Genomic DNA, 131,282 nt, shown 5'->3' with positions numbered 1-131,282 from the left:
CCTGCATCTTGGTCCTTCTCCTGGGTTTTTTCATTTTAAAAGTGCCCGACGCCAACTACATTTAAAAAAAATTCTATCACTCAAGATCAGAGATGAAATAAGTGAACACTTGGCGAAACAAGGTCAGTCAGCACATATTTATAAAGGACAGGTCTCACTTGAGTCAATTAATTGAATTTTTTGAAGAAATCAGGGTGCATTTTGATGAGAACCTGGTGAATGAGAGAGATATATGGATCTTCAGAAGGTATTTGATACAGTCCCATGCAAGAGACCGATTACAAAAATTAAGGCAAACTGCATTAAAGGGGGTGTAGCCACTTGGGCAGTGAGATGGGTTAAGGAAGCGTTTCTCAAACTGGGTTCCGCAGACCCCTGGGACTGCATAGACTTTCCAGGGGGTCCGGTTCTGGAGGCAATTTCAAACCTGCTCCTCTCCCACAGATCTCACTCACTTTGCAACGAGCGCTCCCTGCCGGCCGAGCCAATTCCTCTCCCTGGCGCTGTGACCATGTGCCATCCTCCTGTTAAGCGATCAGAGCGCCTGCAGGGCCCTTCAAACACGTGCCTGAACGTGTTCACACAAACACATACAATCCCACATTGCAGATGTTACAGAACATGTCAGTGGGACAGTACGGGGGTAAGTTATGCTTTCAGCAGCATCCCAGCACATGCATTGGTGTTCACGCCCTCACTCGCCTTGGCCAACCCACTGACGGCTTTAAAAGTTGTCCAGCACTAAGTGGCTAATAGTGGCCATCTGTTGCTGTGGAGTACCCAGAATTGGTGCGAGAAGCAGGCACACCCACCTCACTGATATCTAAGTGAACACCTGTATTATTACAAGCATTATTAAAATACTCCTTACTTACAGCACTTTCATATAATGAGTTTTATATAATTTAGATGGGGCAGGGTCTGTGATTACTAATCAGTGACGGAAGGTGTCATCGACAGTGCTACCAAGCGGCACTTACTCATCAAAAACCTGCTCACTAATGCCCAGTTTGGATTCCGCCAAGACCAATTGGCTCCCGACTTCATTACAGCCTTGGTTCAAACATGGACAAAGGAGCTGAATTCCAGAGGTGAGGTGAGAGTGACTGCCCTTGACATCAAGACAGCATTTGACCGAGTGTGGCATAGAGGAGTCCTAGTAAAACTGAAGTCAAAGCGAATCGGGGGGAAAAATGCTCCATTGGCTGGAGTCATACCTAGCACAAAGGAAGATGGTTGTGATGGTTGACGGTCAATCATAACAGCCCCAGGACATTGCTGCAGGAATTCCTCAGGGCAATGTCCTAGGCCCAACCATCTTCAGCTGCTTCATCAACAACCTTCCCTCCAACATAAGGTCAGAAATGAGGACGTTCGCCGATGACTGCAGAGTGTTCAGCGCCATTCCCAACTCCTCAGATAATAAAGCAGTCTATGCCCGCATGCAACAAGACCTGAATGACGTTCAGGCTTGGGCTGATAAGTGGCAGGTAACATTCACGCCACAGAAGGGCCAGGCAATGACTATCTCCAACAAGAGAGAGTCTAACCGCCTCCCCTTAACATTCAACGGCATTACCATCACCGAATCCCCCACCATCAACATCCTGCGGGTCACCATTAACCAGAAACTTAACTGGACCAGCCACACAAATACTGTGGCAACAAGAGCAGGTCAGAGGCTAGGTATTCTGCGGCGGGTGACTCACCTCCTGACTCCCCAAAGACTTTCCACCATCTACAAGGCACAAGGAGTGTGATGGAATACTCTCCACTTGCCTGGATACGTGCAGCTCCGACAACACTCAAGAAGCTCGACACCATCCAGGACAAAGCAGCCTGCTTGATTGGCACCATGTGATATACCTATCAATTCATTCCATGAAAAGCGACGAGTTAAGATAGTAACTATAGGTTTTTATTGGCTAAATAACAGAGCCCACCCTCGTGGGTGATCGGTTCCAACAAGGAAGGATACTAGCCAAGCGGTCACCTTTATACCTGGGCAAGCAGGCGGAGCCATGGGCGGAGTCAGCTGAGGTATGCCTAGGTATAACAGCGTGTGTGGCAAGAGGTAACCTTGTGTAGTGATAACAACAGTGTAACAACAGTGAACGGTTGTGAACGGTAACAGTGGTTTACCACATTCACCCCTTGTTTAAAATTGAGTCCGGCGGGGTGAAGTGTACTACCAGTTCGTGTATGTCAGTCTCTCAGGAGGCCTCGTAAGCCTTTCTGATCGGCGCAGCAGCGGCGGCGGTGGTGCAGTATCCGATGTTAATGCTGGTGTCTGCGTGGTCGACGAAGGCTCCTGGGGTTCCGGCATGCCGTCTACAGGAGCTGGATTTGGGGGAGTGGTGGGGGGTAACGGTGGTATCTCAGGGGTGCCCGAGGGTGCGAGGTCTCGCAAGGAGACAGTGTCCTCCCGCCCGTCTGGGTATGCCACATCGGCGTACTGGGGGTTGGCGTGCAGGAGGTCCACCCTCTCGACCAGGGGGTCCGTTTTATGGGTCCTCACGTGCTTCCGCAGCAGGACGGGCCCCGGAGAAGTCAGCCATGTTGGTAGCGAGGTTCCCGTAGTCGACTTCCTGGGGAAAACAAACATTCGTTCATGGGGGGTGGCGTTAATGGCAGTGCAAAGCAGTGGATGGAGTGGAGCGCTGCCGGGAGGACTTCCTGCCAGCGAGAGGGTGGGAGGCCCTTAGACTTTAGGGCTAAGAGGACGACCTTCCAAACTGTCGCGTTTTCTCTTTCCACCTGGCCGTTCCCCCGGGGGTTGTAGCTGGTGGTCCTGCTCGCAGCAATACCTCTCGCGAGCAGGAACTGGCGAAGTTCCTCGCTCATGAAGGATGCGCCCCGGTCGCTATGTATATAGTTCAGGAACCCGAACAAGGCGAAGAGGTCGTTCAGGCATTTGATGACCGTGGTACTGGTCATGTCTGGGCAGGGGATGGCAAAGGGGAAACGGGAGTACTCGTCAATAATGTTGAGGAAGTACACATTACGGTCAGAGGACGGGAGGGGCCCCTTAAAATCGATGCTCAAGCGCTCGAAGGGGCGGGTGGCCTTGATCAGGCTTGCTCTGTCCGGCCTATAGAAATGCGGTTTGCATTCGGCACAGGTTTGGCAGTTCCTGGTCATGGTCCTGACCTCCTCGATGGAGTAGGGCAGGTTGCGGGCCTTAATGAAGTGGTAAAGTCTGGTGACCCCGGGGTGGCAGAGGTCGTTGTGGAGGGTCCGCAGTCTATCAACTTGCACGTTGGCGCATGTACTTCGTGATAGAGCATCTGGGGGGTCGCTGAGTTTACCAGGCCGGTACAAGATATCGTAATCGTAGGTGGAGAGCTCAATTCTCCACCTCAAGATCTTGTCGTTCTTGATTTTGCCCTTCAGCTTGTTATTAAACATAAAAGCAACCGAACGCTGGTCGGTGAGGAGGGTAAATCGTTTGCCTGCCAGGTAATGCCTCCAGCGTCGTACCGCCTCCACAATCGCCTGGGCCTCCTTCTCGACAGAAGAGTGTCGGATCGCAGGACCCTGGAGGGTCCTTGAGAAGAAGGCCACAGGTCTCCCCGCCTGGTTAAGGGTTGCAGCTAGGGCGAAGTCGGATGCATCGCTTTCCACTTGGAAAGGGATGGACTCATCCACTGCGTGCATTGTGGCCTTCGCAATGTCTCCTTTTATGAGGGAGAAGGCTGCGCCTGCCTCTGCTGTCAGGGGGAAGGAGGTGGGCTTCATGAGGGGTCTGGCTTTGTCCGCATAATTGGGCACCCATTGGGCATAGTAAGCGAAGAGCCCCAGGGTTCTCTTCAGCGCCTTTGGACAGTGGGGGAGGGGAAGCTCCATGAGGGGGCGCATTCTTTCGGGGTCGGGGCCGATGACTCCGTTCTCTACTACGCAGCCGAGGATGGCAAGGCGCGAGGTGTTAAACACACATTTCTCCTTATTGTAAGTGAGGTTCAGCCGTTGGGCCGTATGGAGGAATTTCTCCAGATTAACATCGTGGTCCTGCTGGTCGCGGCCGCAGATGGTGACGTTATCTAGATAAGGGAACGTGGCCTGCAGCGCGTTCTGGTCAACCATCCGGTCCATCTCCCTTTGGAAGACCGAAACCCCGTTGGTGACGCCGAAGGGAACCCTAAGGAAGTGGTAGAGGCGGCCATTCGCCTCGAAGGCGGTATACTGGCGGTCCTCAGGGCGGATAGGGAGTTGGTGATAGGCCGATTTGAGGTCGATGGTGGAGAATACCCGGTACTGTGCAATCTGGTTGACCATATCAGATATGCGGGGAAGGGGGCATGCGTCCAGCTGGGTGTACCGGTTTATGGTTTGGCTGTAGTCGATGACCAGGCGGTGTTTATCGCCGGTCTTAACGACTACGACCTGGGCACGCCAGGGGCTGGTGCTCCCCTCGATGATGCCCTCCTTCAGGAGTCGCTGCACCTCAGAGCTAATAAAAGCTCTGTCCCCGGCGCTGTACCGCCTGCTCTTGGTAGCGACGGGTTTACAATCACGGGTGAGGTTAGCGAACAAGGAGGGGGGCGGGACTTTGAGGGTGGAGAGGCCGCAGGTGGCACGCGGCGGGCGGTTTAAATTTTGCTGGTTGCAGACTGTGAGTGGGGGGAGGGATCCACCGTAAGCCAAAGTGACACTTTGAAGGTGGCTTTGGAAATCCAGCCCTAGTAGGACGGCAGCGCAGAGCTGGGGCAGGACGAGAAGTTTAAAGTTTTTATATTCCGTGCCCCTAACCGACAGGGTCACCACACAGTAGCCGCTGATGTCTGTTGAATGGGACTTCGCCGCCATCGAGATCCGATGGCGCGTTGGCCGGGCAGTGAGGGAGTAGCAGCTCACCGTGTCTGGGTGAATAAAACTCTCCGTGCTTCCGCTGTCGAACAGGCAGGTCGTGGCGTGGCCGTTTACTTCGATGTCCATCATGGACTTGGACAGATGATGCGGGAGAGCTTGGTCAAGCGTGACGGAGGCCAGTGTATGGCTGAGTGAGCTGCTGTAGTCTGCAGGTGAGGCGGTGGTCGGGTCTGGAGACAAAATGGCGGCGCCCATGACGCGGATCCCCACGAAGTTGGACAAAATGGCAGAGAAGATGGCCGCCCCCACAACTCACGAGGCACTGCTGGCGTCTGTGGCCTTGATCAAAGATGGCCACCCCCACGACTCACATGATGCAATGCTGGCATCTGTGGCCTTGATCAAAGATGGCCGCCCCCACAATTCACATGAGGCACTGCTGGCGTCTGGGGCTTTCCCCCTGCAGGCGTTTACGAAGTGGCCTTTCTTTTTGCAGCCGGAGCAGGTCGCGTTCCTTGCAGGGCAGCGCGCCCTTTGATGTCTCGCCTGGCCACAGAAGAAGCAGCTGGCGGCCCGATCGCGGAGGTCCGCTGCCGCAACAGGTCCCGGGGGTGGCGGTCCCGATCGATTCCGGGACACCGACGCCGTAGTAGGTCCCAGGGGCGGCGGTGCGAGGGGTATTGCGGCCGGAGTCGGGCCCGAGTCCCAGGGTCGTGCAGCACTGTACCTGGACTACGCCTCGAGGTCCCGATGGGCCACTTCCAGGGAGCGAGCGAGGGCTGCAGCTGTTTTCAATTCGAGGTCCTTTGATTCGAGCAGTCTTTGCCGTGAGTAGTCGGACCGAAGGCCTTTCACGAAGGCATCGCGGATATTTCCTTCAGTATTTTCTGCAGCCGTTACAGCTTTAAAGTCACAGTCCCTGCCGAGTGTTTGTAGCGCCCGTAAAAATTCATCTACAGACTCTCCTGGCTGTTGCGAGCGGGATCTTAGGAGATGTTTGGCATACATTGAATTTACTGGGCTCCGGTACTGCTCTTTTAGCAGGTCGAGGGCGTCCTCGTATGTAGCAAGGTCCCGGATGAGTGCAAATACTTTAGGGCTCACCTGGGCGGTCAGGACTCTTAGTTTGGATTCCGGAGGCACGCCGGAGGCTCCCAGGTAGGATTCGAAACAGCTCAGCCAGTGTTCGAAGTCGAGGGCTGAATTCGCTGCCTGTGGGTTTAGATCCAGGTACGGCGGTCGGAGGGCTCGCAGCCAGGTCGGCTGCTGGGGCTGTTGTAGCTGGCCATTTGGCTGGTCGTTTGGCTGCTCCGATCCACTCATTTCAAAATTTAGCCAATAAAATTGATATACCTATCAATTCATTCCATGAAAAGCGACGAGTTAAGATAGTAACTATAGGTTTTTATTGGCTAAATAACAGAGCCCACCCTCGTGGGTGATCGGTTCCAACAAGGAAGAATACTAGCCAAGCGGTCACCTTTATACCTGGGCAAGCAGGCGGAGCCATGGGCGGAGTCAGCTGAGGTATGCCTAGGTATAACAGCGTGCGTGGCAAGAGGTAACCTTGTGTAGTGATAACAACAGTGTAAACAGTGATAACAACAGTGTAACAATAGTGAACGGCTGTGAACAGTAACAGTGGTTTACCACACCATGTCTACCACCTTAAACATTCACTCCCTCCACCACCAGCGTACCATGGTTGCAGTGTGTCCCATCTACAAGATGCACTGCAGCAACTCGCCAAGGCTTCTTCGACCTCTTCCACCTAGGACAAGGGCAGCAGGCGCATGGGACCACCACCACCTCCAAGTTCCCCTCCAAGTCACACACTATCCTGACTTGGAAGTATATCGCCGATTCTTCATCGTCGCTGGGTCAAAAAACAGCACTGTGGGAGTACCTTCACCACACGGACTGCAGCAGTTCAAGGTGGTGGCTCACCACCACCTTTGAGGGCAATTAGGGATGGGCAATAAATGCTGGCCTTGCCAGCGATGCCCACATCCCATAAACGAATAAAAAAAAGTCTAGCACACTGCAAGGAAGAGTGCAGGGGATCAATTGTGTGGGAGGGGAGGCACAGGTTAGCGGAGTCACAGGTTAGCGGAGTGGGCAGACAGAAGCAGATGCAAAGAAATGGGAAAAGTACATTTTGGGAAAAAGAAAAAGTGAGAGGAAGTAAATCTAAACACCAAGGGGTCAATTTTAGTTCAGGTATGGGGAATTGGCGGGTTCCCCGAATTTAGTGATTCCGACACGATTGTAAATGGGTCTGTGAGATTGATGCAAAATTAACACAATTGGCCAATTGATTTCCAGCGTGAGGGAAGCCTTGGCAATTGAGTATTTCCAGTCAGAAAGTCGCAGAATATGACATCATCATTGCTGCTGCTTTTAAGGTCCACAGCAAGCCTTGCTTCCTCTGTTGGCTTCCAGCCTTCAACATTAAGATAGCATAGGAGCCTGCAGGAGGAACAGCCAGGGGGAGGACCAGATCTGCGCCCAAATTTGATGAGGCTTCACTACAGGCATTATTGGATGGTGCTGGGGCCCACAGGGAGGTCCTCTCCCCTTCTTCGGGGAGGAAGAGGCCTCCCAGCCAGGCCAAGGTTGTGTGGCTAGAGGTGGCAGGTCAAGTCAACTCCTTGGGGCTAACAGAAAGAACGTGGTTGCAGTGCAGGAAAAGATTCCATGACGTTCTTCGCACTGGAAAAGTAAGTACTGTATGATGTTTCCATCACCCTCAATCTGATCCCCATTGCCTTTCCTCACCAGCACTCAGCTTTAGCAATCTCTTCCTGCACATCCTACTCGACACTCACATCCATGCACCCTTACCCATTCCCTCTCTCTTTATGCTCACATTCACAGAACGATGCCACCATGCTGCCCTCACACTCCCTCACTCTGATGCTTTGAACACAACTGACAACACACAGGGAGGGTCCTTGGTATTGCAACCTCACTCCATCTTTGTCTCCTTCTAAGTATCTATGCTATGCAATCTCTGCACTCACTCCTTCATTCTCACTCAACCTCCACTTGTCTCCCTCATTGCAGGAAAAGAGAGCTCACAACAGGAGAGCGCGAGCCAGGACAGGAGGAGGGCCGCCCTCATTAGCCCAGCTCACCCCCTGGGAGGAAGGCGTCCTGGAGATTGCCGGGGCTGACTGAGATGTGGACGTTGGGGAAGGACAGGCAGGAGCATCCCCGCAAGCTGATGACGGAATAGTTTTCCATCTCTCTCATTGGCATTGCATGAGTCGCTGCTAATGATTCTGAAGCTACATCTGCAAAATGCAATGTGCATGTAACCTTGGCATCACATCTCTAACTTTGTCCTTGACTCCCCCACAGGACCATCGAGAGCCCCCGTCCCCACGGTGCAGGAGGAAGAGCCGGAGCAGCCGGACTCCTCAGAGGAATCTGCAACCTCTGAGGGCGCAGCGTCAGCAGAAATAAGCACACCCAGCACCAGCGCAGACACTCGCACCTCGGTGGGACCTTCGGGACATAGAGTAGAGTTGTCACCTGGTGTATCACAGCTCACAAGTGAGCATCAGCAGATTGTGGAGACCAGGACAGCAGTGGAGAGTCCTCATCGGAGGGCGCAGGACTCTGCCAGCTCGGCTCAGCTGCATGTCGACCCTCTGCCTCTGGGTCCATCCGTAAGATCAGAGGTGATGGAACTCCAGGCACAGATGCAGGAGTCTCTGGCAGGTTTTGTCTCCAGGGTCGCTGCGAGTGTGGAACGAATGGAGGAGTCCATAGCGAACATGAGCAGAGCCTTTGTGGAGTCATTGGCGCATGAACACATCAACACGGAAAGGATGGCTACCTACGTGGAAATGATTGCTACCTCCGTGGCAAGGCTGGCTACGGTAGAGGAGAGGAGGGCTACGGCCATGGAGGAGGTTAATCGCCAGGGTATGGAAAACATGGTGAGTGTTCAGAATAGAATGACATCTCTTGAGGAGCGATGGGCATCTATTGAACAAAGAAACCAGATCTTCATGGAAGGCCTTCTGAGTAGGACTGCCATTGCAGGTACGGGTCCCCATGGCCCCCCTGATGTGCAGCAAGCTGCTCTCAAACCACTTGCAGGCACTGAGGGGGACCTGACCCATGAGAGGGAGGTTGGAGGCAGACCTCAAGGAAGTGGGGGCTCCTCTCCAAGCGCTCACACTTCCATGCCACTGCAGAGCCCTCGGTCAGAGCCCCGCCGGAGTACACACCCAACGGAGATAGAGGTCTCAACCCCTGCACAGCCACAGGAGCAGCAGACTGCTGGCGAGCCCTCACAGGCTCGCCATCCCAGAGGATGCCCACCAAAGGTGTCGAGACAGGAGCAGCAGGAAAGTGAGCAAGGGGCCTCCACATCTGCTAAAGCCACAGGGGAACCACTACGTAGGAGCACACGTAAGAGGAAAATAAAGCACAAATAGTTACAAGGGCAGTCACTTGGGTGAAATGCCGTGTATTTTGTGGAAATGCCATCAGTTGTGTTTTTCATTAAAATTCTGATGGCAACTTCTGCAGTTGTGGCGTGTGTCATTTCGCGAATGGGGCTGGAGGTCCTCTAACGCCAAGAGGGGGAAGGAAAAAAAGGCCACCTATGCTTCTGGTAGGTGCCTCAGTTGAGGAAGCGCTGAGTGAGGGGTCTCGCAGAAGGTCACACTGGAGATGTGCGTGAGGCTCCAACCTTCCACAGGTGTGGTTATGCCTTCTAAAAGTTCTCCCAGACCTGAGACAACAAAGTCCTGCCACCTGCAAATGATGACTGATCAAATATCCTCTTTAATGTTGGACTTGCAGCCGATAGTCAGCAAGCCAAGTGTTCACACCAGGTTTCACAGGCGTGATCCCCACCAGGCGCGTTTTACGTGGGAAAAGGGTTAAACAGGCAAGGGCCTGTTAAAATGGGATTATAAAGGCCAATCAGTGCTGTTTAAGGGCCCTAAAGACCAGTCTCACCTGTTGCAGGTCATAGAGTCATACAGCACAGAAAGAGGCCCTTCGGCCCATCGCGTCCACGCCAGCCATCAAGCTCTGTCTAATCTAATCCCATTTTCCAGCATTTGGTCCGTAGCCTTGTATGTTATGGCATTTCAAGTGCTCATCCAAATGCTTCTTGAATGTTGTAAGGGTTCCTGCCTCTACCACCCTTTCAGGCAGTGAGTGCCAGATTCCAACCACCCTCTGGGTGAAAAAGTTCTTCCTCAAATCCGCTCTAAACCTCCTGCCCCTTACCTTGAATCTATGCCCCCTTGTTATTGACCCCTCTACTAAGGGGAAAAGTTCCTTTCTATCTACCCTATCTATGCCCCTCATAATTTTGTACACCTCAATCAGGTCCCCCCTCAGCCTTCTCTGCTCCAAGGAAAACAACCCCAGCCTGTCCAGTCTTTCTTCATAGCTGAAGCGCTCCAGCCCAGGTAACATCCTGGTAAATCTCCTCTGCACCCTCTCCAAAGCAATTACATCCTTCCTACAGTGTGGCAACCAGAACTGCACACAGTACTCCAGCTGTGGCCTTACCAGCATTTTGTACAGCTCCATCATAACCTCCCTGCTCTTATATTCTATGCCACGGCTAATGAAGGCAAGTATCCCATATGCCTTTTTAACCACCTTATCCACCTGTTCTGCTGCCTTCAGGGATCTATGTACCTGCACACCAAGGTCCCTCTGATCCTCTGTCTCTCCTAGGGTCTTACCATTCATTGTTTATTCCCTTGCCTTGTTAGTCTGTCCAAAATACATCACCTCACTTTTCAGGGTTAAATTCCATTTGCCACTGTTCCGCCCATCTGACCAACCCATCTATATCGTCCTGCAGCCTGAGGCTTCCCTCCTCGCTATTTACCACCCCACCAATTTTTGTGTCCTCTGCGAACTTACTTATCATACCTTTTACATTCACATCCAAATCATTAATGTAGACCACAAACAGCAAGGGACCCAGCACCGATCCCTGTGGTACCCCACTGGACACAGGCTTCCAGTCACAAAAACAACCTTCCACCATCACCCTCTGCCTTCTGCCACTGAGCCAGTTTTGGATCCAATGTGCCAAGGCACTCTGGATCCCATGGGCTCTTACCTTCCTGACCAGTCTCCTATGCAGGACTTTATCAAAAGCCTTACTGAAATCCATGTAAACCACATCCACTGCACTACCCTCATCCACACACCTAGTCACCCCCTTGAAAAATTCAATCAAATTGGTCAGACATGATCTTCCCTTGAGAAAGCTATGGGCTATCCCTGATTAATCCTTCCCTCTCCAAGTGGAGACTAATTCTGTCCCTCAGAATTTTTTCCAATAATTTCCCTACCACTGATGTGAGGTTCACCGGCCTGTAATTTCCTGGTTTATCCCGACTACCCTTCTTGAATAATGGTACTACGTTAGCTGTTCTCCAGTCCTCTGGCACATCCCGTGGCCAGAGAGGTTCTGAAAATTTGTGTCAGAGCCCCTGCAATCTCCTCCTTTGCCTCACATAGTAGCCTGGGATACATCTCGTCCGGGCCTGGGGATTTATCCACTTTTAAGCCTGCTAAAACCGCTAGTACCTCCTCCCACTCGATGCTAATATGTTCAAGTATATCACAGTTCCCCTGCCCAATTTCTATGTCTACATCATCCTTCTCCATAGTGAACACAGATGCAAAAAATTCATTTAAAACCCCACCTACATCTTCTGGCTCTACACACAGCTTGCCACTTTGGTCCCTAATGGGCCCTACTCTTTCCCTAGTTATCCTCTTGCCCTTAATATACTTATAAAACACCTTAGGATTTTCCTTTATTTTGCTCGCCAGTGTTATTTCATGGCCCCTCCTCGCTCTCCTAATTTCTTCTTTAAATATCCCCCTGCACTTTTTATACTCCTCTAGGGCTTCCTCTGTCTTTAGTCCTTTGTATCTGCCAAAAGCCCCCCTTTTTTTCCTAATCCATTCTCGTATATCCGTTGACATCCAAGGTTCCCTGGGCTTGTTGGTCCCACCCTTGACCTTTACGTGAACATGTTGCCATTGTACTCCCTCAATTTCCTTTTTGAAAGACTCCCATTGCTCCAATGTGGATTTTCCTTCAGGTAGCTGATCCCAGTCCACATTGGCCAGATCCTGCCTTATCATATTAAAATCGGCCTTCCCCCAATTTAGAACCTTTATTTCCGGTCCATCCTTGTCCTTTTCCATGACTACCTTAAATCTCACTGAATTATGGTCACTGTCACCAAAGTGTAGAGAGTCATAGAATTATACAGCACAGAGAGAGGCCCTTCGGCCCATCGTGTCTGTGCCGGCCATCAAGCCCCATCTATTCTAATCCCATTTTCCAGCACTTGGTCCATAGCCTTGTATGCTATGGCATTTCAAGTGCTCATCTAAATGCTTCTTGAATGTTGTGAGGGTTCCTGCCTCTACCACGCTTTCAGGCAGTGAGTTCCAGATTCCAACCACCCTCTGGGTGAAAAAGTTTTTCCTCAAATCCCCTATAAAACTCCTGCCCCTTACCTTGAAACTATGCCCCCTGGTTATTGACCCCTCTACTAAGGGAAAAAGTTCCTTTCTATCTACCCTATCTATGCCCCTCATAATTTTGTACACCTCAATCAGGTTCCCCCCTCAGCCTTCTCTGCTCTAAGGAAAACAACCCCAGCCTGTCCAGTCTCTGGCACCAAGTAAGCAACATACCATGTGGGACTCTCGATCCTGTTTACAAAGGATGCTATCTGTCCCCCTAATTATAGAATCCCCTACAACTACATTACGCTTCCTCGCCTCATCCTCCTGCCCCCTTAGGACAGCCTCCTGCTCCAAAGTGCCATGGTCTGCAATCTGGCTGTCTTTCCGACAGGCTTTATCCTTATCCTCACAGGTAGCAAGTACATTATACCTGTTGGATAGTATCAGTTTCTGTGGATCCTCATTCTCTATCTCACCTGGGTTCCCCTTACTCTGTACACTATCGGTCACACCAACCCCATTCTGATCCTGCACCTCTCTACGAGGTGTGACCAAAGTCTGGAACAAAGTGTCCAGATACTCCTCCCCCTCCCTTATGTGTCAGTGTGTCTCCAACTCACACTCCAGCTCAATGACTCGGAGCTGGAGAGATTCAAGATGGAGACATCTCCTGCAGATGTGTTCACTCAGGACAGTCGCGCTGTCCACAAACTCCCACATACTGCAGTCCAGACACACAACCTGCTCTGCCATATTTTAGTCTAACATCCTTTTATTTATTTTAGTTAAAATCTTTATTTAATGATTATTTATACTTACATTAATTAGTTTATCTAGTTAAGTTTTTAATTTAATAAAGTAAGTCATAGTTTCCCACTCCTAGTTTAAACCACTGTCCAAGCTTAGAGAAAAAACTCACCAACCAATCACCTACCTGATGTCCTGTGATGTCACTCGTTTTTTTTGCTGTTTTAGAATTCACCGGATTTGTATCACCTCCGCGCTGCCGTGCTCACCTACTAACACTTCTACCACTTGCCTGGCCACATTCCCTAGAATTAGGTCTAGTACCGCCCCCTCTCTTGTAGGACTTTCTACATGCTGGCTCAAAAAGCTCTCCTGGATGCACTAAGAATTCTGCACCCTCTAAGCCTTTCACACTCTGACTATCCCAGTGTCCCAGTTAATATTGGGGAAGTTGAAATCCCCCACTATAATTACCCTATTATTTGCACACTTCTGAGATTTGCCTACATATCTGTTCCTCTATCTCCCCCTGGCTGTTTGGGGGCCTATAGTACACTCCCAGCAAAGTGCTAGCCCCCTTTTTGTTTTTAAGTTCAACCCATATGGCCTCATTAGAGGAACCTGTTAATAGATCATCCCTCCTTACAGCAGTAATTGACTCCTTAATTAATATTGCGACACCCCCTCCTCTTTTACCCCCCCCTCTGTCTCGCCTGAAGATTCTATACCCCGGAATATTGAGCTGCCAGTCTTGCCCCTCCCTCAACCATGTCTCCATGATAGCAACAATATCATGTGTTCATCAACAACTTCAGTTCATCCACCTTATTCGTAAGACTCCTTGCATTAAAATAAATGCCATTTAGCCTTGCCCTACTCCCTTGTGCCGTTACATATTTGCTCTGCCTTCCAGTCGGAGTTATTTTTTCCTCTATATTTGGCTGTACATCACACCCTATTATAGCTCCACTCTGCATCCCATCCCCCTGCCAAGCTAGTTTAAGCCCCCCCGAACAGTGCTAGCAAACCTCCCCGCAAGGATATTTGACCCGTTCTGGTTCAGGTGCAACCCGTCTGACTTGTACAAGTCCCACCTTCCCCAGAAGCAGGCCCAGTGATCCAAGAAACTAAAGCCCTCCCTCCTGCACCAACTCTTTAGCCACGCATTCATCTGCTCTATCCTCCTATTCCTATACTCACTAGCACGTGGCACCAGGAGTAATCCAGAGATTACAATCTTTGAGGTCCTGCTCTTTAATCTGCTACCTAGCTTCCTAAATTCTTGCTGCAGGACCTCATCAGATGCACCTAGGTTAAAATGGCGTGGGGGCGGGAGGGTTGCGACCCCTAGGTTTTGCGATTTTAACCCCCCCGCATGCCTAAAAGCCCGCCTCACGGCCCAATGAAAATCAAGGCCCAAGACTCCATGGAGAAACAGAGAAATACAGGGGTGCAGATACAAAAATGTTAAGAGGCGATGCCTGGATTTTATACGTAAGGGCAGAGTATAAAAGCAAGGAAATGATATTGAATTTGTACAATATTGGTTAGGCAGTTTAGGACACCATACTATAAGGATGGATAAGAAAACCATGGAAAGGATACAAAGATTCACGAGAATGATACCAGCAATGACGAATTATGAAGAACTTAAAAAAAAAAAAAAAACTGCCACTTTTTGGAGGAGAAGTTTGGGGCGGGGGGGGGGCGGTGGGGGTGGGTGGTTGTGGAGCAAGAAGATGCTTGATCATAAAAGATCAAGTGTGTTAAAAATCTGATTGATGGGGGTACAAGACTAAAGATCATCTCTACAAGAATAGAGAGGGAAGTTAGGATAAATTTTTCCAGAGGGCTATTCAGAGACTGAATGCTCTACTGAGGTAGAAAATTAAAGACCATTTAAAAGGGAATTGGATAGGTAATTGAAAAAGATTGAAATAGTAGTCTCCTCAAATCTATTCCACCATTCAATTAGATCACCCCCCAACCCCCACCCTCCAAGGCCAATCTATCCTTGCTGAGGTGGTGTGTCCAGAACTAAACGCAGTGCTCCAGATAGGGTCTGACCTCTGCTTAATACTGAATAACTTCCTCCTCTTTGTACTCCAACCTCGAGATAAAGGATAACATTCCATTAACCTTCTTGATTACTTTTTGCATCTATGCACTTAGTGACGTGTACATGGACACCCAAATCCACTTCTGCCTTCAGTTCCTAGTCCCAAGGAAGTAAATCTAAACATTGGTAGTGGGGAAAATGCTACAGTCCATTATAAAAGATGTAATAGCAGAGCACTTGGAAAACAGTGACAGAATCGGACAAAGTCAACATGGATTAACGAAAGGTAAATCGCATTTGACTAATCTACTGGAATTTTTTGAGGATGTAACTGGCATAGATACGGGAGAACCAGTGGATGTGGTGTATTTGGACTTTCAGAAGGCTTTCGATAAGGTCCCGCATAAGAGATTAGCATGTAAAGTTAAAGCACAAGAGATTGGGGGCAAGGTACTGACTTGGATAGAGAACTGGTTGGCAGACAGGAAGCAAAGAGTTGGAATAAACAGGTCTTTTTCCAAGTGGCAGGCAGTGACTATTGGGGTACCACAGGGATCGGTGCTAGGACCCCAGCTATTCACAATATATATTAATGATCTAGACAAGGGAACTAGATGTAATATCTCCAAGTTTGCAAGCGACACAAAGCTGGGTGGGCGTGTGTGCGGTGAGGAGGATGCCGAGAAACTCCAGTATGATTTGGTGATTGGGCAGATGCATGGCAGATGCAGTATGTGGATAAATGCGAGGTTATCCACTTTGGTGGCAAAAACAGGAAGGCAGATTATCTGAACGGCAATAGATTGGGAGAAGGGGAAGTGCAACGAGACTTGGGTGTCCTTGTGCACCAGTCGCTGAAGGTAAGCATGCAGGTGGTTAAGAAGGCAAATGGTATGTTGGCCTTCATAGCGAGAGAATTAGAGTACAGGAACAAGGATGCCTTGCTGCAGTTGTACAGGGCCTTGGTGAGACCACACCTTGAGTACTGTGTGCAGTTTTGGTCGCCTTATCTGAGGAAGGATGTTCTTGCCATGGAGGGAGTGCAGCGAAGATTCGCCAGACTGATAGCTGGGATGGCAGGAATGACGCATGAGAGATTGGGCTTATACTCGCTGGAGTTTAGAAGAATGAATGAGAGGGGATCTCATTGAAACTTATAAAATTCTAACAGGACTAGACAGACTTGATGCAGGATGTTCCAGATGGCCGGGGAGTCCAGAACCTAGGGTCACAGTCCAAGGATAAGGGGTAAGCCATTTAGGACAGAGAGGAGAAGGAATTTCTTCACCCAAAGAGTGGTGAACCTGTGGAATTCTCTACCACAGAAGGCAGTTGAGGCCAATTCATTAACTATATTCAAGGAGTTAGATATATTTCTTAAGGCTAAAGGGATTAAGGGATATGGGGAGAAGGCAGGGACAGGGTACTGAGTTTGGATGATCAGCCATGATCTCACAATGGCAGAGCAGGCTCGAGGGGCAGAATGGCCTACTCCTGCTCCTATCTTCTATGTTTCTGTAAGGTGGATGACCTCACAGTTCCCCACACTGAACCCCATCTGCCAGTTTTGCTCATTTAGTCTGTCCCCAACCCTTTGCAATTTCCTGCTCCCATCGACTCAACTTACTGTGCCTCCTAACTTAGTGTCAGCTGCCAACTTCTCTATACCTTCATCCAAGTCATTAATATAGACAGTGAAAAGCTAAGGCCCCAGTACAGATTCCTGGAGAGCACCGCTCGTCACATTGTACATAGAAATTTATTTTGACTCTGTCCCCTACCTCCCAACCAATTACCAACCCATGGCACAAGGTTACCTCCAAATCTGTGCGATTTTAAATTTGATAAAAAAGTCTCTTGTGCAGAACCTTATCAAATGCCTTCTGGAAGTCCATATAGACAACATTCATAGACATTCCCCTAACTACCATGTTAGTGAGCTCCTCAAAAAAATTCAACTAGATTAGTCAAACTTGACCGATCATTTGCAAATCTATGCTCTTTGATCAGCTCATACTTGTCCAAGTGCTCATTCCGTCACTGAAATTTCAGCAACATCCCCACAATTGACATTAAACTGACAGGTCTGTATTTGCCTGGTTTCTCTCTCCTTTTCTTAAATAATGGAGTCACATTTTCAATTTAGGCACATTTCCCAAATCTAGAGCGCATTAGAAAATTATGACCGAAGCAGCTGCTGCTATTTCTGCATCCATTTCTTTTAAGGTGGAAGAGTCATGTCCTGGAGATTTGTCTATCTAAAGTCCCATTATTTTCTCCATTACTATTTTCTTTTATTAAATCAAGTAAGTTCCAACTCCTTGATTTATTTTTAGGTTCCCTTTGTACTGCTGGTGTTTTGCCCTCTTCCTCTACAGTGCAAACAGATACCAAGTATTCATTTAATAAGTCTGCCATTTCCTTATTATCTATTACATTATCACCTTGTCTTTAATGTGCCCACATTCCCCCTTTGCACTCAAATTTATAAAAACTTGTTAGCTTTGATATCCCTTGCAAGATTTTTTTCATACACCCTTTTTTTGTACCTCTTACCTTTCTTAGGATAAAAGTAAGGAGGATACAGGAAGACGACAAAGAAATGGGTTTAGAGTAGTTAGCCCCAGGCAACAGCTAGTACAGGCACGGCGAGCCAAATAATCATGTGCTTTGCTGTATTTCTCTTGTATCAACAGCCATGGAAAGTAAAGCTACTGTAGTTTTGCAATGCCTGACCTGGATTCATGCCAGGTCTCAGAAGGTGCAATTAGACCATAGGAACAGGAATAGGCCATTCAGCCCCTCGAGCCTGTTCCACCACTCAATTATATCATGGCTGATCTGCAACTTAACTCCCTATGCCCGCCTTTGGCCTATATCCCTTAAGTCCTTTGGTTAACTAAAAGTTATCAATCTCAGATTTAAAATTGATCTAGATTCAATTGCCGTTGCAGAAGAGTGTTCCAAACTTCCACCACCATTTGCGTGTAGAATGGTTTCTTAATTTCACTTCCGAAAGGTCTGGCTCTAATTTTTAGACTATGCTCCCTCGTCCTAGACTCCCGAACCAGTGGAAATAGTTTCTCCCCATCAGCTCCCCGTAATAGCCTGAAAACTTCGATCAGATCACCCCTTAACCTTCTAAATTCTAGGGAATACAACATTTTAACCCCCCCCCCCCCCCCAAATAGATGATCTATGGTAGAAAATGTCAAGTTCATACAATTCCCACAATTAAATAATAGCTTTCTGAACAAACTGTAGATAGCCAAGCTTACTTGTCCTGCCAGCTAATCTCCAGTTCATTTACATGTACCATTTGGAGGCTATATAATTTCATGAAATAGTTTGAAAAAAAAAAACATACGCAACAGAACTTGAGACAGCATTTTATTAGAGTTTAGAGAAACTACACAGATTTTTATACACCGTAAATCTGTTAATACAATCTATATTTTATAAATGTACAATAGCATATTATTGGCAAATGACAAATATACTGAAAGAAAATAAAACTTTTTTGGCAACCTCTTGGAAGAATATGATAGTTTGTGATGAACCAGGAATGCCACAATGGATTTTCCAAAATACTACAATATCTATACTTCAAGGCATTGGTATAATTGGAATATGCAGCAAGACCACAGATAAATACCCGAATGATCATAGTCATTTTCGCTCCCATTCTGCTGTCAGAAGCATAATAACTGAGGGCTTCATATTCGAGGTATACTCGAGGTGCCTCAACACTCTCTTTACATGGACAAGCTTGAAAGTGACAGTGTGACCATGAGTTGCTTTTAAAAAGTACAGTAGTTTCACAAACACATTGCGATGTCCTGTATGATGCTCAATCTACAACCAATGCTGGTCTTTACTGTTCCAAACCTCCCAGCAAAGAGACAATAAACCCTTAATTAGTGCAAATAGGGAAATCAGTACTCTGCCATGAAACACCACAATAAAATGTCAAAAAAAATGTTTGGTCAATGCTGCTAATTTAAACTTTTCCCCAATTAGAGAACTATAGGCATTTAGCAAGATGCTGTTAAGTGTTTAACCCTTCACACAACACATATCCTAATTAAATCGCCATACCAATATCACCAGCAGGAACTCATCAGCAAATGGATTAGGACTATAAATGCATCTCGATAAATGCTTACTGTCAAACATATTTTGACATTTGGAGCCAAACGTCTATGTAAGGAGTGCAATGGAGAGAATGGTCCATTGGAACTGAATGCTTGGAAGACACAAATTCAGGATGAAACGGAACTATTGGACAGAATCAAAAAACACAGAACTGGGAAACCTAATTTTGTGACATCTGCCTATTAAACACAATGCCAAAAAATGCAAGCCACAGTGAAAGACGACTATATCCCCCATTCAACAACAGTACATTATGCACTAGTTTTCCTGAAATCTAGCTGATAATCCTATGTGCGGTAGGTATTGCTCTCAAAACTGATGTGGTACTAAATAGATGCTTCATACAGAAGCCATTTGTATACTAAAGAAAGCAGACAGTAAAATAGGGTTATACACTGGACCAGAGAGCGAGGATTTCACATTATTAAAAAAAGGTGTCGTTTCTTTAGCAATGCATTTGAATAGCAGACAAAAATACTTTGCTCTATCCTTACTACAAGAAAACCAGTGATGCATGCAAGTATTTATTTATTTGATGTTATGAAAGCAGGGTACCCAAGGGACTGTCCAATGTGTTTACACTGGGGGTTTGTGGGACGTAGTGCTGGGTGTGTGCCAGTGGTTGGAAGATTAAAAAGTTACCCATTAATCCTTGTGGCTTTACTCTCAACCTTCCACGAGGTAAGAGCACCATCAAACGAGGGAAAGAGAAGATATTTTAGCATCAAAGATAGCCAAGATTTCTTATGTTCTCTATATGCAGTGAAGTGTACAAAAATAATTCATTGCTATTTCTAATGAAATTGTCAATCAGAGGAAATCCTAGTCCTTAGTCTGCATTACTTGCAACAACCACCAGAGGCAATCTTCCCTTATAATGGCCCAATGCAATATGTGCACCTGGCACACCTGGTCAAGAATATAACTGAAGTGGTTATTTATAGGCGAAGTTGAGCTGTCCTACATTCTTACCAATTCTCACCACAGATCACACTAATTATTTGGCTCATACAAATATATCAGAACTATCATTTAACTGGAAAGTGCTCACATAATACAATGCATGGTTGCACAAAAGATACAAGTGTACCCCCCTTATACAGCCGCATAGCGAACGGACCCTGCACCTTAACACTAAAGGTGTTTCTGTTTCACTTTGGTACCATCGTCTCTCTTGGTCGATGGTACTCCCTAACTAAAGTGCCTGACCTACTTTCTTCCCACAGCAGTGGAGACTTATGCTCACGAGTCTCCGGACTAGCTCGACATATCTCCTCCTTGACTAGATCCAATGGGTCTGCAGTAGATTGGTGGCAGGCTTCAAATATAAAAGCAGCAGTGTAACATAAGGAGAATGTTTAGTGATGCTCTCCTCGCCCCTGGGCTGTACAAATCCACATTGTAAAGATACCTTTAAAAGGGCTTGCTGTGATATCAGTGTTGGGCTAACCTAATTGACTATCACATTAAATAAATACTTTGACAGCATGAATTGAGAAAAAGGTGCTTGGCCCAATAAGTCTGCATCTTCTACAGCCTCTTTACAACCATGGATTCCAAACCCTTGCTTTGCCTCAGAGGGAAAAGATCTCAAACTTTTAAATGTGTCCTGCCCCCTCCCCCCCAACAAAATAGTACAAATAAATTCCCATACATTATTTACTCGGAAAAATATAAGTGCAGAATACTGCGCGTGCAAATTTCAGGCTCCTCCCTCCCCCCCCGATAACACAAAAACAACCACCATCTGTGGAATCCAGATAGGAGTCTCAAACTTTGGTAATCTGGTTTAAATTTTAAAAATGATTCAACATTTGAAGTTTAAAACAAATGCTTTAAAATGGTGCAACAGTTTCAAGTTCTGACAAATCTCAATGATTTCAAGATCCTGTGAATTATCGAGTCAAACTGCCCCACTCACATTCATTTAATCAGGTGTCAGTATCAATGAACTGCTAGTTCCCCACTTACATAACCTGATGACGGAAGTGAGAGAAAACCTGTACTTGCTTTCCTCAAGCATTCTGCTGTCACTGGAACACTTTAGTGAAAAACTACGTTTTCTTTTTAAAATGGATTATTCAGGTCAGTGAGGTTTGAAGAGGAGGAGATTTTTGTCCAATGTTAGATAGACATTTTGGGAAAATTCTTTTTCTGTACCATCCAAATTTTTCCAGTTCTTTTGGTCGTGATGGGATGGTGATTTCCAACTGTTTCTGGACTAATTAAACAAACATTCAGCAAACTCCACCTGCCCTGCGTAAATGTATTCCTACTGCAACCTTAAATGTACAGCAATTGCATCTTTTCACACAAGTGTCACAGCACGGCACTCAGGATAATGGGAATATCAGCCTGTTGGGATGAGATCAGATTGGGTCGGGATGGAAAGAGATGGCAGTCTTATTGCTGATGTTCTAACAATGGACGATCTGTGGAGGCTTATTACCCACTCAGCAAACCCCTCACTAACATATTGCACCTCTGCAGAGTCACTGCATACTTTCAACATCTCACTGGATTGATTCTCTAGGGCAGTTTTCAACTACAGTACTACAGGACATGTAGAGATACTAAGAAAATCTACAGTTAGAGAACTCACAAGCACCATTCAAGCAATACTTGGAAACAGGTGCAGTAGTCTTCAATACAAATCACAATGGAAGAAATTGCACTGAGCATTTTATAATGTCATTTATAGTAACTCCTAATCATTGAAGGCCAGTTTAAAAAAAAAATGCACAAGTCGGAACAGAAAGGCGACATGTGGAAACGACTACATATACAACAGCTGCATATACAACACTTAAAGGACGCTGCACAGTAAAATGGCCAGTGTACCAAGTCAGAGAACATGTACAAATGCATCTTAATTGTTGAATGCATAAAATTATTTTGCACGTATTTTCCCTAATATATAGCAATGTTTGGTTAACCTGATCAATAAGCATACAGTATATACTTAAGGCATATACTGCTATACAATTCACAGTACTCCGTACAATGGAGTTTGGTTCAGCTTTTTTTTTCCTGCTAATGTCATAACCTTCCTCACAGTTCACACAAGCCCAATAAAACTATAATCTATCGTTAGATTACTAGTCACAGCAAAGGCGCCAGAGTGTTTGGAATGAGAAAAGACTGAGCAAAACAGAAACAACTCTTCATGAAACAAAAAAGGTTACAGTTCCAAAACTTTCATTTTATAGAGAAATTCCTGTCAATGCTTTCATATAAACCAGCACTTATCCCTACACAAGTATGGTTCCTCGAAATCCACCCATCCACAGAGCACTGAACGGGTGAATGCTAAGCCATTGTTCAGAAGCTGCAAAACGGAAGGCAAAAATCTATTACATATAAACATCCATTCTTTAAGTGGACTACAAACTATCCTCTCAGTATCTAGTCACCCAGCAGTTAAGGGAACCCATCTGAATGATTGTGTGCCATAAGCACACATTCTGACCATTTGAGATGAGGGACCCACCCCAACAAAGTTATAGCTACTGGGTGGATGGGCACAAGCTGGATAAAGAAATTCCACCTACCCTTATACAAATGGACAACTCAAACTTCTGTAGCACTCTGCACGTACAAGACGACATCTCAGAGGACTTAACAATAAAAAGAGAAAAGGGATACTGTGGAAGAGTAACAAGTCGAAGGACCCCTGCCTCCAAGGGAACAGCCTGATCTACCTCGGAACACTGAATTTGCAGTCTCTGAACCAAACACTTCGTGGCAAAAAGATGCCTATGCTTTGATTGCAATACTTGCTGTACAATGACTTTAGTCTACAACACCAAGCTCTTTAGAACCAGAGGAATGTGCTCCATCTCCGATCATATGTCAGCGTTTATATTTTTACAGAATACATTTGTTCCATGGTTAAAATTTAGAGTTTGCATTTTCCTTCTAAATAGTGGACAGAAGTATTTTACTATGCAAAAGCTGTTAGTTACATGTTTTGTCTGCCTAACTTAGTTTAAGACTTCAACTCCTAGTTTCCCAGTCTTTTTAATCCTCAACATGACATTGCGTTGTACTTTTAAGTTGAGGAAAGAAGGGATTTCTCCCCCCAGTTTCACTCAGCCAGCTTTCTCTTTGATGGCGGAATCAGGTGCTGTGGAATTTCACTGGGTAGTTCATGACCTTCCAGCTTGACCTTAATTAAATGATTAGCCAATGCAAACTCCTCATCGTCCAACATGCCGTCCTTGTCGATGTCTGCCAGCTTCCAGATTTTCCCCAGCACGGTGTTTGGAAGCTTGGACTTCACCATCTCCTTCTTTGCATTTGCACCAGTGACTTTCCCATTGACAGGTGAAAGGGTGTAAAAAATCTCATCGTAGCTCGGCTTATCTCGGATCACAACCCACTCTAGGTCATCAATGCCCTCGCCGGCTCCTTCGCCGTACCCATGTCCAAACGGGCCATTCATCGTGCCTTCAAAGGCCCCGCCTTTCACAATTTGGATAGGCCGCTGGGTTTCCTCCTGACGCACTAGGGTCATGAGCTGAGCGATATCGTTTCCCAACATGTCGTCTACTGTCTCCAACAGTTTAAGCTTTAGCGGCTGAAACTTCGCAAAATCCTGCGCCTGCAATTGATCCTGGAAACCAACAACAGGAAAGTGTTATCTTGACCATCTTGAATCAGAAATTGAATGAGTAGAAAAGACAATTTCAGGTTTATGCAAAATTTGCACCAAGGTCAAGTTGACACCTACTGATATAACTGCATCACTACAGAAAATAAAGTCTTTCACCGATGGAACTACAGTACATAGTTGTATTCGTTTTGGAGACTTACTACAGGTTCTGACCCCATATCGTTTCCTTCACAAAAGACCACGACTTCAAATCGCCTGCCTCCATCCCTACCTCAGCCCATCTGTTGCTGAAACACTCATCCATGCCTTTTTCACCTCTACATTGGGCTATTCCTGGCCTGCCTACCATCATCCTCCCGCCATGGACTTCAGTTCATGCAATCCCATCTTGCACTTAATCTCACTCACCAATCACCCTGTGCTTGCTGACCTACATTGATTCCTGGTACCCCAACTCCTCAAATTTAAAATTCTCATGTTTAAATTCCTTTGCGGTCTTGCTCCTCCACAACTCTAACCTCCAACCATAAATTCCTCAGAACTCTGCATTTCTCCAACTCCATCCTCTTGTGCATTCCTGACTCCCTTCGCCTCACCATTGGTGGACGTGCCTTCAGCCTTCTAGGCACCAAGTGCTGGAATTCCCTCAAAGCCAACGTTTTTGGTCACCCCTCCCAATAGCTCCACTCAAGCACCTTAGGATGTTTTTCTATGTTAAAGGCACGATATAAAAGCAACTTGCTGTTTACTTGCACTAAAGGCAGAATACATGGGAGGTAACCAGCAAAGAGAAATGGGGAAATAGGGGAAAAGGCTGAACCTCCTGTTACAGTACAGTATATGTTTTTACACTAGACATTTCCAAGAATTCAGCATCACTAGCCACTCTACGAATCAGAGAGTGCCTTTATCTGCCCAATATCTAGGGAGATGTAGCAAGACTCAGGGACTGAACAGAGAACCCATGCCCTTTTATTCTGGCTCACTGGAATACATCTTGTACTACCATGTGATTCATCTTCAGTAGGTGAAAGAAGACATTTGATTAGTAGTTTATACCCGATGAAAACTGGTAAATGAACAGAAACAGTGGATTTGCAGTAAATAGACTTCACTATTCTCCTCAGTGTCAATAAAGCAAACGCACTATCTCCATGTGAAATGTGGGTCTTTTACTTCTTATGTAGCTATTTGCCACTAGAGTTCTCTGCTGGCTTCATACCACTAATATAGTGCCTTTCACATAGAAAAGCCTCCCTACATCAAAATTGTACATCCAAATTCCTTTGCAGGTATCCCAAAACAAAAAAGGACTTAAAAAACAGGTACTTAGCGACAGTACAGTGTGGTGGTCAAACATGCACAGGATTTGAAATAACAGATGTACTGTACATGCATTGATCTGTTCGAAGCACTTCGCTCAACCTGAAAATGCTGGAAGTTAACACTATATACAGGTAGACTACCTTTTATCCGAACTTCCGAAAACCGAAACCCTCTAAAAACCGAAGGTTTTTTCGTTCAGCGTAAGTAGTGCGCACGACATGACCAGAGTGGCGCACGACTTACGCTGAGCAGAGGGTCAGCGTAAGTCGTGCGCACGACCCCGACCGACGGCCCCCCCGCGGACCCACCCCCGACAAATTTCCCAGTCATAAAATACCTTCCGAAATCCGAAATTTTCCGAAAACCGAAACACGGCTGGTCCCGAGGTTTTCGGATAAAGGATAGTCTACCTGTACTACATTTACTAAACACGAAAACTGGCAAGTGAACAGTATTCACCAGAAACAGCCAAGCTAGCAAGGACACAGCTAGACAGAATGAAACTAATGGCTCTGCACTCAATAAATCTACTCTTGGTTCAAAGGAAGAACCTTCAGACTTGCACTGATCCATATGGCTTTCACAACTCGTACGTATCCTCTGCAGCCTGCAGACAGCTCGCATTAACAAATTTTAACTGCCCCACGATCAAGAAAGAATCCAATAAAAAAAAAAAATCCAAAAATTTAAATAATTGTCAACTCTCCAAAAATTACATTTTCAAAAAACCAGAAAAGGATGTCATTTTAATTTATCTAGTAAATAATGAACATGGCAATTAATTTACAGGAAACTCTTATATCCAGCACCGACGGGAACCGAGCTGTTGCCGATCTATCAAAACTGCCGGACATACAAAGTTAATGTTGAAGCATACGGCCGTATCGGACAACAAACTGTTGCTTAGCAACAGCTTCAAACAGTCAGCCCGTACCTTGGAAGCGTCTCTGTAGCTTAGCAACAGCTTCAGAGAGACTTTCCAAAGCCTGACTGTTGGGGAAAAAAAAAGCCACGAGAAGAAAAACAACCTAACAGAACGGCTCCCGATTTCTGCCGGTAGATCGAGGTTTCCGGACATACAACCTCCGGATAAACCAAAGTCTCCTGTAGCTACTTTGGAGCTTTTCACGGTTGTCAGCTTGCATAACCAACCTTGTAACCAAAAATGTGCATGTCTGTGGAAGTGTTATTTTCTGTTTGAACAATTTTACCAATTGCATTAACTGTAATGAGTCCCAGACCATGGAGCACATCACATCAACCTGCCCACTATGATCTGTTGCAGGAGGCACCTCATTTCACCACTCTGGTCTCCTGAGATGCATCGAATGGATAGTCAAACTAGACATTCCATTATAAGCTTTTCCCGTCATACGAAACATTAGCTGTAAAAAGGATCAAAAATGTCATTGGGCCTGACTTCATTTCAGTAGCAGCAAAGTTACAAGCATACAAAGGCAAAGCCATGTCTGTTCAATCTCAGGTTATGCTATTTATACACATGAACTCTGAAAAAAGGTCAGTGCTTTTATGGAATTGATGTTTATTCTGGTACTCATTTCCATGCACCACTACTCCAATGATGTAATCCAAAGTGCACTACTGCTATTGTGGGTATCGATTCTTTGCAGCTCCACACACCTGCTCACTACATAAACCACAAACGGCTTTGGAGCTCAGTACATCAATATTGAACCTGCTCTTCTGCCAGTTGCTTTAAATCTTGTGTTCTACATATTCCTTTGTCAGACTCGAGAGAGCCACCGTTCTAACCTCCCTCATACATGGTCACCTCATTTGTGCTACACAAACCTCTTGCTTTATTACATCACCTTCCAGCTACAGAAGAAACCTCTACAACAATGCAAGCGTCAATCTTGCCAATACTAAATATTTTAAACCTTAAAAATCCCCAACATAATACTAATACCAGCAGCAATACTAGTAAAAATGGAACATAGAAGTGAAAAATTGTATCCGTGTAGGGCTTGGGTGTACTTGGCAAGTACTTTTTCTCTATTAATTAACGCAACAGATCAGGATAGCACACTGTACAGACTCGAGAATCATTAATCTGGTAATCTGTTCCCACAGAGAGACTACAAAAAAAAGAGAACAAATATTTATCGCCCATCTTAAGGTTAATATATATAACCAGGCACACAGATTCAAAACACAAGGATGCTAGTTTGCAGCACATTTGGATCACGTAGTACTGTGCAATACCAATGTGTAAAAAAACCAAGCAATGTGAAGCCAGCTAACTCGGACCTACCTGCATTTTCTTAAGGTTAGGAAAATCTCCAGGGGAGATCTGATGTTCTCGTTCAATCTTGGTGTAAGTGTCTCCGAGGCTGTTGATCAGTTCTTTCCTCTTGTTGTCTTTACCAAACACAGCTGGCATCTCTTTCCGCAAGGCGCTGATGATGTAGGCGTGAACCTGGGGGGGAAAGGAAAAGCATGCTGAATTAATAGTTTATTTATACAAGCACTTGAATCCACATTTTTGGGAATAGAAGACCGAGACTAATTTGCATTTTTGTGTGTGGGTGCAGTAGTACACTAGCAACCCACAGGTTGCGAGTTCCAATACCACCGTGGCAAATTGTGAAACTGAATGTTTTAAAATCTTGCTATTTGTGGGTTTGCGTCAAATAAAAAATCATGAACGTTTCTAAACGGTTGTAAAAAAACCCCCACCTGTTGACTAATGTCCTCATGGAAGGGCGCCCGCTATCCCTGCCTAGTCAGGCCTACATTTTACTCCAGTCCCACACTATAGTTGAGTTTTAATGCCCTCTGAAGTGGCATAGTAAGACATTCAGCAATACCAAATTCAGAAATTAAAAAAAAACAAAGATCTATTGGCAATGACCCAGCATATCAGGCCCCTCAACATCACACACCATCCTGACTTGAACATGTGTTGCAATTCCTTCATCGTCACTAGGTCAGTATCCTGGAATTCCCTGCCTAACACGACTGTACCATCACTGCAAGCATTCAAGGAGAAAGCCCAACACCACCATCCCAGGGCAATGAATGTGGCCTTGCAAACGTTGCTCACATCCCGAGAACAGAAGATGATACCCATGAGCTAAAATTAAATTGCCGTCAAATCTGCAACTAATTTGGAAATCTTAACTTGAAATAGTATGGAGGGAGTCTCGAGATTGCAGTTTTGAGCGGAATACCATGATATTAAAAAGGGGACATCTGTATTTCATTGAACACAGTACATTTTGTCTGAGTGTATCTGATGCCATCACTGGTGGAAAGAAGAGTGATATCCTCAGGACGTCCCAAAATGTTTCACAACTAATGAATTGTTTTTGAAGTGCAGCACAATGGTCATGTAGGCAGAGAGAGGAAAAGTACTCCATTCTTCAGGACCATCCTATCCCTGAATGAACTATATTGGGAGGGGGTGGGAGAAGAAGGGTGAAAATAGAAAACAATATTTACTACTTTCTTTCTCTTCTACAGGGCTGATATTGCAGCTACTGAATGGGAAACTGGAATACTGAATTTATTCCATTTACACAGAAGACACAGTAAGTGGCCCTTTCTCTGGCCGAATTCAGCTCAAAACAAAACATGTGATTAACAACTGCCAACAAGATTTTAAAATAAAATCTATTTAAATAAATTGGAGTTCAGCATTGAAGTAGTAACAATTTCATACAGCAGACAAACCTAATTTTAGGCCCAGGGACCTTCTACTGACTGGTTCACTGGTGCTACGTTCAGGAAACTTTTTTTTTTTAAATCCGGCACAGACGTGGTGCCGGTTCATCAAAAATTCTGGATAACCGAAAGCTATAGTAAAAGATACGGAGAGCTGAGAGCTCCGTATAAAGCAACAAACCCTGTTGCTTAGCAACAGGTTCAGAACAATGGCCACAAGTTGCAGGCGTCTCTGTAGCTTAGCAACAGCTGCAGCCACACCCTTGCACAGCAACAGATGGAGGAAGGCAAGTAGAATATGAAGTAAAACTTGCCTGAACCTACTCCTGAATTTTGCCGGTTAACCGAGATTTCCGGTTATTTAGGCGCCGGTAAATCGAAAGTTTCCTGTATTCAGTTTTGTGCCAAGTTGGTTCTATGAATACAATTCGCCTGTGCTGCTGGGGAAACCTTGGAGGATGGTAATCATCAGCTGTACAAACCCCATGGGTTTCAGGACATTTCCACTTATTTATTTTTATTTTTCAAATCAAAGGGAAAGCCACCTTTCCCCATCTGCACAGGTGGTGGAACAAGAAACAAGAGTTTCAAGCAGGAACCAGATGGGTTCTCGTTAACAAATATGAGATTCAGGGTCATTGGAAGTGCAAAGAAAATACTGTGGATAGCTGAACTAGATGGAGCAAAGGTCTTCTCCTGCCTGAAACCTGCTCGTGATATTACTGTGATGTTTCAGAGAATGTTTTATGTGACATATGTCATGCACAACCACAAAAAAACATGCATTTAGATGGCACCTTTAACATCGTAAAACGTCCCAAGGCGCTTCACAAAATTTGACACCGAGCCACGTAAGGAGATATTAGGGCAGATGACCAAAAGCTTGGTTTTAAGGAGCGTCTTAAAGGCAGAGAGAGGGGTAGAGATGGAGGGGTTTAGGGAATCAATTCCAGAGTTTAGGGCCTAGGCAGCTGAAGGCATGGCTGCCAATGGTGGGGCAAAGGAAATCAGGGAAGCACAAGAGTCCAGAATTCTGGGAGAGTTGTAGGGCTGAAGGAGGTTAGAGAGATCGGAAGGGGCGAGACCCTGGAGTGATTTGAACACAAGAATAAGAATTTTAAAGTCAAGGCATTTCTGGACTGGGAGCCAATATAGGTCATCGCGCACATGGTGATGGGTAAACGAGACTTGGTGCAAGTTAGGATACGGGCAGAGTTTCGGATGAGCTGTACTTTACGGAAGGCGAAAGATGGGAGCCGGTCAGGAGAGTATTGGAATAACTGAGCCTGAAGTAATAAAAGCCTGGATGAGGGTTTCAGCGACTGGTTGTTAAAGTTTCCGCCCTGTCTCAGCCAAACAGTTCACAGTAATGCAAACCTACTGAATGAAAAACAAAATCATAGAAAGTTACAGCACAGAAGGAGGCCATTTCAGCCCATCGTGTCTGCACCGGCCAACAAAGCTATCCAGCCTAATCCCACTTCCCAGCTCTTGGTCTGTAGCCCTGCAGGTTAGAGCATCCCAAGTGCACATCCAAGTACTTTTTAAAATGTGGTTAGGGTTCCTGCCTCTACCACCCTTTCAGGCAGTGAGTTCCAGACCCCCCACAACCCTCTGGGTGAAGAAATTTCCCCTTAAATCCCCTCTGAACCTTCCACCAATTACTTTAAATCTGTGCCCCCTGGTTTTTGACCCCTCTGCTAAGGGAAATAGGTCCTTTCTATCCACTTTATCTAGGCCCCTCATAATTTTATACACCTCAATAAAAGGTCTCCACTCAGCCTCCTCTGTTCCAAGGAAAACAGACCCAGCTTATCCAGTCTTTCCTCATAGCCAAGATTCTCTACTCCTGGCAACATCCTTGTAAATCTCCTCTGTACCCTCTAGTGCAATCACATCTTTCCTGTAATGTGGTGACCAGAACTGCACTCCGTACTCTAGCCGAGGCCTAACTAGTGTTTTATATAGTTGAAGCATAACCCCACCCCCCCCTGCTCTTGTATTCTATGCCACGGCTAATAAAGGCAAGCATTCCGTATGCCTTCTTAACCACCTTATCTACTTGGCCTGCTACCTTCAGGTACCTGTGGACATGCACTCCAAGGTCCCTTTGCTCCTCTACACTACTCAGGTGTCCTGCCATTTATTGTGTATTCCCTTTGCTTGTTAGCCCTCCCCAAATGCATTACCTCACACTTCTCCGGATTGAATTCCATTTGCCATGCTTCTGCCCACCAGACCAATTTATTGATATCTTCCTGCAGTCTACAGCTTCCTTCTTCAGCATCAACCACACAGCCGATTTTAGTATCATCTGCAAACTTCTTAATCATACCCCCTATATTCAAGTCAAGATCGTTGATATATATACCACAAAAAGCAAGGGACCTAGTAGAGCCCTACGGGACCCCACTGGAAACAGCCTTCCAGTCACAAAAACACCCATCAACCATTACTCTCGGCTTCCTGTCGGAGCCAGTTTTGGGTCTCATTTCCCCAAATCTCAACAGAACGCCATGTCACTTGTTCAATCTCTACACAGCTCATGGTTCAGAACACTTGGCAGATGTTTACAATAAGTAAAGCGTTGGGTTTTTTATCTGAACTAATTTCTGCTCAGAACACAATTACTATTATTAAAGAGGAAAAGAAAAGCACTTGGTATTATTCACGAAGCAGCCTCAGCCTGGCCCGACTCACCCTATCCACAAGAGAATTGGGGGACTATTTTCTGTACCGCCAGTGCTCCTCTATTATACTGCTAAGTTTTTCCTCAATTGATTTTACTTGAATACATTGTTATCCATTTAAAAACTGCAGAATGAATCGGCCATAAAGATTACTTTGCAAGGGATTTATATTACTATAAGACATGAGCACTATCATACTAGGGATAAGCTCTGGTGAATCAAACATCGTCCTCTCCTCTACGACTGTTAATTTCTTAACCAATACACTTTACAAACTTGTTCTCACTGTACTACTTTGGGGAAGGGGTCCCATTGAACTAATAAGGAGAGAGTGACCACAATAAGTCTGAGATAGGATGGAAGTTTACATCAGAGGCCAGACGTTTCCCCAACAGGGAAGGCAACGAGATTCATCACTGGCTGCTCTAGCGCACCTCCCAGCAGATGGCTATACAGTGGTACAGAGACTACAAAACAGTTCAGCTGCTCAGAGTCAGTACACAGGACAAGGGGAGAAATTTTTTTATAACCAAGTATAGATAGACAGGATGTACTAAAAAAGCTGTGTCAAGTGGGTAAGTCACCTGGTCCAGATGGCTTGCATCCCAGGTTGAAAAGGGAATTGGGGGAGGAGATAGGGGAAGCGCTTGCCATAATTTTCCAATCTTTCCTAGATGCAGGGGAGGTGCCCGAGGATTGGAAAGTGGCAAATGTGACACCGTTGTTCAAGAAAGGGTGCAAGGACAATCCTAGTAACTACAGGCCGGTTTAACATCAGTGGTGGGTAAAGTTTTAGAAACAATAATCAAGGAAAAAATTAACAGGCACTTGGAGAGGTTTAAGCTAATTAGGGAGAGCCAACACAGGTTTGTAAAAGGAAGATCATGTTTGACTAATCCAATTGAATTTTTTGATGAACTAAGAGAGAGGATTGATGAAGGGAATGCAATGGATGTTGTCTACATGGATTTTCAGAAGGCGTTTGACAAAGTACCACATAGAAGGCTGGTTAACAAAATTGAGGCTCATGGAATAGGTGGGTCAGTAGCAGCTTGGATAAGGAATTGACTTCAGGGTAGAAAACAGCGAGTTGTGGTAAATGGCTGTTTTTCCAGACTGGAGGATGGTAGACAGTGGTGTTCCCCAAGGGTCAGTGCTGGGGCCACTGCTTTTTTGAAATGACCTGGATATTGGAATACAGAGTAGAATTTCTAAATTTGCCGATGACTCCAAACTTGGGAGTTTGGCAAACAGTGAGGATGATACCAATCGACTGCAACAGGACATAGAAAGGCTAGCAGAATGGGCAAACGGAATTTAATAGAGAAGTGTGAGGTGATGCATTTTGGCAGAAGGAACAGGGAGGGGCAATATGCACTTAATGGCTCAGTTTTAAAGAGTGTGTGCAGGGACAGAAGGACCTGGCAGTTAATGTGCATAGGTCCCTGAAGGTGGTAGGACATAGAGTGGTTAGCAAAGCATATGGGATCCATAAATGGAGGTAGAGTACAAAAGTAGAGAAGTTATGCTGAACTTTTATAAAGCACTGGTTAGGCCACAACTGGAGTATTGCGTCCAGCTCTGGTCACCACACTTTAGGAAGGATGTGAAGGCCCCCGAGAGGGTGCAGAGGAGATTTACCAGAATGGTTCCGGGGATGGGGAATCTTAGCTACAAGGACAGGTTGGAGAAGCTGGATTTGTTTTCATTAGGGCAAAGGAGGTTGAGGGGTGATTTGATAGAGGTGTACAAGATTATGACAGGTTTGGATAGGCTAGACAGGGAAAGGCTGTTCCCACTAGTTGTTGGTACAAGGACTAGGGGACACAGATTTAAGGTTTTGGGCAAGAGATACGGCAGGGGGGGGGGGGGGGGGGGGGGGGGGAGAAAAAGAAATGTGGAGAAAAACTTTATGCAGCGAGTGATGAGGACCTGGAACTCGCTGTCGACAGAAGTGGTGGAAGCAGACACGCTCAATGTTTAAGGGGAGACTGGATAGGCACTTGAAGGAAATAAACATGCAGGGCTACAGCGATAGAGCAGGGGAATGGGACTGACTGGAATGCTCTAGAGAGAGAGCCGGCACGAACTCGATGGGCCAAATGGCCTCCTTCTGTGCGCCGTTATGACTCTATACAAGGCTTCATCCTGCATAACAGAAGAACAGTTCAACTGCATCCTCAAATTATTCAAAGTGGAAACTTTCATGGAAGTAAATCACTGATGAGTAGATGGTGGTAAAACATACCTCAAACCTGTAAAGAAACTTCAGAGCAAGTTACCCAGGTTAGAATACAGAAAAAAATGATTTGTATTCCAATTTTCCATTTCACACCAGCTAGAATGAAATGAAATCTATGAATGATTTCAAACTGCCCAGTTAGTTAGCAATTATAAAATTTTATTGCACTTTGCTACAAAGGGCTAGAAAAAAAAAGGCCCGCTACTTTACATGGTTTTAATAGAACAAATGTGAAATGTCGCCCGAATTGCATACTTACCGATTAAGAATGTTAGCATTACAACATCATCCATTACAAACGCATAACTGTGATTACTATATTACTTCCCTTCCTACAAGTAATGAATGATAAATTCCAACTTTCTCTACATTTACAATGTTCCAGGAACACTCTGTATCCCAAAGGAAACTGCATCCGTTGGGACATTTGGGACTGACTACATCAAGGTTGCAGATCATTAATTAAATTAGCAAACCAGCTGTATTATGTGCAAGGCTGGCCAAGAACAAGCTGGGTGTTACCCACATTCACAACACATGACTAAAGTTTTTTGATAGGGAGGTTTCACAAAACCTTAAACAAAAGCTAATTGTGACCTTGCCGCTGATAAAAGTAATGAAATCACATAATACTAAAAAATTAAATTTTAGAAAGTGACTGTAAAAATGTCAGATGCCCAATCTGCTGCATCATGCAAAATTGTCTGCATTTCCACCCCCCCTTTCCCACTCACCAAAAGCCAACAAGTTTCAAAAGCTAAAATCATGGCTGCCACAAGTTTTTGTCTCTTCAACTCCCAATATCGCTGACTCTTGACGTATGGCTCCATGCGCACTGGCAGCCTTCCTGCACCTCTCCAAAAACAACCACTCTACGTGCAATCCTAAAGTGACCGTTACAGGCTGTTCCACCATGTAAGGCATCACAGCCCAGCCCCATGGTTTCCTCATTGGACCTCAGCACACATGCGCTTTGCATCAGAGGTCAGTTGAGGGGCAACCCATTTCTCCCGACTGTAGGACTGACACAAACAATAGCACCTCACCGGAGATCAGATCACATGACACAGGCTGGGTATTGAACCCAGGATCCTCTATGGTTCAGTAGCATGTTGGGATGTGCCTTTATGCACTGAATCTTCTCTTGCACCGCACCCCCCCACACTCTTTCACTTGCTCACCTAATTTTTTTTTCCCAGCAAGAATAAATTTAGCATCCTTTAGTGAGCATTATAAAAACAATTTACTTCAGATACCTCGAGCGTTCATTAAATATGTATTAAAAAGTTACCTTTAATGTAAAAAGGAGGAGAACTGCCGGACAATGAAACTAGTAGGGTTGATGGTTATTTAATATGCAACAGCCACATTAGCTGCCCAGCAAGCACTCAAGTCTGAGCTTTTGGTTTCTCAATTAGAGTATCAAGGTACTGCTGAGCTATATTACCAAATCAATAGGGAACAATCTGAAGCGATTCTGCTGAAACTCCACAATACTCTGGTCAGGGAGCAGTTCAATCACTGTTTATTTCTGATCACTGAGACACAAAGGAAACATTCAAGCCCTGGGAATGGTAGAGAGGGCCACATGTTTAAGCTGCAGTGTCAGAGAACAGAGTGATGAGGGAAGCTTAGGAAAACTCAAGACGCTTCAGCCTAGAGGAGCTGGTGAAAGAAAAGGAGAACCATGTGAAGATATACAAGATACAAAAGTGGAATAGAAAAGTGTAATCCTCAGCACGATTAGAAATTAAACCATGAATGTAGGACAAGGGGGCAAAGGTGCAAATTGGTAAGAGACAAGTTTAGGCCTGATGCCAGGAAGCACTTACTCACACTATGATTAATACCTGGAAGAGTCTACTGGATAGGGCACCAGACCGGAAGCAAACACTCGAATATTTCAAGAGGCAATTTTGTCTACATAACACTTCAAAAAGTAATTCAATCAATGTGAAGCTCTTTGGAGCCTTCGAGAGGTAATAAAGTATTATACAAATATAAATTCTATTGTTTTCCTCTCTGTATAGCAGCCTGGGTCGTTAGTAGGCTAACTGAGCTGCTCGCCCACATTTATTTTCCAATGGTGCTGCTGTCTTCTTGTAAAGCAGCTGCCTGCAATGTGAAAGCCAACACTGTGCACATACAAGCCAGTGACCACCACATCCCATGAACGAATATTTTTAAAAAATAGCAGCGATGTCATAACACGAGGATAATGGCTAGGCTTGTGGGTGATGTCATGATGTGCGCCTCTTCTTGGGCAGTCCCTCGGAACCGAGGATGACCTGCTTCCACACTAAAAAGAGTTCTCAAGTGACTGGTTAGTCCAATGCGGGACCTACAGTCTCTGTCACAGGTGGGGCAGACGGTGGTTGAAGGGGTGGGTAGGTGGGGTGCTTGGTTTGACGTGCGCTCCTTGCACTTTCTCCCGGCGAAAAGACTGTGTTCGGCACCTTCCCGGATGCTTCTCTCCACTTTGTGCGGTCTGGGGCCAGGGATTCCCAGGTGTCAGTGGGGATGTTGCACTTTTTCCAGGCGGCTTTGAGGGTGTCCTTGAAGTGTTTCCTCTGCCCACCTGGGGCTCTCTTGACATGTTGGAGCTCCGAGTAGAGCGCTTGTTTTGAGTCTCGTATTGGGCATGCGGATGATGTGGCCAGTCCATCGGAGCTGATCGAGCTTCGACGTTGGCCTGAGCGAGAACACAGACGTTGGTGCGCCTATCCTGCCAATGGATTTGCAGGATCTTGCGGAGGCAGCGTTGGTTGTACCTCTCCAGTGCTTTGAGGTGCCTGCTGTACATGGTCCATGTCTCTGACGCATACAGGAGGGCGGGTATTACTACTGTTCTGTAGACCATGAGCTTGGTGCTGGGTTTGAGGTCCTGGTCTTCAAACACACTCTTCCTCAGGCTGCACTGGCACACTGAAGGTGGTGTTGGACGCCGTCATCGATGTCGGCCCTTGTTGACAGTAGGCTCCCGAGGTATGGAAAGTGGTCCACATTATCAAACTCCTTGACGAGGCTTTGGACAATCAGGGAGCAGTACTGTGTTGCGGGGGCAGGTTGGTAGAGGAGCTTTGTCTAACGAATGTTTAGTGTAAGGCCCATGCTCTCGTACGCTTCGGTGAAGGGGTTGACGATGGTTTGGAATTCAGCCTCAGTGTGCACAGACGCAAGTGTCGTCTGCATACTGTAATTCAATGATAGAGGATGGGACGACCTTGGATCTGGACTGGAGGCGCCGGAGGTTGAACAGTTTCCCGTTTGTTCTGTAGATTAACTCCACTCCAGCGGGGGAGGTTGTGGAGGGTGCTCTTAGCCTTCAGTAAGAAAATGGGCCATGCTAATCAGTGAAAAAAAATCCAGTACCTTCTATTGGTGGCTGCAGGAGACCCATGCTATAGGAGCAGGGGGCTGAAGAGCAACAAAGTGACTTTAAAAGTCTCTATGGAAGGAACTCATTAGATGGGCTGAATGGCCTCCATCTGTATTTATGTTTATATTACCACACATATCCTTAAAAGTCACCATGTACAATTAAATTAATCTATGCAAGGTTGCGTGTAGAAAAGCAGGTTTAATGCTGATATTAACGACTATGCAACTGGTAGAATAGATAAGGGAGAACCAGTGGATGTGGTGTATTTGGGCTTTCAGAAGGCTTTCGATAAAGGTCCTGCATAAGAGATTAGCATGCAAAGTTAAAGTACATGGGATTGGGGGTAAGGTACTGACTTGGATAGAGAACTGGTTGGCAGACAGGAAGCAAAGAGTTGGAATAAATGGGTCTTTTTCCCAGTGGCAGGCAGTGACTAGTGGGGTACCGCAGGGATCGGCCCTAGGACCCCAGTTATTCACAATATATATTAATGATCTAGACGAGGGAACTAGATGTAATATCTCCAAGTTTGCAAGCGACACAAAGCTGGGTGGGCGCGTGTGCTGTGAGGAGGATGCAGAGAAACTCCAGTATGATTTGTACAGGTTGGGTGATTATACTGCATCTGCCCAATGTGGATAAACGCGATGTTATCCACTTTGGTGGCAAAAACAGGAAGGCAGATTATCTGAACGGCAATAGATTGGGAAAAGGGGAAGTGCAACGAGACCTGGGTGTCCTTGTGCACCAGTTGCTGAAGGTAAGCATGCAGGTGCAGCAGGCGGTTAAGAAGGCAAATGGTATGTTGGCCTTCATAGCAAGAGGATTAGAGTACAGGAGCAAGGATGTCTTGCTGCAGTTGTACAGGGCCTTGGTGAGGCCACACCTTGAGTATTGTGTGCAGTTTTGGTCGCCTTATCTGAGGAAGGATGTTCTTGCCATGGAGGGAGTGCAGCGAAGATTCACCAGACTGATACCTGGGATGGCAGGAATGACGTATGATGAGAGATTGGATCGATTAGGCTTATATTCGCTGGAGTTTAGAAGAATGAAAGGCGATCTCATTGAAACTTATAAAATTCTAACAGGGCTAGACAGACTAGATGCAGGAAGGATGTTCCCGATGGCCAGGGAGTCCAGAACCAGGGGTCACAGTCGAAGGAGAAGGGGTAAGCCATTGAGGACAGAGATGAGGAGGAATTTCTTCACCCAGAGTGGTGAACCTGTGGAATTCTCTAATGAATTGGCCTCAACTGCCTTCTGTGGTAAATATATTCAAGAAGGAGTTAGATCTATTTAAGGCTAAAGGGATATGGGGAGAAAGCAGGGACAGGGTACTGAATTTGAATGATCAGCCATGATCGCATTAAATGGCAGAGCAGGCTTGAGGGGCCAAATGGCCTACTCCTGCTCCTATCTTCTATGTTTCTATGTTTCGGCTAATGTAAAGCAAGTGCTCAACTCTGTCTCAAGCTTTACTTACCGATTGCATAATGTCTCATAGGATTTGCACATAATACACCTCATCTAATGGCGCATCAGATTGAGTATCACCACTAGAATTCAACTGGGCTTTAGACAGCCAGAAACCAGCACAACACAAAGCCAGTAACTGTAGTCAAGGCCATCAGCGCAGCCAACGTGCATAACTACTTTATTTTAAAAGGGCTCGAACGATTTATTTAAAGGGTGAAGGACAGGTAAGAACAGGAACAATTACAAGTCTTTCCAAGTAACAAACAGGAAAACAAATTCAAGCTCCGGAAACTCTGGATGTACATGTAATAATTCATTGGTGAAACTGTTGCACTTTTAACAAAGGCAGAGCACCTTGACCTTACAAGCGAGTTGGAAAGTGACATTTTTAAAGTTGATTATATTCCAGAAAGCACTTTGGATCAAATACAATAGATAGTCTGCAATATAATGATTCGGAAGTTTAGGTCTTAAAAGATGCAAGGCATGGACTCTGGGATCGGTTGCATGACAGTTATTAATCCTGGACTAGCAACTTGGTGTGCAGTGTAAAGAGATTACTGCAGGCGGAGACCTAGCTAGCTCAATAGGGTAACAATGTGTGGGAAGCTAGCTGATCACGGCCAAGACAGTGAGGATACACAGTTGGTTTCAGCATTCCTAAGGCTGGGATCGGGAGATTCTGCTCCTGATGATTATCCAGTGACCACTACTGGAAGTGAACACACTAATGTTTGGGAGGTCATAGATCTCCAGAATCAAAATACCCCCATTAACACACCGAGAACAAGCTGGACAAGATACCAGACAGCTGCTGCCCCTCCACCCACTCCCATGGTCGGAGCTGCAGTACAAGATGCTGTTTTCAGGAGGAGAAAATGGTGGAAGCCAAAAGGAATTTATTCAAGATTATAAAAAAGAATCAAAGACAGAGACTGGGGAAAGAATTGGTAGAGTTGTCTTTCTTAGTGACATTCTTTTTGAATTCATGATGCAGCTAGATAATAACCAGAGCCATTCTTCACTGAAGTGCAACCACATTATGGGACAAGATTTTTTCTGCGCACGTGTGCAGCTAAATTAGAAATTTGTTCTTTATGCCGGTTTACGAATTTGCGGCACAGGGGAGATCTCCGCCCTGAGCAGACCATACAATAATTCAGACACAATCGGGGTCATTTTAACCTCCAAAAAAACAGGTGGGAAATTAAACTATAAAAAAATTCCAAACCTGAACCCACCCACTCCAGAGGCAGGATGGGGGGGGGGGGGGGGGGGGGGAGAGAAAGAGAAAGAGGGGCAGGCAACCAACCCACTCAGAAGGCAGGTCCCTCACTTAAGTATTTTAATGAGGCTGCGTGCCAAAGATTTTCTCTCTTCCAACTTTTACACTGGCTGGCCTCTGGAAACTGGCAGCTGAAGATTGCTGGACCGAACAGGTGTGCCTTTCCAGCACTGCTTGTGGGCCAGGAGTGCTTCCCCCACCCCCCCCAGTCCAAGCTACCCTGTTAATCTGTTTTGTGATCAGATGCCCCCCAACCCCCTCCCCACACTCTTCTCTGACAATCTATAAACTGCCCCCCACCCCGCTCCGTAAATATCGGGGCCAAACAGGCGGTTGTTCCTCCAACCTCAATAATGAAAAGCACTATGCAACTTTAAGCAAGATGAAATGGCTGTATACCCAACAACTAGTTTAATGAAATTTTAAAATCCCTCTACTGTTTTCAGTAAATATATTACATAAATACACACTCAGAAAAGTACCAGGCTATCTATGTAATGAATATGAATTGACCCCAAACTTGGAACGGCACCAGATGGGACAGAAATTCTTTAGTAGCAAATATATTAACAGGCTGGGATTACAAACTAAAAAAAAATTAACTCATGTTGCCCTTTGCAATTAAGTTTGAATACTGTGTGGTATGGAGATGCTAGTCTAACTCCCCATGAACACAATGGTGAAACCCAAAACCAGAGACAGCTTTCACTGAACACCCTAGGGGCAAGTCCAGGACCTCACTCAACAGGGAAGCTGCACTTGAAGTGAGCATGGGTTGGAGATGGGGTTATATCGTTGTAGCCCTAATTCTGTGAAGCACCCTGGGACACTTTTCTACTTCAAAAAGGCATTATATAAATGCAACCAGATTGTTTTGGTACACAGGAACAACAGAGGAAAGAACTTGCTTTTATATTGCACAGCCTCAGGGTGTCCGAAAGAACTTTACAGACAAGCACTTATGAAAGAAAAGCAAAATACTGCAGATGCTGAAAATCTGAAATAAAAACTGAAAATGCTCAGGTCAGGCATCTGTGGAGAGAGAAAGAGTTAACGTTTCAGGTCGATGATCTTTCATCAGAACTGGAAAAAGTTAGGGATGTAACAGCTCTTCAGCAAGTACAGAGGCAGGGAAAGGGGGAGAGGGGAGGAAGGAAAAAAATAAAGGACTGTGATATGTGGAAGGCACGAGATGATGGTGCAAGGCAAAAGAGGGTGGTAATAGGAGAAGTAAAGAAACAAAAAGATGGGTCGAGAGGAGGAGGTGTAAATGGCAAAAGCAGAATCATTACCAACAGCTGCTATCCAAAAGAAAATGGGAGAAATGGTTATTATCTGAAATTATTGAACTTAATTGAGAGTCTGGAAGACTGTAAAGTGCCTAATTGAAAGAGGTGCTGCTGTTCCTCAAGCTTCATTAGCAGTATAAGAGGCCAAGGACAAAGAGGTCAGAGTGGGAGTGGGGCAGAGAATTAAAATGACAGGCGACTGGAAGCTCAAGGTCACACTTGCGGACTGAATGGAGGTGCTCCGCAGAGCAATCACCCAATCTGAGTTTGGTCTTCCCAATGTAGAGGAGACCACATTGTGAGCAGCAAATACAGTATACTGACTTGAAAGTACAAGTAAATCGCTGTTTCACTGGGAAGGAATGTTTGGGGCCCTGGACAGTGGGAAGGGAGAAAGTTAAAGGGCAGATGTTGCATCTCCTGCACTTGCACGGGAAGGTGCCGTGGGATGGGGACAGGGTGATTGAAGAGTGGACCAGGGTGGCACGGGGCGGGGGGGGGGGGGAAGAATGGTCCCTTCAGAATGCTGAAAAAGGGGAGGGGAAGATGAGTTTGGTAATGACATCCCACTGGAGGTGGCAGAAAATGATCCATTGAATGTGAAGACTGGTGGGGTGGAAGGTGAGGACAAGGTGGAACCCTACTGTGGTTCTGGGAGGGAGGGGAAGGGGTGAAAGCAGAACTGCGGAAAACAGGATGGTTACGGTTGAGGTCCCCGTCAACCTGTTGAGGAAAAAGGAAGACATATTGGAAGCACTGGTATGGAAGGGGGCATCTTCAGAACAAATGCAACAGAATGGAGAAACTGGTAGAATGGCGTCCTCAGGAAGCAAGGTGGGAAGAATTGTAATCAAGGTAGCTGTGGGAGTCAGTGGGCTTACAGCAGAGTGGGTTTATGAAAAAATCTCAAGACACCAAAGAAAGAATATACTTGCCAGAGGGAGTGCAGCGAAGGTTCACCAGACTGATTCCTGGGATGGCAGGACTGTCGTATGAGGAGAGATTGGGTCGACTAGGCCTGTATTCGCTAGAGTTTAGAAGAATGAGAGGGGATCTCATTGAAACATAAAAATTCTGACAGGGCTAGACAGACTGGATGCAGGGAGGATGTTTCCCCTGGCTGTGGGGTATAGAACGAGGGGTCAGTGTCTCAGGATAGGACATTTAGGACTGATGGAGAAATTTCTTCACTCAGGGTGGTGAACCTGTGGAATTCTCCGCCACAGAAGGCTGTGGAAGCCAAGTCACTGAATATATTTAAAGAAGGAGATAGATAGATTTCTAGACAAAGGGCATCAAGGGGCAAGGGGAGAGAGCAGGAATATGGTATTGAGATAGAGGATCAGCCATGATCATATTGAATGGTGGAGCAGGCTCGAAGGGCCGAATGGCCTACTCCTGCTCCTATTTTTCTATGTTTCTATTACAGTACTATAACTATGTAACGAATGGAATTGAATTAGCACATGGATTTATTAAAAGCGACTGTAGTAATAAACTCCTTTGTTTGCCAGACAACATAAAACAGCAATTAAAAATGACAAGAACATTAAGTAAATAGCAAAACAATAGAGTACAAGCCAAAGGAAGTTATGCCAAGTAAAGACGGAGAGATCTATAGCTTTGCATAGTGCTCATCGCATCTTAAATGCCCCAAAGCACTCCACGTATAATGAATGACATCTGTAGTGTACCCATCTTGCCCTTGTCCTCTGGAACTCCAGTATTGCGGTCTTGCCACCCCCACAGCACCCTACCATCAATAACCTCGAACGGTGTTCCCTCTCTCCCCTGGCTCAGCACCCTCACAATGCACCTCAGTGGCCTGCCTCCAAAGACTTCATTTTGTACAATGAGAACTATAGAAATGTATGTTGTAGAAATGCACCAGCCTAGACTGTATGCTCAAACTTTGGAATGATGCTTGAACCCCAAATTTTCTCACTCAAAAAGGCAAAAGTGCAGCAATAGAGCCAAGCTAACAGTTAAAACGCATTAGCTAGGCTGTTCAGTTTTGGTCTCAAAAGAAAAACATGCATTGAAATAGAACAAAAGGGCAAGTATAAAGTGGAAAAAGCCAAGAGGAAATATTTGAGAGCTTAAGCCTTACAATCTAGAAAGGCGGTGATTAAGTAGGGGGACTCGAATGAAGTACATAAAATATTAAATAAACTTGGAGAACGCAAACCCAAATTATCACTTCAAAGTAACCGACAAGTAAGATCAAAACAAATAGAAAGTAGTCAAAAATTTAAAACATGAGGAAAAACCTCCTCATTCAAAAGAGCAATGTTTCTGGAATGGTCTTCCATATATGGTAAGCAGAGCAAAAACAAGGCTAAGGCTTCGATGGGCCAAATGATCTTTTCTCATCTTTTAAAATTCTTGAATGATGCACACGAAGGCATGGAGGAAAATAATGGACAATTTTCAGATTACTTAAAGAATTGTCCTTCAATATTTTATATACGTGTACCAACCTTTGCAAGACGTGCCCTCTTGATCAGGTCATTGAGTTTTCGCAAAGCAGCATTTCGAGGGAGGCTCTGGATATCTTTGAACAAATCTTGCTCCTCTGCTTCAAAAAGCTTGCGATTGTCTGGAATCAGTAGAGGGTGAGACCAGAACGAGCCAATGTACACCCGAATCACTTCGGGAGTATTGACAATTTTGCCCAGAGACCACATGAGCGCACCATAAACACGCATTAGCTGCTGGGTCTCAATCTGGTCTGCCTTGTTCAGCACCACACGGATCTTGTCCTCATGATTCTTCAGTGCTTTGATAACCTCAGAAAACTCATCAGAAATGTCCAGCTTATGAGCGTCAAACAGAAGGACGATACGGTCAACTCGCTCCGCAAACCATTCCAATACTGCGGCAAAGTCATAACCTGGAAGTAACAATAAATGGAAAACTGTTTATTTTGCTTTAAAATAAGTACAAAATCTACAATTTTTCAAGTTAAGGGGGGGGGGGGGGGGGAAGGAAAAAGATAATGCACAAGAAAACTTGGGAGGTGGTGACAGCTAATTATATCTCCCCTCTGGGTTATAAAAGAGCCAAGTTAAATTTAGCTCGGATTTGAACTATTTATTCTTCAGTCACTAATAGTTAGCAAATGAAATGGAGTTTTGTTACATTTTACATGTGAAACAATCAAATGGAATTAGATTTTTACTTAGCAAAAGGAACATTGGGAATTTCAAATTTTTTTTTATTTATTTATTTTTTTTTTTTGAATAAAATGTCAAATCTGCTCACTCTCAACCGGTACGTTGTCGCGCAGTGTACGGTGCCCATTAATGTGGTGTCAACAATAACTTTTACTATACCCATGTAAAACATTTATTTAGGTTTCCACATTTTCCACAGCAACAAAATGGTCCTAACCAAAAAGTGACAACATTCTCTGTGGTTGTGACCAAGACTGTTTATCCACCCACATTCTCCTTCACCTCGCTGTAGCCTTCGACACAACCGGTCACACCAGCCTGGGTAAAGAGTGATCATCATATCAAAAGTTTAGATTAGTAATGGAGAAGAGCAAGGAACAATCTAAAGTAGAACTTCCAAGTTGAAGAGGGCTAACTTCAATGGGATGAGAAGGGAGCAGCCAGGGTAAAATGGAACCAAAGATTGACAGGAAAAACTGTAATGGAACAATGGGTGATCTTTGAGGAGGAGATATTTCAGGTACATTCCAACAAGTGGGAAAGGTAGGGGAACCAAAGCAAGGGCTCCTTGGATGATGAGGGAGCTAGAGAATATGATGAAACAAAAAAAGTGTACGCTGCATGTCAGGTGAATTCAAGTGAGAACCAGGCCAAATACAGCAAGTTGAGAGGGGTAGTGAAGAGGAAAATAAGACTGGCAAAGAGGGAATACGAGAATAGAATGGCAGTTAACATAAAAGTGAACCCAAAAATCTTCTACCGGCATGTAAATAGCAAGCGGGTAGTAAGAGGCGAAGTGGGGCCTATTATTAGGGACAAAGGTGGTGGTGTATGCTTAGAGGCGTAGGGCAAGGCTAGAATGCTTAATAAACACTGATACAAAGTACTTATTAAGGAAGAGGGTGCTGACAAAATATCAGTAGAAGCAGAGATGATAGAGGTAATGGATGGGGTGAAAATTGGTAAGCAGGATGTACTGGAAAGCATGTAAATGCTTAGAGTGGAGAAGTCGTCTGGTCCGGAAGGCTTGCGTCCCAGGTTGCCAAGGGAAGTGGAGGTGGAGATAGCGGAAGGGCTTGCCATAATCTTCCAATCTTCTAGATGCGGGGGAGGTGCCAGAGGATTTGGAAGTGGCAAATGTGACACCCTTGTTCAAGAAAGGGTGCAAAGACAATTCTAGTAACTGCAGGCCGGTCAGTTTAACATGGGTGGGTAAGGTTATAGAAACAATAATCAGGAAAAAAAATTAACATGCACTTGGAGAGGTTTAAGTTAATTAAGGAGAGCCAGCACGGATTTGTAAAAGGCAGATCGTGTTTGACTAATCTAATTGAATTTTTTGATGAAGTTTCAGAGAAGGTTGATGAAGGGAATGCAGTGGATGTTGTCTATATGGATTTTAAGAAAGCATTTGACAAAGTACCACATAAAAGGCTGGTTAACAAAATTGAGGCTCATGGAATAGGAGGATCAGTGTGAGCTTGGATAAGAAATTGGCTTAAGGATGGAAAACAACGAGTCGTGGTAAATGGTTGTTTTTTCAGACTGCAGAATGGTAGGCTGTGGTGTTCCCCAAGGGTCAGTGCTAGGACCACTGCTCTTTTTGATATAATGACTTGGAAATTGGAACACAGTAAAATTTCAAAATTTGCCGGTGATACCAAACTTGGAGGTGTGGCAAAGTGAGGATGATGCCAATCGACTGCAACAGGACATGGATAGGCCAGCAGAATGGGCAGATGGAATTTGAGAGAGAAGTGTGAGGTGATGCATTTTGACAGAAGGGGTAGGGAGACGCAATATACACTTAATGGCACAGTTCTAAAGAGTGTGCAGGGACAGAGGGACCTGGGGGTTCATGTGCATAGATCTTTGAAGGTGGCAGGACATAGAGAGTAGTTGGCAAAGCATACAGGATCGTGGGCTTCATAAAGAGAGGTATTGAGTATGAATGCAGGGAAGTTATACTGAACCTTTAGAAAGTTCTGGTTAGGCCACAACTAGAGTATTGCATCCAGTTCTGGTCACCACACTTTAGGAAGGATGTGAAGGTTCTTGAGGGTGCAGAAGAGATTTACCAGAATGGTTCCAGGGATGAAGGATTTTAACTACAAGGTTAGGATGGAGAAGCTGGGGTTGCTCTACTTGGAGCAAAGAAAATTGAAGGGAGATTTGATAGAGGCGTACAAGATTATGACGGGTTTGAATAAGGTAGACAGAGAAAGGCTGTTCCCATATGATGGTCTTCAGGCAGTCCTTCGGAACTGAGGATGACTTGCTTCCACATTAAAAATGAGTTTGCAGGTGACTGATGAGTCCAATGCGGGACCTACAGTCTCTGTCACATGTGGGGCAGACGGTGGTTGAAGGGGCGGGTGAGTGGGGTGCTTGGGTTGACGTGCGCTCCTTGCGCTGCCTGCGCTTGGTTTCCGCTTGCTCCCGGCAAAGAGACTCTAGGTGTTCGGCGCCTTCCCAGATGCTTCTCCTCCACTTTGTGCGGTCTTGGGCCAGGGATTCCCAGCTGTCGGTGGGGATGTTGCACTTTTTCAAGGAGGCTTTGAGGGGGTCCTTGAAGCGTTTCCTCTGCCCACCTGGAGCTAACTTACCGCGCTGGAGCTCCAAGTAGAGCGCTTGTTTTGGGAGTCTCATATCGGGCATGCGGACAATGTGACCCGTCCATTGGAGCTGATTGAGCGTGGTCAAAGCTTCGATGCTGGCCTGAGCAAGAGCACAGACGTTGGTGTGCCTATCCTGCCAATGGATTTGCAGGATCTTGGAGGCAGCGTTGGTGGTACCTCTCCAGTGCTTTGAGGTGCCTGCTGTACATGGTCCATGTCTGAGGCATACAGCAGGGCGGGTATCACTGCTGCTCTGTAGACCATGAGCTTAGTGCCGGGTTTGAGGTCCTGGTCTTCAAACACTCCCGACCGAAGGCTGCACTGGCACACTGCAGGCAGTGTTGGACTTGGTCGTCAACATCTGCCCTTGTTGACAGTAGGCTCCCGAGGTATGGAAAGTGGTCCACGTTGTCCAAGGCCGTGTCGTGGATTTTGATAATCGAGGGGCAGTACTGTGCGGCGGGGGCAGGTTGGTAGAGGACCTTTGTCTTACGGATGTTTAGTGCAAGGCCTATGCTCTCGTACGCTTCAGTGAAGGTGTTGACGATGGTTTGGAGTTCAGCTTCAGTGTGCACAGACGCAAGTGTCGTCTGCATACTATAATTCGACGACAGAGGATGGGACGACCTTGGATCGGGACTGGAGGCGACGGAGGTTGAGCAGTTTCCCGTTTGTTCTGTAAATTAGCTCCACTCCAGTGGGGAAGCTTACTGAGGGTGAGATGGAGCATTGCAGCAAGGAAGATCAAGAAGAACATTGGTGCGTTGACACAGCCTTGCTTGACCCCGGTTCGTATGTGAATTGGGTCTGTGGTGGAACTGTTGGTCAGGATCACGGCTTGCATGTCGTTGTGAAGCAGGCGGAGGATAGTGACAAACTTTTGAGGGCAGTTTCCATTAGATGGTACAAGGACTAGGGGACACAGATTTAAGGTTTTGGGCAAGAGATACTTTACCATTCAGTGGAAGGAAACTGAAATTCACGTATGCTTACTCAAATACAGGTGTAAAGCTCGCATTGCTTACCTCAGATTACCGGGGACATTTGCTTCATCTTTTCTCAGGTCACCACCCCCCCCCCCCGACTTGTGGCTGCTCAGGCTCAGTTCCCACAAAGATATTAAAATAAGCAGTTCGACATGAATGCTGACTTTTGATTTACAGACTTGTCATAGGAATGTACAGGAGTAGTAAATACTATATTAGTCCACCTGGATGCCCTCAGAATTCACGACTGCCTCTTTCAATTGATTGTCAAATGTTCTGTGGAACTCGTTCTTAAAATGACTGATGTTGAATATTGGGAAGGCCGAAGCCATGGTCTTTGGTTCCTGCCACAAACGCCGTTCTCTAGCCACCGACTCCATCCCTCGCCCTGGCAACTGTCCGAGGCTGAACCAGACTGTTCACAACCTTGGTGTTCTATTTGACCCAGAGAGGAGTTTCCGCCTACATATCCGCACCATCACCAGGACCGCCTATTTCCATCTCGGTGACATTGCCCATCTCTGCCCTTGCCTCAGCTTATCTGCTGCTGAAACCCTCATCCATGCCTTTGTTATCTCTAGACTGGACTAACCTTGCCCGGCCTCCCTTGTCCTACCCCGCCTAAACAAAACTGCAACCAGTGTCCTAACTCACACCAAGTCCTGCTCACCCATCTCCCCTGTGCTCGATGACCTACATTGGCTCCTGGTTAAACAACACTTCGATTTTAAAATTCTCATCCTGGTTTTCAAATCTCTCCATGGCTTTGCCCCTCCCTATCTCCAATCTTCTGCAACCCTACAACCCAGAGATCTCTGCACTCCACCAATTTTGGCCTCTTGAACATCCCCCAATTTTAATTGCTCCACAATTGGTGACCATGCCTTCAGCTGCCTAGTTCCTAAGCTCTGGAATTTCCTCCCTAAACCCCTCAAGAAGCTCATTAAAACCTACCTGTTCGACCAAGCTTTTGGTCATTTGCCTTAATATCTTGCATGGCTCGTGTCAAATTTTGTTGGATAATGCTCCTGTGAAGTGCCTTGGAACGTTTTACTATGTTAAAGGCACTTGCAAGTTGTTGAGGTCATCAGCCTTGATTACCTTCTCCCAGCATTCCAAACATGAACTGCCCAGTGTGCGAATTAATTACATCTGATCTGTCCAATCACCTTCCCATTTCACAACTACATCCCATGCCCATAGTTACCATCTCAGGTCATGGCGAACAGTTTCTCAGGGTTCAACCTGTTGGTACCCTTCGTGATCTCTACAAGATCACCATAAACATCAAACCTTTGTATCTTTCAGACAACTCATTTGCAGGAACACACAGCTTCATTTTTCATGCAATCAGAAGATGATCCAGTAATTCTGTTACAGGTTAAAGTGAAATTCCAATAGGTTTAAATTTTTATGGTTTTAGTGCATTCAGCTGCTAAAATTAATTTACTTTTGCAATAAATAAAATGAACAAGTTTGCATTGCATCAGCTCGGCATTTCTAACTGAATGGCTTAAGTTGCTGAAATCAGCATATTCTGCAACTCTTCCAAAGTTTCCAACAAGGCTGGAGATTTGCATAAAAATGAATTCATGCATGAGGAAATAGTGTCTCAGTTGTACTTCACTAGAGGAAACCGATTACATAAACAGGATGACAATTTTATGAAATGTGACAGCTATTGCACAGGCAGTTCCTTTCAAATAGTAAACACAGAGCTTAGTGAGCGATTACACAAATACATTTAATGGCTTTTAGTCTTTATTTTATGTTGCACTTGTTCGGCATCAGGGAAGCATTGCTCCGGAACACTAGACTGACAATTGCAGAGGGGACATGCCTCATCTGCTCAGTGCAAAATATGGTCCCGCAGATGTAACCAAGTTAATCTTTGCGTTACATCTGCAGGACCATATCTTGCATTAAAATAGAGGCCCGACTGCTCAACAAGTTATCTTGACTGCTCCCTGGGCAAATCATCACCGGGGTGGAAAAGATGTGTTGATGGGGTAGATGGAGAGAAAGTTTTCCTGCTGGTGGGTGGGGGGGGGGGGGGGGGGGGGGGGGGGGGGGGAGTCTAGGACATGACCTTAAAATCAGAGCCAGGCCATTCAGGAGAGAAGTTAGGAAACACTTCACACAAAGGGTGGTAAAAGTGTGGAACCCTCCCACAAAAAGCAGTAGATGCCAGCTCAATTAATAATTTTAAATCTGAGCGCGAGAGATTGTTTTTGCTCGACAAGGGTATACGAGGATATGGAGCCAAGGCAGGTGGATGGAGTTACGATACAGATCAGCGTACTACTGTTCCCATGTTCTTGACTTGAATGATCAGCTGTTATTAATGCAGGGTGTTCAGCGAGTGCACCAATCTGAACCATGTATAATAAATGAGCCAGCTCTTCCCCCACCACTTTTTCTAACTAGAACATAAATTAATAATTCAAGCAAATTAGAAAGGGCAAAGAGGCACAGAAAAGCAAAATATAATGTTACTCTCAATTTATTGTAATCATGATTTCTATAAAGGATACTGATGAAATCTGAGTATTTGCGGAGCTGAAGTAATGAGAATTTGGGATAGGTTGCTTGGCAAGGTAAACAATTTTTTTTTGAATGCATCCAGATTTGTTCCAATGAATATCCAATGAATATCATACAATCGCACGCCGAGTGACAATCAACAGTGCGCCAGATGCATTCGAATCCTAGGTTGTTTTGCAGTGCAGAGTCCGCATATAGGTCAGCTTTAACACAAGAAAACACCCAAATTGTTTATACCAAGTTCCAGGTTGATCAGGAGTCAAAGCTGTTCTATAGAAAAAGGTTATCCATCCATTCCTCCAGCAGGATTCCACTGTTTTTGTCAAATACATTGTTTCATGTACAAAATATATAAAAATGTAAACATTAAAAAAAACCACAAACGCAATACTATAACATGTTAAAGAAAGCAAGTGAATCAATCATTCAATATTCATGGTGTAAGCATCAGGTTTCCCCAATGTATGAAACAAGGGTTAAGAGCTGAATATTATCTGCAAAATAAAACTGCAATTAAGTGAAAATATATCTGCATGGCAAGGCGGGGGGGGGGGGGGGGGGGGGGGGGAAAAAGGAGGAGAAAAGAGAGGAAAGAGTTTAGTTTTCTAAATTTGTTCTTGGTGTGGGTGACACCAACAAGGCAGTATGGATTACCCATTCCTGGTTGCCTCAAGGGCATCAAGAGTCAACCTCAGTATGGGACCAGAGTCGCACATAGGCCAAGCACGTGTGGGCAGCAGATTCCTTTCTGATTTTCTAGCACCTAGATTTATTGAATTCAGTGGATTTGCACTCATGACCTCAGGGTTCCTAGCCCAGTGTCATAAACATACAAGTGAAATTTCATTTATTTCAACGGCTCAAAAACAAATGTCACCGAGCCAGCTTCTATTTTTTGCTTTTGGGATACACGAGCTAGATAAAAAAAGGTGAGGAAGGTAATTCAGCCCATTCTAGTTCATCCATCTAGAGAGGAGCTACAATCTAGTCTCCCCACCCCCCCCCGCCACCTCAAGAGCATCCAGTGGTTTCTTAAATGATACAATGGTCTAGCTAATTAGAGTGCTGTAACATCAGACTATCACAGGTTAGTGCCATGATGATGCTCAGTTGGTCTTGAACAGTGGTGAGTTAATATAATCTGGCATCAGGATTACAGGCCTTTTAGTTTCATGAATCAGTCACAATCGGCTTGGAAGATATTTTGGAACAAGGTGCAAATTATATAAAAGCCTCTACGTATTAATGGGCATTTTTTTAAAAATATGGATAGATTGTTTGACATCATTCTACAATGTGGGCATAGGCATGAATCAGTTAGTAGTATGAGAGTCTGGATGAGGTACAGTACTGACCAATGACAGGAGGCTCCAAATCAAGAAGGGACTGTTGCAGAATTTCATTATTTTTAAACTCCTTTTGATATTTTTAACTAGTCATTTTTTCCACCTCCTTTAGCAGGGCAGGTGACCGCCTTCTTAGATGTTTGCCAGTGTGGCTCTCTAAACATCTGCCTGGCTCATGGTCACCTCGGAGCCAGAAGATTGACAATTATTGCAGGAAAAATTGGGTCCGAGTGGTTTTGAGGTAAAGGAGAACAGACATTAAGGTGAAAATACAGGAAAGGTCACTGGAATTCGAGCCCTGAAACCTTCCTCGATAACCTATAAATACAGTAAGGGATTTTTTAAACACATGGAGAAGCAGGCAAACTGCAAGCCAGTGCTTAGCCTTGCATCAGTGAAGCGAACAGTGATGTAAGCGTTCATTAAGTGGGAGCAAGATTTTTTTTTTTTTTTTTAAAGCTATGCTGCTTTTATTTGAAGTACCTCCATATGGGCATCTACGGAGCCAGCTGTAACCTTCCTCTTGCTCTGCTCGAAGATAAAAGATGGTTATGAAGAAAAAAAGACAGACAAAAACATTCAAAGACTGTATTAAATCCCTTCAGTTCAGGCTGGCCATGATTAGTTAAAAGTAATTCAAGACAGACATTGAAAAGGGTTGTGCCATCACTTTAGTTTTAAAGACAAACATTGAGATAGCAGAATGTTATTGCCAATGACACTCACCCAGCAACCTATTTAGTACTCTAAGACAGCAAACTGCTCTGATTTTTTTTTTGGGGGGGGGGGGGGGGGCGGTGGAGGGGGGAGGAAATTGTCAAAATGGAAAGAAACTCACTGACTTAACAGTCGCTGCATTCATCGATGGCAGGTCAGGCACCATTGCTTGACCATATATGGTACGTTAACATTAGTTTGTGACGCCAATCTCTCTGGAACTTTTATTTTCAGAATCTTTCTGGTTTACAAGAGAAAAAGAGATCTGAAGCCTTTAGAACTTTAATATTTTACAAGATTTGTGATCACATTTTGGGGAATTCCATTCTTGTGTTACACTCCATTTACATTCCGCATTGAGGTGTCAGTCAGTCCCTGAAGCAATAACTGCTCTGTTAAGATTAAGAAAATCAAATTAACCCTCCCAGACTATAATATCGGAAGACTAAGTGTTCAGTATACAGTATATTCCGATGGATTAAGACATGACTGTTGAATCTTTGTGGGTTTCTGAATCACTGAATAATCCAATTCTTTTATTTTGTATTTCCTCTCACTCCCATTGTCTGATTTATGACCCTGTTGATTAAATCCTTTCACTTTGTCACTCCAATGAGCTTATATTAAACATGGCTTCATCTGATTTTGAATGAATTCCTTTAACATCTGAGCTTTAAGATGTGATCTGCCCTACTTAAATTTAAGTTACATATACCTCAAAATTCTTGGGTTTTGCAAATACATCAAGGCTGTTATAACAGATAATTCAGCCAGAGCTTCAGACAGTCACAGGTCAATTTTCTTCTTCACCAGTTAAGTACTTTAATGTGAGATTTCACATTTCTAATGGTTATTCTCTACTTTTGTTATTCACCAATTAGGCAAAATCTTCTTCTGCAACTTCAATTTTTTGTAATCACTAATGCTCCCTAACGTGCAGGCCCACCTCACACCTTGACTGTCCCCAGTTAGGCACTGCCTGCTCCCTTACCCAGACCTTTACCACCAAGCCATGTTCTATTCCCTCCGGTTCCAGCCCCAGAGATTCTTCCTGACACAGCTGGTTTATAAAAAAAAAAGATATGGGGCAAATGTTAGCCACTCTGGAGGAGAGTACTGCTGACCCCTCATTTGCCACTTTCCTGCTCCCATCCTCCCTAGCTCGCATACCAGGTGATCTTTGAGAGAAACTTTCTGTAGTTCGATTGGGCTTTGAAAGCCCTGCTCCCTCCTATACACAGCAGTCAAGGCACGAAGGTGAAGACTTCTCGTCTGCAAACAGTGGCTGTTTGCCACCTCGTATCACCATGGGATCATTCATATGAACATACAGAAGAGAGGCAGGAAAAGACCAGCTTATTCATCAAGCTTGACCCACGCTCATGATGCCTAGCACATCATAACTAAATATCCTACACCCCAGCAGCCATGTAATCTCCTGGGAGACCAAAAAAAATAGAAAAGAAACCCAGGGCCAAAACATCTGGAACATTGCTCTCGGATCCCTTAAGTCATCAAAACCAGTCCAGGAGATCACATGGACCTTTTGTACGTCAACTGTTAATCCACTTACCTTTTATAATAAGTGATCTGTGCCCCAGGCAGGAACTGGTCTAGCTCCCTTTTGAAGGGATAGAGAGAGTCGGCTCATACCATAAAAGCCAGAAACACATTCACTAATCTCTGGGAAAAGAAACTACCACCTAACATCTAGCCTGCGCCTGCTCTTGTGTAGTTTAAATATAGGACCCCCCCAGCCCTATTGTCAGCTGGCCTTAGTCAATATGCACTACACTGTAATTTTTAAAATTACAAAAAGTTTAATTTCAAAATTTGCACAGGACACCAAATTAGGGACTGTAGTTAACACAGGGGAAGACTGACAAATTACAGGAAGACATTAATAAACTTGCAGAATGGGCATGTAATTGGCAAATGAATTTCAATAAAAAGGAGAGACTTGGATTTATATAGCGCTTTCAGGACCACCGGACATCTCAAAGCGCTTTACAGCCAAAAGTACTTTTTGGAGTGTTGTCACTGTTGTAATGTAGGAAATAGATAAGTATGAGGTCGTACATTTTGGTAGAAAGAATAAAGTGGTCACATACGTCTTGGAAAATAAGTGTCTAAATGGGGTAGAGGAACAGAGGGATCTGGGGGTACAGGTACATAAATTACTAAAAGTAGTGACGCAGGTCAATAAAGCCATCAGAAAAAAAAAAAGGTTCATTACTAGAGGGATCGAATTGAAAAGCAGAGAAGCGATGTTAAACTTGTACAGAACCTTGATTAGATCACACTTGGAATACCGTCAACAGTTCTAGTCTCCATATTATAAAAAAGGATAGAGGCACTGGAGAAGGTGCAAAAAAAGATTTACTAGAATGATACCAGAACTGAGTGGTTATACCCATCAGGAAAGAGTGAACAGGCTGGGACTCTTCGCCAGAAAAGAGAGAAGACTCGGGTGATCCGATAGGAGGTCTTCAAGATTATCAAAGGGTTTGATAGCATAGACATAGAGAAGAGGTTTCCACTTGTGGGCAAGGCTAGAACAAGGGGCCATAAATATAAGATAGTCACTAATAAATCCAATAGGGAATTCAGGAGAAACTTCTTTACCCAGCAACTGGTTAGAATGTGGAACTCACTACAAGGAGTAGTTGAGGCAAATTGCATAAGTGCATTAAAGAGAAACTAGATAAGCACATGAGGGAGTAAGGAATAAAAGGATATGTTGATGGGGTTAGAGGAAGATGGGTGGGAAATGAACACTGGCATGGACTGGTTGGGCCAAATGGCTTGTTTCTGTGCTGCAAATACTTTGTAAAATTAGAGATTAAATTTAACTGTGGATGAGCAGAGTGCAGTATGGACAGCAGCATCAAGTGGTTACTGTACCAGCTGATTATGTCCTTCACGGTTAGGTGTGAATGAAGAGAGAGGAATTGTAAAAGCCTACTCTGGATTAAAATTCAAATGTCAGTGAGTGGAAAAAAAAAACTGAGCGGGGCAATCCCAGGAGCACGAGCACAGCCACCAAGATGGACCACCTTCTCTTACAGTTCCTATACTGCAGACAGTACCAGAATCCTAGTCTACCAAACCAACTACTTAGATAGAGGGCCGAGACCTACTGACATTGACTCTTGTTCGCTCAGTCCATCCCAATTGTCTGGTCTGTCTTAACCATATGAGCATTAAATGTAATATCTGTTACATGATCACCAGGGACCAATCCCTAGTGTCCTGGTACTCGTCACTATGCAGTCACAGCACAGATGTGAACTCTGGCACTGCCAATGCCATCAGCACCAGAACGTGTTATTTACAATCACTGGTACACTTATATAGGTGCCACACGTCAACTGTTGCTGATGCCTCCCTGCTCATTCTTAACAGCGGGCATCTTCCCTCTCCTCTCCAAATCAGGAAAGCCAGCCCATGACCTGGAGGCAGGGAAACAGCACAACCCCCTCTGAGGAAAATATGTTATTTGTGACCACCAAAAGGTCAAAGACCAAAATTGGGCTCTAAAAATGTGGACACAGGAAAGGGGCAGATTAGGAGACATACAGAAAGAGAAAATGAAAATAGAAAAAAGTATGCATGGCAGAGAAAATGAGAACATGAGACACAGACAGGTAAGAGATGAGGAAGCAAGACTCAAACATGAGAGAGAGCGAGAGATCCTAATTTCCCCCTCACCCCACCCCAGAGTTTTAAAGCAGAGACCACCATTCAGCCCATTGCACCTGTACTGGCTCTCAAAGAATTATCCACACTGTCCCATTCCCCTGCTCTTTCCCCAAACTCTGAAATTTTGTTTTTCAAATATTTTTCCACTTGCCTTTTAAAAAGCTGAGAACAAAGAAACCTGTGAAACAAGCCAGGAGATAGACAATAGAAGATTTTTCTTTAACAATGATTAATGCCACAGGATATCAATCAATGCACATATTCCACAGCTGCTGCTTCAGGGAAAAACTGAATACATGGTGTAACTTTCAAAATGTGCATAATCCTTGACATCAATATTTCCATATCAAATTTCCACTTTTGAAGTTCCTGCAGTAATAACTGTTGCCAAATGACAGATCTCACACCAAAGTGTCAAAAATCAAATACTCTCGACGCCAAGCAGAATCCCTGAAGTACGAGAACAATTCAAAATAGTTCACTACAGTTCACTACTTTCCTCATCTCCGCTGTGTATTTATTTTAATCCTTTTTGTGCCTGCCTGTAAATAAATTCTATTTGAGAGAGTGACCCCAGGGGTTAGCAGGACTGTGCCACTGAACAGTCAGCTGCTTTTGGATATGACACTACTGCTTTAGATTCCTCACTGAATCAAAAAAGTGCCCCATTGGTCACAAGGCTAGCCTGAATGAGCAATTGGTAATCCACTGCATCTCCTCCAGAAAAACATGGGACGGCTGGAAACCAAAAAGTGGGAAAAAGGGAAACCGACAAGGGAAAAAAAACTTTACATTCCTTACATCGGAGATTCTTTTGTATTCGGCACAAGGCTGGCCCGAGGGCAGATGAAAGAGAAAAGAGCGCCGTTGCAAATAGAAACGAAAACAGAAATCACTGGAGACTGGCCAGGATCCAGAGAGATGGCAAAGCAGCAGACGTCCCAGGTATCGACCCTTGCTCATAACTGAAATATTCTTCAGTTCATGGAAGGATCACTCTCAGCAGAGGCTGCCTGGCCTGCTGAGTGTCTCTAGTGTTCTTGTTTTGAATTTTCAGTATCTGCAGTATTTTGCTTTTTGTCATTGTAAGTAGGTCTCCAGTTGAAAACTATTTTAGCAGTGCTTATTCCACCCATATCGAGCCCCTATCCAAGTGGCTCGTGCTAACAATTACTTTAGCTTGTGGATGGGGGTGCCAAAGGGAATTGATGGGGCCATTCTGCAAATGCCAACACCTAGAAATTCAAGTAGGAGGCACATCTCACCTGAACGCAAAGCAAAATGGACTGCAACCAAGTACAACTGATGCTCTGAAGACCAAATTCTGTAACACTAAATTGAGTGAATAAATATGACTGAAAATGGGTTCAATATAGGGATAATCAAATGCTCAACTGAAAGCTGCGGTTACAAACTAGCTTGGAATGTAACTGAACACTGAATAATGTAAATTTTAATGTCAGACTGAATATCTGGAACTGGTGATCAATTAACTTCAGAGGCCAATGGGGGGGGGGGGGGGGGGGGGGGGAGAAAAGTCAATTTTGTTTTTTGAAAAATCTCTTCTCGCCCCCCCCCCCCCCCCCCCCCTTCTCCTTGAAGGCAGTGACTCATGAAAGAAAAATAAATTTATATAGCGCCATTCACGACCACAGACGTCCAAAGCGCTTTACAGCCAATAAAGTACTTTTTGAAATGTAGTCATTGTAGTAATGTAGGAAATGCAGCAGGCAATTTGCGCACAGCAAAGTCCCACAAACAGCAATGTGATAATGACCAGATAATCTGTCTGTGATATTGATTGAGGATTGATTGAGGGATAAATATTGGCCAGGACACCAGGGAGAAGTTCCCTGCTCTTCTTCAAAACAGTGCCATAGGCTCTTTTACATCCACCCGAGCGTGCAGAAGGGGCCTCGGTTTAACATCGCATCCAAAAGACGGCACCTCAGACAGTGCAGCACTCCCTCTGTACTGCACTGGAGTGTCAGCTTAGATTTTGTGCTCAAGTCTCTGGAGTGGGACTTGAACCCACAACCTTCTGACTCGGAGGTGAGAGCGCTACCAACTGAGCCAGAGCAGACACTCCATAGGCACTGCAATACCTCATCTAAGTGGCCATTCATGCTGTCCTGGGTGAACCTAGTCAGTGACAATTGGCAGGCTATTGAGTTTTGGGTGTGCGATATCATGTCCTTCCTCACCAGGGGTTAGTGCATTGCAAGAGTGAACTTGCATTTACATAGTGCCTTTTGCAACCGTAGGATATTCCAAAGCGTTTTCCAGCCAATGAAGTATTTTTTGAAATGTAGTCATTATTTTACAGTAGGAAACCTGGCAGCTAATATATGCACAGCAAGATTTCACAAACAAGATGAAATAAATGACTAGATCATCAGTTTTTGGTGTTGGTTGAGGGATAAATGGCCTGGACACCAGGAGAACACCCCTGCTCTTCGAATAGTGTCATGGGATCTTATGTTCACTTGAGGGCGGATGGGGCTTTGGTTTAACATCACATCCAAAAGTAATCAGGAATGGGAACCCTGGATAATTATCCCCTTAGGGATGAGGAGAGTTGTAGCACCCTTACTGCTACCTCCGCTGCACTTGGCTAGCTCAGCACAGATTGCGCTTAGGACTTACTAGTCCGTATACCTCAACTACATGCTGTCATTACCAGTCATCAGGAGCTTCGGAGGGAAATGAGCAACCTCTGAAGAGGATAAATGGCAGAGATTCCTTGGCGATGCAAACGTAACATTCAGTTTACAGGTGCGGATCAAATGGCTGTTTCTTGCTGGAAACTGTAGGAACTGGTACAGCTGACCACATTAGTTAGCGGATCTGCAACTCAAATTTTTGCTTACAACCTTGTTAATTATGAGCCTTGACTGGGTTATTATGACCCTCCCAGATATGCATCATCCCATATGGGCCAAAATCATGTTCCTGTTATAGTACACTGAGAACTAAAGATGTCAGCAACTGCTGAAATTTGAGCCAAAGAGTGTAGTTCAGATGGTGTTGTCCTAAATTCTAGTGGAAACATTGGATCATCACAAAGTATTAGTGGCAAAAGTAGCATAACTTCTGGTCATGAATTTTTAATTTGCATTCCCATGGACTCACCAACATATCTAACCTCCTGAGAAAACAGAATAATTACAGGTGACTGCAATTCAGCCAGCACTTGGAACAACCTTCAAATGAACACCCATCAACTGCTACTGTAACTTGCACATAAACACCTCTGAACACCTCACGGTGCCTCAGAGGGGCAGGGGGGCTTGACAATTCCCCAACACACCCACTTGACATGGAGGCCAGTGAAGGAAGATCTACACATTCCCACCTAACTGGTAAATGGCAGGTTGAAAAACATGTAACAGATGGTTTTGGGGGGGGGGGGGGGGAGGAAGAAAAGAGAGAAAGAAGAAATGTAGCAAGGTAGAGAGTTCTTTTTAAATGTCTGGAGGCTCTGCCACTGATGGTGGAGCAGGGAGGAGGACAACAACTACAGTTGGAAGAGTGCAAGCTTGGTCATAGGGTTAGAGAAGACAGCAGAGGTAGGGTGGAGTGGGGAGGCCACAAAGAGATTTTTAAATAAGGGCAACAATTCAGTGAAGAGGAGCCAATGGAGATCAGGAGCGATAGGCAAGTGGAACTTCTATGGGCTAGAGTGCAGGTGGAGGAGTTTGAGTGAGCTGAGGTTTATGTAGGTTGAAATTTGGAAGACTGGTGGGGAAAGTGTTGGGAGAAATTAAGCATGGGAGTGAAGAAAATGAGAATTTCAGTGGTACAGGGGGTAGGTATAGAAAGATGAAGAAAAGAGGAGGCTTTGGTGATGGGGGCCAAATTCAGGAGCGACTACACAACAGACACGATTGTACTGTACTCCTAGAAATCTGCTCCTTCACTCCTGAAGCCAAGTCAAATGAAACATCCAGCATACCAAACATTAAGTTATTCAAAGCTGGCCAGTTACATTTCACAGGTGAATTTTCTATGACCTCACAGAATTGACATGGATTTATGATTCTAGTTACTATCAGTTAATTTCAGACCAATCATCACCATTAACTTACAATGAATTGTGTTCATTCCAGTCTTCCTTGATTGTGGAAAAAGTCATCAATAAAAATCAGGATCCAGGATCTCCACTCAATTTTTTACAGCAATAAAATCCACTCCAATGCTCTTTAAGGATTGTTCTAGCCAATACTATGTTTGTTACGGTAGGTTAAACATTTTAAACTTGGTTCAAGGACATCTCAATAGGATCAGTTTTCTTTGAAATCCCTGAGAACACCACCTGGTGGATGACACCGATTCCTTTTTGTACGGCCTCCAAACAGATGTCATTACAGCCATTACCCATTTAGCGTCAAGCTCTCATTAATGGAATGGGACCAAAGATGATTGCCACTTCTCGTCCAGGGAAAAGCCTGTCCTCACAACATTAAGATGTATTCTTATCCAAGTAAGGAAAACAGCCTCTGGTGCAAAGCAAAATAAACAGTTGCAGATTAGCTGTCGTGGCTATTACTGGCTTGCTGCAAGGTAATTTTTTTAATTTTTTTTTAATTAGATTGCTAACTGTTCACGATCCAAGCACCTAGCTTCTATCTTTTTCTGAAGTTTAGTTTGAAATAAACCTGCATTTGGTTGGGAGGCTGCAGACATCCATCTCACAATTTTAGTCAAAAAGAATTCTATGGTGCTATGTCAGGTGAACTTGTACCCATGGGCGAAGCAACATCCAACAGACCAATGTTAAACTGCCAAGTGTTGGTAATAAGTGGGTACTGAAACGACTGCCCACAAAAGATAAGAGGGCAAGTGATTTATCCGTCCACCGAACTATCACATGTTTGAAAAGGAATAGTCTACAGATGCTACTCTTTGTTCTAGATTTCTAGGGTTGGTACCATACTAGCCAGTAATGGCAGGGTTAGTCCCATACTAGCCAGTAATGCCGGGGTTACTACACACTTGATAAAAACAAAAATGTCCATCGATAGGCTTAAATTAAACACGTTGAACAAGGACTAAACGTGTTGAAATCTGTGGCTATAATTTGCCAAAAGTCAGAAAAATTGAGGTTGCAGGGAGTATTCATAATTTGAAAGTTAATGGTAGGGGGATAAGTTGCTTGATAACATTGTGACCAACACAACTGTATAAATAAAGCAAATTATTAAACCTTTAAAATGTTTTGTGTGGTTGAGGTTTTGGTGATCTAAATGCTCTTTTGGGAAGGCAAGCAGAGATTGATCCAGCAACCATAAAACTGAAGCAGTTAGAGGTACACAGAGTCACAGTACTGAAGTCAAAAAACAGGCCAATCTTGCTGGAAAAATAATGGTGCGTTAACGACCAGCAATTCAGGACATGAAAAGATATGCCATGAGTTGCGAATCTCCAGAACATGCTGGTCAAGTTACGCCACTCGCTGTTTGCTGCGCACAAACAGCATCTCGCCTTTAGTCTCAGTTAGTTTAAGAACTTGCTGGATTTGCACATTAATTGCCCATTAAACTAACCACAGAAAGTTACAGCTGGAACTTAACAATGCAAGTACCTTTTTAAGGAAGTGATCATTATTAATGCAATATCAATCAACCTCTCCGGCCCAGTAATTGGCTTGTGTCTGCCAGCACGGCAACAGGAACCGGGAGTTCAATTAGCACAATTAGTTCATCTTCAAAGGTGATGGATGGTCTCCTGAATTCACCCCATTTCCTTCTCTGCCATTCCTCGGTTTCTTTCTCGATCCTTAAATCTCATTGGTTAAGGAGATACTGTTCGTCTTGTCGTCCACGGAGGTCCCAGATGCCCCATCGCCCTCACCACACCATTAGAAGCTCGCACTTCCAGCAAGTTACTGCACAAAAATAAAAATTGAACCCGAAGGGTGCAGAAAAAAAAAATCTAACTAACGCTGCATGCCAATGGTGCCCCACTCCAGCAAAATCTGTCCCCATCTCTCCTGACAAGACTCACTGACCTTTTAATATCTTGCTTCAAAATCACATAGGTCCATTGCTCAATTTACACTGGAAGAGTTGACATCACTACAGTTTCAATTCCCACAATGGCCCTAGGCAAGTCCAAAAACATTTATGAAAATTATACATTTATATCAGTTACATTTAAAATGCACTTTGCTGAACTAGAAATGTCATTCTACCCCTGTGCCCAGGAGGTCATTTTAACATTCAAAATGAACTGCTCAGGCATTTGCTATTTGAAACTGTAGGGTAGAAATTACAATTGGCACCTTTCCTGCTTCATGCACTTTTACAAAATGACACTCTGCACTATTGCAACACAGCCCATTACAAATTTAGGACTGCCACAGATATCTACTTGGGCTCACTAGTGTCAGCTACTCCCTTTAGTAGTCTGGTTGTCTGCCTATTTACGAGAGTTCGCTCCCACTGCCAGCACAGCACCAGGAACCGGGGGTATAAAATCTGAACCAGATCTCAGCATCTTAAGCACGTGCATTCTTTAATCTCTCTAAAGGCAGACCAAGTTAACACTAGGTGAGGCATTGTTTACTTCAGTTTGTAAGCTGCTTTATTCTACAGTAGGCAAAATGTACAGAATGTTGTATATAAATGTAGTCACTTGGCACAATTAGATCATCTTCCAAGGTGATAGATGGTCTCCTGAATGACTAAAGAGATTAAAGAATACACATGCTGACCTACATTGGCTCCCAGTTAAGCAACACCTTGATTTTAAAATCCTCATCCTGGTTTTCAAATCTCTCCATGGCCCCTCCCTATCTCTAATCTCCTCCAACCCCACAGCGAGATATCTGCACTCCTCTAATTCTGCCCTCGAGAATCCCCAATTATAAACCGCTCAACCATTGGTGGCTGTGCCTTCAGCTGCCTAGGCCCTAAACTCTAGATTTCCCTCTCGAATGGCTTACTCCTGCTCCTATTTCTTATGTTCTAAAGCTTTTTACCTTCTTTCCTCCTTTAAGATGTTCCTTAAAACCTACCTCTTCAACCAAGCTTTTGGTCATTTGGCCTAATTTCTCCTTGTGACTTGGTGTCTTATAACACTCCTGTGAAGCACCTTGGGATGTTTTACTATGTGAAAGGCACTATATAAATACAAATTGTTGTAAGATCCTGAGATTTGGTTCAAATCACAGGTATTTCATTTTATACTCCCAGCTCCTGTTACCATGCTGGCAGATACAGAGCAGTGGGAGTTAACTCCTGTAAATAGGCAGACAACCAGACCAATACAAAAGCAAAATACTGCAGATGCTGGAAATCTGAAATAAACAGAAAATGTTGGAAATACAGAGGTCAGGCAGCATCTGTGGAGAGAGAAAGAGTGTTAACGTTTCAGGTCAATGACCCTTCGTCAGAACTGGAAAAAACTGGAGATGGAACAGATTTTAAGCAAGTGTAGGGACAGGGAAAGGGGGAGGGGAGGAAAGAATAAAAAGGGAAGGTCTGAGATAGGATGGAAGGCAGGAGAGATTAAGAGACATTGAGAGATTAAGAGATGGTACAAGGCAAAAGGAGATGGTAATGGGACAAGTTAAGAAACAAAAGATGGCTCTAGAGAAGTGTAAATGGCACTGGCAGAATGAAAGATAGCTGCCATGTGGGAGAGAAAAAATAAAATAAAATACATGGGGGAAAAAAAGGATTGGGGGCAGAGGTTATGGTCTGAAATTGTTGAACTCAATATGGAGTCCAGAAGGCTGTCAAGTGCCTAATTGAAAGATGAGCCGCTGTTCCTCAAGCTTACGCTGAGCTTCATTGGAACAGTGCAAGAGGCCGAGGACGGTGAGGTCCGAGTGGGAGTGAAACGGAGAATTAAAGTGACAGGCGACCAGAAGCTCGGGGTCACCCTTACAGACTGAATGGAGGTGTTCCGCAAAGCGGTCACTCAATCTGCGTTAGGTCTCCCCAATGTAGAGGAGACCGCATCGTGAGCAGCGAATACAGAAGTACAAGTAAATTGCTGTTTCACCTGGAAGGAATGTTTGGGGCTCTGGACAGTGGGAAGGGTGGAGGTAATAGGGCATTTTTGGAAATCTCCTGCGCTTGCACGGGAAGGTGCCGGGCGAAGGGGGAAGGGGTGTGGAGGGCAAGAGAGAGGAGTGGACCAGGGTGTCGCGGAGGGAGAGTCCCTTCGGAATGCTGAAAGGGGAGGCGAGGGGGAAGATGTGTTTGGTGGTGGGATCACGCTGGAGGTGGCGGAAATGGTGGAGGATGATCTGTTGAATGTGGAGGCTGGTGGGGTGAAAGGCGAGGACAAGGGGAACCCCATCGTGGTTCCGGGAGAGAGGGGAAGTGGTGAGAGCGAAGTGCGGGAAATAGAATGGACACGGTCAAGGGCCGTGTCAACCATGGTAGAGGGGAATCCTCGGTTGAGGAATAAGGAAGATACATTGGAAGCACTAGTATGGAAGGTGGCATCATCAGAGCAGATGCAGCAGAGATGGAGAAACTGGGAGAAACAACCAGACCACTTAAGGGAGCGGCAGACACCACTAGACGCTGCTAAAGGTATTGTTTGGGGTCTGTGCAAAACTGCCTGGCCCGCATGTAAACCACCTCAGCGTCAGCTGTGGCTGGTCGCAGGTTCAAGTCCCACTCCAGAGACTTTAGCACAAATATCTAGGCTGACACTCAGTGCAGTAGAGGGAGTGCTGCACTGTCGGAGGTGCCGTCTTTCATATGAAACATTAAACTGAGGCCTCATCTGCTCTCAGGTGGAGGTAAAAGATTCCATGGCACTATTTTGAAGAACAGGGGCATTATCCCCAGTGTCCTGGCCAATATTTATCTTTCAATCAACATCACTAAAAAACAGATTATCTGTTAATCGCAATGGTGTTTGTGGAAGCTTGTTGAGCACAAATTGGCTGGTGTGTTTCCTACATTACAACTGTGACTGCACTTCAAAAGTACTTCAGTGCTTTGGGCCGTCCTGAAGTTGTGAACGGCGCGATAGAAATAGTTTTTCCTTACCTGCCTATGGATGGCCAAACTAGCATGGTTCTTTCTGCCTGGCTAAACTACTCCCTTTCAGACAAGCTTTTGCCCGAAATACACACTAAAAACTTATGTCCAAGTCCTTCTCATGATAAAAAATGGTCACTTTAATGATTCTACTGAAATTATTGTAAAATGGCTTAATCAGTTTGAGAAACACCGGTGTTGAAATAGCATTGTCTACCCAGCAGTTCTGAGTGATGTACACAATCTCTGGCATGGTTTGTCCAAACCCAAGCTACTAAATCAACAAAAGCGTATATTTATTTAGTATTAATGGGATGAAGAGGGGTGCTGCATCAGTATAGCGATGCAAATTGCGACAGGTGCTTCCAAAAAAGAATTGGGTTAACTGCCTTATCCAAGCTCTCCCTCAGGAAGAATCTTTAGATAACTCCACTATGTTAGCAAGTACATGAATCAACCACTGAAAAACAGAAAATGCAGAGCAACAGCTGCAGATGGTAGCTTTTTTCCATGGAAGCCATGTTAAAGTTATTGCAATGGCAGCCTAGAAAGCAAGGCCAGCATTCAAAAAAGATGGTTCCATGTGGTCCCTTGTAATATTCAGTTGTATAATCCTTTTGGGACCTCAAGGAGGTGGCTGAGCATACTCAGCACAGTGGAACCCTGAAAATACAAAGCATTAGTAATTTAAAAAGATAACTCTTAAGAATTCCACTTTTTAAAGCAGAGGGAACCTGGGGTAGGAAAAGGGGAAAGCAGTATTGACCTTTTAGGTTACAAGTGACAGAGCGCATTGATTCAGAGATGAACTAGCATTTAGGGCTCGCCCATTGGCTCAGCAGGTTTAGGCAGTGAGTGGCTGAGCTACACAGACTAGGAAGCTCCCAGTTTAATTACCGATGGCAAGGCGTTGGAATTGGCCGTAGTATCCCATGAATTGGGAGGGGAAGGGAAATCGGCAGGCTTCCTGCTCGCTAACTAATCAGCGACCTTTTCTAATCTGCACATTTTGATATCAGGCGAGGACAGGACTGGGCTCGAGTCATGCCCCCTATGGTACAATAGCCCAGCGAGACTCGCCATCAAGGCTCATGTAAATAATGGCCTCTTGAGCAAAATACCGGCAGTCAACAAATGCCTGTAGTTTTATACCTCAGCAAGCTGATGGGAGAACTTGGCAAGGAAATAAACTCAGCAACCTCCATCAAATTATCCATCAGCATGGCAAAAAAAAAAATCACAACAGGTTAAAAAAGTCAGAATTCAGCTGCAATAATTGACAATTACTGAATTAAGCTACGGTCTTATTCAAATGACAAGCCTCCTTGTAGACAAATGGCAGAAAATAAAGTTCTGCTCACTAGCTTCATGTACTTTTGTGAAACAAATTATAATTCTCCCCGGTGCCCTGGCCAATACTTAACCATCAAGCAACATCACAATTGATTTCTCTCTCCACGGATGTTGCCTGGCCTGCTGAGTTTTTCCAGCATTTTCTGTTAGTTATTTCACAAATGTATTATCTGATCATGTATCTCATGTGGGATCCTGCTGTGCAAATTGGCTGCCATATTTGCTACATTACAACTGTGACTACACTTCAAAAGTACTTCATTGGCTATAAAGCGCTCTGGGACGTCCCGAAGGACGCTGTGCAAGTGCAAGTCTGTCTTTCTTTCCTTGGCACAAATTCCAAAATGCTCACTTAAGAGGCCAGGAACATGGCTAGAATATTACTGACTGAAAATCAACACCGTTTCCACTGCAGCTGAAGCATCAGGTGCACTAAGCTCATGGTCTACAGAGCAGCAGTGATACCCGCCCTGCTGTATGCCTCAGAGACATGGACCATGTACAGCAGGCACCTCAAAGCACTGGAGAGGTACCACCAACGCTGGCTCCGCAAGATCCTGCAAATCCATTGGCAGGATAGGCGCACCAACGTCCGTGTTCTTGCTCAGGCCAACATCCCCAGCATTGAAGCTCTGACCACACTCGATCAGCTCCGATAGGCGGGTCACATTGTCCGCATGCCCGATACGAGACTCCCAAAACAAGCGCTCTACTCGGAGCTCCGGCACGGCAAGAGAGCCCCAGGTGGGCAGTGGAAACACTTCAAGGGCACCCTCAAAGCCTCCTTGAAAAAGTGCAACATCCCCACCGACACCTGGGAATCCCTGGCCCAAGACCGCACAAAATGGAGAAGTATCCGGGAAGGGGCCGAACACCTAGAGTCTCTTTGCCGGGAACAAGCGGAAGCCAAGTGCAAGGAGCGCATGTCAACCCAAGCACCCCACCCACCCGCCCCTTCAACCACCGCCTGCCCCACCTGTGACAGAGACTGTAGGTCCTGCATTGGACTCATCAGTCACCTGCAAACTCATTTTTAATGTGGAAGCAAGTCATCCTCGGTTCCAAGGGACTGCCTAAGAGGAGAAACATCAGGTACTGCAGAAGGAAAGGGTTAAATTGAGAGCAGGAGATGCAAACAATACACATTGGATGAGACATCTGGTAAGGGACAAGGAACGCACTGGTCAAAAACAGCAATGGGAGAAATGATAAAAAAAGTGTCAAGAATGACAAAAGGCAATTCAGCCCATTGAAACTAATCTCTCCAGTACAGTACTTGTCAATCTTTTGTTCAGTATTCAAATCTTGGAATGAATTGAGCTTTGAGAGGTCAAGAGTTGTTGAAGGGAAAAGAAATGTTTGGCATGAAGAAGAAAACTTGCTCCTTGGGAGGCAGCATTAGCACTGGATGCCAACATTAGATCTACGCTTTGTTGGCAGAGATCCAGAATGCATTACTAGGCAGAGTTAAAGCATCAAATAGAGGTTTGATTGATTTCATACCATATTTAGCTTCAATTTGCCACTACAAAATTCCCTATTACAGATAGTCACTACAGATTCGTAGGAATTATAGCACAGGAGCGGCCATCCTTTGCCGTGGCCAGCTCGTTTACTGGAGCTGTTTACATTACTCCCGTTTCCCGGTATCCTTTTATATTTCTCCTTTTCAACTACATACCCGATTCCCTTTTAAACACAGTCCCTGCCTCAATAGACACCTGTGGTAAAGCATTTAGTGTTAAGAACATAAGAATTAGGAGCAAGAGTAGGCTATACAGCCCTTCGAGCCTGCTCTGCCACTCTGCTTTCCCAGCCGATCCCCATATCCCTCGATTGCCCACGAGTCCAAAAAGCTATCTATCTCAGCCTTGAATATACTCGACAACTCTGCATCCACAGCCCTTTGGGGTAAAGAATTCCAAAGATTCACAACCCTCCAAGTGAAGAAATTCCTCATCTCGGTCTTAAATGGCCGACACCGTATCTGGAGATTATGCCCCCTAGTTCTAGACCCTCTAGCCAGGGGAAACCACCTCTCCGCATCTCCCCTCTCAATCTTATAGGTTTCAATGAGATCGCCTCATTCTTCTAAACTCCAATCCAATCAATCTCTCCGCATAGGAGAACACTCTCATCCCAAGGATCGATCTAGTGAACCTTCATTGCACTGCCTCCAAGGCATATATGTCCTTTCTCAGATAAGGAGACCAAAACTGTGCACAGTACTCCAGGTGTGGTCTCACCAAGGCCCTGTACAATTGTAGTAAGACTTCCTTACTCTTATACTCCAACCCCCTTGCAATAAAGGCCAACATGCCATTTGCCTTCCTAATTGCTTGCTGTACCTGCATGCTAACTTTGTTTCCTAGAAAAAGACACCTAAATCTCTCCGAATACCAACATTTAATAGTTTCTCACCAGTTAAAAAATATTGTTTTTCTATTCTTCCTACCAAAGTGAATAACCTCATTTCCCCACATTGGGCAATAAGGTGGCAGATGGTGGACACTCACTTAACCTGTCTATACCCCTTTGCAGACTGTGTCCTCCTCACAGTGTACTTTCCCACCTAGCTTTGTATTGTTGGCAAACTGGACAGCTTGCACTCAGTCCCTTCATGCAAGTCATTAATATAGATTGTAAATAGCTGAGGCCCAAGTACTGATCCTTGCGGCACCCCACTAGTTACAGTCGGTCAACCGGAAAATGACCAGTTTATCCCTACACTCTGCTTTCTGTCCGTTAACCAATCATCTAACCTTATGAAAAAAAAAATCTTCACTTCCCCTTTCATTCTTCAGGTTAATTGTGAATCAACACCCAGTTAGTGGCTTGCCAACTAGTCAGAATTTTGAAAGCCTGTATTAAAGTTCCTTCTCAACCTTCTCTATTCCAGAGTGAAAAGCTCTCATCTTGTAAGTGTTTTGCAAAAATACAACCTTTCATAATCATAATACTTGCATGCTTCTTTCTTGGATGCCACTTTCAGGCAAGTGATTTGAACAGGGCTGGTGTTCACCACTTTGCTCTGTTGCTGGCCTTCTCAACCACCCTACTGCTAACAGTCATCGTTGTAAATTAAAATACAGATCAAACTAAGCAATGCGTATTGCAGCATTAATACTGCTGTTAATGGGTGGAAAGTCTTTCTGGCCAGTTACCGCCTAGCTGCCTCCTCCCAAGGAGTCATCATTAACACCAAACACCGACGCACGAATGCTCTATTTGGGTTCCGAGAAGGGCTTGCTCCAGACCTCATCGTAGCCTTGATCCAGATATGGATACAAGAGCTAAGTGCCAGAGAGGAGAGAGTAATTGCCCTCAAAATATAGCATCAAGAAGCCCTAGCAAAAGTGAGGTCAATGGGGGGTTGAAGAGAAAACTTGTGTGGCTGGAACCAGATCTGGTGCAAAGGAAGATGGCCGTGGTTCTTGGAGGCCATTCATCAAAGTACCAGGGCATCACTTGTCCCAACCATCTTCAGCTGCTTCAATGACCTTCCCTCTGTCATAAGGTTAGGAACAGGCTTATTATTAACTGACAATTCCAGTGCTCAGCGCCATTTGTAACTGCTCCAATAAAGATGCAGTCCATGCCAGCCTAGAGTAGTACCTGCAGAAAAATCAGGCATGGGCTCACAAAAGGCAGGTAACATTTATGCTTTAAAAGTGCCAGGTAATGATCATCTCAGACCAGAGAGAGACCTGCCATTTCCCAAAATGTCAGTGGTACCACCATTGCAGAGTCCTCTGCCATAAGCATCTGAGGAGTCAGCACTAACCAGAAGCTTTACTGGGCCAACTATATCTACACCGTGGCTAGAAGAGTAGGGCCAAGGCCGGGTACTCTGATAAATGGTTCATCAGCTGGCCTCAGATCCTCGCCACCATTTACAAGACTCAAGTCAGGAATGTGATCGAATACTAGCCACTCACCTGGATGGGTGTGTGGTAAACCACTGTTATAGTTATCACTGTATATTGTTCTCACTGTTCTCACTGTCACATCACTACACGAGGTCGCCTCTTGTCGCACTGTTATACCTGGGCTGACCACCTCCGACTCCGCCCATTACCTGCCCAGGTATAAAGGTAGCTGACTGGCTAGTATTCCTCCCTGTTGGATCGGATCACCCACGAGGGTGGGCTCTGTTATTTAGCCAATAAAAACCTTCAGTTACGTTCTTAACTCGTCGCCTTTTATTGGACTAATTGATAGGCATATCAATTTTATTGGCTAAATTTTAAAGATGTCTGATAATGAACAGCAACAGCAAGGAGCTCACCCAGCAGCACAGCAACAGCAGCCTCCAGACAACGGGCCACACCAGCCGGCTTGGCTGCAAGCCTTGAAACCACCATACCTGGATCTAAACCCACAGGCACCAAACTCAGCCAACGACTTCAAACACTGGCTGGACTGCTTCGAATCGTACCTGGAGGAAGCCGTCGTCCCTCAGAGATCCAAACTAAGAGTCCTGAAAGCCCAAGCGAGCCCGAGAGTATATACACTCATCCAGGACATGACTACGTATGACGACGCCATCAACCTACTGAAACAGCAGTACCGGAGCCCGGTAAACTACATGTACACTAGGCATCTCTTAAGATCTCGCCAGCAACAGCCAGGAGAATCGATAGCTGAATTTTCACGAACGCTGAGACAACTCGGCAGGAACTGTGACTTTAAAGCGGTGACGGCTACTGCGAACATGGAAGACAATGTCCGCGACGCCTTGGTGAGAGGCCTACGTTCCGACTACACACGGCAAAGACTGCTTGAAGCTAAGGACATAGACCTGGACAAGGCCGAAGCCCTCGCCCTCACCCTAGAGGCCACCCAGCAAGACCAGGAAGCGTTTGCCAGGTACTATTCGCGACCCTGGGACTCGGGCCCGACCCCCACCCCACCACCCTTCACAGTGCTGCCCCCGGGACCTACCTCAGCGTCTGCATCACGGATCCGACCGGGCCCGCTAGCCCCGGTACCGGCCCCGACATCAGGCAACCCCGATCGGGCCGCTGGCTGCTTCTTTTGCGGCCAGGAGAAGCATCCGAGGTCGCGCTGCCCAGCCAAAAACTCGACCTGCAAAACCTGCCTCAAGAAAGGCCACTTCTCCAAGGCCTGCAGAAGCAAATCCTCAGAAGCCAGCAGTGCCTCATGCGAACCCTGGGGGCGGCCATCTTTGTGCGGGGCAGCCGAAGCCTGCAGAGCCTCATGGGAAAACCAGGGGCGGCCATCTTTGTGCGGGGCAGCCGAAGCCTGCAGAGCCTCATGGGAAAACCAGGGGCGGCCATCTTTGTGCGGGGCAGCCGAAGCCTGCAGAGCCTCTTGGGAACAGCAGGGGCGGCCATCTTTGTGCGGGGCAAACGATTTAAACAGAGCCTCATGTGAACTACGGGGGCCGCCATCTTCGCCGCCATCTTGTCATGACAACGACGCGCTCATCTACACCCTAGCTTCCGTGACCCTGGATCAAGCCCGCCCGCACCACCTGGCCAGCTCAATGATGGACATCAAAGTCAACGGCCACGCCACGACCTGCCTGTTCGACAGCGGAAGCACGGAGAGCTTCATCCACCCAGACACGGTGAGCCACTACTCCCTCCCCGTCCTGCCAACGCGCAGCCGCATCTCGATGGCATCGAGGTCGCACGCCACAGACATCAGCGGCCACTGTGTCGTGACATTGTCGGTTAAAGGGACAGAGTATAAAAATTTTAAACTCCTCGTACTCCCCCAGCTGTGCGCTGCCGTCATACTAGGGCTGGACTTCCAATCCCACCTCCAAAGTGTAACCCTAGCATACGGTGGACCCCTCCCCCCACTCACAGTCGACAACCAGCGAAAGTTAAACCGCCCACCGCGTAACACCTGCAGCCTATCCACCCTCAAGGTACCGCCACCTTCCCTGTTCGCTAACCTCACCCCCGACTGCAAACCTGTCGCTACTAAGAGCAGGCGGTACAGCGCTGGGGACAGAGCCTTCATTAGCTCTGAGGTGCAGCGACTCCTGAAAGAGGGCATTATTGAGGGGAGCAGCAGCCCCTGGCGTGCCCAGGTGGTGGTAGTCAAGACCGGCGACAAAAATCGCCTGGTTATCGACTACAGCCAGACCATAAACAGATACACCCAGCTGGACGCATACCCCCTCCCCCGCATATCGGACATGGTCAATGAGATTGCACAATACCGCGTATTCTCGACCATCGACCTCAAGTCGGCCTACCACCAACTCCCCATCAGCCCGGAGGACAGCCAGTACACCGCCTTCGAGGCGAATGGCCGCCTCTACCAATTCCTTAGGGTCCCCTTTGGTGTCACCAACGGGGTCTCGGTTTTCCAACGGGAGATGGACCGGATGGTTGACCAGAACGGACTACAGGCCACTTTCCCCTATCTCGATAACGTCACCATCTGCGGCCGCAACCGGCAGGACCATGACGTGAATCTGGAGAAATTCCTCCGTACGGCCCAACGGCTGAACCTCACCTACAATAAGGAGAAATGCGTGTTTAACACAGCGCGCCTTGCCATCCTTGGCTGTGTAGTAGAGAACGGAGTCATCGGCCCCGACCCCGAAAGAATGCGCCCCCTCATGGAGCTACCCCTCCCCCACTGTCCAAAAGCACTTAGGAGAACCCTGGGGCTTTTCGCCTACTATGCCCAATGGGTACCCAATTATGCGGACAAAGCCAGACCCCTCCTGAAAACCACATCCTTCCCCCTCACGGAAGAGGCGTGCGCGGCCTTCTCCCTCATTAAGGGAGACATAGCCAAGGCCACAATGCACGCAGTGGATGAGTCAATCCCCTTCCAAGTGGAGAGCGATGCATCCGACTTCGCCCTAGCCGCTACCCTTAACCAGGAGGGTAGGCCGGTAGCCTTCTTCTCAAGGACCCTACAGGGCCCCGAGACCCGACACTCGTCGGTCGAGAAGGAAGCCCAGGCAATTGTGGAGGCAGTACGGCGCTGGAGGCACTACTTGGCAGGCAAACGATTTACCCTCCTCACCGACCAACGCTCGGTTGCCTTCATGTTTAATAACAAGCTGAGGGGCAAGATCAAGAACGACAAAATCTTGAGGTGGAGAATCGAGCTTTCCACCTATGATTATGAGATCTTGTACCGGCCCGGTAAACTGAACGACCCCCCTGATGCTCTTTCACGCATTACATGCGCCAGCGCGCAAAGTGATAGACTTCAGACCCTCCACAATGACCTCTGCCACCCCGGAGTCACCAGACTCTACCATTTCATTAAGGCCCGCAACCTGCCATACTCCATCGAGGAGGTCAGGACCATGACCAGGAACTGCCAGATCTGTGCTGAGTGCAAACCGCACTTCTATAAGCCAGACAGAGCAAGCCTGATCAAGGCCACCCGCCCCTTCGAGCGTCTGAGCATCGACTTCAAGGGGCCCCTACCGTCATCCGACCGTAATGTGTACTTCCTCAACATCGTTGATGAGTACTCCCGTTTCCCCTTTGCCTTCCCCTGCCCAGACATGACCAGTAACACGGTCATTAAATGCCTGAACAAACTCTTCGCCTTGTTCGGGTTCCCGAACTATATACATAGTGACCGGGGCGCCTCCTTCATGAGCGAGGAACTCCGTCAGTTCCTATTGGAGAGGGGTATTGCAGCAAGCAGGACCACCAGCTACAACCCCCGAGGGAACGGCCAGGTGGAAAGAGAGAACGCGACGGTATGGAAGGCCACCCTCTTAGCCTTAAAGTCTAAGGGCCTCCCAACCTCCCGCTGGCAAGAGGTCCTCCCGATTGCGCTGCACTCCATCCGGTCACTACTTTGCACTGCCATTAACACCACCCCCCATGCTCGAATGTTTGTCTTCCCCAGGAAGTCGACTACAGGAACCACCCTACCAACCTGGCTGACCTCTCCGGGACCCGTCTTGCTGCGAAAGCACGTGAGGGCCCATAAAACGGACCCCCTGGTCGAGAAGGTGAACCTCCTGCACGCCAACCCCCAGTACGCCTATGTGGCTTACCCAGACGGACGGGAGGACACTGTCTCCTTACGAGACCTCGCACCCCCCCCTCCCAACCCCCCGAGTCCAGCCGAGGTAGACGGCATGCCGGAACCCCACGAGCCTTTGCCGACTACGCAGACACCAGCTTTAACACCGGATAATGTAACACCGCCGCTGCGACGATCGGAGAGGCTAACGAAGCCTCCGGACAGACTGACATACCAGAGCTGGTAATACACTTCACCCCGCCGGACTCTAATCTAAACAAGGGGTGAATGTGGTAAACCACTGTTATAGTTATCACTGTATATTGTTCTCACTGTTCTCACTGTCACATCACTACACGAGGTCGCCTCTTGTCGCACTGTTATACCTGGGCTGACCACCTCCGACTCCGCCCATTACCTGCCCAGGTATAAAGGTAGCTGACTGGCTAGTATTCCTCCCTGTTGGATCGGATCACCCACGAGGGTGGGCTCTGTTATTTAGCCAATAAAAACCTTCAGTTACGTTCTTAACTCGTCGCCTTTTATTGGACTAATTGATAGGCATATCAGGGTGCTTATGCAACATTGCTCAAGAAGCCCAACCAGGCCAGAACAATTGGCACCCATGCCACTGGAGTCAAAATCCATCCTCTCCACCACCAGTGAACTGTGGTCGCAATTATGTACAATAGACAGGATACACTACAACAAATCACCAAGTTATTCTAACAGCACCTCTCCCCCAGGATGGGAGCAGCAGCATCATGGGAATAATCTTCAAATGCCCGATCTAAAACCACAGGAGCACCATCAGCACAAGGACTGCAGCAGTACAACATGATGACCCACAACTGGGGATGGACAATAAATTCAACCTCATTAGTGTTAGCTACATAGAGAACAAATAAGGCAATAAGGCAAACATTGTATTATGGACTGCAGATTAATTACTTTTAAAAAGAAAAAAACACTTTTGCAAGGTTAACACTTTATAATGTATATTCACTAATCCATTACTGGCAGCAATTCAAAAATGTTATGGGTAGAGGCACATTAAAATAGGGCATTTTATTTAGTTTCTTAAGAGCCATAAAATTCCTTCAAAATCACCCAGTTCCTACTGACAGCAACAATGGAACTTCTCGTCAGTATGTACTAGAGGGAAGCATTTCATCATTGCCATCATCGAATCAAAACCAAACATATGCATCATTCAGCTGATGGTTATGCCAAGGAAAGATTCAACGAGGTTTAAACGTTACTGCTTCAGGACAGGCAGATTCTAGTTAAAACAGGCTATTCTAGATTTCCCACTCAATTTACTGGGCGTAACACAAGTAGAACGAGCCAAGAAGCGCTTTGGGAGCCACTCTGCTGGCTTCCTGCTCACTGTCACTTGTAGCATTGTCTGCTGGAAGTGACATTGGGTGTTTAATGCATCTGCCCAAATAATGGCAGGTTTACTTTATTAGATGTAAATATGCCATTTATGGTTATTTATATCTTAGCAATGCTGGGCTCAAAAGAATGCTGGTGCACTCCTGGCATCCAGCATCACTACTGGTGGTGTGGGGCGAGGTTGAAAATTGAAGGGCTACAAAGCCAGTGTGATTGAGGACAGGGAGAGCGATCAGACAGGCCAAGGCATTTTGTGCCCAGCCCCAAAGGCCACGTTGGGCGCCTACCGCAGTGTAAGGCCCGCTGCAGTTTCCCTCCAGCCACTACCAGGAAGGCTCCCATGTCCGGGGTAGGCAGTCAGACAACATTAAACATCCCTAATCCTGGGAAAATTGGCCAGGATCAGGTGTGCATCCTAGCAATGGGCAGAAGTGCTGCCTTCTGGCAGTTCTGCCAGTGTTACAGCCAAGAGGTTATTCCAGGCCATCTTGACAAACCTTAGGCGATTTTGTCAGTTATTTCAGAGCAGGACTACATCTGCTCGTTTGTTTTAAGGAGAATTCACCTTACTGTGTAAATAAGAGAGAAAATTAAAAAAAAAAAGCATGGCAAGCTCAACAAGGCATTCTTCCTCAGCCAGAGAGAAGGGCAACACATTGGCCTTTGAGGATTTATTCATGTAGTGCCATCTCTGCACTTCCACAAGTGGCTCAGCTGCACAGGAGGGGAGGAAGAAGAGTGGGAGAGCAATAGTGATAGGGGATTCTATCGTAAGGGGAACAGAGACGTTTCTGTGGCCGCAGACGTGACTCCAGGATGGCATGTTGCCTCCCTAGTGCCAGGGTCAAGGATGTCACTGAACAGCTGCAGGGCATTCTGAAGGGGGAGGGCAAACAGTCAGAGGTCACGGTTCACATTGGTACCAATGACATGGGTAGAAAGAGGGATGAGGTCCTGCAACAAGAATTTAGGGAGCTAGGTAGCAGATTAAAAAGCAGGACCTCAAAAGGTTGTAATCTCTGGATTACTCCCGGTGCCACGTGCTAGTGAGTATAGGAATAGGAGGAGAGAGCAGATGAATGCGTGGCTAAAGAGTTGGTGCAGGAGGGCGGGCTTTAGTTTCCTGGATCACTGGGTCTGCTTCGACCTGTACAAGTCGGACAGGTTGCACCTGAACCGGACCAACATCCTTGAGGGTAGGTTTGCTAGTACTGTTTTGGGGGGGGGGGGGGGGGGGGGGGGGGGGGGGGGTTAAACTAACTTGGCAGGGGAATGGGATACAGAGTGGAGCTATAGTCAGGGGTGATGCACAGCCAAATTAGAGGAAAAAAACCAAGTCAGCCTGGAAGGCAGAGCAAATATGTAATGGCACAAGGGAGTATGGCAAGGCTGGATGGCATTTATTTTAATGCAAAGAGTCTTGCGAGTAAGGCAGATGAATTGAAGGTGTTGTTGAACACATGGGAGTATGATATTGTTGCTATCACAGACATGGTTGAGGGGGGGCAGGACTGGCAGCTCAATATTCCAGGGTATAGAATCTTCAGGCTAGACAGAGGGGGTGTAAGAGGTGATTATCACAATATTAATCAAGGAGTCAATTACAGCTGTAAGGAGGGATGATATCTTAGCAGGTTCCTCTAATGAGGCCATATGGGTAGAACTTAAAAACCAAACAAAAAAAAAACAAAAAAAAAAAGAGGGCAAGCACTTTGCTGGGAGTGCACTATATGCCCCCAAACAGTCAGGGGGAGATAGAGGAACAAATATGTAGGCAAATCTCAGAAGTGTAGAAATAATAGGGTAATAATAGTAGGGGATTTCAACTTCCCCAATATTAAATGGGATAGTCAGAGTGTGAAAGGCGTAGAGGGTGCAGAATTCTTAAAGTGCATCCAGGAGAGCTTTTTGAGCCAGCATGTAGAAAGTCCTACAAAGAGGGGGCGATACTGGACCTAATTCTAGGGAATGTAGCCAGGCAAGTGGTAGAAGTGTCAGTCGGAGAGCATTTTGGTGACGGTGACCATAATTCGGTGAGATTTAAGGTAGTCATGGAAAAGGACAAAGATGGACCGGAAATAAAAGTTCTAAATTTGGTGGGGGGGGGGGGGGTGGAGGCCGATTTTAATATAAGGCAGGATCTTGCCAAAATGGACTGGGATTAGCTACTTGAGGAAAATCCACATCAGAGCAGTGGGAGTCTTTCAGAAAGGAAAGAGTGTACAATGCCAACATGTTCCTGTAAAGGTCAAGGGTGAGACCAACAAGCCCAGGGAACCCTGGATGTTAAGGGGTATACAAGAATGGATTAGGAAAAAAAAAAGTGGTGGGTTTTGGCAGATACAAAGGACTAAAAACAGTGGAAGCCCCAGAGGAGTATAGAAAGTGCAGGGGGGGGTACTTAAAAAGAGAAATTAGGAGAGTGAAGAGGGAGCGTGAAAAAACACTGGCAGGCAAAATAAAAAGGAAAATCCCAAGGTGTTTTATAAGCATATTAAGGGCAAGAGGATAACCAGGGAAAGAGTAGGGCCCATTAGGGACCAAAGTGGCAATCTGTGTGTAGAGCCAGAAGATGTAGGTGAGGTTTTAAATGAATATTTTGCATCTGTGTTCACTATGAAGGGCGAAGGCAGCATAGAAATCAGGCAGGGGGATTGTGATATACTTGAGCAAATTAGTATTGAGGGAGGAGGTACTAGCGGTTTTAGCGGGCTTAAAAGTGGATAAATCCCCAGGCCCCGATGGGATTTATCCCAGGCTGCTGTGTGAGGCAAGGGAGGAGATTGCAGGGGTTCTGACAAATTTTCAGAACCTTTCTGGTCACAGAGGAGGTGCCAGAGGACTGGAGGACAGCTAACCTAGTACCATTGTTCAAGAAGGGTAGTAGGGAAATTATTGGAAAACATTCTGAGGGACAGAATTAGTCTCCACTTGGAGAGGCAAGGATTAATCAAGGATAGTCAGCATGGCTTTGTCAGGGAGAGATCATGTCTGACCAATTTGATTGAATTTTGCAAGGGGGTGACTAGGTGTGTGGATGACGGTAGTGCAGTTGATGTAGTCTACATGGATTTCAGTAAGGCTTTTGACAAAGTCCCACATGAGACTGGTCAAGATGATAAAAGCCCATGGGATCCAGGGCAATTTGGCACATTGGATCCAAAATTGGCTTAGTGGCAGGAGGCAGAGGGTGATGGTCGAAGGTTGTTTTTGTGACTGGAAGCCTGTATCCAGTGGTGTACCGCAGGGATCGGTGCTGGGTCCTTTGCTGTTTGTAGTGTACATTAATGATTTAGATATGAATGTAGGAGGTATGATCAGTAAGTTCGCAGATGACACGAAAATTGGTGGAGTGGTAAATAGCGAGGAGGGAAGCCTCAGGCTACATAGACAGGATGGTTAGATGGGCAGAACAGTGGCAAATGGAATTTAACCCTGAAAAGTGAGACGATGCATTTTGGGAGGATGGTAAGATCCTAGGAAGGAGAGGATCAGAGGAACCTTGGTGTGCATGTACATAGATCCCTCAAGGCAGAAGGACAGGTAGATAAGGTGGTTAAAAAGGCATATGGGATACTTATATTCTATGCCTCGACTAATGAAGGCAAGAGCAGGGAGATTATGATGGAGCTGTAGGCCACAGCTGGAATACCATGTGCAGTTCTGATCACCACACTATAGGAGGGATGCGATTGCATTGGAGAGGGTGCATAGGAGATTCACCAGGATGTTGCCTGGGCTGGAGTGCTACAGCTATGAGGAGAGACTGGACAGGCTGGGGTTGTTTTCCTTAGAGCAGAGAAGGCTGAGGGGGGAACCTGATTGAGGTGTACAAAATTATGAGGGGCATAGATAGGGTAGATAGAAAAGGAACTTTTTCCCTTAGTAGAGGGGTCAATAACCAGGGGGCATAGTTTCAAGGTAAGGGGCAGGAGGTTTAGAGGGGATTTGAGGAAAAACTTTTTCACCCAGAGGGTGGTTGGAATCTGGAACTCACTGCCTGAAAGGGTGGTAGAGGCAGGAACCCTCAACATTAAAGAAGCATTTAGATGAGCACTTGAAACGCCATAGCATACAAGGCTACGGATCAAGTGCTGGAAAATGGGATTAGAATAGACAGGGCTTGATGGCCGGCAGGGACACGATGGGCCTCTTTCTGTGCTGTATAGCCATGATGACTATGACTCTATAATCACTCAAGTGGGGCAGATTCAGCCCTATGTTCCTTTAGTTAGCTGCATGGAAAAATTAGGCCTGATGGTTCCAGAAGTCTTCCCCATCTGAAATAGAAACACAGAAGGTAGGCCATTTGGCCCCTCAAGCCTGCGCCACCATTTAAATGAGATCATGGCTGATCATCCAAATTCAGTACCTTGTCCCTGCTTTCTCCCCATATCCCTTGAGCCATGAGAAATATATCTAACTCCTTCTTGAATATATTTAATGAATTGGCCACAACTGCCTTCTGTGGTAGAGAATTCCACAGGTTCACCACTCTCTGGGTGAAGAAATTCCTCCTCATCTCTGTCCTAAATGGCTTACCCCTTATCCTTAGACTGACCCCTGGTTCTGGACTCCCCTGCCATCAGGAACATCCTTTTTGCATCTAGTCTGTCTAGTCCTGTTAGAATTTTATAAGTTTCAATGAGATCCCCTCTCATTCTTCTAAACTCCAGCGAATATAAGCCCAATTGACCCAATCTCTCCTCATATGTCATTCCTGCCAACCCAGGTATCAGTCTGGTGAATCTTCACTGCACTCCCTCCATGGCAAGAACATCCTTCCTCAGATAAGGCGACCAAAACTGCACACAATACTCAAGGTGTGGCCTCACCAAGGCCCTGTACAACTGCAGCAAAGCATCCTTGCTCCTGTACTCTAAAGCTCTCGCTATGAAGACCAGCATACCATTTGCCTTCTTAACCGCTTGCTACACCTGCATGCTTACTTTCAGCAACTGGTGCACAAGGACACCCAGGTCTCGTTGCACTTCCCCTTCTCCCAATCTATTGCCATTCAGATAATAATCTGCCTTCCTGTTTTTGCCACCAAAGTGGATAACCTCGCATTTATCCACATTATACTGCATTTGTCATGCATCTGCCCAATCACCCAACCTGTCCAAATCATACTGAGTTTCACTGCATCCTCCTCACAGCACATACGCCCACCCAGCTTTGTGTCGTCTGCAAACTTGGGAGATATTACATCTAGCTCCCTCGTCTAGCTCATTAATATATAGTGAATAGCTGGGGTCCTAGCACCGATCCCTGCGGTACCCCACTAGTCACTGCCTGCCACTGGGAAAAAGACCAGTTTATTCCAACTCTTTGCTTCCTGTCTGCCAACCAGTTCTCTATCCAAGTCAGTACCTTACCCCCAATCCCATGTGCTTTAACTTTACACGCTAATCTCTTATGCAGGACCGTATTGAAAGCCTTCTGAAAGTCCAAATACACCACATCCACTGGTTCTCCCTTATCTATTCTACCAGTTACATCCTCAAGAAATAGGCCCATCAATGTCTTCATAAAACAGAACTTTCACGTTTGAAGAAATGCCAGAATTTGAGAACAATCACTGGGACTTGTCCACTGCCCTTGACATTTCATGACTGTTTATGTACATTCTGTTCTAGTGGGATTCTAGACGCTGAGGAGGAGCAAGTAATTACATCCACCTTCCACTATATTTTTTCAGGGAAGTAACAAAGATATATTCAAGTCTAGTTGTCTCTCTGGGGTCACTGATGCAACACCTCATCTCCAGTGGACTCCCTTCTCCCCATTTCTGGCTTTTTGAGTGTAAATGAATAGCTCTAGTTTTTATCCCCAGTCTCTTTCCCCTCCCCTCCCCTCCAAACCCCCCAATGCATCAGTATGGGTGAATCACTTGCTACCGAGAAGCAAAAGTAGTTGCCTGGTGGGGTGGGAGGGAAAGAGAGAAAGGAGAGAAACCTCGACATTGTAACAATTAAGGTATTTGCTGGCCCGAGCACTGCACAACAACCACTCACCTTTCTTGAACAAACAATACCACTCGCTGTGTATCTAACACCAGTAGTAGTAGTACAGTAAAACAGCCACACTTCAATAAAAAAAAAACAGACACAGTTGGAAAGATTCAGGTCAGGCAGCATCGGAGGAAAAACTGCCGTCAGTGTTTCCAGCCATGGGTCCTTCCTCAAGACAAGGAGATATTACAGATGAGCATCATTTAAAAAAACACAACGGGGGAAATGGAAAAGAAAGACAGTTGACCTGGTATAAGCGGTAAAAAAGGAAAAAGCAGGGAGATAAATTGCAGCTGCACAGGGGATTAAAGAAATAATAATCAGGACAAAGAAATAACAGAACTCACCCAGTACACACATTAATGCAAATATTTATTTAAGGAAAGACTATTTGCTCAGACATCAGGACATTCTACAACATTTACTCAAAGGAAGCAGCTAGTTAAATATTTTGTTCACCATAATAATTTTCACAAAATGAATTCATACATGTTGAAGAAAAATTCCAACTTAACTCCCACCCCATACAGGTTCTCTGCACCTTCGGTAATGTATCTAGAATCTGACAATAAGGAAATAAGTGTTACAAAAAAACTGAATACTGCTTTTAAGCATGGTTTGGAGGACAATAGTTTTCCATCTTCCTTAATGAATGAAACAACTTGCATTATTGAATTGAACATCTATCATATGATGAGAGTTGGAATCTCTCATTTCCAAGTGCTTTTAAAGTTTTATTTACCGGTGTTGCTTGGTACCTTGAGAAAGGGCCCTGCAATAAACTGGCATCAGATGCCAGTGGCCTCTTTTTAAAAAGATGAATCTGTACTCAAATAAAACAAATTCCAATTTTTTATTTAAAACTTGAGTCACATGTAAAACCTCACCTCGGCTGATGCGCTGCTTCTCTCCAGACAGGATGCCAGGGGTGTCAATGATGCTAATACTTTCGAGCACAGGGTTCGGCAACTGGGCACACATAAATCTGGAAGGCAAACAATTCTGTCTTTCAATTCCCATTAACCACCACAAGACTTGGTGAAATAATGCTGCGATTTCAGAGTGACCAATTTTGTAAAATATATATATGTTGGGGTTTAATCCATAGATTGCAAGAATATATATTTGGGATTTATCAATGTATTGCAATACTTTATTGGAATACACAGTCATTTAAAGATAGAAGAACTGGAATGGTTAAGTCTGCATTACTTTTTTTGACCTGCAACACGAACGGTTTGTGTGTTCATTCGAACTCCCGAGATCCTGTTGTCGCTGTAAAGCTCTCAATATTGACGAAGACCACGACTAAGTGATCTTCTCCATTTTTTTTCTCCCATTACCAAGTTTTGTTTGGATGACTCCACTCCTGCTGATTTGCCAGTGGGCAGAGGGTCTCGCCTTCTATGAAGATGTGCAAGGACAGTGCAATGCCAGAAGCTACATTTTAGGCAGAATCTATCAAGTTACATGGCACAAATAATACAGTAAATAATTTGGTTTTTGGAAATTAAATATTCCATGCACAGCATTGTTTGTAAAATATAATCTTCAGTCAGGTGGCTATGGAGTGCTAGAATTTGGGTTTGTGTCCTTGACGCTTCACATGACAAGTTACAAATTCTTGAGCGATCACATAATAAACAAACCAGCAGAGGCTCAGTGCTTAACACTGGGGAGGGGAAAAAAAGATATAGGCCCAGAAATTCGGGTCGGGGGCTTCCCGCGGGTGCAAGCCTCCGACCTGCACTTTCCTACCGCGCCGGCCGTTGAGCTGTGGGCCAGTGTGGGATTCTGATCCTGGGCCTCCAACTGCCGGCGCGCAGTGTTTGCGTATCCCAGGGGCGCAGTTAGTTTGATGCGTCCCCTGGGATCACGTGGGCCATGGAGAGCCAATGGCAGCAGGGAATGCTTCATTCATAAGTTTGACAGTCAAACCTATAAATACTATACAAGCCCCAAAACATCACAATCTTCAAATGAAATTTTTTTTTTTTTTTTTTTTTTTTAAATCACATTTTTAAAATAAACTATAAATTACATGAAATAACTTTTAAACAATTTAAATTTTAAAAAAAATTACATTTTCTAACGGGGCTAAAAGTAAACTTACCTTTCTTTAAAGTATTTAAAAATAATAAAACTTGTGGAAAAAATGTTTTAATTTTAATTCACCATTTAAAAAGTAGGCCTTGCACCTGCTTTTTAAAAAAGTGTCACTCCTGGAGACTTACCCTCCCAGGAAAACCTGCAAAAAAAAATGCAAGTTCGATGCACACGTGCTGCCTCTCCTCGCACTCGTTCCACCTCTGAACCTCTTCAGGGGAACGGAAATGCCGGTTTCCCACACATGCGCAGTGCATGCATGAAACCGGCACCTCCATTGGGCTTACGGGCGAGTACCTCGTCCGTACTCACCCATGGAGACCCGAATTTCTGGGCCATAGTTGTTGGAGGTAGGGGAGGAAGAAATAGAAAAAGTTACCATGGGTTGCCTTGCATATCCGACTGGGAGGAGGGGAGCCGGGCATGGCGACCAGAGGTCGGATCATGAGCGGGAGAAGCAGGCCACCACACGTAGAGCCGGCAACAGTGAGGAAGAGGCCGCGGAGACGAGGAGGACGGAGCGGCTGAGGGACATCGTGCTCCCACTGCCACTGGAAGCCATTGAACTGACTTTCTGAACACGGCGCTGTAAGAATAGCCGACGTGTCCCAACGGGGAGTAAGCATTCCATTGTAATTGTACTGGTTACATATGGCAAATAAAATTGAATTGAAATCTCTTTACACTAGTTACAAAGAAAAATTGGTGTAGGCCAGGATAGCCATTTCATAATGCTCTCTGCCAGTGAGGACATGGTAATGTATCGTGAGTCTATGCTACAATACCCAAGTGTCCATAGAAGGTGCAGTGAATCAGAATTAGCAAGACCGTCTAAAACTTATACTAGCAGTACACATTGTGCTGTATGTGTGCTTTTTAAAATAAATTTTAATTCAAAAAATCTGGACAGGCCAGGGCACCAAGGGAGTTAAAAAGAATACAAGAGTTCGAGCAGAAAGGACAAGACTGAATGTAACAGAGCGAGTTAAGAACAAAATTAAAAAACAGTTCCAAAACAGGAATTTAGCTGGAGGTGAAATTCAGAGCAAAGGAGGAAGAAGCAGAGTTTTTCCAATTGAACATAAGGAGCAGGAGTAGGCCATACGGCCCCTCGGGCCTGCTCCGCCATTCAATAGGATCATGGCTGATCTGAACCTAGACTCACGTCCACTTCCCTGCCCGCTCCCCGTAACCCCCAATTCCCTTATCAGCTAGGAAACTGTCTATCTCCGTTTTAAATTTATTTAATGTCGCAGCTTCCACAGCTCTGAGGTAGCAAATTCCATAGATTTACTACCCTCTGAGTGAAGAAGTTTCTCATCTCATTTGTGAAAGGGCAGCCCCTTATTCTAAGGTTATGCCCCCTAGTTCTAGTCTCACCCATCAGTGGAAACATCCTCACCGCATCCACCCGATCAAGCCCCCTCACAATCTTATGTTTCGATAAGATCGCCTCTCATTCTTCTGAATTCCAATGAGTAGAGGCCCAACCTACTCAACCTTTCCTCATACGTCAACCCCCTCATCTCTGGAATCAACCGAGTGAACCTTCTCTGAACTGCCTCAAGAGCAAGTATATCTTTTCTTAAATATGGAAACCAAAACTGTACGCAGTACTCCAGGTGTGGCCTCACCAGTACCCTGTATAACTGAAGCAAGACTTCCCTGCTTTTATACTCCATCCCCCTTGCAATAAAAGCCAAGATTCCATTGGCCTTCCTGATCACCTGCATACTAACCTTCTGTTTTTCATGCACCATGACCCCCAGATCCCTTTGTACTGTAGCACTTTCTCTCCATTTAGATAATAATTTGCTCTTTGATTTTTTCTGCCAAAGTGCATAACCTCACACTTTCCAACATTATATTCCATCTGCCAAATTTCTGCCCACTCACTTAGCCTGTCTATGTCCTTTTGCAGGCTTATGTCCTCCTCACTCACTGCTTTCCCTCCCATCTTTGTATCGGCAGCAAACTTGGATATGTTGCACTTGGTCCCCTCCTCCAAATCGTTATAGATTGTAAAGAGTTGGGGTCCCAGCACTGACCCCTGCGGAACACCACTAGTCACTAATTGCCAACCCGAGAATGAACCATTTATCCCAACTTTGTTTTCTGTTAGATAGCCAATCTTCCACCCATGCCAGTATATTACCCCCAATCCTGTGATTTTTTAATCTTGTGCAGTAATCTTGTGTGGCACCTTGTCAAATGCCTTTTGGAAGTCCAAATACACCACATCCACTGGTTCCCCTTTATCCACCCTGTTTGTTATGTCCTCAAAGAATTCGAGCAAATTTGTCAAAGACTTCCCCTTCATAAAACCAAAATTTTAGATAAATATAAAATTAAAATTTAACCAATTTTTTCATTCATAGCGAGACTTGCAGTGAAGGAAGGGACAATGATGCGCGGTTCCTGCAGATGTCAACTCTGACAAATACATCTGCCGGAAGTGTCTCCAACAAGAGCACAGAACTTGAGGTAGAGTTGGAAACAATCCTACACATTCGGGGAAAGGGGTTTCTGGAGTAAGTTTCAGAGGGTAGTAACCCTACTGACCGAGGTAGAGGAAGGAGTGCCATTGGTCAGCAAAAGTGAGGGACAGGCCAGAGCTGGATCTCCCAGAGGAAATGACACTCCAACAAGTTCAAAGCACTGGCTTCTTGTGGGGAGGATGAACACACTGGGCTGGGCCATCAAATGAAGTACGTCTCTGGCCGGGGGTAGGGGCAGGTTTAAGACTGCAGTACAGTAGCAATAGGAAACTATTTAGAGGAGTGGACACTATCTTTTAAAGTCCGAACACCAGACCCAGATGCTTTGTTGTCTCCCAAGAGGAGAAAATGCATGCATTGCAATGCGCAAAGCATGGGAAATTAGAAGCAATCATGTCACAGGAAGATATACATTCAGTAGCACTAACTGAAACTTGGCTGCAAACTGGGCAGGAGTGGAAAAATAAAATATTGGGCTATAACATTTTTCAGGACAGACTAGGCAAGAAAGGAGATGGTGCATTTTTAGTGTTGGAGGGAATACATACTGTAGAGGCGCAAGCAAAATAAGTTCAGTCCATATGGCTAGAGATCAAAGGTAAGTGTTGTACAGGAAACTCTCGATTTACCGGCACCTAAAATAACCAGAAATCTGTTAACCGGCAAAATTCAGGAGTAGGTTCAGGTAAGTTTGACTTCATATTAGTGGCCGTTCCTGGATCTGTGGCCGTGTAACTGGGGTTCCTGCACCTGTTGCTGTGCAACAGGGACGCTTGGTCTGTGGCCGGGGTTCCTGCACCTGTTGCCATGCAACAGGGACGCCGGGATCTGTGGCCGTGTACGGGGCTCTCGTACCTTTTACTATACCTCTGTAATCCAGACTTTGATAAACTGGCACCACGCCGGTCCTGGATTTAAAAAAAGTTTCCTGTACTACAGACCCCTAACTGTGTACAGATTTCCTCATCCATTTCCCGCCTACAGATCAGGGAGATGGGTAGGAATAATACAATTGCGGTTCTAGATTTTAAATACCCACTCATGGGCAAGTAGGGCGCAAACTGAGAAACGCTGTGGAATTCCTGAAACATGTATAGGACTCGAGCAGTATGTTCATATGCCCACATGAGGAGAGGTGCTGTTGTCTTTCGTTATGAGTAACAAAATAGATAAAAGATGGATAAGTTTATTGTGGGTGAGCACCTTGGGAGTAGTGACCACAATACGATATGGTGCAAGGTCCAAACAAAGGGGAAAGTTGGTACAAAACACCAGATTGGAAGAGGGCAGATTTAAGAAAAAAGTAAGCCGAAGTGACATGCAAAAAGATATTGTGGATCATATTGGGGCCTATAGGCAGGACAGAAATGTGAGAGTGACAAAATAAGTAAAAGGGATTGAGAGGAAGAAGGAAATGAGGGAAAGGAAGGCAGGGAGAGGAGGAATCTCAAAATACAAATACAGGAAACTTTGTGCTATCCGGCACCTACGGGACCGAGCTGTTGCCGTCCCATCAAAACTGCTGGACAAACCAGCGCTAATGTTGAAACATACGGAGATTTTGAGCTCTGTATCGGGCAACAAACCCTGTTGCTTACAGCTTCTAAACAGTCGGCCGTACCTTGCAAGCGTCTCTGTAGCTTAGCAACAGCTTCAGCGAGACCTTGCAGAGCCTGACTGGTGAAAAAAACCTAACAAAACGGCTCCTGATTTTTGCCGGTGGCTCAAGCATTCCGGACAAGCCAAAGTTTCCTGTCAACAGTATTCTGCCAATATATCAGTAAAAAGAGAATTGCGAAATGTGAGGTGGGACCAGAGAGGGGAAAATAGTGAGTTAGTAGAGGATAAACCAATATATTGTTTCAGTGAAGGAAGGGGGAAGAAATAGCAAAGGACTTTACACTTCAGGGTTCTATTGAAAGTGGATTTGTGACAGTGGATGTTTTCAAAGAGAGACAGCACTAACTCATGTAATTAGAGCCTCGTTCGTTTAATATGTGGTAGGGAAAATTTTTAAATGAATTAAAGCTGAAGTTACTAAATATCTAATTGAAGAGAAATAATTAGAAGTAGCCAACATAGATTTCAGGAAGGAAGATAGTGCTTTACAAATTTTTTTGTGGAGGCAACATATATTGTAGGAATAAAAGAACTTGTATGTATATAGTGCCTTTTATGACCTCAACGTCCCAAAGCCTTCATAGCCAATTAAGTACTTTTGTAGTGTAGTCACTGTTGGAATATAGGCTAACGCAGCAGTCAATTTGCACAAAGCAAAGTCTCGCAAATACCAGAGATAAATGACCAGTTGGCATAGTCTCAGAATAAGGGGGTGCCCATTTAAGACAGAGATGAGGAGGAATTTCTTCTGAGGGTCATGAATCTTTGGAATTCTTTACCCCAGAGAGCTGTGGAAGCCGAGTCATTGAATACATTCAAGGCTGAGATGTAGAGATTTTTGAGCAACAGGGGAGTCAAGAATTATGGGGAGCGGGAAGGAAAGTGGAGCGGAGGCCAAAATCGGATCAGCCATGATCTCATTAAATGGCGGAGCAGGCGCGAGCAACTGAATGGCCTGCTCCTATTTCTTATGTTATGCTCCTAGTAGTGTTTGAAGGATAAATGGTGATCATTTATCAGTACGGGAACTGCCCTGCTCTTCATGTAGTGCCATGGGATAGAATTTATTTACTTTTTTAAATGTTTTTATTATACATTGCCCAAGGGCAGACTGGGTATCAGTTGAACTACTCAGATTAAGGAAAAAAACGTGCAACAGCATAGCACTCCCTCAGTACTACAGTGAAAAGTCAGCCTAGATCATGTACACAAATTGCTGGAGCTGGGCTTGAATCAATGACCGTTTGACTCAGCTAAGCGCTACCACTAAGCCAAGACTGGGAAAATACAGTCGATGTGATGTACATTGACTTTTTGAAAGCTGTTTGACATGGTACCTATTAGGAGTTATGGAATTAGGCAAGACTGGCAACTTGGAATGGGTTAAGCTGGTCTTGTGGAAGAGCAGAGGAATTTGAGGGTTCAGGTTCACAAGACATTAATGGATAAGGCCATTAAAAAAAAAACAGGTTTTAAGGCAAAAGATATAGGGGGATAAATTCAGTTGTTCACACCTCCCGTTAGCGCCTTGAGGGCGCAAAGCAACTAGCGCCTGGGCGCGGCGATGTTTGCGCCGCTCGGGAAATTAACTAGACATTTTGCGGCCGCCACGATCTCCTGCGCCGGCAGATGACATCAGTCGAGTGTGCAACGCCCTGGATATTGAGTGGTGCCCCCTGCCTTACTGCCTGCCGCTAACAATGACAGGTTGAGGGGAGCATTATGCTGTCAGAAAGGGACTAGGAGCGCTATTTAAAGGCGACTGCTTCCTGCCTTTTTTTGTTGGTGACATTTTTGCACCACGCATTGAGAGAGAGAGAGAACATTGAAACAGAAATGCATTTCCTCCTAAAATGCGAAAAATTCAACACATCAAGAAACATATTATTCAACAAGCTAAGCCAAACAACCCCAGATTTCAAGGAATTGGATGATCTGTCAAAATTGAGATTAGTCCTAGGAGAAGGAGACAGACCATACCTTGGGGCTAAATATGTAACAACATGTCACAACCTGAGGACTGTTTAAAAGTAAGACTGTTTAAAATTAATATTGAACGTACCAAATGAAGTAGAAAGACTGTTTAAAATTAATATTGTTTAAAAGTAATATTGTATATACCCAACAAATGTCAAATCGATTGACACCTACAGAATGTTGGAAAACTGTACCTTTTTGCAATGTAAGCTTTGGCAATATGGTTCTCTGTAAACTTTCATGCCAATAAAGCATTTGAACTGAAAAACTGAACTGAGAGAGAGAGAGAGAGAGAGAGAGAGTCACCGCTGTGTGAAGGAGTTTTGGGTACTGAGCAGCACTTTGCAGGTTTATTTTGATTTGCCCTTCCTTGCTTCGCCAGCGCTCTGAGGTAGCGCCTCGCATCTCAGCCTTTGCGCCTTAAGACAGGTGTGAAGTGCCTGATTTAGCGCTCCAATCACCTTCAGGGGCGATAAAAGCAAAGTTTGCTGTCGGAGGCAATAATTAGCACCAGGCGCTAAACTTTGCACACGGCCGATAATGGCACCCCAAATGGGGCGATAGAGTTTTTCCCCTATAGAACATAAAAGCCAAGATATAATGGTGAATCAATATAAAACCTTAGCAAGACTGTAATTGGAGTATTGTACAAAATTTTGGGCTTCACACTATGAAGGATATTGAAGCAATAGAGGCTACAGGCAGATTTACTAATGCTGCCTGGTATAAGGACACAAATATGACGAAAAACTTGAGCCTGTTTTTGTGATAACATACATTGCGATTCTACAGAGGTGTTTAAAATTGGAGTGGGTGGGACAGAGTAGATAGAAACAAACTGTTCCAGTGATTCAGGGGTCTACACTGAGGGGACAGAGATACAAGATTAAATGTGGACTCTTAGGACAGAGGAGACTTTTTTTTTAAATATAAAGAGGGTTATGAGGCTGTGGAATGCATTACCTGAACTAGGGAGCGTAGGACTCGGGCCAAGAGGAAGTGAGGCTGGAGCTCAAGTGGAGTGACTGGATTGCACCTCTGTCTAAGGCAAGATGCTGCTCCTGCTGCCATTGCACTGGGTGGTACAAGGCTTCAAAAGCTCCCAATTATTCTGTTGTACTGGATATTAAATGTAAATAGTTTCATACTCTGCAAAAAGTCAGATTATATTTTATTTTTGCAGCAGCATGTGACCCATGGCAATTCCATTCCCAATTTGTTTCACAAGATACTTCATTGAACTTTAGAACCCATTACAGGAATTTATTTCCCCATCATCTTTCTAAAACTTATTAACTAAGGATGAGCCTGTAATGTCTTCAGCTGCTTCTCACTGTGCAATCACAAAATAATTCAACAGAGGAAAGTCCACAACAAAAAGCCAACAGGATTTCTGTGGTTTGAATTCCAGAATGTACTGAACAGCAATTTTAAACAAGCCTCAATTTTTTGATACTAGTTGAAAACTACTACTTCCAGTGGGGTAGTCCAGAACAAGGGGACATAACTTTAAAATTAGAGCTAAGCTGTTCGGGGTGATGTCAGGAAGCACTTCTTCACAAAGGGTAGCGGAAATCTGAAACACTCTCGCCCCTGCAAAAAAGAGGTTGGGGGTCAATTGAAAATTTCACAACTGAGATTGATAGATTGAGGCGCATGGGAATGAATAGACATGGAAGCAAGGCGGGTAGAGTTAAGATACAGATCAGCCATGACCTAATTGAATGGTGGAACAACTCGAGGGGCCAAATGGCCTACTCTTGTTCCTATAATACTGTACACATGGACATTAATGGGCCATGAAATAGCTTGGAGTGATCAAGTAGCTCTATTCAGGGTTGTGAGGCGGACTAGTAAAACAAATTTGGAAGCATTAGTTCGTGAGACTATAATCACACATTTTAAAACAAGCAGTGCCGTGTAAACTTAAACCAGTGAAACTTGATACTTCAAAAAAAAAAAATCATCACTGCAAATGAATTCCAAACTGGTTACTGGTCTGAAGGTACAGTAGCCAGCTACAGGATCAAAGCCTGTATTTGGTGACCAAAATTGTGATGGAAAACTTTGTATTTTAGATCAAATTTATTCATACATTTCCAGCGTAGGAGCAAGAATAAAAAGGATCAAAAATCAAACGCCTTTCCCTTCCAATTTCCACCTACCCTTCCCTCCGAGGATGGGGACTCATGCTGGAGTATGGGCCCATCGATACCAACAGCCCTCCAGTACCATGCCCAAACTTCCATTCTACATGCAAATAGTTACAAAATTCAATCACCTGAGGACGCTGAATTTAAAATTCCCAACTGAATATGGCCACTGAAGCATCACGGGAAGCAAACTCAGCTGGTCATAGAGAACTGAAATTTGGATTTTACAGGGTATACTATTGGGTGCTCGAATTAGGGGGAGGTCCAGATAGGTATAGGACCCAGGTCTACACATGCGATTCCTTTACTATAATTTTTTGATTCCAACATTGGGGGCAGGGGAGGAGGAGACAAAAAAGACAAAACTGGTTGAGCCAAGTTGCTCACGCACACGCACACACACACACACCTCTTGGAGCACCTCCAATAGACAAGCAGTGGCGCAAAGCATGGTTTCCCTTGCAGTTGGAAACTGGTGTGGGGGTAGTGGAACATTTACTTCAAAATCTAAATTCAATATGTTTTCCCCAAATTACTATGCAACCAATTAATTTTTCACATTGCATGTCAGTTGTCAACAACCCTATCCAGATTTCATCCTTGGGTGCTTAAGAAAATAATTTAATATCAGATTGAAATTTGCTGAATCCCTGAAAAAGTTAAGGAGTCTACAAATAACTTTAATATAGAGAGGGTTGTCTGAACATGTAATTCTTCACCACAGGGGATGGTTGAGGCAAAGATTATTGCATCTTCTAAAGGGAAAAAGTGGATAAACATCTGAAGCGGAGGAAGATATCGAATTAAGAAAGGAGGGGGCACTGGGATTAAATCTGGATTGCTCTCGCAAAAAGGCAGCATAGACACGATGGGCCAAATGGCCTCCTTCTGTGCTGTGAACTTCAATGGTTCTATGATTCAGCCACACAGGAATTCTGAGGTAGTCATGAATTTAACGGTGGGCTTGGATCAAACAGTTGCGCTGGAAAATTTCTACTTCCATATGGCTGACATTTGAATTCATCTTTTGTCCAGCTTATTGTACATTGCCATTGTTGAAGAATATGAAAGACTAACCATCTGCTGCTGAAGGGAAAAATCATAATTTAACATTTTCACAAGTGAATGCCAGTCTCTTTCAATTTCTCCCTTATCCCTCACCAAAATGTATGAAAAATGGTTACACTGCAAAACCAATACTTGCTCCAACTTTCATCTATTGAACAGCATCTGCCAGCTTAAAGCTACTGGAGAAAATGAAATGAATCAAAAGGCAATAACTACTTAAAGCAAAATAACAGAAAATGCTGGAAAAACTCAGCAGGTCAGGCAACATCCGTGGACAGAAATTTGAGTTGACGATACGGGAAGAAGGGTTCGACCCGAAACGTCAACTCAAATTTCCGTCCACGGATGTTGCCTGACCTGCTGAGTTTTTCCAGCATTTTCTGTTGTTATTTTGGATTTCCAACATCCACAGTATTTTGCTATCGAACTACTTAAAGCAGCAAGTTTTGTTTAGATTGTTCTCCTGGCCAGCCTCGCACTTTGTACCCTCCATAAATTTGTCAGTCATTCAAAACTCTGCTGCCAGTGTCCTAACTCGCACAAAGTCCCTTGCACCCATCACCCCTGTGCTCACTGACTTACACTAGATCCCAGTTAAACAACTCAATTTTAAAATTCTCATCCTCGTTTTCAAATCCACTCACCCCCCCCCCCTCCTCCAACCATATCTCCAGCCTCCTCCAGCCCTACAACCCTCGAGATATCTGCACTCCTTCAATTCTGGCCTCTTTAGCATCCCAGATTTAATTGCTCCACCATTGGTGGCAGTGCCTTCAGCTGCCAAGGCCCCCAAGCTCTGAAATTCCCTCCCTAAACCTCTCCTCCCTCCTTTAAGATGCTCCTTAAAACCTACCTCTGTCTGCCCCCAATATCTCATGTGGCTCGGTGTCAAATTTTGTTTGATAACATTCCTGTGAAGTGCCTTGGGATTTTTACTATGTTAAAGGCGCTATATAAATACAAGTTGTTGTATAGATTAGCACTTTCATTTAATGCAGATACCCAATATCATCACCGTGTAAAGAATGCAGTTGTAAATATTCAGTAAGGAGCCATCTGGTTCCTGCAGGCCTCGTGATAAATGTTGTCCTTAATTGTTTTAGACTTCTACCAATGATGTACTTGATCTATGGATACCCCCAAATACATTGGCCCCGATTTTCTGCCAGCCGTCGGGCGGCTTTTCAGGCAGCTGGGGGCCGGAAATCGCCGAAAAAGCAGGTCGCGACCCCCCCCCCCGCCTGATTCCCCGCCCGACTTTCGGACCGCCGTTTCTCCGCGACCCACTTCAGTCCCGCCCGCTGCTGGCGGGACTGGCCGTCTGAACACAAATCACCAATTATTACCTTGTTTAAGTAGATTGAGGGGCCGTTGCGATTTTGGGGCTTTCCCCACGTGAAACACGCCTGCGGGGAACCCCGCTGATGAGACCTGGCGTGAAAACAGTTGGCTTGCTTGCTGCTGCAGGTCAATGCGGACTGGAGATTTAAACAGGCAGCATTTGCAGGCCCTTGATGAAGGCTTAGGGGAACTTTGAAGGCTTAGGCACAGCTGTAGAAAGTTGGAACCTCACACACTTCAGTGTGAGCTCCTGAGAAGCCCCTCTCACCATCCTAACTCAGCACCTCAACAGAGGCATCCGTCAGAAGCATGGGAGGCCTTTGGTACCTTCCCTTCCTGGCATTAGAGGATCTCCAACAGCAGAGGAGGCTGGAGCAACTCCAGCAACAGCATCACCAGCAACACCAGCAGGAGCGGCAGGCTGCGGCTCACCCACCTGAGGCAGCACAGGCCAGAAAGGGTCAGCGCATGGAAGGCCGTCGGCGCAGGAGATACCCCCCAAACAGGGTGTACAGACACAAGGTCAGCTACCTCAACATGACAGAGCAGCAGTGTCAGAGGCAGCTCTGACTTTCGCGAGAGGTTGTGACTGACATCTGCGCAATGCTGCGGCAAGACCTGGAGCCCAGAGCAACAGGTCCACACTACTTGCCAGTGGCCATCAAAGTCACCACCGCACTCAACTTTTATGCTTCAGGCTCCTTCCAGGGATCAGCAGCAGACATCAGCGGCATCTCCCAGGCTGCTGCACACACATGAATCACGCAGGTAACCGATGCCCTCGTTGCCATCGCGCACAATCACATCCATTTCACCAGGGATCGTGCAAGTGTGAGGATTCGCTCAGCTGGCAGACTTTCCAAGGGTGCAGGGCGTCACTGACTGCACACGTGGCCCTCAGGGCACCCCACCGCAATCCAGGAGTTTGTCAACCGCAAGGGCTTCCACTCCCTTAGCGTTCAGCTGGTGTGTGACCACAAGGTGATTTTGCATGTTTGTGCCAGGTTCCCTGGCAGCTGCCATGACTCCTTCATACTGCGCCAGTCTACTGTGCCTCCACTATTCAGTCCGCCAAGCGAACTTCAAGGATGGCTGCTTGGAGACAAGGGACATGCCCTGCGCTCTTGGCTAATGACACCGTTGAGGAGACCAGCCAGCAAAGCTGAGGAGCGCTACAACTCCAGCCACATTACCATCAGATGCATTATCGAGCAAACCATTGGATTGCTGAAGATGCGCTTCAGATGCCTCGATAGATCAGGTGGAGCCCTACAGTACTCATCAGCCAGGGTCTCCAAAATCGTTGTGGTATGCTGTGTGCTTCACAACATGTCACAGCGTCGTGGCTTGCCGATTCCGCAGGACCAAGAGGCTCCTCAGAGCCGTCTCGGATGAGGATGATGCGGAGGAGGAGGAGGAGGACGACAGAAACTAGCATCCTGCAGAGGCCCGCCAACCAGCGGCACCAGTGCGCGAGAACATTGCTGGGCGGAATGCACTCATCCTGGGCAGATTTGCGTAGCCTGGTACATCAAACACTGCAGCCTCACGGCTTCTGAACTGACCATGGACAGTGGCCCATGCCTGCACTTTCCAACAACTTTGACCAGCTTGCAGTCATCTGCAAGTTATCCTAAGGCCCCTATGTGACATTCCCATTCGCCAAATGACAGACACCATAACTGCAGCAGCTGGCACCAGATTTTTTTATGTACAGGAAAATGATGGCATTAAAACTATTGACAAGACTGGATGGTGGAATAGTTATGTGAATGTGAGCATAGAGAGAGACGGAATGGGTAAGGGTGCATGGATATGACTGAAGTGGGATGTGGAGGATATACTTGCTCTCGAGTCAGTACAAAGAAGGTTCACTCGGTTAACCCCGGGGATGAGGGGATGGACATATGAGGAGAGGTTGAGTAGATTGGGACTCTACTCATTGGAGTTCAGAAGAATGAGAGGCGATCTTATTGAAACATAAGATTGTGAAGGGGTTGGATCGGGTGGATGCGGGGAAGATGTTCCCGATGATGGGTGAAACTAGAACTAGGGGGCATAGTCTTAGAATAAGGGGCTGCTCCTTCAAAACTGAGATGAGGAGGAACTACTTCACTGAGGGTGGTAGGTCCATGGAATATGCTGCCCCAAAAAGCTGTAGAAGCTACATCATTACATAAATTTAAAACAGAAATAGACAGTTTCCTAGAAGAAAAGGGAATTAAGGGTTACGGGGAGCGGGCAGGAATTTGGACATGAGTCTAGGTTCGGATCGGTCATGGCCCTGTGGGTAGCGGAGCGGGCCCAGGGGCCGTGTAGCCTGATCCTGCTCCTATTTCATGTGTCTAATTCTGTTAGATTCAGGAGATGGTTCTGTGATAGTGGATTGGCGGTTAGGATCAGATCAGCCATGATCTTATTGAATGGCGGAGCAGGCTCGAGGGGCCGATTGGCCTACTCCTATTTCTTATGTAGGAAGAGATTGCTGAAGCAGAGTGCTGTTGGGGAAAGGCAATGGGGATCAGGTTGAGGGTGATGGAAACTTCATACTTGCTTTCCCTGTGCGGTGAAGGTCATGGAAGTGCTTCCTGCACTGCAGCCAGGTGCGACAGGTGACACCCAGAGAGTTTACCTCTGCTGCCACCTCCATCCAGGCAGCTGTGGACTCCTTGGAAGGCCTCTTCCTCCCTGAGCGAGGGTAGGGGGCCTCCCTGTGGGCCCTTACCCCATCCACCAAGGTCTGCAATGACGTCTCGTTGAATTTGGCCGCAGCTCGGCCTCTGCCGCTGGCAGCAGCTGGTGCAGGCTCCTCTGCCATTGTGCAAGAGTGGTTGAGAAGCTTGCTGGACACTTTGAAAGCACCACGAATGACGACATCATACTGTGGGGCTTTCTGACACGAATTGGACAATTAGCAAGGCTGCCCACATGCTGGGAATTAATTGGCCACTTGAGGGAAAATTGCGTGGAGCTGGCTGACATTTTGTGTGTCAGAAACCCCACATTCGAGGAAACGTGACCATTTCCCCACACAAGCCAAAAATCGGGCCCATAGTTGTAGTGTATGTAACCGTTCCACCTTTAAGAGAACTATTTTAAGGGTTGCACTACTTTATCTTGGCTGCTGTATACTGTAATACCGGTGGTGACCACACCAGTAGAAGTGCTGTGTAATGATTTATTGGGCAGTTCCACCCTGACCTTCGACTAGTAAAGACCTGTTAAATTTTACTCTTGTGGTCTGTGTAGTAATTCTCAATATAACACACAGACTTAACAGTGGCGACGAGTACGATCTTACCCTGCGGCAGAGATACATCCAAGGCAGTTTAACGGGCGTCGAGAGGAGGCATCCGCCCTCATCATTCTGCTGAGAGAAGACTCGGGTCTGCAGAGCAAAGGAAGAATTCTGACACGAAGCCTTCCATCAGCAACAGGCAGTGATCATCCTTTCTATCACGGTGGTGGGTAAGCCGATCAGCGACGAGCAGCAAGTCGGCCACGTTGGCTGTGAAATAGGGGAGGGAAGATCGGAGGATATAAGGGCGGAGAACTCGACCACGGCCGGGGAAAAGAGCCGGACAGAAGTCGGGGCCAGAGGCGCCGAGACTGGGGCAGCGTAAGGCACGGAAGCCGCGGTGAATGCAAACGCAGCCGGTGAGAGAGACCGGGCTGCAAGCGGGCTGGGAGACGCAACAGCATCGAGAGCAAGCTCGACCGGTGAAAAAGGCCGGGCAGCTACCGAGGCCGCGAGGCGCAGCGACCGGGACAGCGAAAGGCGCGGGAGAAAATTTTTAAAAAACCGCGGAGAACTCAGCCGCAGCCGGGGGGGAAAGGACCAGACTGCAAGAGGGGCTGGGAGGCACGATTCGAGAACCGCTGGGGAGGGCGAACGCAGCAATATGGCAATCGCCATTACAGCCAGCGGGGGAGAAAGGCAAACGCGGGAAGCCACCATTTTCGTGGGCGGGGAAGAAGACAAGCGCGGGAAACCGCCATTTTGAAAAAAAAAGTTAAAGAAAAATCTCTGTTTCTCAAGAAGATTGCGAGGATGCCTAAGCGTGGTAACATCAACGATTTCGATCCCGATGTTGAAGATTGGGCCACGTATGTAGAACGCATAGAGATATATTGTAAGGCAAATAAAATATCAAATGAAGATAAAGCACTAACCTTACTAAACTCAATGGGTGCAAAGACATACGGGCTATTGAAGCATCGTCTATCACCAGCTAAACCGGCGGATCAGACTTTTGCTAAAATTGTTGCTGTCCTGAAGGATCATTTGAACCCCACACCGCTGATGTTAGCGGAACGATTTAAATTTTATGCGAGAACGCAACTGAAAGAGGAAAGCAACGCGGAGTACTTAATTGAACTGCGTAAGCTAGCGAAATACTGTCAGTTTGGGGAAGGACTGACAGAGGCACTGAGAGACAAATTCGTGTGCGGATTGTCGAAAGAAGGAACACAAAAGCGGCTGCTTGAAGAGAATGATCTTACACTTGATAAGGCTGTCTCTATTGCAGCATCGCACGAAGCCGCAGCGAGAGGCACTGCGGAAATGCAGCTGAAGGCAGCGATACTCGGCGTAGATCAAATGGCTTTGGGTACAACGAAATGTTATCGTTGTGAGAAGACAAAACACGATCAGAACCAATGCTGGTTTAAAAACCAGGAATGTAGAAAATGTGGCAAGCTTGGTCACATAGCTAAAGTATGCCGGTCAGGAAAGAAGACCAGCAACAAAAAGTCACCGCAGGAAAAGTGCAGAAAGGTACATAAGGTGGCTGAGAAGAGTTCGGATGAACAGAATTCGGATTCAGAATCCAACAGCAAGGAACTGGGTAGTCTGAGAATTCACAATGTGAGTAAAGAAGCTGACCGACAAACTATCTGGGTCACACTGCAGATAGCAGGAGTCCAGGTGAAGATGGAATTGGACACCGGATCGGCGTTGACGGTCATGAATAAGCAAGATTACAAAAGGTTATTCACACATATTCCCCTACGGGATACGGAGATAGTATTGCAGACATACACGGGGCAAAAAGTATACCCCATCGGAAAGATAAAAGTCAAGGTGATACACAAGGGCAAAGAACACCAAGGAATGGACATATATGTACTGCCTGAGGGAGGTCCACCACTTCTGGGACGGGAGTGGATCAGGAAAATAAATATGGACTGGCACTCCCTAAAAGCAATAACGGTAGATTCCGGAAAGAAAGATGTCAAACCTGAACAATTGTCCAGAATATTGGATGAGGCTAAAGAGGTGTTCCAACAGGAACTGGGAACACAGAGGAATTAAGGCAAAAATCAAGATTGCAGAACATGCAAACCCAAAATTTTTCAAAGCCAGACCGGTACCTTATGCGATATGACCTGCTGTGGAAGCTGAACTGGAAGGGCTTGAACGTTCAGGAGTACTGTCTAAGGTGGACTGGAGTGAGTGGGCCACGCCCATTGTTCCCGTCATGAAGCGTTCATCGAGTAACAAGCCAGGGGAACCGGGGAAGGTCCGCATCTGTGGAGACTTCAAGATCACAGTTAATCCGGTGCTTCACACGGTGCAATATCCACTTCCGCGGATTGAGGATATCTTTGCTTCATTGTCTGGCGGGAAACACTTCACCAAGATAGACCTGGCGCAAGCGTACTTACAGATGGAAGTTGAGGAAGAGTCGCGCCAGTATCTCACAATCAACACGCAGAGGCTTGTATCGATATAATAGACTGGTTTTTGGAGTGGCTTCGGCTCCAGCAATTTGGCAGAGGGCCATGGAGCAGGTATTACAGGGAATTCCAAGCACTCAATGTTACTTGGACGATATCCTGATTACAGGAGAGGACGATGAGGAACACCTCGCAAATTTGAAACTGGTGCTCACCAGGTTGAAGGAATATGGCCTTCGAGTTAATCGCCAGAAATGTGAGTTCTTTCAGAAACGGATTTCGTACTGTGGTCATGTCATTGACCAGGAGGGGCTGCACAAGTCACCTGACAAGATTGAAGCTGTTGTGAAGGCTCCCGCTCCGGAAAATGTATCCCAGTTGAGGTCGTTCCTAGGGTTGATTAACTATTACCATAAGTTTCTGCCAAATCTATCCACGGTGCTGCACCCGCTGAATGCTCTGTTGCAGAAAGAAGTACCATGGAAGTGGAGCGAGGACTGTAAGAAGGCCTTTCGCAAAAGCAAGGCATTGATCACCTCAGGAGGAAGTGTTGGCTCACTTCAACCCAACGCTACCTATTCGTCTAGCTTGTGATGCTTCCCCTTATGGTATTGGAGCAGTACTCTCACACAAGTTGCCAAATGGCTCGGAAAGGCCAGTCACATTTGCATCCAGATCATTGACCTCCGCTGAGCGCAACTATGCTCAGATAGATAGGGAGGCTCTCAGCCTTGTGTGGGGAGTAAAGAAGTTCAATCATTACCTGCAGGGCAAGAAGTTTACACTGCTGACAGACCACCAGCCGTTGGTATCCATATTCAACCCTAAAAAGGGCGTTTCCATTATGACAGCGCAAAGGCTACAGAGGTGGTCCCTTTTCCTAGGGGCACACCAATATGACATAGAATACGAAGGATCAAAACAGCATGGGAATGCTGACGGTTTATCGCGCCTACCGTTGCCAACGGTAGAAGAGGCGCCTACAGTGGACCCAGTGGAGATGTTCCACTCAACCATAGTGGAATGTCTACCAGTAACAAATTCTACCATTGAAAAGGAAACGAGAAATGACCCGACTCTCACGAGTCTACGATTTAACGGTGAAGGGATGGCCAGCACATGGCGAGCCACTGTTGCCAGCATTCTCGCAAAGAGGAGAACAGCTGTCAGTGTGCCGAGGAACCTTGATGTGTGGATCCAGAGTGGTGATTCCACCCAAACTTCAGCATAAAGTGCTAAAGGAGCTTCACGAGGGGCATCTGGGTGGAGTGAAAATGAAGAACCTAGCCAGAGCGTTTGTGTGGTGGCCAGGTATCGATGGAGACATCGAAGAAATGACCAAGAGCTGTCTAGGATGCCAGAAGGTCCAAAACGCCCCACCACAAGCCCCTCATCTCCATGGCAAAGGGTACATATCGACTTTGCTGGTCCATTTATGGACTCAATGTTCTTAATCGCGGTGGATGCACACTCCAAGTGGCCGGAGGTAATAAAGATGTCCTCCACCACCACGGAAAAAACCATCACAGTATGAAGGACCATGTTTGCCAGGAATGGGCTGCCGGAACAGATCTGTTCTGATAATGGACCGCAATTTGTGTCCGAAGAATTCAGGAAGTTCTTAAAAAACAATGGGGTTAAACACTACACGTCCGCCCCATACCATCCCGCCACCAATGGATTAGCTGAAAGGTTTGTCCAGACCTTCAAGAAGGCCATAAAGGCCATGGGTAATGAAGACATAAATCTACAACATAAGGTAGATAACTTCTTGTTGGCGTACAGGAATGCAACACATGCGGTCACAAACCAAACTCCCGCCACGATGTTTTTCAATAGAAGACTAAGATGCTGGATGGATTTGATCAAGCCAAACATCAGAAGGGACGTAGAGAACTGGCAATTTCAAGGCACGAATGAAAGGCCAACTAGAACCTTCCAGATAGGTCAACAAGTTTTGGCCCGGGACTACCGTACCGAGAAATGGCAGCCTGGAACTATTTGCACACGACTAGGACCGCTGATGTATACCGTGGACATTGGTGAAAGCATAATAAGGCGCCATGTTGACCAGATCATAGAGTCATCCGAAAAGGGCCAACCTACACCACAACTCTATACGCCTAATGATGAAGCAGAGATACCCATAGTATCTACCTCCGATCCGGTAATACTGGAATCAGATGAACCCGACACTGGCATTCAAGCCGAATCAACCTTGTCAAAAGAACCTACTACACCACCGAGGCGTTATCCAGACCGAGTCAGGAAGCCTCCAGAGAGACTGAATCTGTGAACTGTGTTTACATGAAGTTGTGTATATATGTTATGATGTTATGTTTAATGAGGAATATATACTGTTAAGCTAAAAAGGGAGGATTGTAGTGTATGTAACCGTTCCACCTTTAAGAGAACTATTTTAAGGGTTGCACTACTTTATCTTGGCTGCTGTATACTGTAATACCGGAGGTGACCACACCAGTATACAAGTGCTGTGTAATGATTTATTGGGCAGTTCCGCCCTGACCTTCGAGTAGTAAAGACCTGTTAAATTTTACTCGTGGTCTGTGTAATAATTCTCAATATAACACACAGACTTAACAATAGTCTCTATAATAAGTGACCTACTTTCACAGTAACCTCAGTTAACCAACAGAAAATGCAGCTGGTGTTGGAGATTCTAGTGTAAATTGAAGCTTTTTCTGAATAATGTATGATACATTAGGTCATTGGTGATGGTCAGTGTCAGGGGACATCCATGTCAATCCACAAATTATTAATTAAGTGTAAAGGGCAAAGAAGGGGAGGGATTCCTGAAATGTGTATAAGAGAACTTTCTTGATCAGTAGGTTTCCAGCCCAACGAGAAAGGAAGCTGTGCTGGATCTAGTTCTGGGGAATAAAGTGGGGCAAGTGGAGCATGTTTCACTGGGAGAGCCCATCATTAGGTTTATAGAGTAGATATGGAAAAGGGCAAGGAAAAATCAAATGAAAATATTCACCTGGAGGATGACTAATTTCAGTGAGTTGAAAAGGGATCTGGCCCAGGTGGATTCAAGGCCGAGATAGATTTTTTGGACTCTAGGGGAATCAAGATATATGGGGATCGGGCGAGAAAGTGGAGTTGAGATTGAAGATTAACCAGGATATTGAATGGCGGAGCAGCCTCGAGGGGCTGTATATCTTACTCCTGCTCCTAATTATGTTCTTATGGATTGGAATCAAAAATTAGCAGGTAAAACAGTAAATGAGCAATGGGAGGCCTTCAAAAGAGGATAGTTCGGGTACAGACTAGACATTATGACGAGGAGGAAAGGAAGGCATTCAAAGCTAGAGCTCTCTGGATGACTAAAGATAGAGATTAAAATGAAACAAACTTAAAATAAATGTTGGGTTCATAATTCAGTAGAGAACCAAGGTGAATACAGAAAGTACAGGGGAGAACTGTATGAGAATAACTAGCGGGTAACATAAAAGGGAACCCAAAAGTCTTTTATAAACATATAAACAGTAAAAGGGTAGTCAAAGGAAGGGTAGGACGATTAAGGACTAAAAAGGAGATCATCTTGTAGATGCAGAGGGCATGGCTGAGGTACTAAATAAGTACCATGCATCTAGCTTCACTAAAGAGGAGAATGCTGCCAATGTCACAGTAAAGGAGGTAGTAGAGAAATTGGAGAAGATAAAAAGGAGGCATGTAAGAGATTGGCAGCACGCGAAGAAAAGTTACCCAGTCTGGCCTTATTATATCATTTAATCTTTCCTGCCTGCCACCCTGTCACAGGCCTTCCCTTTCTTTCCTCCCCTATTCCATGCCTCTGTACAGTACTTGCTTAAACCCGGTTACATCCCTAACTTTTTCCAGTTCTGATGAAAGGTCATCGACCTGAAACGTTAACTCTTTCTCTGGTCCACAGATGCTGCCCGACCTGCTGAGAATTTCCATGATTTTCTATTTTTATTACCGTCCACATTACCCCTGCTACTGGAAAGGAGCTGCCTATTGTGGCAGTGAACGAGCAGCCTGATAAATGCCACTCACATCTAACATTTTGGTCAAAGATCTGCTCAGATCAAATATGCAGCCAGTATATCTTTCATCAGTTGTAATTACATTTCATTACCTAGTTGGTTGGGGAGGGCGAGGAGGTGCATGCAGGTAAGGGGGAATGATTCACACTATCCCTTCTAGCTGAAATGCTGATCTTAGCTCAGAACTCCAAAGTAAAAATTTCCCATTCTATCGTAGCAGTAAATGAATGAGAATACTCAACTCACTTGCTTATCACTCCGCCACCATCCCCACCACCCGAGTGCCCTATAAGGAATTCAATATAAATTAACACAAAGTTGACTTCAACAGATAATTAGGGGTCAGTTTATTGGAATATTTTTGCACCACTCAAAATATTCCATGAACTAAGCTCACATTCCTGGGAAAAGGCCAGCACACAATATCCTCAGGCCTTTTACTTCTCTTGCATTGTACTGATCAGTACTTGCCATACAAAATGTTACACCAAAAGAAATAGAAAAATATTTAACAGCCTGGTTTAAAAATAGTTATACTTTAAAACTATGTAACAATCTGTAGTGAAAGTTAGAGTTTACACAAACATATCAAGATTAATAAAATGCAAAATGATCTCCCATACCTTAACACAGCGGCAGCATGGTCACCTCAGAGTCAGAAGGTTTTGGTTTAAGCCCCATACTAGATTAGAGCACGTAATCTAGGACAGCACTTCTATACAGTACGAAGGGAACGCTGCCGTCTTTCAAATGAAATGTTAAACAGAGACCCCGTCTGCCTTCAGGTGGACATAAAAGATTCCACGAACCATTTGAAGAGGAGCGGGGAGTTCTCCTGGTCAACATTTAACCTCAACCAACACCTAAAACAGATTATCTAGCTATTTGTTGAATTGCTGCTTGTGGTCACTCAGTCTTTGTTTCTCCTGTCTTGCTGTTACTCTCACTTCCTCATTGTTGCCTTTTGATTTGTCTTCACTTGCTCGCTTTCTGTAAGTCCTTAGACAGTCTCAGTCTTCTGTAGGGGACACATTCTCTGCAGTGTGGGGGTATGTTTGTGTGTCTGTCTTCCACCCATTATATGCATTACATACTTTCTCTCCCTATAGCTTTCCCTTTCCTTTCTCATCCCAGAGATAAGCCAGACTTCTGTCTCAACCTCAACCAATTATCTGTCCTTGCCTCCAGTAGGCACAGAAATGATCTAATCATTCCCAGAGTGGAGAGATGAAACAGGGCGTGTGCTACCTTGTCAACTTTACACAGGGAAGGAAGGACCTGGCAGAATGAGTATAGCAACAGTAGCTGGGGAAAAAGAACATTGACGTCTAGTGCCAGAAGCAATGAAGGCTAGGGCTGGTGTTAATGCAGAGCAATTACATTATTGCATCAGCCATACAACCTTCCTGGCAAAACTCCCATTCTGATCTGACTCTGGCTTCTCCAACCTCAGATAGTTATGGGTTCGCCCCTTCCAGAGACTTGAGCACAAAAATCTAGGCCGATACTCCAGTGCAATACTGAGGGAGCGCTGCACTGTCAAGAGTTGCCATCTTTCGGAAGAGACGTTAATCTGAAGCCCAGTTTGCTCTCAGGTGGACGTAAAAGATCCCATGGCACTATTTTGATGACGAGCAAGGGAGTTATCCCCAGTGATCCGGCCAATATTTATCCCTCAATCAATATCACAAACAGATTATCTGATCATTATCACATTGCTGTTTGAGAGCTTGCTGTGCACAAATTGGCTGCTACAATTCCTACATTACAACAGTGACTACACTTCAAAATGTTGTAAAGTGCTTTGGGACGTTGAGGGTGTGAAAGGCACTATATAAATGCAAATCTATCTTTCTCTCTCTCTCTCTCTCGTGTACTTCCCTACCCCTCTCCTGTCCCACCATTGGCAGCAATGCCTCCAACTGCCTATGTCCCACTGCAGAGAATTCTTTCCCTGAACCCCTCTGCCTCTCCACCTCTTCTCAAAACACACCCATGCACACCTCCTAATTTCTCCTCATTTCTATGAAAAACCATAGGGAATTTTTCTATGTTAAAAAGGTGCTATATAAATCCAAGCAGTTGTTTCTCCCTTGAAGGACCACGAGTGGTAACATTTGTTTGGGGTCAGGAAAGAGAGCACACCAAAAAAAGCAGAAGCTGCTTAAAAAATTTGCATTTGAATGTTTAGATTTAAAAAAAGGTGAGGGAGAAAGAGTGCGAGGCCGATAAAAACAACATCTACAATCAAATAAATCCAACCACTTGTATTTCATTTGTCTGCTGTTCTTTTCTGCCATTGAGGAAATGTTTTCCCTCAGTAATCAAAAGTCCTGAGAGCCATTCTACCACACAGTAGTGTGCTTTGTTTTAAGTGCTCAAAAAATTCCCAAGTTGAAATCCTGAATGCTCAGATTCATGATCATTTGATGCATTATATTTAGTTTGGGGCTTGACAAAGATCATTGTACTTTGGTTTCATTTGACACTGGCACCAAAATATTCCAAATGGATTTTTGCCCACTGCTGTAGAATTATGCATTCTCTTTGCCTCTTATTGGAGAAGACATTCGATTCATAACAAGTCTTAAATTACACAGCTAAGCTTTGTGTATGCTTTTAATATATAGATCTATAATATACAGGACAGCATCTATAGGGTTACATAAATCTTGATATATATTAATTACTTGAACTTGAGTGTACAGGGCACAATTTCAAAACTTGCATTTATATAGCGCCTTTCATGACCACTGGACGCCTCAAAGCGCTTTACAGTCAATGGAGTACTTTTGAACTGGAGTCACGGTTGTAATGTGGGAAACATGGCAACCAATTTGTACACAGCAAATTCCCACAAACAGCAATGCGATTTTTAAAAAATTGATTATCTGGTCATGATGTTGGTTGAGAGATAAATATTGACCAGGACACCGGGGATAACTCCTCTTCGAAATAGTGCCATGGGATCTTTTACATCCACTTGAGAGCGCAGACGGGGCCTTGGTTTAACGTCCCATCCGAAAGACAGCACCTCCGGCAGTGCAGCACTCCCTCAGCACTGCACTGGAGTGTCAGCCTAGATTTATGTGCTCAAGTCCCTGGAGTGGGACTTGAACCCACAACCTTCTGACTCAGATGACACAAAACTTGGAAGTATAGTGAATAGTGAGGAGGAGAGTGGTAGACTTCAAGAAGATAAACAGGCTGGTGAAATGGGCAGCACGTGGCAGATGAAATTTAATGCAAAAAAGTGCAAAGTGACATACTTTGGTAGGAAGAATGAGAGGCAATATAAACTAAAGGGTATAATCCTAAAGAGGATGCATGAACAGAGACCTGGGGTATATGTGCACAAATTGTTGAAGGTGGCAGGGCAGGTTGAGAAAGTGGTTAAAAAAAAAAAACCATACGGAATCCTGGGCTTCATGAATAGAGGCATAGAGTACAAAAGCAAGGCAGTTATGAGGAACCTTTATAAAACACTGGTTCAGCCTCAACTGGAGCATTGCCCTCAATTCTGGGCACTACACATTAGGATGTGAAGACCTTAGAGAGGGTGCAGAAAAGATTGAATGATTCCAGGGATGAGGGACTTCAGTTATGTGGACAGACTAGAGAAGTTGGGGTTGTTCTCCTTAGAGCAGAGAAGGTTGAGAGGAGATTTGATAGAGCGGTTCAAAATCATGATGGTCCAGACAGAGTAGAGAGAGAGAGAGAAAAACTGTTTCCACTGGCGGAAAGAGAACCAGAACGACACAAATTTAAGGTGTTTGGCAAAAGAACCAAAGGCGACAAGAAAAACTTTATGCAATGAGTGGTTAGGATCTGGAATGCACTGCCTGAAAGGGTGGTGGAGGCAGGTTCAATTGTGACTGTCAAAAGGGAATTGGATAAGTACCTGAAGGGAAAAAAATGCAGAGCTACGGAGAAAGGGCGGGGGAGTGGGACTAGCTGAGGTGCTCTTGCAGAGAGCTGGCACGGGCTCAATGGCCTCCTTCTGTGCTGTAACCATTCTATGCTTATCTAATGGTTTACCATTATATGGTTCACCATATTGTGAATCTCAAAGTAGCTACAATAACACAATTAGAAATTTATAAAGTATTTTAATGCTCTAAAGACTATAGCTACTGAAATCTATTAAACGTACTGAAAACTTCTCTACTTTGATAGTCTCTCCAATTTCTTTTTTAAAAATACATTTTATTTGTTTAAGTTTTCTTGGGTGGGGAAGGTGAAAACTATACCAAGGTCACGTCATCCATAACAGAAGAAGTTGTAAGGCCATTGCTTAAGGTAGCTAGCAGTGCTGTGCGATCATTTTCTATTCCAGACCAGATTTAACTCCACTTAAGAGCAACCCTGATAAATGAAAGTCTGCCACCACCCACCAATTAATTCCAATGGGAGTAAATTCCTAATAAGTTTATGTTGCTTTTCTTCAGTTTCAGAACATAGATCGTGACGGTATCATCTGAGGAAGGAGCTTTTAGATAATTAATGGGCTTAAAAAGTTACTCCAGTTTAAAGTGCAGGATTTAAAAAGATGGCCTCACGTATCAGTTATGGGAATTGAACCAACTGATGGGCATAGGAAGATAAAACTGCTGACTGAAGCAATTTAAGCAAGCTTTTCCTTTAGCTTATTAAACAACTTCATAAGAAATTACCGTACTTCCTGGAACTCGCAAATATTGAAGAAAAACAGGTTCTTTCAAATACTGAATTGAATAATTTGGAGTTAGCTGTCATCTTTCACTGTAGAATTATCCTGGGTTTAAACAGCAGAGTCCAAGGAAGATATTATCACAGAATCAGCATCAAATTAGAGAAAAAGACTGGGGTGGTTAGAGCAATGATTACAAAACTGCCGCATCACAGCTTAGACTCGATCAAGAATTCAAAGACCAAGATTTTTTTTGCAAATTTAATTTGCCATTACTCATCAGTTTTATTACCCACCACCTGCACAGAAACATTTTCAAAGCTACATCGCGTCTTGGAGAATGGTTTTGTCTCAATATTTGTCTTTGCCAGTAAATTCCAAAATTGGAATATCTAAAGCTCAAACTATTTTTCCTCAGCAATCACAAGGTCACTTAAGATTCGGAGTTCTGCTTCTGTGGGGCTTAAGAGCACAGGAAGAGACCATTCAGCCTTTTGCACCTGTACCGGCTCTCTGACCACCTAGTCCCATTCCCATAGCCTTTTACATTTTAATTATGAGCAGACTCCACCAAACTGAGGCATTAGAACAATGAAAATTTAAGACGCAATCTGATGGTGTTCAAAATTGAGTGTTGATCACTGCTGGAGTGCTGCACTGTTGGAGGCGTCGTCTTTCAAATGAGAAGTTAAACAGAGGCACCTCCCCTCTCAGGTGGATGTAAAAGAACCCACTGCACTATTCAAAGAGCAGGAAAGTTCTACTGGCATCCTGGCCATCATTTATCCCTCAACCAACATCACAAGCAGATTACATGGTCATGTACATCATTGCCGATTGTGGGAGCTTGCTGTGCACAAAGGTTGCTGCTGCATTTAATACATTACGACACTTCAAAATGACTTATTTGGCTGTAAAGTGCTTTGGGACGTTCGGAGATAGTGAATGGCGATGTATCGCCAAACACTCAAACCCTGCTTCTGATTTTTCTCTTGTGCGGGATTGGTGCATTGTCCGAGTGTCAGTCAACTGCACAGTAATGTGGCAAGAACACTTCCAATAACCCTTTTCATTCAAGTTCACCATTACCACCCCACCCTTTAAAATATATAAATTAATACAGTAACAAAGATACTTATGTGCTGCGATTGGGCAGACAAGCTACTACACAGAATCTGGAAGAAAATGTCATTATTTGCAGTATCCTTTAGATTCTACTTGTGGATGTTTGGAAGATGGTCCCCGAGATTAGGTCCGAAGCAATGTTCCTTTTAAAATTTTTTGGGGGTGTGCGACTCCTTTAAAAAGGAGCTGCGTGACCCATTCAATATACCGTGCATGTGCGGTTTTTCCCTAATTAAAAGCCGAGAGCTGGCTGCGCGAGAGCTCCAGAACTCTGCGCGGCTGCACAGCTTAAAAGGGAACATTGGTCCCAAGCTCTAGAATTCACTTCCTAAACCTCACCCTTCTTTAAGACACTCCTTAAACCCTACCTTTGACCACACTTTTGGTCATCTGTCTTGTGTTTCCTTCTTGTGACTGGATTTCATTTTTTGTTTGATTATGCTCCTGTGAAGCATTGTGGGACGTTTCACTACGTTAAAGGCATCATATAAATGTAAGCGGGTTGTTGGTCCAAAAGCAACAGTTAGGTGGTCATAGAAAGTCTTAATCCAATTTTTGAAGCTCAAGATCAGTAGTGCATCCGTCATGTAACATCAGCTGAGCCCCACTACTTAATGGATCATAATGTGATCTCAAGCGCAGTACCTAAAGGTGCAATTCCTTTGGAATGTTGCGGCCACGTGCCATTTTAAATGTATAATAAATATTTGAGCCAATCAACTGTACATGACAGTGTGACACACAGCATGTATAAGTAACACTGAAGTGAAGTGTGAGGACATGCACTGAATGAAAGACTTTTAAATTACCTAGATAGAATCTCAAATATTTGTTTACAAATGTTGCTCTGGGCCCCTTCAAAGGAGAAAGTAACTGGAATATCAACTGGACAGCTTTTGGCTCAAACATGGGTGGCGAGGGGAAAACAGAAAAATACAAAATAAAATTGATGTCGTTATTTTAGCCTACAAAAATGTTTGCCTGCTGGAAACCCTACTGCACAAAAATCACAAGATAAGTATGATGAGGACGGCCATTCGGCCCATCTAATTAGAAGATTCTAAGGTAATAGCTACAATCAAAAGAAACAGGAGATACATTAGTAAACAAGAGTTATAAATCTGACCCAAAATGTGAAATTTATTAGGTTTTTAAACAAATCATGCAGAGCACTTGTTGATCTAATATACTTTTGGATAATCAGCAACCATAAAAGGAGGCCCAAAAAGCAGACTAAAATGAACTCAGTACATCTGTACAAATCACTGGCTAATGAATATTGATGTACTATTAAAATCCATCTATGCTTGTGGCCCCTCCCACCCCACTAACTTAGGGAATTAATACACAGCATGGTGTGGCATTTAGACATACAAACCAGGAAGGGGAAAAAGAGCCATGGCTCTTGCTCACTGTCTAAGGACCCCTACCAAATTGTGGGCATGTAGATGTTAGGAGAGAGCAATGGAAACTTGCGCAAGTTACCACAACCCAAGATCGTCCATAAAACTGTACAGCAGCCCGAGTGGTTTCCTTCAGGAGAGGAGGCACAATTGAGGAAAACTATAGGAAATAAAAATCAACACATTGAAAACTGCAAATATCAATCAAGAAAGTGATGGGTATTTATTGGAGAGATATCTACTGCGAACCAAATATTCTGACAATTGTTTAGTTCAATTTTAACGAGTTGTCACTGGGTTCAGGAAATTTAAGTGTAAGTAGAAAGCTGTACGACATGGGTACCAAAAGGATATTTGACAAAGTTCCACATCAAAAGGCAGTTGAGGCCAATTCATTAAATATATTCAAGAAGAAGTTAGATATATTTCTTAAGGCTAAAGGGATCAAGGGATATGGAGAAAGCAGGGACAGGTTACTGAATTTGGATGATCAGCCATGATCTCATTAAATGGCAGAACAGGTTCAAGGGGCCAAATGGCCTACTCCTGCTCTTATCTTCTATGTATCTATGTTTATTTCAAAGCTAGGAGGATTCAGGGTAAACTGTGGGAATGGATAAGAAATTGGCCAAATGGCAGAAAACAACACAATAACAAAATACTGCAGATGTTGGAAATCCAAAACAGAAAATGCTGGAAAAACTCAGCAGGTCAGGCAACATCCGTGGAGAGAAATTTGAGTTGACGTTTCGGGTTGAACCCTTCTTCAAAACTGGAAAGAAAAGAAAATAGATCGAAGGCAGGGCTGCGATCGGACAAAAGAAGTGAAAGAAACAAAAGTAAAAGAGACAATAAAAAGGTATTCGAAGCTAGACGAGATGGTAATAGGCTGAGATTAGGTGTAAAGTGTACTGGCAGGGCAAGAGATAGCTGCCAGGTGTGAGAGAGAAACAAAAAAGGGGGGGGGGGGGGGGGAAGGAGTGGAAAAATTACAAGAAAAAATGTAATAGGGGCCGAGGTTATGATCTGAAATTGTTGAACTCAATATTTAGTCCGGAAGGCTGCAGAGTGCCTAATCAGAAGATGAGGTGCTGTTCCTTGAGTTTACGTTGAGCTTCCGTGGAACAATACAAGAGGCCAAGGACGGTGAGGTCCGAGTGGGAATGGAGCGGTGAATTAAAATGACAGGCGACCGGAAGCTCGGGGTCACCCTTACGGACTGAACGGAGGTGTTTTATTATTATTAATGCTTACGTCAGGGGGTACACAGGATAGTAAGGGCTGGTGGTGGGACGACGACTGTTTCTAATTTAAAAACTCAATGCAAAGGGTCAAATTTGGACACCAAATTAGAAGGGACAGTGGAATCGTAAGCAGCTCAGAAATTACAGGATGAATTGGATAAGTGGGCAAGGCAGAACACTGGCAGATTAATTTAAATGCAGACAAGTGCACAGAAGAATGAGTAAGTGACACTTGTATCCCATCAACTGCGCTGAAATGGCCAAGGACAAAGCCAAAAGACCCCAGGGTCTCAGTAGACTATGTTTAACAAGTTCAATCAATGCACAGCAGCAATTAAGAAAGCCGAGAATGCCCAACTACAGTAGAACAGCTGAATCCAAATCATAGGAGGTTTGTGACCAAACTCTACAGAGCTTGGATTAGGCTACACCTTAAGTACTGCATCCAGTTCTGGTGATTGAGATACGAGTGACATTCAACCTCAAGAAGCAGTGCAGAGACCCACGAGTCTGACCATTAATGTCGAAAAGCTGAGCCACGAGTGTGGCCTGGAAATACTTGGGATTTTCAGCCTGGAAAGTAGATTTTTTTTTTTTTGGGGGGGGGGGGGGGGGGGGGGGAAGCAGCATGGAAGAGGGTAAATCCAGATTCTCACTGAAATGAAATTGAGGGGGTAGGACAATGCCCAGATTCAAGCCAATAAAGACTAGACTTGGGTCCAATGTCACAAAAGTGATGAGGTTCAAAGTAACAGGGTTGAAATGAAAAATTCTCTTGTTACTGTAATGCAATTTCAAATATCCATCGAAAAAACCGATACACATCATTAGAGTCTCAGCTTTAAGAACACGACTGAAAAAATATATGAGGCAAAAGCATCCAGAGCTGGGGCTTGCAGGAAACGATCAAGCTGGCAGTCTGCTTCAAATCAGGCTAAACATCAAATTAAATATAAAATTAAAACCACCCTCTGACAAAAACAAACCTTTGACAAGACAGTCAGAGAACATGTCAATTAGATATAAATAGATACTCATCCAGACAGACAAATGAATTTTGCTGCAGTTGATGAACATTGCAAAAACAATCCTTCAAAGTCAAAAGGAATATTCCTCAATACCCCACTGATATTTACTAATGAAACACTTTAGAGACTGTAATTATGATATCTGATTCAGTTTCTTGTATCGTACCTTCAGGAGACTTAAATCTTTTTAAACTTTGTTGTGCCTTATTTAGAAAGCACATTTTTGCCAAGTTTCTCAGCATAATCCCCAAAACAAATTAGTCGAGGTATTCCTCAGACAGATTGACTTCCTCGAGTGTGTTTGCTTTACAGCCCTTCAATACAAATCATGGTGGCCGAGGAAACGCTGCTGTAAACAGTATACTACACCGCTGAGAGTTTCTGCAGCAAAATGAATGACTAGTTGATGAAATTTGTATGGTTAACAACCATTTAGAGATCATCAACAAGGAAATGCAAACCAAAGTAGTTTTATAAACATTAAAATTTCAAGCACAGTAGCAAAATATGCTTGACCAGAGAAACTGGGGTTGTTCTCCTCATAGCAGAGAAGATTAAAGGGAGATTTAGTAGGTGCTCAAAATCATGAAGGGTTTTGATAAGAGTAATTAAGAAAAAACAGTTTCCTGTGGCAGAAGGGTCAGTAATCAGAGGACAGAGATTTACAGTAATTGGCAAAAGAAGCAGAGGCGATAGGAGGAAAACCATATTTACGTAGTGAGTTGCGATCTGGAAGGCACTGCCTGAAAGGGTGGTGGAAGTAGATTGAAAAATAACTTTCAAAGGGGAATTGGATAAATATTTGGAAGGGGAACATTTGCAGGGCAAGTGAAAGAGCAGGAGAGTGGGACGAATTGGATAGCTCTTTCAAAGAGCTGGCACAGGCACGATGGGCCGAATGGCCTCCTTCTGTGCTGCAACATTCTATAAACATAAAAATAAAATTCTGTTAAAAAACATGGATAGACAGTAACTTTTTTAATTCAATCACGAGATGTGGGCATCACTGGCAAAGCCAACATTTATTGCCCATCTCCAATATCCCTCGAGATGGTGGTGGTGAGCCGCCTTCTTGAATAAGTGGCTTGCTAGGACATTTCAGAAGGCAGCAGATGGAAAATAGTCAAGGTGCTTTGAAGGAAAAAATCATCAAAAAAATGGACGCCATGGCACAGGAGATATTAGGAGGGGTAACCAAAAGCTTGCTTAAAGATTTTAAAGAAGATCTTAAAAAGGAGAGGTGGAATGGCAGAGGGGTTTAAAAGGAGAGAATTAGGGAGCGTGGAGCGTACGGCCACCAGTAGTGGGGTGGGGAAGGGAGGATGCACGAGGTCAGTCGGGGAACAGAGTTTGGGGGTGGAGGAGTTGTAGGGCTGTCGAAGCAAGGCAAAGAAGGAATTGAAACACAAGGATGAGAAATTTAAATCTGAGGTATTAGGAGACTTGGAAACAATATGGGTCAGCAAGGACAAAGATGAGTGGGATTTGGAGCATGATAGGATAAGGGCAGCAAAGTTTTGAATGAGTTGAACTTTACAATGACTGCAGTTTTTTTTTTTTTTTTTTTTTTTTTTAATTAGACTGGCCAGGAGAGCACTGGGATGTTTGAGTCTGGAGGTGACAAAGGCATGGATGAAGGTTTCAGGAACAGATGGGTTGAGTGCAGCTCCAACAACACTCAAGAAGCTCAACACCATCCAGGACAAAGCATCCTGCTTGATTGACAACCTATCCACCACTTTAACCATTCACTTCCTCCATGACCGGCACACCGTGGCTGCAGTGGGTACCATCTACAAGATGCACTGTAGCAACTCGCTAAGGCTTTTTCAACAGCACCTCCTAAACCCGTGACCTCTACCACCTAGATGGACAAGGGCAAGAGGCACATGGGAACACCATCATCTTCAAGTTCCCCTCCAAGTTACACACCATCCGGACTTGGAAATACATTACCGTTCCTTCATAGTCACTGGGTCAAAATCCTGGCACTCCCTCCCCAACAGCACTGTGGGAGAACCTTCACCACACGGACTGCAACGGTTCAAGAAGGTGGCTCACCACCACCTTCTCATGGGCAATTAGGGATGGGCAATAAATGCTGGCATTGCCAGCGACGCAAACATCCCAGGAACAAATAATAAAAAAAAGTAGTCCGAGGCAGGTGATGCTACGGAGGCGAAGTAGGCATCCCTCTGAGAATATGGGGTTGGAAGCTCATCTCCAGACTGAGCAGGACACCTAGAATATGAGCAGTCTGGTTCAGCCCGAAACCGTGGTCAGGGAGAAGGATGGAAGGAATCGGTAGCAAAGGTACAGAGCTTGTTGCCAAAAACAATGGCTCGAGTCTTCCCAACGTTTACTGTTGGAAACTGTGGCTCATCCTGGACTGAATGTCAGATATGCAGACTGACAACAGAGGCAGTAGAGGGGTTGAGAGAAGTGGTGAAGAGGTAGAGCTGGGTACCATCAGCATACATGTAGAAGCTGTACAGTGGATGATTTTGCCAAAAGGGTAGTAGATGAAGAGGAGAGGGCCTCAGTTAGATCCATGAGGTATTGGAGATAACACAGGGCTGGGAATTGAAGGCATTGCTCTGGCTATGATGGGGTAGGTAAGACTGGAACCAAACAGACAGTGTTACTGAGCTGGACAATGTAGGAGAGGCATTGAAGAGGATGAGGTGGTTGACTGTTTCAAAGGCTAGAGAGAGGTTAAGGATAACAAGGAGGGATAATACACCAGTCAGTCAGTCACAGAGAAAGCCATTTGTGACTTGTTAGGTCCATGTAGGTGCTATGGCAGAATGGAAATCCAATTGGAGATTCAGAGACATTTGGGAAAGGTAGGCTTGAATTTGGGGGGCGCCAACATGTTTAAGAACTTGAGGAAAGAAATCACCTGCATTTATATAGCACCTATCACATCCTTAGGATGTCCTAAAGTGCTCCACATGATTGCATGGATTCTCCATTTTAATTTTAAAAACTTGATCCAAATCCTTGCTATAAAACTACAACAAATTAGACTTGGCAATAACTTTCAAATGTAAAACATGACAATCAATTGGAACTTGTAACAAGTCAGCAAGGGAAAAGTTGCTTAATTCTAACTATGTTAGTTTGAATTGAATGTGTAAAAAACACATCCTGTGTTTTGTTTGTGTCCTGTGTAGCATCAAGCAGCCCTAATAAAATTGAAGTCAATGGGAATCAAGGGGAAAACACTCCACTGGCTGGAGTCATACATAGCACAAAGGAAGATGGTTGTGGTGATTGGAGGTCAATCATCTCGGCCCCAGGACATCGCTGCAGGAGTTCCTCAGGGCAGTGTCCGAGGCCCAACCATCTTCAGCTGCATCATCAATAACCTTCCCATCATAAAGGTCAGAAGTGGGGATGTTCGCTGATGACTGCACAGTGTTCAGTTCCATTTGCAACCCCTCAGATAATGAAGCAATCCATGTCCGCATGCAACAAGATCTGGACGACATTCAGGCTTGGGCTGTTAAGTGGCAAGTAACATTCACGCCACACGCGCCAGGCAATGACTATCTCCAACAAGCGAGAGTCTAACCACCGCCCCATGACATTCAACTGCATTACCATCGCCGAATCCCCCACTATCAACATGCTGGGGGGGGGGGGGTTTAACCATTGATCATGAAACATAACTGGCCCAGCCACATAAATATTGTGGCAGCAAGAGCAGGTCAGAGGCTGGGTATTCTACAGCAAGTGTCTCACCTCCTGACTCCCCAAACCCTTACCACCACCTACAAGGCACAAGTCAGGGATGTGATGGAATACTCTGCACTTGCCTGGATGAGTGCAGCCCCAACACCAAAAGGTCAACACCATCCAGGACAAAGCAGCCCACTTGATTGGCACCCCATCCACCACCTTAAACATTCGTTGCCTGCACCATCGACGTACCGTGGCTGCAGTGTGTACCATCGACAAGATGCACTGCAGCAACTCGCCAAGGCTGTTTCGATAGCACCTCCCAAACCCACGACTTCTATCACCTAGGTGGTCAAGGGCGGCAGGCGTATGGGAACACCATCACCTGAAAGTTCCCTTCCAAGTCACACACCATCCTGACTCAAATACAATCGCCATTCCGTCATCGTCACTGGGTCAAAATCCTGGAACTCCCTCCGTAACAGCACTGTGGGAGTACCTTCACCACACGGACTGCAGCAGTTCAAGAAGGTGGCTCACCACCACCTACTCGAGGGCAATTACGGATGGGCAATAAATGCTGCTCTTTCCAGTGACACCCACATCCCTTGAACGCATTAAAAAAATTTAAGTTGCTTAATTTAAGTGCCTATACAAGTTGGATTTTTGAGTAAAAACACTGAATTAACAGCAGACTGCAATGGAATCAGCTGGGACAATAGGTAGCAGCTTTTAGACATGACAAAAATAATCACTTTAGGAGGCAATGCAGCTTTAATTCCTTTTTTTTTTTAAATAAATAAACTGACCAAACCATAGCCAACTAAAAATCACTTAATTGACCAGCACAAAATCAATGTCTTATTACTTCACCCTAGCACACTGAATCAGTAAATTATCACCACTCCATTTCTCTATTCTTTCTAGCTCTCTCTAATTTGATTCCTTTACCCTTGTTCAAACACATTCGATATTAAAAATTTAAGAAGGTCTATCTTTCCAGACCCATCTATAATGCATCAACTGTATGGCCGTACACAGAAAGCCGATTGGCTGGATAACCTCATGTTCTCCTGAGAAAACCCAATTTTAAAAATCGCAGTACATAATATTATGAAGTTGTGTTTATGCTAAAATAGAAATCAGATTGAAGACAGAAAATGTCAGGGAAAAATACACTGGAAAACTAACTATATACTCTTACCAGAAGCATTTTGGAAGTTTCAGTTGGATTTAAAAGAAACCCCACCTATACAAAAAAAAACAGGATTTTCAAACCCGATTTCACAGTGTTAACATCTTTGAACAAAAAAACCCACAGAATTTGGTTAAATCCAGAAAAAACACTGAAGATTAAACACCTGAATTATAAAGCCTGAAAAAAAATCAAAATGGTAAAATCACTAAGCAATCTAAAAAGCAATGAATCTACTTAAGCAATATGGATTTGATTGAATAAATGTACAGGTGTCCTTGTAACTAGCATGTAATGGAGGGCTACAGTTGGATTGAGATACTCAATCTGCAATAGTGTCACTCAGTCTTTGGGTGTCAAATGCTGCAGATCACATTGCAAGTGCCTATTTACACTGCTTACAGTGCATAGAAAGGATAGGTTATTGCAGTCTGAGATGACAATGCGGCTTTATTAATTTTTTTTTAATCAATAGATTTGGATATGGGAAAATAATCTACCATCAGGTACTGGGTGTATTAATGATCAATTCCTATTTTTTTTACCTTTAAACTTAGAACTGCCCTAGATACCAGTAGGCAGGCCTCAATTTTCTGCAAGTATCTGCTTCCTCTCCCCCTACTCACACCCCCCCCCCCCCCCCATAACCAATCAGGCATCATAAAAATGTGGAGTCATTGCAGTGAACTTGATACGTTCCAGAGATTCATTCTGCTTAACCCAGCAACTCCTCAACTCCAGGAAAGTAATTAGTTTTTAATTAAGAAATCACTGATCTTGTTTGCGCAACATCTCAAACTCCCCACCCCCCAAATATTGTTACCAACTTAGCGATCGAGAAGTACTAACCTGTTTAAAAATGCATTGCCAAAAGCATTAAGTTTCCTGAATGGCTTTTTTGGATCCACCACCAGAGCATTTCCTGGAATCACACCCTCCACATCCCCATTCATTACAGCAATGAAGCAGTCAGTAGTCGGTTCAGGTCCAATCCTCATTCCTGGAAAATCTTGTTCCAGAAGATACCTGAATGAGAACCAGAGAAAGTTACCAGCATTTGCAGCAACTAAGGTTAAAGGATGCAGATACCACAGCATCAATAACATGCAAGTGATACTTCAGCTTTCAAGTGTTGTCACAATACAATTTACACATGGGGGTCATTTTGCAAAGCTCCACTCCTAGCAAGCACGATAGCAAGATGGCCTACAATGTTGGAACCTCAGTTTGCAGACCAGTGCTTGCTCCCAACAAAACACACACACACAAATAATAGTTTGTTTCCTGTAAACCATTCCTGAGATTTCCCCTTGTAGGAGGGCAAGACCTAGAATTTCCTCAAGTGTTGCTAAATAGGCAATTTATTTTCATTAAAAAAAAATTAAAGTATAGAAACAGGAATAGATCATTCAGCTCCCACACTTGTTTGCCATTCAATTAGATCATGACCGATCTGTACCTCAACCCGCCTTTGCTCCATACCCCTTGGTAACAAAACAATCAATCTCAGACTTGAAAAGATCAACAGCCTTTTAAAGGGGGGCCCAGCACCCACAGCCTTTTAAAGGGGGGCCCAGCACCCACAGCCTTTTAAAGGGGGGCCCAGCACCCACAGCCTTTTAAAGGGGGGCCCAGCACCCACAGCCTTTTAAAGGGGGGCCCAGCACCCACAGCCTTTTAAAGGGGGGCCCAGCACCCACAGCCTTTTAAAGGGGGGCCCAGCACCCACAGCCTTTTAAAGGGGGGCCCAGCACCCACAGCCTTTTAAAGGGGGGCCCAGCACCCACAGCCTTTTAAAGGGGGGCCCAGCACCCACAGCCTTTTAAAGGGGGACCCAGCACCCACAGCCTTTTAAAGGGGGGCCCAGCACCCACAGCCTTTTAAAGGGGGGCCCAGCACCCACAGCCTTTTAAAGGGGGGCCCAGCACCCACAGCCTTTTAAAGGGGGGCCCAGCACCCACAGCCTTTTTTGGGAGGGGGAAAAAAGTGTGTTTCAGACTTCCATTACCCTGTATGAAAAAGTGCTTCCTGATTTTACTTCTAAATTGCCAACTAATTTTAAGATTATGCTCAACAGAAAATACTGGAAACTCTCAGCAGGCCAGGCAGCATCCGTGGAGCGAGAAACAGGGTTAACGTTTCAGGTCTGGGACCCTTCATCAGAACTGGAAAAAGCTAGAGATGTAACAGATTTTAAGCAGGTGCAGAGACTGGGGGGGGGGGGGGGGGGAAGGAATTGAAAGAACATGCTGTGAAAATGTTGCAAATGGGAATGGCAAAAATCATACTGCATGAAAAATGGGGGCAGGGATAATTATCTGAAATGATTGAACTCTGTGGAGTCCGGAGGGCTGTAAAGTGCCTAATCGAAAGATGAGGTGCTGTTCCTCGAGCTTACGTTGAGCTTCATTAGAACAATGTAATAGGCCGAGGGCAGAGATCAGAGTGGGAGTAAAGTGGAGAATTAAAGTGATAGACGACCGGAAGCTCGTTCAATAATTTCAGATAATAATCCCTGCCCCCATTTTTCCATGCAGTATGATCTGCTACATCTCCAGCTTTTTCCAGTTCTGATGAAGGGTCCCAGACCCGAAACATTAACCCTGTTTCTCTCCACGGACACTGCCTGGCCTGCTGAGTATTTCCAGCATTTTCTGTTGTTATTTCAGATTTCCAGCATCCGCAGTATTTTGCTATTATATTAAGATTATGCTCCCTTGTTCTGGATTCCCCCATCAGAGAAAATAGTTTCTCCATATCTACCCTATCAAATCTTATTTTAAACGCCTCAATTAGATCCGCCCTTAATTTCCTATAGTCAAGGGAATACAAGCCAAGTTTATGCAACTTCTCAATTTAACCTTTTTAAGCCCAGGTATCATTCTAGTGAAGCTGTGCTGCTCCCACTTCAAAACCAATACATCTTTCCCGAAGTGCAGTGCCCAAAACCAAATGCAGTATTCCAATCTGTACAGCGAAAGCACTTCCGCCTCTCTGAATTCCAGCCCCTTTGAGATAAAGGCTAACATCCCATTAGCTATTCGGATTACATTTTGTACCTGTGCACTAGCTTTTAGTGATGTGCATATGGAAACCTAAATCCCTTTGCTCCTCCACAGCACCTAGAAATCACACCATTAAAAAATTCTAATTTGTCTCGATTCCAAAAGTTGATGACCCCAGTTCTCCACAATGAACGCCATCTACCACAGTTTTGCCCACTTAGTCTGTCCACGTCACATCATGTTCCCATCTACACAACTTACTGTGCTTTCTAATATAGTATTATCTGCAAAATCTATATTCCTTCATCCAAGTCATTAACATATATGGTGAAAAGCAGAGGGCCTAGTATAGATCCCTGGTGACCACTCATTTCATCCCACCAATCAGAACTTTCCCTATATCCCTACTCTCATCTCCAACTCAAAACTTATTCCCATGTCATCAGGTTACCTCCAATTCTATGCACTTTTTTTGTTCATAATCTCTTGGAGCCTTTTGAAATGCCTTCTAGAAGTTTATATACTGTATAGACATCATCCATAGAAATTCTCCTGTCCACCACTTTAGTGACCGCCTCAAAAAATTCAATTAGATGAGTCAGATGATCTACCCTTCAAAAATCCATGCTGACTACGATCAGCTCAAACTTGTCCAACTGCTCAGCCACTCTGTCCCCGAAGATAGAATCCAGTAGCTTCCTCACAAGTTATGGGTCTGCAGTTACGTGGTTTCTCCCCGTGTCAGCAAGAGCCGAGGGTTTGGGGAAGTAGAGCTAGGTCATTCAGGATTTCTTCACAAAAAGGTAGTGGAAATCTGGAACTCTCTTCCCCCAAAAAAGCTGCTGAGGCTAAGTCAACTGAAAATTTCAAAAGAGAGATTGATAGATTTTAGTTAAGGGTATTAAGGGACATGGAACCAAGGTGGGTAAATGAAATTGAGCTATAGATCAGCCATGATCTAATTAAATGGCAGACCAGGTGTGAGGGGATGGAATGGCCTACTCCTGTTCATAAGTTTCTGATTCACAATCCCTCAGGTGTACACAAGAGCATTGGAGTTTAATCAGCTAAGACAACACATCCCATCAGCAGAATATCAAACTTACTGCTGCTGGAACAGCTGGGACTATCCAAACAGTTAGGCCAATGGTTTTCTGGCGCCACATAGAAAAATCCCAGGTCCCAGCGACAGGGCTACCCCTCCAGATCCCAGCGACAGGGCTAGCCCTCCAGATCCCATTCATGGGCCATGCAAGTTCGTCAATCATCCATCAACTGTGCCCTTGAATAATGTGGACCTGCTTTGTTCAGGCATCAGATTGCTGGCTCTGCTGCAGATGGTCAACTTTCTGGTCAGGTTGATCATTTTTCATTATTTAATGAGGGAAGCTATTCCACAAGATTACTTGCGCTGTTTTGACAGTTTCAAAAAGCAATAATTTGAGAAGAGGAAAATAAGATTGGCAAAGAGAGAATGAGAATAGAATGGCAGTTAACATAAAAGGGAACCCAAAAATCTTCTACCGGCATGTAAATAGTAAACGGGTAGCAAGAGGCGGGATGGGGCCTATTAGGGACAAAAATGGTGATATATGCTTAGAGGCATAGGGCAAGGCTAGAATGCTTAATGACTACTTTGTATCAGTGTTTACTAAGGAAGAGGATGCTGACAAAATATCAGTAGAAGCGGAGATGGTAGAGGTAATAGATGGGGTGAAAATTAGGGGGCAGGATGTCCTGGAAAGGCTGGATCTGCTTAGAGTAGCTAGGTCGCCTGGTCCGGATGGCTTGCATTCCAGGCTGCAAAGGGAAGCGAGTGTGGAGATAGCTTAAGGGATTGCCATAATCTTCCAATCTTCTAGATACAGGGGAGGTGCCAGAGGATTGGAAAGTGGCAAATGTGACACCCTTGTTCAAGAAAAAGATGCAAGGACAATCCTAGTAACCAGTCAGTTTAATATCAGTAATAACAGAAAATGCTGGAAAAACTCAGGTCAGGCAACACCCGTGGAGAGAAATTTGAGTTGACATTTCGGGTCGAAACCCTTTTTCAAAACTGGAAAGAAAAGAAAATAGATCGAAGGCAGGGCTGCGATCAAACAAAAGAAGTAAAAGAGACATTAAAAGGTATTCAAAACCAGACGAGATGGTAATTGAATACCTTTTAATGTCTATTACTTATTTTGTTCGATCGCAGCCCTGCCTTCGATCTATTTTATTTCCTTTCCAGTTTTGAAAAAGGGTTTCGACCCGAAACATCAACTCAAATTTCTCTCCATGGATGTTGCCTGACCTGCTGAGTTTTTCCAGCATTTTCTGTTTATTTCAGATTTCCAGCATCTGCAGTATTTTGCTATCATACTAGAGTTTAATATCAGTGGTGGGTAAGGTTTTAGAAACAATAATCAGGGAAAAAGTTAACAGGCACTTGGAGAGGTTTAAGTTAATTGAGAGCCAACACAGGTTTGTAAAAGGCAGACCATATTTGACTAATCTAATTGAATTTTTGATGAAGTAACAAAAAGGTTGATGAAGGGAATGCAGTGGATGTTGTCTATATGGATTTTAAGAAAGTGTTTGACAAAGTACCACATAAGAGGCTAGTTGACAAAATTGAGGTTCATGCAATAGGAGCCAGTGTGAGCTTGGATAAGAAATTGGCAAAGGACAGAAAACAGCAAGTTGTGGTAAATATTTGTTTTTCAGACTGGAGGATATTAGCAGAATGGGTAGGCAAGTGGCAGATGGAATTTAATAGAGAAGTGTGAGGTGATGCATTTTGACAGAAGGGATAGGGAGAGCCAATATAGATTTAAATGACAAGAATGAGTGTGCAGGGACAGAGGGACCTGGGGGATTCATGTGTATAGATCTTTGAAGGTGGCAGGGCATAGAGAGAGAGAGAGAGAGAGAGTAGTTGGCAAAGCATACGGGATCTTGGACTTCATAAATAAATAGAGGTATTGAGAACAAGCACAGGTAAGTTATGCTGAACATTTATAAAGCTCTGGTTAGGCCACAACTGGAGTATTGTGCCCAGTTCTGGTCACCACACTTTAGGAAGGATGTGAAGGTTCTTGAGGGGGGCACAGAAGAGATTTACTAGAATGGTTCCAGGGATGAGGGATTTTAGCTACAAGGTTAGGTTGGAGAAGCCAAGGTTGTTCTCCTTGGAGCAAAGGAGGTTGAGGGGAGATTTGATAGAGGTGTACAAGATTATGACTGGCTTGGATAAGTAGACAGAGAAAGGCTGTTCCCATTAGCTGATGGTACAAGAACTAGGGGGACACAGATGTAAGGTTTTGGGCAAGAGATACCGGGGGAATGTGAGGAAGAACTTTTTATGCAATGAGTGGTGAGGACCTGGAACACGCTGCCGACAAGGGTGGTGGAAATGGAGACGGTCAATGATTTCAAAAGGAAATTGGATAGGCAGTTGAGGGAAATAAACTTGCAGGGCTACAGGGATAGAGCGGGGGAATGGGACTGACTGGATTGCTCGACAGAGAGCCGGCACGGACTCGATGGACTGAATGGCTTCCTTCTGTGCTGTAATTACTATGACTTTTAAGCATGTGCTGCCCTAGTGTACACCTGGCCGTGACAACAAAAATAATAAACACATATCCTAGGGGACAGTGGAAGCAGTTAGTATTGCCTTATTCAAATGCTAAGTAGATACATTTCTTTCATGAAATAACACGTTGGAATACAGTATACAAATAATTTGAGACATGTGTGGTAAGCGTAAGATGCTTGAAAGGAAAAAGGTGACTTTGGACCTCTGGTTCCCAAAGCTCTCCACCACTTGGTGTTTCCTGTTCAACCAAAACTTTTGTAATGTAGCGACTGTCCTAATCTACACACAGGAAGGTCCCACAAACAAAATGAAATAAGTGACCAGCTCATCTGTTTTTGGTATTGATTATGGGTTAAATATTGGCTAAGAGAACTGGAGAACTCCCTTCTTCTTCTTTGACATAGTGCCATGGGATCTTTTATGTTCACCCAAGGCGGCAGACGGGTCTCAGTTTAACATCTCAACTGAAAGACGGCACCTCCAACAGCGAAGAACTCCTTCACTACTGCACTGAAGTGCCAGCATAGATTACATGCTCATGTCTCTGGAATGGAATTTCAATTTACAACTTTCTGACTCGGAGGCAAGAGTGCTACCACTGAGCCAAGGCCGACACTTTTGTCCTAATGGTGGCTTTAATTGAGTAAGCAGCAGGAAGCTATTATTCTAGTTGGCTACACAAGAATGTAGCATCTAGCTGGTTAAAGTCTAGCAGTATCCCTGCATACAGTTGGAGAGTGTCTAAGCTTGCTTGCTATCTTCACCTCTGTACTTAATTAAGCAGTGTCCCTACAGGGATAGTGTGCATTTTACATCAGGCAAACAAATTTTACGTGAAGATTTTTTTCAGTAGTTTGGTTTCGATGGTGATGGACTTCTCAAAGTGAAGAGGGGAAGGTAGAAAGTAAATTTCATTTTATTTTTTTATATCCAAGTATTATTGTACTTGCATAGCAATGATTGAACAGAGTTTTGGGTAGTAAATCTGCATGTACCATCACTCCCATCCCCAAATTTCACATCTTTTCGCTCCCCACCCACCCGCCTTTTCTGAATGACTGATGCTGGGGTACAGTTCCCTAGGCAATGGCAGCCCTCTAACACTTCACTTTTCATGTCAACTCCTAGCATAAAAGAGACAACAATGCTGCCTTTACAAGATATTCACAAAAATATACTTTTCGTGGCAGGAATCACTGAACAGCAATTTGCAGTCACTTCCCTAGCCCAAGCCTACCGAGGCCAACTATTGCTCCCCTTACTGTTTCCTTAATCAGGACCAGCAAACAGCACAAACTAGGGACACAGCTTGGGATCTTTCTGGTGTATAGCTCAGCAGATGGTACATTTACCCATCATGGACATGTCCTATATTTTTACACATCAAATGCTAATTAGTAACTAAAATAGTCTCTGATGTAGAGAGCAAGCTGAAGTTCATAATGAATTGATTTCATGCAGTTTTTTCAATGTTTTCTCTAACACATGTATCTCTGATGAAAGGTCATCAACCTGAAATGTTAGCTCTTTCTCTCTCATCACAGATGCTGCCTGAACAGCTGTGTGTTTCCAGCATTGTGTTTTTATTTCAGATTTCCAGCATTGTAGCATTTAACTTGTATAGTATAATGGCAGCTACTTATCTGAATGTACAAGCAACAATTTGCAGCATCTTTGAAAGTATAATTTATGCAAGACTGCAGGACTAAAGAAATTCACTGCTAAACTTAGGCATTGCCTTTATACTAACAGTTTAACAGAATCTCATACATATTTTTGTACATTGACAAACTGTACACTAATCACATTCAAAAAGATGAACCTAAATTACATATAACAAGGTCACAAGATATTTACCAAATAGGAAGGCCATTCACCCCATTTTAATTCAACCATCTAGAACAACCCTACACTCCCCCCATTGTCCCATTATATATTGGAGGCATCTATTCCATACAGCAGATCTGAATCTCATAATTCTTCCAATCACTTCATATATTTTGTTTCCCAATTTTCTCCCCTCTCCATGTACAAGAATCCTATAATACTTTAGAAGTATCTTCAATGTGTATTACATAGCTAACTAAAACAATTCTAAAGGCACTTTGGTATGCCACATGCATGAAGGGTAAACATTGCAGTTATATAGCTCCTCCTCATCAGACATCTGAAAGCACTGGACATACTCACTTTAAAGTGTGAAGGCACCAGAACTTGGGGCCATAAATATAAAGTAGTCACAAATAAATCCAGTAGGGAATTCAGGAGAAACAGCTTGACCCAGAGTGGCAAGAATGTGGAACTCACTCCCACATTGAATAGTTGAAGCAAATAGTATAGATGCATTTAAGGGGAAGCTAGATAAGTGCATGAGGGAGAATAGAATAGGATATGCTGATAGAGTTTGAAGAGGGGTGGGATGAGGCTCCTGTTGACTAGTTGGGCTAAATAGCCTATTACTGTGCTGTGAATTCTAGGATATGGAGCCAAGGCAGGTGAATGCAGTTGAGGTACATATCAGCCAGGATCTAACTGAATGGAGAAACAGGCTCAAGGGGCTGAATGGCAGACTTCTGTTCCTTCAGGAGGAGGGGAAAACAGAAACCCACAACTTTCCCAGCCAGGGTGCAGAGAAGTACCAACCGAGCCAAGCTGATGCACATTCCCTATGTGCACAATTTGAGCAAGTGAACGCACATTGCAGACTGTAATAAGCGGCGACATTGCTGGCTGTGCAGTGCCTGCCCTGCGATGCTGCAGCCAGGTAGGTAGGTACCTGATGAAGGTGGTCTTGCCGGTGGAGTACTGGCCGACCAGCAGCAGCATAGGCTGGTTGTCGAAATCCGCATCCTCCAGGGCGGGCGAGTGGAAGTCGTGGAAGCGGTAATGCTCCTCCAGGGGAAGCAGCTTGGTCTTGTAGAGCTTCTTCAACCCGTCCGTCACCGTCTGAAAGACCTCGGGCTCCTTCTTCCCCCGCTCCTCTCTCCCCATCCAGCTGAACATGGCCACCGATCCCTTTTTAACTACCAGATTATTTTAAAATTATTTTTTTTAATCTTCGTGGGGGGAGAGTTAATTTGCAAATATGAACCTTTTGCTTTTTAAAAAAAATTTCTCGCTACTTTCTCAGGAAATCTCTAATGCCGATCGTACAAACAGAAAACCCAACTCTCCACTCCGCCCGCCGCCGCCCAGCCGCGGTTAATGAGCGAGCCCACCCGACCCCGCCCACCTCCGGTGACGCAACCCAACCGTCACCGCGGGCCGCGCGCAGCCTGGCAATCAGTGGGCGCTCGAGACGGCGGTTAAAGTCAACTCAATCCAGTCAACCAAGTTAACCAACTCAACTAAGTCAACCAACCCTGTTAACCTACTCAATGAAGTTAAGCAACTCAACCAAGGTAACCAACTCAACCACAACAAAAGGTAAATCGTGCTTGACTAATCTACTGGAATTTTTTGAGGATGTAACTGGTAAAATAGATAAGGGAGAACCAGTGGATGTGGTGTATTTGGACTTTCAGAAGGCTTTTGATAAGGTCCCGCATAAGAGATTTGTAGTGTATGTACCTTTAAGAGAGAACTACTTTTACAGCTCCTGTATACTGTAGTACCGGCAGTGACCACATCTGTATATAAACCCTGCATAGGGATCTGTACTGTTAATTTTTAGACTACCCTCATCCAGTAAACACCTGTTGATTGTTAATCTGCAGTCTCCGTCTATTTATTGAAGAACACCATACCTTAAGATTCACGGATTTAACACTGGCGACGAGGTCGATTCGAACCTACCTGCAACTCTGCATTTCCTCCCAGGGATTCGCTCCTGGAGGACAGTGGAAGAAAGTCGAGGCCAGAAGCACGGGCGTCAACCACGAGCAACCACCCAGTCATCCGGCATAGAGTGAGCATCGCAGGGGAGGCCGTTGAGAGCTGGGCTTGGTTCTCCAGCCACGACGATCCAGCAACAGGCTGGCAACAGGTACAGCGCAGACCCTTCCCGGACAGCGGCGGTTGGAGCCGACTGACGGCACAGAAAAGGCTGAGCAGTGTCGACGGGGTAAGAGAGAGGGTAAAGTGCACAGGGCGCAGCCGGGGGTTGAAGACCGAGCGGCGTCGACAGAAAACAAAAAGAGAGAGAGGGTAAAACACAGCCGGGGTTCATGACCGAGCGGCGGCAATGAGAGAGGCGCACAGGAGAACGCGCAGAGTGCAGCCAGGGCTCAAGGGCTGAGCAGCGTCCGCGGGGGAAGAAAGGAAGCGCGGGAGACGCCATTTGAGCCGTGGAGAAGAAGGGAGAGCGCGGGAGACGCCATTTTGAGCCAGTGGAGAAGAAGGGAGAGCGCGGGAGACGCCATTTTAACCAGTCTAACCACACCCAGGGATGCCGAAGAGTGGCAGTGTCACAGCGTTCGACAATTAAGTCGAAGATTGGGCGACATATGTGGAACGCATTGAGGTGTACTGCAAGGTGAATGAAGTGCCAGATGCCAGGAAAGCACTGGTTTTGTTGCATTCCATGGGTGCAAAAACGTATGGCTTACTGCGAAACCTGGTAACCCCAGAGAAGCCAGTGGATAAGGATTGCGAAAGCATAGTGGCAATCCTACAGGACCACTTAAACCCCACACCGCTGCTGATAGCAGAAAGATTTAAGTTTCACAAAAGGAACCAGCATAAAGACAAAAGTAATGCTGAGTATTTAACGGAACTGCGCAAGCTATCGAAACACTGCCAGTTTGGAATGGGACTAGCAGATACGTTAAGGGACAAGTTTGTGTGTGGGCTTCAAAGTGAAGGAACCCAGAAACGGCTTCTATCAGAAAAGGATCTTACGCTGGACAAGGCTTTCAGCATGGCAGTATCACATGAAGCAGCCGCACGGGGCACTGCAGAGATACAACAGAGACCGCAAGAATATGGCACCAATGAAATGTCATATGGAGCAGTGAAGTGTTATCGCTGCGGCAGAACAACACACGACCAGAAGGATTGTTGGTTCAAGGACCAACAGGACACATAGCAAGAGTCTGCAGGTCGGGAAAGAAAACCAGCAGCCAGAAATCTCCACAGGAGAAGTACAAAAAGGTACATAAGGTGACGGAGAGTAGTTCAGACGAACAGAAAAGTGATACAGACTCTGGAAGCAAGGAGCTGGGTTGTCTGAAACTACATAATGTAATCAAAATGGAGGATCACCAAACTATCTGGGTCACGCTCAAGATAGACGGAGTCCAAGTGAAAATGGAATTGGACACAGGATCAGCCCTAACAGTCATAAACCGAAGGGACTACAAGCGGCTATTCTCACATATACCCTTGAGAGATACAGAGATTGTCTTGAAGACATACACGGGGCAAAAAGTCTACCCCAAAGGAAAAATAAGGGTGAACGTGATATACAACGGTAAGGAAACACCAAAAATGGACATATATGTATTGCCAGATGGAGGACCACCACTACTAGGACGTGAATGGATCCGGAAGATACAGTTAGATTGGCATTCCATACAGGCACTGACAGTAGAGGCCAAAAAGGATGACGACGTCACACCTGGACGACTGTCAAAAATGCTAACTGACGCACAAGAAGTGTTCCAGCAGGGACTCTGAACACTAAAAGGCATAACAGCGACGATCAAAATAGAGGAAAATGCAAGCCCAAAGTTTTTTAAGGCCAGACCAGTGCCTTATGCGATCCGCCCAGCCGTCGAAGCAGAGCTGGAAGGTTTGGAACGTTCAGGAGTACTGTCCAAAGTGGACTGGAGCGAGTGGGCTACACCCATC

The 131,282-nt window shown here is 45.1% G+C and overlaps 1 protein-coding gene across 1 annotated transcript; it reads right to left on the bottom strand.

Annotated features, from left to right (window-relative positions):
- Positions 1–18,474: 18,474 nt before the first annotated feature.
- LOC147113093 (EH domain-containing protein 3) lies at positions 18,475–128,692 on the bottom strand. Its single transcript, XM_085997949.1, has 6 exons — positions 128,269–128,692; positions 119,757–119,933; positions 82,974–83,071; positions 43,725–44,137; positions 27,469–27,633; positions 18,475–23,867 (listed from the first exon to the last, which is right to left on the bottom strand). Exons 1-6 carry the CDS (start codon positions 128,493–128,495, stop codon positions 23,340–23,342), a joined length of 1,608 nt encoding a protein of 535 aa, XP_085854075.1. The 5' UTR covers positions 128,496–128,692; the 3' UTR covers positions 18,475–23,339.
- Between the last annotated feature and the right edge of the window lie 2,590 nt (positions 128,693–131,282).

The sequence above is a fragment of the Somniosus microcephalus genome, chromosome 9 (assembly GCF_052327205.1).
Source record: "Somniosus microcephalus isolate GS21.2 chromosome 9, FLI_Smic_1.0, whole genome shotgun sequence".
NCBI lineage: Eukaryota > Metazoa > Chordata > Chondrichthyes > Squaliformes > Somniosidae > Somniosus > Somniosus microcephalus.
This window is presented reverse-complemented; position numbering and strand designations above follow the sequence as displayed.

Bases quoted from the DNA above. Each gene is read 5' to 3' on its own strand.
- LOC147113093 (XM_085997949.1), bottom strand. From the start codon at position 128,495: ATGTTCAGCTGGATGGGGAGAGAGGAGCGGGGGAAGAAGGAGCCCGAG. The intron at 27,634-43,724 runs GTTGGTACACGT...TTTCCCCCCCAG, and splicing joins AGAGGGCACGTCTTGCAAAG to GTTCACGCCTACATCATCAG. The intron at 23,868-27,468 runs GTAGGTCCGAGT...GTTGGTTTCCAG, and splicing joins CTAACCTTAAGAAAATGCAG to GATCAATTGCAGGCGCAGGA.